Below are 144,179 nucleotides of genomic sequence, written 5' to 3' on the forward strand. Positions count from 1 at the left end.
TTCTTGGTCATCATAATGGACACTGCTGATCCGTGTTACTTTATGATAAATTTGAGATAGCCTACTATGTTTCATTGAATAATCTAGTTTGAATTTAGACTAGGTATACAGGCAGTTACAGCAAAGGAGCTGAAATGAATTAACTTCTTAGACTTGACAACTTGATTGCCTGTCTATAACCAGTTTGTGGGTCCTAAAAGGACTTTCTGAAAGACGAAGTCAGGAACACACATAATAAATTTACCCAGTGACAGAGCTGGTTAAGACTGTTTTTAGTGCATTTTGTAATACATATAGACTTACATTTTTATTCCATAAATGTATATAGACTCCAAGGGAACATTAAAATAAGAGACAAATCCACTGAAGAGTTAGGTCATTTGAAGATAAAAGCTAAAACCCACACAGGCACACAGGTGCCTATGGGCATGACTACACATGAGCACAGAGTCAGCTGGCCAAATGTACAAGTAGTTCTGGTATTGAGGTTACATGTGTGTATTTGCATAGCAGTATGCCAAAATTCATCTGTCTTTATGAGCAGAGGGCACAGAAGTAAAACTTGGCAATACTGGAAAATGCTATGTGTACATTCTTCTGAAGCTGTTTGGGCCTGCTAAAATAGGGTATGTCACAGGATGAGAAAGATTAAAATAAAGGAAAGCTGCTGTTTCAGACATATTTGTGCTGTATCACCTTATAGTATTAACTGAAAAATTAAAGGGAATTCCAGAGTAGAGAATTATATTTAGAATATTCTTTTCTTCTCATGTGTGAGAAAAATTGGTACAGGAACTAGGCTACCTAGGTGGAAGCTTTTTAGCAAAACCAGATAGAATTTCTGAAAGATAGTATGTCTGTGGTAAATATTTTTGAAGTATCAATGGCTTGCATAAGTTCTCAGATAAGTGTGGCCAAGGATGAGCTCTGTCCTAAACTGACACTGGACATAACTTAAAAAATTCTAACAGAAAATCTTAGGAAATGTATTGTAGGTTAATATATTTTATACAGCAAATTTCAAAAATGTTCACACTGCATATTATCTTCCTTGTTTTTACTTTTATTTGGTTTAATTTCTGCTACAGGTGGAAAAGTAGAAGTAACCTCAAACCAGAAAGTGTTTTTTTCGCCATGGTATTGATCTCACTTTCACATTTTAAGTTCCTTTTTATTGCTATTTTAGAACACCTAATCAAAATTGACATGTGACTATACTAAACTTCTGTTTTGAAAAAAATTATTTTTTCTATTGAAAAATATATTGAAACATGCCCAGCCACTTCCAGGTTAACATTTAAGAACACAAACTCTGCTTTTAAAATTATAAACAAATTAACTAAACAGCAAAGATAAGCCAGAAATTTGTATAAGTGTGTCCTGCATAAAGCAGAACTGTGCCCAGTAGACAACTTTCCTGTTTATGAGATGCTCATAAGAACACATTAGTGCTAATAATACAATCTTTTATTCCAAGAATTAGAAGATGCATACTAAGAAAAAGTTGTTTGTTTTATTTTTTAAACAGCATACAAATTTAATTGTTTTGTTAGCTTAGTGGCAAGAAGAGAATAGAGAAGTTGCATAAAATGAATACAAGAATGACCAGCTGGAAATGGATGCTAGTAAGCTACAGTTAACACTGGTTACCTATTGGAATGATTTTGCAGAAAATTCTGTCTGCTTCGTCCAAATGACATAAGTGCTGTTTATCTATTGTTGAAATCCTTTGCACTGGCTCCATTTCCTGGATATTGCCTTAGCTGGGTTTCTCAGGACCCAGATTCACTGGATTCAGTTATGGGACACTTAATTATTTATTTATTCATAAGACTTTGAATTGGTACTGAGACCTGTACTCTAAATCAATGTAGGACTAATAAAATACCTAATGAAAATAAGACAAGGCTCTCAGAGATTCTATTAGTGGCTGTGCTGTAACTAAAAAATATTAGGGCTGGAATTTTCACAGGAGACAAAATTAATTTAATATCTCAATTCCAAGGAACTTTCATCATGTATTTGATATTTACCTCTATGGAGCTTTTCAAGCATTTCCAAATAATTCTTATGGTGTGATTCCAGTCTGATATATTGACATAAAATATTACACTCACGCCCTCACATATAAATCACATAGGTTTCAGGAGGGGTCATATGTTCACATAGGTATCTGCAAAATAAGAGTTCAAATAAAATTGAACATCAATTTCTCAGATGATAATAGAGATTAATTTTGAATTAGCAGTTTGATACACAGTATATGAAATCAGATGATTTTTATTTGGAGAAATAAACATATCTTCTCTCATCTCTTAATATCTGTCCTTCAGATTTATCTAAATATAAGACTTAATCTTTCTCTGTTTCAGTCTTTTGCATACTGTTACGTACTTTTAACACAGCACAAGAATGCCATCTTGCCTAAATTCATCTTACTATTTAAAACCATTTGAATTGCAGAGTTGTCACTAAACTCTTTTAGTCCAAATGCTATCCTTCACTGAGGAGCTCCAAGCAAATACGTTAACTTTTCAGCTAAAGATTGAAGAACGTTTAAACAGAATTAATACATGCAACTGAATGTCATAATGAAACACTTTTTTATTTTTCTGATTTTAAGCTGATTTTTTTTTTTTTTGTTGTTCTGATTGTGTCAATACTACAAAGTTTAGATAGCAACTCTGTAACTTCATTCAAGGGAGAAATTGTCCAGCTAAAAAGGAATTTAATAATTTAAATTTATCTAAGAGAGGTTGAGTTTAGGAAAGCTAGTCTTGTGGAGTTTTCCCTTCTTTTTTCTCCTTTTCTTTTCTTGTACGGAAAATTATGTTATTTGCATGTCTAAAAGCATGTAAAGTTAGGGAAAGCTGGCCAACATTAAATGTGCTTTACCAGATGAAGGTAGTAGTTTCCTAGCATACTTTATACACTTAGTTCTTATGACTTCTTTTTTTTGTTTGGGATTTTAAAAATAAGTCAGTGAAAGCAAAATCTTTTAATAAAATTACACCGCAGTAACGTCAACATGCAAAAAATAGAGTATCCTGAACCCTTCTACAAATTGTATTTGTGAAGTTCTTATGGTGTAAATAAGAATCACTAAATAACAAGTCTTAGACTAGGTACAGGGATACCATTACTACCAGTGAGTACTGCTGAGTCTACTACTGAGATTTCTTTCATTTAGTTTTGTTTCTTATTATTACTTTACTTCACTTTTTTGCAGTACTTCCTGACTGAACTTCAAGTTAAGATGTATAATTTTCCTGAAATGACACTAAGAAGGTGGAATTTCTGATAAAGCAAGTATATGCACAAAATATTATACTATCATTGAAGAATCACATACATGTACTTGGAAGTGCATATGATCAGGCTTACTTATCACTTACCTATGCTGGAGATTTTTGGGGTAGGCAACCAGGTTTTAAGTATGCTGCGTAACACTGAAAATATTACACCATTGAAAGTAAAAGTCCTGCTTTCAGTGATCCCTAGTGGGCATTTCAGACATACATTCTTATTCTCTAGCTGTCTACACAGTGGAGAGCTTTATATTATTGACCCAAATTTGGCCATCATACTTCAAAGTCTTCAATCCTTTTATACAGCAAGAAACTCTTTTATACAGTGAGACAGAAAAACAAGAAAAGTGGCAGAATAAAAGGAAAGTAGAATCACTGAGGCTTAACTTCATAGAAGAATGGCATAGAAAACGGGTTTGTTCTGACTTTCCATCAAGAACAATAAATCTACCAGACCCGTAGTTAATCTATAAGAAGGCAACAGCAGCAGTGTAACTAAGTAATGCATTGGATCAGTTTCACAAATTATATTCAGTCTAATAGCAGGGAGCAAATTATTTTTTCTTGCTCAAATGAAAAGGTATAGGCATATTAAAGGAACAGAGGATATCTGAAAAAAGGATCAAACACTATCTCAGATTATCAATGGATGGAACTGATTTTATTGTGTTATTTAATTTATAGTGTGAAAAAGAATTATATATGTATTTTTTTCCAGATTAACTCCACCAGTAAATCGTATTAGGAATTTGAAGATAAGAAACAAAGTTACTGCTGAATGCATTGAAGGCTTGTCTAAGGCATTGAATGCAAAATAATTTATTATTCTCTTCCTGTAACAACTGGTGTGTCTTCAGAATGGAGGGGAGGAGGGAGAATATTTGACTACTTACTTTTAGAAGGGCTGCTATGATGTATTTCCCCTTCTTTTGCAGCCATGATTCCTGGTCTCCAAGTTCATGACACACTATTGCCTGCATACCACACCTGTGAAAGGATAAGCTGTAAAAAGGAACTTCCATCCAAGCTGCTAGTAACAGTATGATGTTCTCATCTACTTGTATATTAGTCTGTTGTGATGAAATAACCACCCTAACCTGCTCTTTCAGTAGTTCTTCTATGATATGATAACCTTCCAAATAATTTAATGTCTTTTGGGTATGTAGAAAGATTCTGCACATTTCAATTCTGAAAACAAAACAAAACAAAACCAACCACTGATCTGATTTTGATATCTGATTTTCCTCTAAACTCTTCGTTATCTGGGAACTGTATCTATGAAATATTGAATTAAGTAGTGCCAGGGTTTACACAGAAGACTATCTGATGGCCCTGAACTGAAGTACAGATTTTCTTTTCTGGAAATTAAGTCATATAAGAGAGAATTTTGCATGAGCTATTGATAATAAGCAAATTAATCAGCATATTCTAGCTTTCCTAACCCAGAATAACTGCATCTGATATTTTCTGATATGGCCATGAAGCAAATGAACAAATGGAAAGTGTTTTTGGCTGGGCATACTGTAATGTAGAAAACTACTGAATCTGATACACATTTATCTCATTTTCTGTTTCTTGTTCAGAAGAATCTAAAGTTTTTATTAGTTTCTAAACATTTAGTCTTCTACTTGAATTTAGAAGCCAGATTAAAAAAATATTGATCAGATATGGCTGACTAGTTTTTGCATTTGTTGTTTTTTCTGTTGTTTTTTTTTTTTCCCCATTCCACACAAGTACTCAAGATTTTTAAAAATTGCTGTTCTGCATCAGAATTAAAACCAATTAGCCTGTAGGTGGAACATTCATGAAGAGGTGAGATTAATGTTTATGCTCAGGTTTTGTTCAGGTTTATATTCAGCCTTATTCACAGGCTATTGTTTATTCTAGGACAACTTTTTTTCCGTTTGCCTATTTGGTGCTCTCTTTCCTAAATATTCACTGGACAAGGAATGTGGATCTGAGATTTCCAGGTCTCTAAGTGCTATATGTGCTGTAGAGACAACCACAGTGTCAGTAAATATGAAGCTATTTAAACAATGTGGAACTGCTGTCAGAGAGAAAGCCAGAGATTTTCTCAGAGATTGTCCCCTCATACTGATGAAATTGTATTATTTAGATCATATTAGCAGGGAATCCTCTAATCAGTAAGCATTACTTCTATATTTAGAAGATGAACATAAACATTACTGGCCAAGGCAGTTAATGAAATCCAGCATTGCTTAGTGTTAATTTTCAGTGCTGCTGAAGTATGTGCAACAGAACTACCTCCAAACACAGATTAAGGCTCCATTACTTCTTATTTTCTGATATCAGCTCTAGTGAGACTGTCTACATGCCCAGAAATTGTGGCCAAAATCCAAGGTGAAAATTACCACAGATGTAAGACATTAAGTCATCAGGATTTGGACATCTACAGCTAGGTGAACGTTATTTAGTCAGCTAATTTCTATTGAGGTACGTAAACTCCCATTAAAGTTCACCTGTTTCAAAGGTGGCAAGACATTTTTCTGTGTTTGATCTGCCTAACAGTTTAAACATTAGGGTATCAAAACTGCCTAACAGTTTAAACATTAGGATCTCATTTCAGCATGAATTAACCACCTAATTTAGTTGGTGAATTTGTTTTGACAAAGCAGTGTTTCACAAATAAATTCATTTTCGTTGGAATAAAGGGCTTTAAAGTTGCCTACTGATTTTAAGAAATTTTCAATGAAATAAAGTTCATAGAAAGTCTTATTCAAAAGTCAAGTCTAAAATTTTCACAAGGTCTATTGGAAGAAATGCGATATAAAGAGAGGTTATGAACCAGACATAATTCGATGAGCTGAATGTGGCCTGTGTTGCCCATCATTTTTTATGGTACTCCTAATGTTTTGACATTACTGAAATTAACTACCCCATCATTTTTTAAATAGAATATGATAACTAGTCAATGTGTTGATGTATACAAAACCCACTAAAAACTGATAAAAAACCGCCACGCCTCTGCCTTGAAAATACACATATAAATGTTTGTCTCAGGACAGGTATGATGGAATCTAAACTGTCTTTGACCCACATCCCAAAAAAAGAACAAAAAGTTTCTAGTCAGAAGAAAAAGAATGCTTAGCGGAGAAAAATGCTATGTCGTAATATCCATCCAGCTGGTTAAAGGCTTAGTAAAAGATTAATAGTTATACTAAAAATTAAAATATGAATATAATAATGTAATTTTATACCATTTTCATTGTAATTGAAAAGGTGTAATGGGAGAGACAGATGCAGTTAGAAATGTGCAAGTAATGAAGTACCTCAAATTGTGAACACATGGGTAATTAAAGGGAAACTAATCTCATCCAAAATAGTATTGAGCATTTGCTAATCAAATGATAATGTTAATCTTGCTATCCAGGAAACTAATTTACTATTCCAGACATTTTGCAGTTTTATAATGCATCATGTTATGTTTGTTGCTGTGGACTTTAATTGGGAAATGTTGTTTCAGGGCCTGTTCAAGATGCAGACTGACACATCCTAACAATGCATAATTTAAAGGATTGCATTTAATTTTATTAAAATTATATTTAGATTTTGCACTTAGATTTCATACTTAGATTTCCTAGAAAATGTCATGCTTTTTGCATTTGCTATTGTGCTATTTACTCATTGCATTTACCATTTACCATTGTACACACTGTAAAAGTTCTGTTAAATTTATGTAGCGACATATATAAATATTTTCCATGGTTAATCCTTGTAATACCACTTTCACTTCTTGTGAATAGTATGTTTTGCATATACAGTAAAGAGGGAAGGATGAGATGCTACAAAGTATTTATTTTTCTTAGAGTTCAGTTTTCTTTTCCACTTGGACAACCCTCAGGGTCAGGTATTATCATTCAGCAGAAAAGTAGTGAAAATTGGACAGGATCTAGGAAGATGTTAAATTCCTTCATTTGGAAATGGAATTGCCAATAAGCCTAGTATGCATCACTCATAATTAGATGACAAGACATTAGACCTCAAAGTCAGACTGCAAAGCCTAGTGAGAAGACTCCTTGAGCCTGCATTCCAAATACATGTGTTAGTTAAAAAGGTAGGGGGGAGTCCTATTGAAGGAGAGGCAAGCACTACTGATCTGATCTTCATAATCATCATAACCTAGTTTCAGAAGCCCATAATTATTGCTTTGCTTGTGATAAACAAGCTCAGGTGATGAATTCTGTCCTTTGTACTTCTGAATACCAGCCACTAAAACATGTAGTGTAACGTATGCATTCTGTCCAATACATACTATTGAATAAAAAAAACCCAAACAACAAAAACCTCCAAACAACCCCTTGAATTACATTTTACAACCATATTTCAAATCATACTATAATTCTCAGTCAACAAAATATGGAGCTAAAGTGAAATAAGTAGATGGAAAACTTTTTATACAGTTCTGATGCAAATCTCTCTACCTATCTATTTCCAAATTCATCAATGCTTAATCCACCTGTCACTGGAAGCGTATGCTTTGCTAAGTGTTGTGCTACAGTATTTCACATTAAAACTCTCTTTAATTTTCCAGGATGTTGGAAGATATGTTAAGTAAACATTTTTTTTTCTTTTAGTTGTCTTAGTGGTGATTCCATGTAACTTCCAGTTGTATCAATTTTTACTGAGCATAAAGTGCATTGCAGGAAACCAGGCAAGCAGCATAATTGGTAGTCACAGAGATGAAAGAAAAATCTTATCGAATGAGTAGTCTGCTGTAGTATCTAGGTAAGATTCACATTAGGAAATGCAATAAAAATCCACTGTTGTAAACTGTTTAGATTTCTAATTTTGCTTTAATCAAAAACATTTTCACACAGTAATTCAATTTGTCTGATATTAATCAGAAGCTGCAAACACAAATAATGAAAATGGTTCTTATTAATAAGTAAGCAGCTGGATTTTCTCCATAAATATTTTGATAGAGAAGTCAATCCGTAATATTATTGATTGAACATGAAATAAAAAGTGTCTACTTTTTACTTGCTGAATGCACAAGAACTAATGTTCTGCTAATGGGAACTGCACATCCAGCAAGAAACAAACAAATTATATTTATGTGGCTTCTTGCTGTGGTGACTTCAGATCTCATAGGCTAAATAGTGTGTCAGGCCAAATCTGAATCTGTATAGGAAAACAAAAGATGAAGAGTCAAACAGCTCCAGGTGCTTATGCTGGTAGTTCAGCAGTTGAATTTTTTCCCTCCAGTAAGCTGTGAACTTGAATCCCATCATGGTTCAAGGGGTCATTCTGCAGCTGGAAACAGTGTGTTCCAAAGTCTTGATATAATGCTCGTTAAAAAGTCCATGGAAATTTTAAAGGAAAGTAGATGTTTTTAACCGTGATACCTAGACAAATTTCTCATCCAGAAAATTCTTGGGTAGGCGTAGACTTGCTTTCTGAAAACAATCACAGCTGTTCAAAGATATGTAAGAGAGCATAAAAAATCACAGAATCATAGAATCATTCACTGGGTCATCTGGCCCAGCATCCTGTCCAAAACAAAATCAACACTGAAATGATGGGATTAGTTCAACTGGGTTTTGAAAACCTTCAAGCATGGAGACTGTGAAGTCTAGCTGGATGACCTGCTCCAATGTTTAATTATACTTGAAGAATTTTTTCTTTGTATCTCATTTAACTATAACCTTTCCATTTATAACCAGTGTCTCTTTTCCCAACTGTGCACGTCTGTAAAGAGCCTGGCTCTGTTCTCTATCTTTCATAAGGCTGCTGTTCAGCCCCCTGAAGCTGTCTTTTCTCCAGGGTGAACAAGCTCAACTTCCTCAGCTTCTCCTCACAGGGCAAGTGCTTCAACCCCTGACCATTCTGGTGGCTCTTTCCTGAACTTACTGCAGTCTGTCAATGTTTTTCATCCATTGCAAGGCCAAAAACTGAATGTTGTATTCTAGATGTAATCTAATGACTATCAAGCAAAGGGGAATAATCACTTTTCATAGTCATAGAATCATAGAATCATAGAATCATTAAGGTTGGAAAAGACCGTTAAGATCACTGAGTCCAACCGTTAACCTAGCACTGCCAAGTCCATCACTATACCATGTCCTCGAGCACCACGTCTATTCGTCCTTAAAATACCTCCAGGGATGGAGACTCAACCACCTCCCTGGGAAGCCAGTTCCAATGCTTGACCACCCTTTCGGTGAAGAAGTTTTTCCTAATGTCTAACCTAAACCTCCCCTGGCGCAGCTTGAGGCCGTTTTTTCTCATCCTATCACTTGTTACTAGGGAGAAGAGACCAAACCCCACCTCGCTACAACCTCCTTTCAGGTAGTTCTACAGAGCAATAAGGTCTCCCCTCAGCCTTCCCTTCTCCAAACTAAACAACCCCAGTTCCTTCAGCCTCTCCTCATAAGACTTGTGCTCTAGACCCTTCACCAACTTCGTTGCCCTTCTCTGGACATGCTCCAGCACCTCGATGTCCTTCTTGGAGTGAGGGGCCCAAAACTGAACACAGTACTCGAGGTGCGGCCTCACCAGTGCCGAGTACAGGGGCACTATCACCTCCCTGGTCCTGCTGGCCACACTATTCCTGATACAAGCCAGGATGCCATTGGCCTTCTTGGCCACCTGAGCACACTGCTGGCTCATGTTCAGGTGGCTGTAACCAACACCCCCAGGTCCTTTTCCGCCAGGCAGCTCTCCAGCCACTCCTCCCCTAGCCTGTAGCATTGCAGTCCACTGGCTGTGCTCCTGTTAATAGAGTCCTGTATGCTTTTAACCTTCAGCACTCATTTCAACAGACAGAAGTCCTGCAGTAATGTAGAAATGCCTTTTCAGAACTGACAAAAATGACTGATTTCAGCTGGAACACAGTATGTAGGATCTTTGTAATGGGAAAGTTAATTTTACATGCATATATATGTTTGCAGCACTTCCTCCCAATCTCAACATACAGGGCATCCATCTGTTTAGTCCATGGTCATAACACCCCAGCTTTTTGCTTTCAGCTGTGGTTGCACCATTTATATATGCTCCTTTCTCTGTTTGGTGATCATTAGAAGCTAGGAGCTGGTCACTGGCCTTCTACATTCTCATCAACTTACTTAGTTCTGCCCATATGTTAGCAGTTTCTGAGCATACATTCCCATCAGCTGGACTACATGATTAATGTAGGAAGGAGCTGAACTGGAAAGAAATTAACCCTGCAGTCCTAATAAAACACCAGACTACAGTGAGTGGCTCATAAAAATTTTATAGTTTTATATGAAATTTACAAAAATATGTTTTTCACAGTTCTACAGAAATCAGGGAATAAAACCAGACTGCTACATAGCCCCCAAAAACACCAAAGTCAGGACAAAAGATGAACTGGAATCAGATGGATGGAAATGAGGGTGAATGATTGGAAAGGCTGGGGCAGTGGGAGGGAAGGTGATTCCTCCTTGTCCCAGTAGTGTCAGTCTGTGAGGTTGACTTCGCCGTCTTGTGTAACTTCATAAAATTGGTGTAAGAATCTTAATGGAACTCTTAGATGAAATCCAAGGAAGAAATTTGCTGTCATAACTAGCATCAGTCACCAGGAATTAATACTTTCTAATTAATGTAAAGTGAACTGGAGGGTGTGCAGAAAGACAGAATCTCTGATGATGTAAGGGGCCCATAGACAAAAAAAATAATTTCCGTCTTCTCTTGACAAAGAGCTCTTGAGCTCATCCCCTCAACTTCCAGGACTGAGATCATCAAGGACCACAGCCATGAGCACTAACTGTACAACATCAGCTCCTGGTATTATATACTCAAAGCCAGGATGATTGTTTAGGAGATGACTGTTGAGAACTGACTGCTTTGTGTATGTAATGGTAGAGATTAGTAATGTATAAGAACTAGCTATTAACATGAGCAGTGAACGAATTGAGAAATGTTATGTTTTAAAGTTTGAAGCTAGCTTGATTTGTCAGTCTTCTGATGAGCAATGAGCAGCCTCTGATTCCCAGACATGCATGTACACATGTATATTCTGTTGCAACTTGCTTTTCATCCCCTGATTTCAGTGTGTAGTGAATGAGAGAAATTCATGTAGTATTGTACGAAAATTAGAAATGTTTTCAGTATTACTTCAGAATATTCAAAAGGTCAGAGGTTATACGGCTTTAGAAGGTACATAGGCCAATTTGAATGGTGATGACAGTGGCCAGTGACAACCAAATCAGGAAGTCTCACTCCGTAGAGTCATCCAGGAGTCAGACAGTTCCACATTGTTCGTTCTTTCTGAATCTATGATCCCAGCTAGTAGCACAAGACCTGTTCTTCCAGAGTCTGTTAATCAAGAGTTTTGACTGGGAAGAAAAAAACCTACAAAAATGGGAAACCACAAAAAGACTGAAAACTACAAGAGACTTTCTTGCTCACTCCAAAAGCTAAAAATGCTGCTTTTGCAGCTGCTGCGGATTCTATCTACCTGGGAGCCATGAAGTGATCCTGAGCCTCAAAGATGGATCTCCTATCAGTAATTATAGAACAAAGTGCTATGAGTGCCAAGAGAAGTCTGTTAATTTCATTTTCCAAAATGTTTTTTCTAGTCCTGCTGTATCAGCTTCACCTTCTGTTCCATTTTCTGTGCTGCAAGTAATATTTTTTTCCAATCCCAGAGGTATCACAAAGAAAATCTAATCAATGTTACACAGCATTGGTAAGTTATAACAAGGAGAGAAGAAGCAGGGAGAAGTTGGTGGAGAAAATGCAAGAAATTGAATAAAAAACAAACAACATGGAAGTGTGAATGGATTGGTGTGGGAAAAAAATACAACAGCAAATAACTTTTTAATTCCATCCACATAACTGAGTTTTGGGTTTTTTTAATAAGAAAGAAAAAGTATATGGAAAGAGAAAGAATACTTTTGTGTCTAAAGCATCAATTCATGATCAGAAAAAAAATGAATTGAAAATTCACTAATTAAGAGTTAAATTTCATGGGCTACAGTGTGAATTCCTATAAGTTTGGGAAGTAAGCTCAAACATTTTACAAACTCCTATACCTTCCACACAAAAAAGTAATTGTTTCAGAACCAATTGCCTGTTTAACTGGAATTATTAGACATAGCAGATGTTTTCTGAAGTTACCTTTGTTCAGTGAACACAGAAAAAAAGAATCCAATTTCTTGGGTCATTGTATAAGACAATGTAATCAAGATAATGAAGAACAGAATTAGTTTAAAAATCAAGTTGTTCTATAATAAAACTGTTCCTTTGATTCTGCAAGAAACAAACTTTGTTGTTGAAATATTACATTTGCAACTAAGAGTATTAAAAAAAATTAGTGAAAAAAATAAAAATGCAGACAATAATTTTATAGAACAGTATTTTTAAAATATGCTTATTTTTGTCTAAATATAACTTACAAATATCATAGCTTATTCCCCATTCAATTTCATAGACAGTGTGGGCAAAAATAGGTAGTGTAAGAAATGAGTACTCATAATCAACTTTAACACTTAAGGCTATATTTGTTGATAAATGGGAGGTCAGCTTCTGTTTAGGTGTTCATAAAGAACTCCTCTGGAAATCTGATCTAAGTTTATTACCCCAATTCAGATGACAAACACGTGTCAGTGTGAATTACCAGCAAATTAGTGATATGAAAACTGTTTTATTTAATATAATATTGTACTGGGTCTGGCAGGGATGGAGTTAATTTTCCTCATAGCAGCCTGCATGGTGCTAAGGAGGAGAGGTGTCCTGTGACCAAAGTAGTGTTGACAAACCACCAATATTTTAGTTATTGCTGAACAGTGCTTACGCACTGTCATGGACTTTTCTGTTTCTCATGCTGCTCCCCCAGCAAGTAGCTTGGGGGTGCACAAGAAGTTGGTAAAGATACGGCTGGGACAGCTGACCCAAACTGGTCAAAGAGATATTCCACACTTATCTTCTCATGGTATATCTCGTTCTACAGGGACAAATTACATTGTTAGATAACTTGTTCTATGTCTTGTTTATAACACACCATACAACATTAAAGACCAGGACAGCGTGATATAAAGCTCTGGAAGAAAAAAATACATGTGCCTATGTCCAGAAAGATTCTTCTCTTTCCCTGAGTTTGGCTCACAAACAGGAAAATACCACTTCATTCATTATAAAAACAAACAATGTCCCCCAAAACCAGTGAGGATGAATTTCAAGATTCCGGACTGACCAGGTGAACCTTAAAAAAGTTCACCTATTTTAGCTTACCTGTGTGTTTTACAGACACAATTGATGATCACATTCAGTGTACCAGTGAATATAACTTAAATAGTCTGTTAGCCCATACAGTCTGGTTATATTTTTCTTCTCATAATGAATATGTCCAGGATTATATCTGAAATTAGTTGCTTTATTTAATATGATTTTTAAGATTTCAAAATGGAGTAGAATTCTAGAATTCCCATTTGGATTTTAGTATCTCAAAATGTTTTGGGATTTTGGGTGGTTTTTTTTTATTATTATTATTATTATTATTATTATTATTTATTTTAGGGGTTTGGGGCTTTTGGTTTTGGTTTTGGTTTTTTTTTCAGACATCCCCCCTAAATTTTTATCCAAATTCCACTTTTTTTGTTTTAAATTTCTAAAGTATCTTTCACTGTAGTCTTAGCTAACAAGAGTTAAATGACTTCTCTCTTAGAGTCATTTAATGCATCTCAACATATTTTAACAAATTACAGAGTGTAGTTTAGTCATGAAGTCTGGGTAGATAAAAGATGATGAGGCAACCACATTCAAGCTTTGATGCTTATGTTCACACTTCTTACTTTCTTCAAGGTATTTAAAGAGGAATCTAAAGGATGTTCTGAAGTTTTGACTGATGACCCTGGCTGTTGAGTTCATTGTTGTGATACAAAGAAACTTTTAATTATTAAGATTATTCTTTCTCTGAAAAAAAAATGTGAATGATAAAAAAAAAAACAACAAACACAGGCTTTCTTATGGTTGCCTACAGTCTGTTGTCCTATCATTCTGCAGGCAAGTTGTACTTCATTCTTGCCTTCTTAAAAACATAGTGGGGTTTGATGTGTTCATTACATTTTTAAAATTATCCTGGTACAGTACATTGTTCCTTAGAACATGAGAGAGAAAATGAACTACATATGGAACATATTACTAATATTGTTTAAGAAATTGAAGAAACTAATTATGATACCAAAGTGATGAAAGTAGTACAGGATATTACGAAAAACACTGTACTAGTGACAAAACCTCCACCCAAATACTTTATATAATTAAAGTTTTGCAAACAATATAGTGCTAGGGGAAAAAAGACCTTATATACATTCCAAACAAAACCTTTTTTTCTTTTTTATCTTCTAACATCTGCTGTTTTCTTTAAAGCAAGGGGAAAATGAATGATATTAGTTAAATACATGACAAAATTTCATGATTATAAATCAGGATATGTCGACCAAAACAATAAGTAAGATCATTACAGCAATTTGTATTGGATCAGTATATTTCTTTAGGCTGCTAAGACTGTAAAATCATGATGGCTTATCTTTCTTTCAAATAGGTATTATCTTGATTGATTACTTTAAAAATAGTGACTTCAGTGGTGAAAGCAGATGTGGATTCAGTGTTGCAATATCGATCATTTAAAACTCCTACCCAGTGAAATCCTTAATTATTCAATGAAGCAATAAAGTTAATGAATTACAATTACTTATAGAGGAACCATCTTTGTCAAGAGATAAAAGATAGTTATATTCTATAGTTTTGAGTTGTAAAAAAAGGCAGGATGAAATAGGCATTTGTCATAGATATTTCCTCAAGAAAGTATGCCCGGATTCCTGCTAAAAAAAAGAGGAATGACAGGTCTGAAGTGCCAGGAGAGCAAGCTTCTAGCTTGGAAACAACTAGAATTAGGAAGGACATCCCAGAGTTGGGTAGGTAAAGGACTGAAGTTCTTCTAAGTGTCATGAAGATGTGGAGTCAGATAGACCCACTGGGAAGTCAAAAGTCTTTTCCAGAAATCAAATGGGAGAAGGGTTGCGTACATCGGTAATCTAAATATATGGCTGCTGACTACTAAATACACTATCAACAATTTGGCCTCTTCTCTCCTTTATTCAGATTTTGTTATGATCTGAAACTGGCAATTGTGGATGAATAACTAGCTTGAGAATCCAGTGGAATGTATGTCTCAATGTGCGTGACATCACCAGTGGTAGATATGCTGGCATCAAAAGGATCTTACTGATGGAAATGTAATTATATCAGTACTTTAAGTGCATCAGTAACTGCAGATCAGCTTAGGACAAATTGTTAGAAAGTTAAGTTTAACGACTTATCCATTTAACCTGGAAGTTAGATGTCTTAAAATTTTGTGGCTATCAAAACAAAGACCAATAATATATACATATATAAAAAGAAAAGTATATATATCTGAGTAAAAAATTGGCTGGCTGGCCAGGCCCAAAGAGTTGTGGTGAATGGAGTTAAATCCAGTTGGCAGCCGGTCACAAGTGGTGCTCCCCAGGGCTCAGTATTGCGGCCAGTTCTGTTTAATTCTTTGATCAATGGTCTGGATGAGGGGATCGAGTGCACCCTCAGTAAGTTTGCAGATGACACCACGTTGACCGGGAGTATTGATCTGCTTGAAGGTAGAAAGGCTCTTCGGAAGGATCTGAACAGACTGGATCGATGGGCTGAGGCCATCTGTCTAAGATTCAACAAGGCTCAGTGCCAGGTCCTGCACTTGGGTCACAACTCCACGCAACGCTATAGGACGTAGGGGTGTTGGTTGACAGCCAGCTGAATATGAGCCAGCAGTGTGCCCAGGTGGCCAAGAAGGCCAATAGCATCCTGGCTTGTATCAGAAATAGTGTGGCCAGCAGGACTAGGGAAGTGATCATCCCCCTGTACTCGACACTGGTGAGGCCGCACCTGGAGTACTGTGTTCAGTTTGGGGCCCCTCACTACAAGAAAGACGTTGACATGCTGGAGCATGTCCAGAGAAGGGCAACGAAGCTGGTGAAGGGTCTAGAGCACAAGTCTTATGAGCAGTGGCTGAAGGAACTGGGATTGTTTAGTCTGGAGAAAAGGAGGCTCAGGGGAGACCTTATCACTCTCTACAACTACCTGAAAGGAGGTTGTAGTGAGGTGGGGTCAGTCTCTTTTCCCAAGTAACAAGTGATAGGACAAGAGGAAATGGACTCAAGTTTAGCTTGGATACTAGGAAAAATTTCTTCACTGAAAGGGTCATCAAGTTTTGGAACAGACTGCTCAGGGAAGTGGTTGATTCCCCGTCCCTGAAGGTACTTAAAAAACATGTAGATGTGGTGCTCACAGACATGGTTTAGTGGTGGACTTGGTAGTGTTAGGTTTATGGTTTGACTTGATGATCTTAAAGGTCTCTTCCAACCTAAACAATTCTATAATTCTATGATATCCATGAAATACATAAATATGTATATATACTAATATAAAATATATGTGCAAACTTATTTTAATAAGAGGTTTAATACTGCTACAACTGACAGCCTGTAAAGATATTGTACATAGATCCTAGAGCTAGTGGTATTTTTAGGAAAAATAAATATAGGAAAAATTGGGTTTGAGGTACTTTTGCGGCAGGTTTAATGTTATATTTATACCTGATACATGCAAGGAGTCTATTTTCCTTAGATGCTAATTTTCACAACTTGCTGAACTTCACAAAATAAGCTAATATATTATATAAACATATTTTCATTATGTTATACACCAGTATCATGATTATACTTCAACTTCCCCAACAGAAGTTGTAAGCCAAAGATATCTCATGAAGCAGAATGTATATACTTTCAAAAAGCAAAAATAAACTAGTGAAACAGGACAAGTCACAATATGACAGTGTTTATAAGAATAACAAAATAGGCAATCTACTATTTTTTTAGCAAAATTGAACATATAGGTAATTTGGGACTTTTTCAGCCAGGCCAGGCTTCAACATTCTTTGAAAATGTTGCTAACTCACATTCATGTCCCTGGCCATAATAAGACTAGGAAAAATCTCAGAAAATTTGAAGTTAACTCTACCTCATTTTGGTAGAAGAATGTCCTCTTTGTGCATATAACCGTCAGTTTTCCAGGATAGCTGTAGAAGACATCCTCGAAGCCACCATCAGGTGTAAAAAGCACCAAACATTCTCAGTTTAGATGGATGTTCCCCATTCCATTTTCTAAAAAATTAACCTGGAAAGGTTCCCAGCTTCATGACTGGCCTCTGTAATTTGTTCTGAAGGAGAATGTGAACTGATAATCGCAACAATAAGTAGCCTGCTGACAGAAACTTTTTCAATGTGCCTTTCGGTGAACTCCCTTATCAACTGTTACCAATGTTGAACAAGTAACTATCTGTCTAATATTTTTAGCATGTAAAAAGAAATCTGAACTCAAATAGCATAAACCCGCAGCTGTGTATATGCCACTGTAGACACTATACAGTAAAAGTGCTATTTGCTTAGGATGAAGAGATGTAGCTATTAATGAAAAAGCCTCTCCTTATTGATCTGATATTATCTTTTCCCCTCAAGCTTCCTGTCTTAAGTCATGTAGTTTCAGTTGTACTAAAAGGTGAAATTTATTAGAGAGTGTTTTCTTTAATCTGCTGGGACAAGAGTGAACTTGATCTTTTATTTTAATTTTCAGGTCTGATTATATGCAAAATGAGACAGACTATAAGGATCTTGACCACCTACCTAATTACCTATGTATTCAACTCACCATGGTCAGAGTATTCACTGGCATCTGCAAAATAACATCAGATCATCCTCAAATAACTCATAGATGCATGATTTTCTACCAGTAACGTGTGCAAAACCAGCTAAGCATGGATGTTTCCACATAGCTGAGCTACATTGCTGAGCTGTAATTAAAGCCTTAGAATTATTTGGTGGTAGTATCAAGGAGAGTCAGGCACTCAGCATGTAATGGTGCTGTACACATCTCATCTACTTAGCAAAATTGGATGTTGCTGAAACAACATTTTTTCAGGGGGTATATCCGAGATGAGGGCTTGAGCCCGATGCAGAAGACCTGACCTTAATCCTGTGTGCAATTCTACTTCCTGATCATTATGGATTTGGAAGGAGACTTCATGGGCTTCAACGTCCTTGGAGAAAAGTCATAGGGGATAGAGTCAATCTTTTTCTGGTTTGCTGTTAGAACCTACAAAGCATATTACTTCTTGTGAAACTTAGTGCATCATCTAGATGTTTTCAAAATATTCCTGCCTGTAGCAGAATATTTCTGTAAATACACTGCTTGAAAAGTATGACCATTTAACTTAATAAAAATATTCTCTTTGGTGGCACAGAGATGCTGGTAAGACGTAATGGGTGAGAAATCTGTTTCTTCTCTTTGGTGTGTCTCTTTTATTATCATCATTTCAGAAAGGAATGAGAAGAAGTTACTTTATCAATAGAGTACAGAACCTTTTAAGGAACAAGAAACCTGAATAAAATATAACAATCTAATACGGCATTTTAGAACTGAAAAATATTATCTAATTTTTAAATTTATTTGCTTAAAGCATGTTCTGAGCATTGTAAGCTTACTTCACATGAATATTCTAGCAATTCTGCTTTGGCAAAAAGCATTTATTGAAACAGCAAACTTTTCCAACATTAAAAAATATGACAGACTATACACAGGATGAATCTATGAAGTTACAGGAAAGTTATCTAAAATATCTTTTGCCAGTTTTGTAGGGTCTTTTTATACTGGGTACAGTTAAGCATAGCAATCCATGGGGCTGAAGAGTGCATGGCACAATCTTTCCTCTAGAATCATCCTTAGCTCTCACATGTGCTTGCTTTCTCTCACATCTTTAAAAGTACGGCACATAGGATGGCCACCACATTATGTTTACCCTGAAGAATGCATCCTAAAAAAAGGGCTAGAAATTAATGTTCAGACAGCATATACATCTTGAACAGCTTCATATTTATTTATGTTCCTATAGGTGGACAATGTCTCTTTGGTTCACATAAGAAGAAATGATGAAACTGAATACTTTTCTCTATATTGCCACACCATAGAGCTATTGAATTTGGGCTTATGTATCTGCCAACTAGAAACAGAGTTCAATAAAAAATAATGTATTAACTTTTGACTTATTAATAAATTTGACTGAGAGAGTAATTAATTTCTTATTCCTAAGATGGGAACAAGAAGTAACCAAGGTCTGCAACTATACATAAACGATACACAAAAGCTCACTCCACTATATATATATTTACATGTGGAGAAGCAAAATCCCTGAATTACTTCAATACATTTCAAATGGTTTTCTCCACCTGAGAAGTTGTACTCCACTTACAGTGAAATTTGGCTCTGACCCAAGAGGTCTTTCCCTTATAATGCAAAATTGTCACCTATCAGATTATTATTAAATATATTTAATGGGGCTTATTACTGCCTCTTCCTTATCTGCTCTTGTCTGACTGGTAGAGGAAAGAGATGTTGCCACTACTTACAGAAAGAAAATAGATTTTTTTTTTGTTCTGATTGACAATAATTGGATCAGTCATGGAGAAAAATGGGTCCAAATTCCTTCAGAGTTTCACAGATTTGTAGTCTGCTTTTTGGGACTTAACCAGTAAATGCAAAAGATGCAAGTCACTGCTCATGCTTCCACCCCCTTTTCTTTTTCTTAAAATAACCATAACCCTTCTCTATTAGGTGTCCAAATACAGCAGACACTTAGGAGATCCCAGTTTCCCATTAGTTATCTGTATAACTAGTGGGAAAAACCGTCTGCATTATCCTGACTTAGGTGAGCATTATTATCTTCAGAAGGGACTTTTTACATTTGCAGTCAATTCTACTATGTGTTCTATTCCTTCTACTTTTCTTGAGACAAAAGTCTTCAGTTTCATTGGAACAAGGACTGCAGATTTACATGCTGTTGTACTGTCAGCACTGGAAAGTAAACAAAACCTTTTGGACCAATTCTGAAAGGAAGCATGAGCTTCCTACAAGTCTAATAGATATGTTCTGATGATCTGTGGAATATTAATTGTACCATGGATCCAAAATCCATCAGAGAAATTGAGAACGGGATGCAGATTTTTGCATCAGTGCCTAATGTAAATCTCAGTCTGATTTAAGTGCAGAAAGTTAATGATAAAGTTTCTTATCATAGTCTCGAAAAGAGAGCAATGGCATGGGTGTCAGAAACTTTCAGACACGGTACTTCAAGATTTCAGATCCTTCATATTTCTTATGATTTGTCAAACACCATGCAAATCACTTCCTGATCTTTTGATTTGTCATCAATTCAAGTTTCTGTTTTGATAATGGTTTATTATACAGGCTAAAAAACATCTTCTGGTAGGCTCTACAACAGAGAAGGAACCCAAACGACATAAATTGCCCAAGGCATCCAACTTCCAGAATTTTGTCTTAGATATCTTGTTTTCTTTGGTCGGCTAATACAAATTCACTTTGTAGTATAGACAAAGAAAGGGAATGACTATTGGCTAGATGGCAAAATATTAATATAGAGGTTTACCCTGTAAACTCTACTCTATAGTTCTTACTCTACAGCCTCTGCTAAAAAGGCCCCTGCATTCTACATGATTTATTCTAATTAATGAAAATAATTGATCTATAAAATGTGTTAATTAAATAGGGAATAAAAAAGGTTGGCATGATCTTTAAATTAATTATCTAACTCAATGTCATTGTCATAAGCTGTTGAATTTCTCATGAACTGTTGTGAGAACAATGAAGTTTATTGTCAGTCCTGTGTGACACAACCTTAGTTCCACTATGTGTTGAAAACGTGACAATTTGACGCCAAAATTCTCTAGAAATAAACCTCATAAATGCTAACCTTCAATGAGCCTTCAGCATAGTAACATCCTGTGTGATCATTAAATTTTAGACAGAACAAATAAATATTCCCTATGGGACGCAATAACAATAGTTCTATCTGAGGACAAGAACACATAAAATGCCATGGATATTGGCAGCATTGTGTAAATAATGGAGAATATCTAGATTTCTTCTAAGAAATCCAGAGCACTTACCATTTTGGTGAAACACAAAGGAAACTGAAGAAATCTACTGTCGTAAAGTAGGTCACATAACGTACTCATTATTTTCACCAGAAATTTTCCAGTACGGATACACAAGGAACTTTAATGTTGTCTAACATTATGCCCATGTAAGTCAGGCATTCCACTACAACATGATCATTGTCTGACTTAAGACAGTAATTCTGCAAAATCAGCCATATACATGAATACTGATGCACTTAACTCAGTGGAATTGAGTAGGATTTAAGTGTTAGTCATTTTTGCAACTGTGCATTTATTAGACAGGTGCTATCATAAACTGAAGAGTCTCCGTGACTAAAAAAAGAAAATATATGCATTGATTACAGTATTACAGAATACATACATTTTACAGATGACCCCAAGAATAGTGCTTATTGCCTGTCAAGGAAAATAGTTTCACAAAAAAACAAGACGTCAGAATATGAGACCGTCAAAGCAGAATAAAACAAGAGAAATGTAAACACTAATTATGCAAAACATCTTTTTCCTAGAAAACCTAATATTTAAGATTTATAACTTTTTTTAATATATGAAGATTTCATTTTCAACTGAAAATCAACCAAAAGCCAAGCAACTGAAATCAGATTGCTAACCTGTTTTGCTTCATTTATTTTCAATAATTATTATGAATTTAATTCCACATCCCTATTTAATTTAGTAATTGAGTGAATCGGGATATAGTGTCCACCAAATATCTTTTTTTTTTTTTTTTTTAAATGTAGCTTTCAAACATGAAATATCCAGAATTCCAAGCTCTAGTGGAACTTTTTAAACAAGAACAAGTGATTCCTTACAAACAGCTTCTAAGTTTTTTGATAATTAATTTTCCTCTTAAGCAATTTTCCTCTGCTAACATCCAAAAAACCTGGGGAACTTAATCTACTTTAGTACAGCTCTTTGTTTTTCTTATTCTGATTACTTCTTTTCCCATTACTTTTCTGTTGTTGTTAAATATCATCTGTATTTCTTTCTTTTGTCTTTTATTTCTTGGAAAGAAACAGATTATGAAAGTACAACAGAGAAATATTACATATCTGTTTCCTTCTGCCCTGTTCATTTATTAGAAACATAATAACATGGATATTGTTGCTATTTCTCTTATGTAAATGAGGATTCCACTTAGACTTCAGTTTTTTAATAGCATACTGTGATGAAGAAAAAAAAAAGGAATAGGAGAATTATTTTTTTGAAAAATTAAATCTATGCACTATATATTTTTAGGTGTTTATATACATTTTCATTTATTTTCTACCTGTATGCAGTGAATCTCCATATTGAAGATTATAGTAATAGATAATATACACCACGGAAATTCTTGACATGAATCAGACAGTTTCTAAATATTCCTTTCATTCAAAGCACTTCTTAATCAGTTTAGCTTAAAGAAGAAAAACTGTTCTTTCTATCTTCTTTGCAGCTGAACATTAATGACACTTTAGAAATGGTAAGACACAACAGAGCTCTCATGTCTGTCACTGATGGTGACTAATACTATTGGTTGCTGGACTTCAGGGCCAAAAAATCCAACTACGGGTGCCATTCGTAAGAAGATACACTGCATAACATAAAATTTTACAGTATAAAGTTTAAGAGCTATTTTTCATAAATATAGGATCTCTGAGTGGGATCAGTCTATATCTAATAAATCTATCTGATTCTGGTGGCATCTCCTGGTAATGTTTCAAGACTGTGATCTAGAACACTTTGCAAGTTTTATTTTCATGAAAACATCTGAGGAAAAAAAAAAAGCATCTCTTTTCCTCTGTGGTTATACTATTTATCATTCTTCAATGGAAAGGGCAAAATAATGCTTATTATATGTTCTTATTTTTCTCTCTGAACAGACTAGCTTCACCCATGAAACTGGACTGATTGTTTATCATCATCTATGAGCAATATTAGGGACATTTACTAGGAATGTAGCAATGTAGAAGTTCTCCTGCTCTTTTGTAAATTAAGGATCCACTTCAGTTCCAATTATTGTCTACCTTTCTCATAGTTTTCTGATGAAATAATGCAGTATATAAAAATGCTTAAGGAAAAATCAAATACATGCAGCTTCTCCTATATCATTAAGTATTTCTATAATTTATTTCATACTGAATTTGCAGGCTGTGAATGTGTTAATGCCATTTCCTCATAATAATAAAACCAACAAAAACGCAGGGCCCAAAATCAGAAAAGAAAGATTAAATGATTGAACACCTTTTAAATATCTTATAATACAACAAAAGACTATGGATCAGAGTTCATTTTTCAAAATATAAGAGATTCAAATTGTCTCTGAATACTTCAAAATCACGAGAAAGAAAATCCAGTGCTTGAAATACTAGGTAATATATGAATTGTTTGCTGCCATGGAAACTGACAAGTTTAGAGATGCTTGAATTTCTGTGTGTAATTTTAATATAACTTTCTTATATGGATTTCATTAATTTTATTTTTTATATTAGACTTTTCTGTAAAAATAGTTCCTTTCTGAAGGCTACTCTTGGCTAGTCATCCATAAACTGTTACTAGGACGAATGGTATGGAAATTTCAGAGGCTTAAAGTCCTGTAATATTAGCTATTATTAAAAAAATATGTTTTAAAATCTAGTGCTCTTGTATAAGAAACTAAACTCCTTTAGATTGGTGAGCTAAGGGACATTCAACTGAACTGGTAATAAATGACATTTGAGCACATTCAAACTGCCATTGACTTTTCTAAAACATTCTTTTGCTAGATTTTGTATTTTGATTTTTAAACCATTCCTAGCAACACTTCATCTCCCATTTACACCATAAAATCAACCACCACTTCTCACAGACATGTGAGCATTGCAGAACAAGTTTTGGCAAGCTGACTATGTAATAGTCACTCAACACCTATTGCCTGATACTGCAAATCACCCAACCATTAAGCAAGATTACTGATATAAGCAACATACATACATTAGTTGTAGGGATACTCAGAAAAAAATATTTCTGTATTGCAAAATTTAAGAAACATAAGAACATTGTTTGAATTACTTTCAAAATGAAACTCAGCCTTGTCCCTCACAAATATAAGAAAAAGAAACAACCTAAACTAACCAGTAGACAGCCTACTTGGGAAATTCAAGTTCCTTCCTACCTGGACCCAGAATAAGCACTTTACCTCATCATCCCACATTTTCATGTGTCCGTTATGATCATCAGGCTATTTTCATATTATCTTTTGTCAAAAAAAAGAGGGTATGGTAAAGCATTTCAGTTTCCATAGCGTAACATTTTTAATTGAAAACTTTGTCAAAATCTCCACTTCTCTAACTTACCATGAAAATATTACGACTCCCTACCTTATCCAGACTTTTCACTTCCAGAGCAAGTTTCCTTCTGCTTTGAAGACAAAATACTCATAGTGCATTTATCCAGCTTCTAAAAAACACATTTAAGTTCACAACATTACTTTGGAGGAAATAATTTATTATAATAATTTTGTATAGGATTTTTTGGATGAGAAAAATAAAATTTTTAGGAGTTTCCTGAAACCAAAGTTTGCCCTTATATGGAAGTTGATGGGTGTATGGGAAGTCAGGTAGCTGCTCTGTTGCTTAAGTAAGTGCTTAATATTTGGAAGTCTAATTATCATCCTCTACACTTCCTTAAAAGAAGATGTGGCTTTCCATTATAGGAAAAGAGCAAAAGACTGGAAGATGGCTGAGTGTCTTTCTCCACTCACATAAGAAAAGCTGACTCTCCCACATGTTTGAATAAAGTACACATACATATAATTTGTGCTGATTTTATTGTTTTAGCTTGAAGAACACAAATGAATTCACAATATTTCCAAGGAAAATTGTCAAAAATGTCTAACTTCATAAAGTTTCCCTCAATGTTTCAGGTCCAAAATACTATCATTACAACTTAGTGTTACCAAAGTTTTTGTTTATTTGTTTTCTATACAAAATTGTCTAGTCAAATGGTAGCATGAAAAAAAGGCTGCTTCATATTAAAAGAAAAAAATAATTATTTTTTCCACAAGGAATTACAGAATCTATAGAAAATGTAATAATTTTCAGTACAGAAATATTGTGACATTAAAGTTATTCTCCTTGTTTATCATTAGAAATACTATTCTTATGAATTTGAGTTTTCTACTTTTAAAAATTGTCACTGTCTTTGCATTTGTATTTTCTAGAAAATGCCAGAATTGTCCGGTTTTGTGCAACAACCATGTTATTAATGTGCACTATGTGTTATTGATGTGCACTATGTACTTCACTGCCCAGAATGTTGTAAGGACCAAAATTATGAATGGGTTGAGGAAAACGATATAAGTGAGAAAGCAGCCAGTCCTGGGAATGGCAAGAATAGAATAATGAGCAAGATCTGCTACATTTACCCTGCTGTCTAAATTAGGATTTTGTATGTATTTTACCCTAAAGAGTCTGATAAAACCAAAACTACCCTTATTTCCAAGCTTGGTACTGTAGTTAGCAGCTTACAAATTCCAATTGCTTTCTTTCTAGTGCCGTGAGTTTTATATGTAGCAATGTGGCTTCAAAAGGAAAATGAAACTAGCAAAAGAAAAAGAAGGGAGGAAAAAGTGGGTGCCCTCCCACCCCCACCCCACCCCACCCATATTGAGGTGATCTAGGTGCTTACTTTGAGCTTTGAAGGTACAGGACCAAAGACATAGAGCAAGTTATTCCATTTCCTTGGCTATTACACTATTTCATAAAGCGTATGTGAGACTACCCTCACCTCTGCTATTTTAAAATCAGTAAGACACAGTCAGTTAGGAATATGCATTCAAGATGGAAATCTTCAGTGTAGATCCAAAATGGGATAGATTTGGAAAGCACGGGTATCTAAGACCCAGACATAGAAGCTTCAGACACAGCCTTTTTGTGATGTTCATCATTCATTGCTTGATACATTCAGGGTTTCAATCATACATTGAAGTTACCTACTTACTCTCACTAGGTTTGTGGGTGCTTCATTACTAAGGGAAGATGCAGAGTCTAATTTTTGGTACTGAAGTATATGAATTGAAGATACCTATATAAGTGGACTCGTTCTTTTACTACAAATTGCACTACTTTTTTGAGCTGAGGTAATGTAAATCTACGCCTGACTCTACCCTATGAATCCAATGAATATATGAAACAAGGGAAACTACACATATAAATACACACAGGCATACATATACATATACACATGCACATATATGTATACAAAGTCTTAGTTCAAGCTTTAAGAAGGTGATAGATGTCAGGCTTAGCCAGAAAATACAATAGGTTCTTGACTGTTATTTGAAGAAGGAGCAGAATATCATAAGGGACACTTTTTCAGGAGCCGTCTTTGAGAAAACTCACAAATGCAAAGCTGAGGAGAATTTCTGAACATTGGGAGGTGATTTAGAATCATAGAATGCTTTGGGATGGAAGGCCCTTTAAAGGTCACCTAGTCCATCCCCCCTGCAACTGGCAGGGACATTTACAACTAGATCAGGTTGCTCAGAGCCCTATCCAGCCTGTTCTTGAATGTTTCCACAGATGGGGCATCTACACCACTCTGGGCAACCCGTTCCAGTGTTTCACAACCCTCATCATGAAAAATTTTTTCCTTGTGTTCAGTCTAAATCTACCCTCCTTTAGTTTAAAACCATTACACCTGGCCCTGTCACAGCAGACCTTGCTAAAAAGACTATCCCCATCTTTCTTGTAGGCCCCCTTTAAGTATTGAAAGGCTGAATTGCCTGTCATTGTACTGACCTGCCAGAGATCTAGAAATTGGTGCTTAGTTTTTATCTTGCATTGGGTCCCTCAATACATGCTTGCCTTCAGGGAGGGAAAAGGAAGTGTTTTTGCATGGAAGATTCAAAGCTTTGCAAGAAATCTGGCCAATTGTCTGTCATCCTTACAGAAAGTTTAACTGAGATCAAATAACCATAAATACTGGGAAAAGTTGCAATTAGTTAATATTTTTAATCTACTGTTATCTAAGTGTCTAATTATAATTATATACTATATATATTATACAGGTGTCTTTTGCATTCACATCTAGCAATGCAATGCCATGTTGCGTAAATAATAAAATCTACACTAAGATGTCAGATATTTATGCAAAGAACTGATCCTCTAAGTTAAAAATATAGACATTAACTATGAATATTTAAAGCTTTTTTCCTCCTTAATGAACAAACAGCTGCAGGCATGTTAGATGTAAAAAAAAAAGATTAGAAACCCATATCATAGAATTGAACCCCAAATGAAACCACACAGAAATAAGGATGTGAATATTATATTTACAATCATTCAGAAGTATACTTTATGAGGAGTCAGATAACCACCTTCTTTTAAAAATATAAAAGGATTTTGACAAAAAAAATCCTTAATTATTGACATAACGGGTTTTAAACATTGATGACTAAGGCTCTAAGACAAAACACATTAATTCCAAGCTTCCAGGCTTTAAGGATTATAGATATAATATTGAACATAAGAGGAAACTAATTATTTTTCAGAGAAAATGAACTTAAAAGTTCACCTTTGTAATCAGAGCAATGGATGAAATTCTGTTAAGAGGACGCCATATAAAAAACGGAAATTATTTAATACACGGTACAAAAAACACCAGTGAATACATTATCTTCTTTAAAAGAGATATTTTTTAGTATTAATAAAGTGTTTTACATCAAATTCTTTATGAGAACATCTACCATACTTGGTCCATAGATTGCTTCTTAACAGACATAACATAAAAGTAGTCAAAAAAGCCTCAACAGAAGTCCATGCAACAAGAAAAATTTCTTCTTTCTTAATATTTCAGTTTTAATATTCAGCGATCTAATGAAGTTCTCATCATCTTGAGATCTCTATAGTCTTTGAAATTGCATTTAGTTTTGTAGAGTGTCTGAGAGTATGTCTACATTTTCAGTCTGGATCAGGAGAGTGCTTTTAAAGCTAACTATCCCCATATACCATGCTTTGATTCACTTTGTAGCACAGTCTCGGGGCAAAACAGGGTTCATTTCAAGTGAAACTAATCTGAAGATGGACACCAAAAGTACACCCAGTGCACTCCACTCACTAATGCCATTCAGTCCATGAAAGTATACTGAAGACAATCTGAAGTAACCCCACATGAAACATGCTAATGGTGGATGTCAAGTTATTGACAACTGCTTTGATTTACAAGTCCATTTCTATTGTACTGCCTTACTTGCTAAAGTAGACATAACCTACAAGATTCCCCACTTCAGTTCTCTGGAAATTTTCCATGTTACAGTACAATCAATGAAAAATACTTATGCTTTTCTCTGGAGAACACATAAGCTCTCTCCTTCTCACTACTTTTGAGCACAAGTACCTAGCAAAGGTTTAAATAGAAGCAGTCTAGTAGTCTGCCTCTAAGAGAGCACAGTGAATAGCTACTAAATATGAAAAAGAAAAAAAAATTAATCATAGGATGCCAGTAGTCAGGTAGCATCCATGTAAAATTCTAATAAGTGTACTTTATGCATCAACTATTTAACCAGAGAGCGAAACTGAGTGGAAAATTTCCACCATGGAAAGCAGAGGAAAAGTACCAAATGAAGTCTGGTTTTGTTAAACACCAGCAATATTTTCTACTGTTATGATCCCACAAGTAAGAAAATACCCTGTATGGGGCTTGCAGTCTAAATAGCTGGAAGAATGTCACAACCAAATAAGAAAGCCAAAGAAGAATGTTTAAGTAAGCTATATTCAGTGATGAGAGATCCAAACAGGAAATTTAGCACTTACAAGCTAGCCATTTCAGTGACTAATTATGCTTAGCCTGAAAAATGCAATCCAAACCTCTGAGTTAAGCACTGTATATGGGAGAATTAAGTCTTTTTTAAAAGTTACCAGAAGTCCTACACAGTACTAACAAAACATTTACAATAACTAGTGGAAAATACTGAACATGAGATGCTTTTGAACTTCTGCCTTTCTGCAAGGGATCAGATATGTATCTTGGGATGAAGGCAGGTGCTTCTATTCAGTTAAGCTATCAATACTAAAAATCTCTCTGGTGGTGTTTCAATACATCATTTAAAGGATGTGAAAAGTTCATGTAATACTTCAGTAGAAAGCCAGGAATGACAGCATCCAGTTTCAAGGGAACACAAGTTGGTCACTGCTAAAAAACCACACAATGGTAATTCCCTACTGCTCTCCACTCAGCTCCTGCTACGTAAATGAAAAAGGGAGGAATACATATGCCATGAAGTAATCATAGAATGATAAAATGCTTTTGGTTGGAAAAGACCTTAAAAATCATCTAGTTCCAACCCCCCTGCGATGGGTGGAGACACCTTCCGCTAGACCAGGTTGCTCAAAGCCCCATCCAACCTGGTCTTGAACATGTCCAGGAATGGGGCATCCACAACTTCCCTGGGCAACCTGTTCCAGTGCCTCACCACTCTCATAGTGCAGAATTCCTTCCTTACATCTAATCTAAATCTACCCTCTTTCAGTTTGTAGCTATTACTCCTTCTCCTATCATTACGCTCCCTTATAAAAAGTCTCTCTCCAGCTTTCTTGTAGGCCCCCTTCAAGTACTGGAAGGCTCCTACACGGTTTCTCCAGAGCCTTCTCCTCTCCAGGTTGAACAACCCCAACTCTCTCATCCTGTCCTCATAGGAGAGGTGCTCCAGCCATCTGATCATTTTTGCGGCCCTCCTCTGGACCCGCTCCAATAGGTCCATGTCCTTCTTATGTTGGGGGCTCCAGAGCTCAATGCAGTACTCCAGGAGAGTCATCTCCCTCGACCTGCTGGTCATGCTTCTTTTGATGCAGCCCAGGATGCCGTTGGCTTTCTGGGCTGCAAGTACACATTGCCAGGTCATGTTGAGCTTCTTATCAACCAAAACCCCCAAGTCCTTCTCTTCAGGGCTGCTCTCAATCCATTCTGCACCCAGCCTGTATTTGTGCTTGGGATTGCCCCAACCCATGTGCAGGACCTTGCACTTGGCCTTGTTGAACTTCATGAGGTTTGCACGGGCCCACCTCTCCAGCCTGTCAAGGTCCCTCTGGATGGCATCCCTTCCCTCCAGCGTGTCGACCGCACCACACAGCTTGGTGTCATTGGCAAACTTGCTGAGGGTGCACTCAAATCCACTGTCCATGTTGCCGACAAAGATGTTAAACAGCACTGGTACCAATACAGACCCCTGAGGAACGCCACTCGCCACTGATCTCCAGTTCAACATTGAGCCATGGACCACAACTCCTTGAGTGTGAACATCCAGCCAATGCCTTATCCACCGAGTGGTCCATCTGTCAAATCCATGTCTCTTCAATCTAGAGACAAGGATGTCATGAGGGACAGCGTCAAATGCTTTGCACAAGTCCAGGTAGATGACATCTGTTTCTCTTCCCTTTTCCACCAACACTGTAACCCTGTCATAGAAGGCCCCCGAATTTGTCAGGCATGATTTGCCCTTAGTGAGGCCATGTTGGCTGTCACCAATCACCTCCTTATTTTCCATGTGCCTTAGCATAGTTTCCAGGAGAATCTGCTCCATGATCTTGCCGGGCACAGAGGTGAGGCTGACTGGCCTGTAGTTGCCTGGGTCTTCTTTTTTTTCCTTTTTAAAAATGGGGGTTACGATTCCCCTTTTCCAGTCAGCGGGAACTTCACTGGACTGCCACGACTTCTCAAATATGAATTCTCTCTGTATTTCCAACACATGCATGTAACAGAGCACCTTAGGTATGAATTTGTTCTAGAAAACAATATACTTCCCATTTCTGCATATATGGACCGAGACCTTTTTTTTACATTGCAGCAAGGTTCCCACCTTTCACAGAACAGTTAAGCGAGTAGAGCTGCTCCTGGGGAGGAAACTTAAGACTACCTGCACACATCAAGTTAAAGGTGTTCATTGGAGCACTCTGCTTAGAATAGTGCCCTAATCAGTAAGACACAGGGATGAGGTGGGCCTCTCTGTCCTCTAGAAGGTGTGGCCCCTGTACAGGAAACACTTCAAGATTTACTAGACCACAAAGAGAAGACTGTGGGCAGTATGAACATACAGCCTAGTGGTTATTTTATTCACATGCACTGGGAAACTCTGATCAGAAATTCTTTTTTAGATATGAATGAAAATTCATGATGGTATCAAATAACAAACAGAAGGGTCATTAGTAAATTTTGCCACACAAAGAGTAAGGCAGTCAAAAGTCAAGATCTCTTGGCATGTTTGTTTTTTGTTTGGCATGTTTTGTTTGTTTAAGAGAACGGGTGTACAATGGACTACTTGAAGAATTGCAATCCTTAATTAGAAATAACAGGAATATCTATGTCTATCTTTTCATAAAATCACAGTTTTGTAGTGATGAACATGTCTGCACACTAGAGACAGTACTCATAATTATAGATGTGACTTTCACCTTTTCCCCAACTTAAGTAAAATTTATAGTCAGTTGGAAACTATGTGTTATTACAGGAGAATTCGTATTTTCTGTAACTGCAATATGAGACATGAATTTAAAATAATGGAAGTTTACAATTAATTTTCGGTACATTGTTCTCTTTTCTTCTCCTTTGCCTTCCAAAAGGAAATGCAGAGTTCTGGTTTCTCTGTCTTTTTCTTGTGATGCTTCATCCCTTGATTATCTCCTTCATGAATTCAACTTCAGTTTCCCTATCTGTGTTTATGCATCGTTCCAGACTTCTTGCTTTTTGTTCAAATTAAAATTTTGCTTCACTTGTCTGGATTTGTATGTTTCAGTCCATGGTCAACATAGCTAAAATAGCTGTAAGGTTCTCGCATAGCCTTTGTTGAGGGACGACACAGACCTGTAGTTTTGCCTGTAGTTTTGAAAAATGTATTCAACAGTCAAAATAAGGATGACATTCCACATGTAGTAGAAGCTAAACTAAACTGGCAGTGCCATTCTAATCCCCAGACCACACATCCTTTTCCTTGTGTCAATTCTAGTGGTCAGACAGCCACAGGAAGAGCTGGATCACCAACTTTATTTTTTTTCCAGGGTAGACTTCACATAGACCAACAAGCTGTTCCAACTCACCTCATAAGTAGTTGGTAGTTTCCTCACAATCAGGGTTGAATCATCTCTCTCAGTTGCAGTGTGGTCTTAGTTTTGTTCACATGGTTCATGAAATCCTGTCCTGTGCTGATTTGCCAGAGGAACTGAATTCAGGAGCCCTGATGCTGCAAGTGTTAGAATGATGGCTTCACTGTTATCTCTGCAGATTTAGCCAGTGTTTCTTTCCATGCAGCATATCTTAAATCCTTAAGGAATTCAGGGATCCTTAGAGAATCCTCAAATGTCATCAAATCCTTCTCTATGCCATTCCATGTTTACTTTTTAAACTGCACATTGACTACAGCCTGTAGGAGAAGTGATGTACCTAGAAGCACATGCTTTCTTTTAAGGAGGAAAAAATTAATAAGAATATAAATCAAATTATATTTTGACACATCTTTAGTTATATAGAGAGTAAGCACAAAAATATTTTGCTATGAACATATAGGTGTAAGTAAATAAAATAATTTAGTACAAATCATGTAACACAAACAACAATGTATATGCTGAAAGCACTTTAGGTCCATATCAGAGGGATTTAGGTTTTCATTTTTATCTATGTACTTAAGTTGAAATCAGTAAGGGAAGACTTAAATATCTTCAAAGATGAGCTTAGTATGCAAATATTTAATGAATTTCGATGACTACAATTGAATATTTCAAGACCAAATTTCTTTTTTAATTATGATCCAAGGCATAACAATGAAGAAGACTTTTTGTCTCATATAAAATGAAGTTTCAAAAGTTTTAATACTTATTTAAACACCTAAAGCATGAATATCCACAAAAACTATAACTGCATTTTGCGAGACTGATGAACAATACTTTTCAGGTTCTAATATATTAAGAATACTATTATTTAAGTAACAGATTATGAAAAGCATGGTTTGTAGTTTATTATGTATACTGATACATATTTAATACATACATTCTTATATTATAACTTTAGTTTATTAATCACACAGTAATTAATATGCAGTACAAATAATCACACTCGGCTGTCTATATTGGGTATTTATATAGGTTTAAACAATGTATCACTGCTAGTTAATGACACTAAAAAGGCAGAAAGAACAGAGGAAGAGATACTGAAGTCATCTCACAATTCATCAGAAAAGGAGGCGTTTAATTATCTGTTGTTTCACACCTACTTGATATATTTTTTGCTATTTTTTTTTACATTAAATGTTTAAAATTACTGTTTCCTTTGTTGGTTTTATATTTGTGATGGTTTTAAGTTATCAAAATATACTTAATCTAGGGGTCAGGGTGGGGGTATGTGTCAACAATTAGCATCATGTAGTATTCTGGGAACTAATTCTAATAATGTGTGTAAGTATATGCTTAAACTCCACTTAAACTGGACTTAAGTATATTACTAAATGTTAAAAGGTGCTGTAAATTTTATTGAAGAAAGATGAATTGCAAGTTAAAGCCAAAGGGCTTGGACACAGGACCAATCTATCAGAAGATAAAAATAGCCATTATCTGTACTGACTGTCCATAAGAAAGGTGCTTCCAGCCAAATTTAAAATACAAGCGATTTGAACTAGTTTGGCTACACCTGTAGAAGTTTAAAAGCATGGAGGAGCTGTGGAGGATCAGCTCACATACACATATATGGCTCTTCTCTCTATCTAGATATTTAAACTGTTCATTATTTTGATGGGAAAAAAAAAAAAAGTTTAAGATAAAGGTTACCTCTTTTTTTTAGGCACATAAGAAATTGCTCCAGGTAGAAGTAATTGCCAGCAGATCAATATCTGGCTTCAAGCCTGATGTCTCTGGCAAGATTTTGGGTTTGTTGATCACAGGTTGGTTTACACATCACCAGGCCTGCTGGCAACAGACAGGGTACACCTGTCTCAAAGGGGGAAAATGATCCTAGCATAGGATTTAGCAGGGCTCATTGAAAGAGCTTTACACAAGATTCGAAGGGGGAAAGGGGTAAAACCTGGCTTCCTAGAGATAAGCCTGGGGGTGGCACACCAACATTTGAGGGACGGTGTGCTAGCAAGGTCCTTCGGTCTGCTGTCTCAGTGGAGGTAGGGGATGGAGATCCATGCAGCAGTAAAGATGTAAGGGCTACGGATGTGTTAGAAACCATGGAGGCACCTGAGAATGGACACATAGGAACTAGGGCTTCTCCTCCAAAAAAGCTGGCAGGATCAATAGCCCAACTAAAGTGCATCTATGCCAACGCACACAGCGTGGTCAACATACAGGAGGACCTGGAAGCCCTTGTGTGGCAGGAAAATTATGACATAGTTGCCATCACAGAAACATGGTGGGGTGACTCTCACAACTGGAGCACTGCAATGGATGGCTATAAACTCTTCAGAAGGCATAGGCAAGGAAGGAGAGGCGGTGGGGTAGCCTGGTATGTTAGGGAGTGTTTTGACTGTCTAGAGCTTAACGGTGGTGACAATACGGTTTAGTGTTTATGGGTAAGAATCAGGGAAAAGGCCAACAAGGCAGATATCATGGTGGGAGTCTGTTACAGACCACCCAACCAGGATGAAGAGGTGGACAAAGTATTCTATAAGTAGCTGGGAGAACTCTCATGATCGCTAGCCCTTGTTCTCGTGGGGGACTTCAACTTACCAGATGCCTGCTGGAAACACAATATAGTGGAGAGGAAACAGTCTCGGAAGTTGCTGGAGTGTGTGGAAGAGAACTTCCTGACACAGCTGGTGAGGGAGCCAACTAGGAAAGCACCCCGCTGAACCTCTTGTTTGTGAACAGAGAAGGCCTGGTGGGTGATGTGATGGTTGGAGGCCAACTTAGGCACAGCGATCATGAAATGATAGAATTTTCGATTCCTGGAGAAGTCAGGAGGGGGGTCGGCAGAACTGGTACCTTGGACTTTCAGAGAGCAGACTTTGACCTGTTCAGGAGCCTGGTTGACAGAGTCCCTTAGGAGACAGTCCTGAAGGGCAAAGGAGTCCAGGAGAGCTGGACACTCTTCAAGAAGGAAACCTTAAAGGCACAGACGCAGACCATCCCCATGTGCCAAAAGACAAGCCAGCAGGGGAGAAGACCGGTCTGGCTGAACAGAGAGCTTTCTCTGGAACTCAGGAATAAAAGGAGGGTTTATGACCTTTAGAAGAAGGGACAGGCAACTCAGGAGGACTACAAGGATGTTGTGAGTTTATGCAGGGAGAGGATTAGAAGGGCCAAAGCCCAACTAGAACTTCATCTGGATACTGCAATAAAAGACAACAAAAAAAGTTTCTTCAAAAACATTAGCAACAACAGGAGAGCTAAGGAGAATCTCCATCCCTTATTGGACGTGGGGGAAACATAGTGAGAAGAGGATGAGAAAAAGGCTGAGGTACTTAATGCCTTCTTTGCCTCAGTCTTTAATAGTCAGACCAGTGGTTGTCTGGGTACCTAGCCGCCTGAGCAGGAAGGCACGGATGGGGAACAGAATGAAGCCCCCATAATCCAAGGGGAAATGGTTAGCAACCTGCTACATGACTTAGACACACACCAGTTTATGGGGCTGGATGGGATCCACCCAAGGGTACCAAGGGAGCTGATGCAGGTGCTCACTGAGCCAGTGTCCATCATCTATCAGCAGTCCTCGCTAAGCAGAGAGGTCCCAGTTGACTGGAAGTTAGCAAATGTGACACCCATCTACAAGAAGGGCCAGAAGGAGTATCTGAGGAACTACAGGCTTGTCAGCCTGACCTTGGTGCTGGGGAAGGTTATGGAGCAGATCATCCTGAGTGCCACCACGTGCCATATACAGGACAACCAGGGGATCAGGGCCAGTCAGCATGGGTTTATGAAAGGCAGGTCCTGCTTGACTAACCTGATCTCCTTCTATGACAAGGTGACCTGCTTAGTGGATGAGGGAAAGGCTGTGGATGTTGTCTACCTGGACTTTAGTAAGGCCTTTGACATCGTTTCCCACAGCATTCTGCTAGAGAAACTGGCTGCTCATAGCTTGGACGAGTATACTTTTTGCTTGGTAAAATATTGGCTGAGTGGCCGGGCCCAAGGTGTTGTGGTGAATGGAGTAAAATCCAGTTGGCAGCCGGTCACAAGTGGTGTTCCCCAGGGCTCAGTATTGGGGCCAGTTCTGTTTAATATCTTGATCAATGATCTGGATGAGGGCATCAAGTGCACCCTCAGTAAGGTTGCAGATGACACCAAGTTGGGCATGAGTGTTGATCTGCTGGAGGGTAGGAAGGCCATACAGAGGCATCTGGACAGGCTGGATCGATGAGCCAAGGCCAACTGGATGAAGTTCAACAAGGCTAAGTGCTGTGTCCTGCACTTGGGTCACAAAAACCCCACGCAGCTCTACAGGCCTGGGGAGGAGTGGCTGGAGAGCTGCCTGGCACAAAACGACATTGGGGTGTTGGTTGACAGCCAGCTGAATATGAGCCAGCAGTGTGCCCAGGTGGCCAAGAAGGCCAATAGCATCCTCAGTTGTATCAGAAATAATGTGGCCAGCAGGACTAGGGAAGTGATCATCTCCCTATACTTGGCACTGGTGTATATATATATATATATATATATATACAAGGCCACACCTTGAATATTGTGTGTTCAGTTTTGGGCCCCTCACTACAAGAAGGGCATTGAGATGCTGGAGCACGTCCAAAAAAGGGCAATAAAGCTGGTGAAGGATCTAGAGCACAAGTCTTCTGAGGAGCAGCTGAGTGAACTGGGATTGTTTAGTCTGGAGAAAAGGAGGCTGAGGGGAGACCTTATTGCTCTCTACAACTACCTGAAAGGAGGTTGTAGTGAGGTGGGGGTCAGTCTCTTCTCCCAAGTAACAAGAGATAGGATGAGAGGAAATGGCCTCAAGTTGTGCCAGGGGAGGTTTAAGTTGGATATTAGGAAAAACTTCTTCACTGAAAGGGTAGTCAGGCACTGGAACAGGCTGCCCAGGGAAATGGTTGAGTCCCCATCCCTGAAGGTATGTAAAAGAAATGTAGATGTGGTGCTTAGGGACAGGGTTTAGTTTTGGACTTGGCAGTGCTAGGTTAACAGTTGGGCTTGATGATCTTAAAGTTCTTTTCCAACCTAAACAATTCTATGATTCTATGATTCTAATATTTTTAAAGCAGACGTGTTTTCCATTCAGTCCTTTCTCCTCTCCTCTCTCTGCCTCTTTTCTGACTTTTTTTAGGATCATTTTTCTATGTTTGCTATAATTTTCTTCTCTGTTACTGTCATAAGTACATAGTCTGTATAAACTCACATTATGTATAGCATATGCACAGTTATTTCTTTTTCTTGCAGATTGTTGGGAAAAAAATCTGTCAACCATACCTGATACCTTGTAGAATTAGAGTGATTATGGTTTTTATATTAATTTTGCATTAATGTGTAACCTGTGTTCCAGAATAGAGCATTTCTACTATTATTGATTGTTATGTTCCAGTAGCACTTTCAACATACTCTGTAGCTTCAATATGAGATACACACCTCACCACAGGCCTCTTAAATTTAAGGAAGGATTTTCTCCTGCCCATTCTTTCTGAGAGATTTTCTTATCTAAATGTCTCTAGTCTTTTCTTATGATTCAGTTGTTTGTATGCAAATCAGTGTTATAAACACTTCTTTCTTTCTACTTTTTTCTATGCTTTCTTTTATCACTTTGGCCAAGTATTGTGAAAAGTGGAATGACTTTTCTAAGCTATTGAAGAAAAAAAGTGTTGTACAGAGGAATATTATTTCAATTAAGTCTCCTTACAGATGTTTCTGAGAGGATTCATAAAGCTTCTGGCCTAGGAGCTATTTCTTCAAACAAACAAAAGAAGTGTAACAGAAAAGCATATAATCAAATGATTAGTAAAACAGGCAAAAAAACCCCCAATCTTCTCCTCACTTTATTTATTTAGCAATGCATAATGCTACTTATAGAAAAATGCAAATGTTCCAGGATTAATTCACCACACTGCCCCACAAACAATGTGAGAAATTGTTAAATGGAAAGAAAAATTTGAAACATGCAAAAATTAAAGGAAGCATTGTGGTGATTATGCAAATGCAAACATCATTAACAAGCATAATTATAGAAATGTGTTCTTTTTGGTTGTGCATAAATCTTTCATAGTCAGCTCCCAAAAAATCAGAAATAATTTCTTGCCTATTTAATTTGTTCTAAAACATTGAACATAACTTACTACTTGACATTATGACCTACTGGTTACTTGACCTCTGGAGAAATAAGGGTTTTCTGGAGATGTAATGAATTTATTAAACTTTCATTTTGGATCACTAGATCACAAAATTAAGTGTTCACCAAAAAATAAGAAATGTACAGTAAGTTTCTCTTAATCTTACAATTAAATATTGGGCCACAGAAGTTTGTTTGTTACATGATTGTATACAAGGAAGCCAAAAGATTTCAAATATAAATGGTAATAAGAGGTTAGAATTCTCTTTTTCTGTCATGGAACCAACAGTTCTTGGGTTAACCCCTTTACAGAGAATCAGAGAACGTAATGAAACAGTTGGACTGTTCTGTGAAAAGTAAACAGCACCTTTGTATTGTGAGCGCAAGAAGATCACCTAGTATGAGAAGAAAAGAAGATAGGCTCACTGTTTCAAATGGAAAAAAAATTGCAATAATATATGAAATTACATCAAACACTATTACTATATGTAAGAGCAACCAATAATGCATCAAAAATATTCAAAGTTACTTAAAAATTGCTTACAGTCACTCATATGCAAGTAGAAAATTATACAATTTCACTCATCTCTACACTGTTATTCAAGCACAGTTGAATTTCCAAGGGAATGTCATATTTTAGTCAGATCAGAGACTGTAAATGTTACTATCTTACATTAATTCTAACTCATAGTGTGTTACAAAGGTAGTCTTCTCTACTAACTTTGACTTGATGCATTGAATGTGAAAGAATACAGATTTAAGAACATTGCCCTCAGACAATACAGGGGTATATCTAATAAGGAAATAATTTTTCAGTCCTCTATCATGCAATGCTTCCCTTAGCGTTTTGAATATTTTTTTCTCTGTCTTTTTTTAAAGATTTAATCATCTAAACAACACTATTTAGAGGATTAACACATTTCTCTATGTATGCAGAATGACTTTTTCAAAGTCTTACTGTTTTAAACAGAGCTAAGGGATTTTGTTCAGTTTGAGGTCTCTCCACATTCAATATCAAACTGATTAAAGAAATCTCTTTACTTTCTCTCCAAAGTTACCTGTGTGTTCATGTTGTATGTCTATATATTTGTTAACTTTACTACCTTTATTTCAACCTTTATTTTCTTTGCTGTCTGATTTTATGACAGTAATATTGTCTTCATGTTTATCTCAAAACCTGCTTTCTCAAGGGCTAAATGTAAGTGTTTTAAATTGCTTGCTGTCATCAGTAATGTTCTCATTTCTTTGTCTAGTGATTTTGCATCAAAATTTTTAGAAATAAATGAAGAATTCTGCCTGAAAAGTAAAAAAGTGGACAGAGGATAGCAAAGCAGAAATATTTTGTGTCTGTGACTGAACAACCAAAGAGGATGTTAAGAAGTAGAATTTTTCATATCACTAAATACCAACTTTAATGGTGTACATTCTTTCCAGAGCCACGTAGTTGAGGCAAATGGGACAAAGACCAAACTACTAGAAAGTAATGATCTACAAGTTTGTTAATATCTCACAGGAAATATTGAGTGACAGCTAAACTGCCTTTTTTTTTTTTATCCTTTGGTTGTTCTGTCACTGTTCTCTCTTCATACCCACCTACGTCCCATTTCATTTTCCCATTTCTCTGGCATCTGTCTTGCTGTGACTTGCCTTTAAAAATGTGTACTAAGTATTTAAACTGCATATGAGGTCTTCAGCATTAGCAGTTGTTGAAGCTTTATTCACAATGGTGGCTTAGCTTTGCAATTGTGAAAGGCAGCTGTGACCCCTTGGCTTTCCTAGGCAATTATAAGGTTAATCCTTTGTCATATTCATGATATCATTCATATTTTTTATTAATTTGCAAATTATATTGTTCCACTTTATTATTTGATATAAGGATTCTAAGGCATCTATATAGATGTCAAAATTTAGCAAACCTGAAGTTTTGAAATAATATAAATGAAAAAGCTGCTACTATTTTCCTTACCCTCAAATGCTTTTTAATTCTTTGAACTGAACTATGAATGGGCTGCACCAAACCCATCAACATAGTGCTTTGCAGCAAATTCTTGGTCTCGATTTACAGAAAATTACAATGGTTAGATAAGAAGGCAGAACCACAAATAATTTTGTTAGGAAGTTAAGTTTCTCCTCAGCGTAACATAGGCATCTCACTGAAACCAGGTGCAATATTACAACATGCTTTCAGACAGTAGGAAATTCTGCTTGATGCAATGGCAAATAAAACATTATGAACCATGATTAAAAGCAAATGTTAAATCTGACTACATGAATGGGAACATCTGCCAAAAATCTGAGTATATAGATCACTTAACTAAGAAGTAGGTGCATTTCCTAATATTTATATTCACAAGATTCCATGCGGTGGATCAGAAACTTTGGTTTGTTTTACAGACGACTTCTGATGTGCTACTTTTGATACACAATTAAGTCTGAATCCTCCACTTCACCAAAATCTTCATATTATGTTGCCTCCACTGCTGGACAAGAATTAGGTTTCATTTATGTCCAAGAATTTTCTTGAGAAAATTGCATACATGGTTTTCTCAATGATCTGCCATTGTATATGAGTAAGTTGTGATCAGCAAACAAATCTGTATATGCACATATATTTAACAGATAATGATACACTTACATACAATTCTAGATGGATTGTCTCAACCTAAAGAGCTCTATTCTATGTGTTAGTAACCTACTGTGCTTGCAAAAAGCATATTTTCATGATTGCATCTAAACGTGATTTTATTGATTAATGAAAAATGTTAGTATCTTTTTCATGCTCTTAAAAGATCTCTTTCTGCAATCCCTGTAGGAATCAATATTTCCATTGTGAATAATTTTTGTCAAATTTAGTTATCTCCATGGGGAAAATTTTGGAGTTTCTTCATGTTTCAAAACTAGTTCAATATAACAAGCATGATCGCATTTATGTAGAATCAAATCTCTAAACTAATCTGAAATAATTCAGGACTATTTGATGATTGTTTCCTCGGTATTGAGAAAAAAAACTATTCTAAAATTGAAAATTTATAACAGATATTATTCATTGTATTGATGTATTATTGATAAGGGTTATTAAAGCGTATCAAGTTCCTTTGTTTTCCTTTTTAAATTTTTCCTTTGATTCATCTTTTTTCTCTATTTTTCTGCCTCATTCCAAACTGGCTTTTGATTTACTTGATTTTTTTATGCTGTTCAGACTTGCTAAAGTGCTCTTGTCAACAGTTCAGTGGTTGAGTGAAGCAAAGTGTTAGTTAATAGTGTGAAAGCTCGGTGTGCTGTCAGAAAAGGGCAGACCATTAACTTGTGAAATTTTGCTTTCAATGTTCCACAGCCCTAGTGCTGGCAGAACAAATCTCACTGACAATTTACTATTAAAGTTACAAATGGCATATGAATTTATGACACTTTGTAATTAAGCACCACACTTCTGCCTAGAGCAGTTAAGATGGCAGACTACGGAAGATGGTTTATAAAAAAAAATGCAAACAAAAAAACACAGTAAAAAAAGAAAAGAAAAAACAGTCAGACTGAATAGCAGCTCCTTTTCACGAGGAGCAGTAAGCATGTCAAAGGACTGCTATCTTGACATCACAATCCTATCTTTAAACTATCAGATCAGTCTGTACCTGACTGCAACAACTATGTTAATTACTACAGTTATATGAACAATAAGAAGGGATCATCTTGAATGTAAAAAATAAATATTATCTGATTCCAGTCCTGACAAAAAAGGAAAGTGATACCTCTGAATTGCAACAGAGAACCCTGAAATGACAAAGACATTTTTGAATGACAAATATTATGTAGTGAGAGGGTAAATTACATACTATTTTTCTGTCTTGAAAAATGACATGTCATGGCATCTAAAACCCTGCAAGACAGCTGATCTTAAGTCTAGTAACTTGAAAACACTTGTGTCACTCGTAATTTATGTCATTACCTAAAGTTACCTTCTAACAGCTACTAAATAGTTACAGGGTTATTTGGTACAAATGAACAATGTTCACTTTAAACAGACCTGCTGTTAATGTTGTGGCTGTGCTTTTTCCTTCCTGCCAAATTATCTCAATTTTTTAGCTACATGTTAAAATAAACGATGGTATGTCACCCCACAAACCTTGTATTTCTATGTTCAGGTTGATTTTGAGATATTATGTCATGCAGTTCTGACTACAACCATTAATTTAATTCCCTCTTTTCAGTGTTGCTGCCTTTAGATTTGACACTTCTTAATACGTCCATCTCCTGTTACAAATAAAAGAAATCACTTGGCCACTGAAAATTAAGCTGAAGAGCAGCTACAGAAAGGAAGACTTAATTGTACAAATCCACAGTGGTGGATTAAATTATTCATACTGATTATAATTTATTTTGTCATTCCTCCCATCTACCCTCCTTTAAAGCTTCTGTTTCACCTGCATGCTCCATCTTCTTTAAAATTATATTGTGAATTCTTCAGGATCGACCTGTGGTTTTTTGTGGCACAACAGGGACAGTGATTTGTGTTAGGTTCCTGAGTCTATCAGAATATAAGTATCCCCAAAATTCAGTAGGCATTAAATCAGGCTTTAGTAAACAAAGCAGCACACTTATTTACTTAAATACGGAACTCTGAAACTGTGACAGTCACACTCACAAAGTAACAAATTTAAGGCTTCAGCTTGCAGAGATACCAAATGACAAAACTTCCAGTTCATTCAGTCGTAAAGGAGGCAGATTTTTCAGTAGGTCCTACGTATGTAAAGGTACAGAACAAATCATTTGCTGTATTCAGAGGAACTTTGCAATGAAACCGTGTGCAAGTGCTTTGAAAGATATGGACCTGTATACTTAGATAATCTGCAGACAACACTACATGTCTTAAGACTCATAACAAGAAAAAACTACTCAGTGTTGAACCTTAAATAAATGGAGAAGGCTAAGAAGAATTTACACCTAAGTTTCTATATTTTTATTGTTTTTTTAAATTAAAAGATAAGTACATTCTTAAATGTAAGTTTTTTTAATTGTAAAATTCTGTTGTTGCTAGTTAGCAAATAATTTCCAAAACATAGTCAATATTTAGAGGGAACCTGACAAAGTTTATTAACAAAATGTTCATTAACATTCAAGCATAGACCCAGCAAAGGAAGTCAATTATCAGTATTGTTTCCAGACCTGTATAGCTGGAACGGTGGGTGACATCATTCATATGTTGTTACATCAAAAGAAAGGGGAGGGGGAGACGACACTGAACAGGTAGCAAGAAGTTTGTTTCAAGAGCCTAGGAATATACTCTTAACAGTAAATGAAAAAACATATGGAACTCATTCTTAAAACACTTGACAGTCTCCTGTTAGTGTATGACTGTGCAACGGATACAGACTGTCCTTGAAGACTGATGAGAACAAAAATTGCTATTGTAGTTATGGGCAACTTTCCAAATCACAAAGTGATAGCCAGAAAGTCATTCCATGGAGCTGTTGTCAACCAGGGAGAGTATGAGTTTTAGTAGAAGTTTATTTCACCTTTAAGCATTGATCTGATACATTAAATGATGCCTAATTATGAGCAAATTACAAGTACCATATAAAATTATTTTGAGGAAACTTTGTTTAGCTTTTTTTTGTTCACCGATAAAAACTTTTTAAGATGGGGGAAAAGGAAGCTGGAATAGGACAATAGCTAATCGTAATTATCATTAAAGAGGATACAGGGGATCAGTGTAGGTACTTTTATTTTGGCATCATGTAACCTTTAAATATCTCTTGTGGTGTTTTTTAAGTATCAGTCTATAATGATTCATTTTTCAATATTATTATTCCATGTTTATCACTTTTCCAGATTTGAATCCTATGACCATATTTCCTACTATTATTTAAAAAATGAATGGTGATTTTTTTTGTCACCAGAATCAGAGGAGTTTTCCTTTATAATTCAGACAAAGTTAGGACAACTGCTATAAACTGAAGGTTTTTGGAAAGGAACAAATAAATTAAATCAAGTTTTCCAATGAAGCTGACTAAAATTACACAGATATAGGTTCATGCATACATCTGTTTCTGTATGGACAATTAAGAAGTCATCTGGACTGCAGTTATATGGTACGGTTTTTAACAAGCTAGTTCTCAAAGCACAAATAGCATAAAGATTTTTTAACATTTTGTGCTCTGATTTTTGTTTAGGCACTAAGTGAAACAAGATCAGAAACAATTGAAAAATAGAGTTACATTTTCTAGAGTCTCAACAGTTGATGGTCTGCTGTTGAAAGATTGCCAACTATTTCAGCTTAGACAAGATCTCATACAAGCAACTGTCAGAAAAGTGTTTAAGAGACAACATTTATAAATGTGTGACTGGCCTCTCATTTTCATTTTTTTTTTTTCTGACGTCTCACTTATTTGTTTCATCCTATATTGAAACTATAATCATTGAAGGTATAATCACAACAGAGATCTAGGTTCAGGCTTTAAACAACTACATTAAGAAATGTAGTTACTAAGTCATTGTAAGTAAATGTAGAGGACAAAAGTGTAGTTGTACTTTTTGCTGGACAGACTTCACAGATGAGAATCAAATATGGGAACCAAGGGGTCCATCCAGGACAGAGCACTGGAGACAAGCTACCTGCAATATCAATGCAGGAGACAAAATCAGAGATAGTGCTAGAGCTTTGCACTCCTACATTGTTGTGATTTAACCCCAGCCAGCAACTAAGCACCACACAGCCGCTCGCTCACTCCCCCACAATGGGATGGGGGAGAGAATCGGAAGGGTAAAAGTGAGAAAAATCATGAGGTGAGATAAAGACAGTTTAATAGGTAAGGAAAAGCCGCGCATGCAAGCAAAGCAAAGTAAGGAATCCATTCACTACTTCCCATCGGCAGGCAGGTGTTCAGCCATCTCCAGGAAAGCAGGGCTCCATCATGTGTAATGGTTACTTGGGAAAACAAATGCCATCACTCTGAATGTCCAGATCTTCCTTCTTCCCCCAGCTTTATATGCTGAGCATGACGTCATATGGTATGGAATAGCCCAGTTTGGGTCAGCTGTCCTGGCTGTGCTCCCTCCCAGCTTCCTGTGCACCTGGCAGAGCATGGGAAGCTGAAAAGTCCTTGACTGGTGTCAACACTGCTTAGCAACAACCAAACATCAGTGTGTTATCAACATTATTCTCATCCTAAATCCAAAACACAGCACTATAGCAGCTACTAAGAAGAAGAAAATTAACTCTATCCCAGCTGAAACCAGGACATACATCATCCCTGGGGCAGGGACTGACAGCTCCAAGCTGGGTTGAAATGTGGTCCTGGGCTGTGGGGAGAGTGGGGGAAGGCCTCTGGTTGGGCTAGGCAAGGCCAATCAGGCCTGGTAGTGCCCTCAGGACTCTGATACCTTCTCCAGCCTTGAGTTTAATGTCTTTGAAAAATCATGCTTTTTTTTTTCCTTTCCTGAAGACACACACAATCTTGTTGCATTTCTACTTGACAGCTCCTCATCTGTTCTTCTGAATTTCTGTTAATCATGTCCTCAGGTACATAATTTTACCCACATGTTTTACAGGGATACACATTCTGTTAAAAAACAGGGCTCTTGCTGGCTTAACACTGTGATCTCCTGAGTGGTGGTGCCTTTAACAGATCCAATCCAGGGATTTCAAGACAACGAATTTCATTTAATTTTGGACATCCAGCTTAAGGTGAGCAGAACCCGATGCTTTCAGAGTATTCAATGTTCAGTCTGAAAAAGTATGTCTGAAGGCCAGTCCCCAAAGATTCAGTTGCTACCATAAGAACTCAGAATTTATGCAGTTATTTTTAAAAATTTGTCATAGTAGAGATTGGCTAGAAGTCAAAGTTTCCCTAGCCTGGTGTTCTGCCTGTCACTGAACCACACTGGGTGCCTATGTTAGTGTGTAAGAAATGTACAAGCATACTTGCAATATCACCTAGCTTCCTGGTATTGGGCTCAGGAATATTTTGAGTTTGATGTGATATCCATTTTAATTAGCTTCCCTTGATGAAATTTTCTTAGTATATTGCCATTTTGAATCCAATTTAATTCTTATGTCTCTTCTCTAACCTTCAAAGAGTTTCTGCTCAGAAGTTTTTCCATAACTTCGGTCATCATTGTTATCTTTCTTTGAATCTCAGAATGAATAAACAGAGGTAAATAGTATTCTAAATGAATATCCACATTAGACTGGTTTAGGAAATAAAATGCTGTTCTCGCTCTCCAATTTGCCTCTTTTACTTTTCTAATCGGTCCTAACATTCGATTCACTTTATTTCACTGCCAGTTCCAAGGTATCTAATTGGGTGCCCAAAAGACAGAAAAATATGCAGTTAGTGACCAACTATGAAATGTTTGGTTAAAACATTCCTTGGCATCACATAAAAACTCTATGGCAGAAGGCAGATTTCAAATGCTTTAGCCCTCAAGGCTCTGTGTCCTTTTCCAGTAATCCTCTTCATCATTCACTCCCAAATGTGAAAATTGTGCCAAATGAAACAAGTTCTCACAGAAAACAGTCTGCTCACAAAAAGCATTAATTTTTACACCTCCATCCTAACAAAATGTTAAAGTATAAGATTAACTTTAAACATGTTATTACACTCAGCAGTAATTAGGAATACTTCAGGAATATCTTTTACTTATTAAGACAAGGGGGGGAAAAGAAAAATCGCGTTCCTTATGTATACGTCAACAGTTGACAATAAAGTTTCTGATGTATTCCACTGTGGTGATGGTGTATGTATGGTTTGCATACTGTAACAAGGTATGATACAGACATTGAAAATTATTTTAAACCCCAAGATTTTGATGTGAAGTACCTGAGATCATTTATTCATCCTTTCCAGGAATTATCTTAGCTCCCCTCACATGTGATGTGCTTACCCATATCCCTTCTGACTTATTGCTGACTCTTGTTTCCCTTGAGGTTACATATATACATACATAATACTGCAGATTCCATGTGTGCAAAACATGTTGTTTCCTTTTGATTCGTTTTGCACAAAGCTGCATCAGAAAAGAAAGGGACAACAACAGAGATAAGACTGACCAACTACAATATTCTTCCTTTTTTTTTTTTTACTATTAAAACTATGTAGGCATGATAATTTCCCAACGTAGTGTAATCCATATATTTTTATTCAACTCACAAATAATTGTAAAAGGCTGCCAAATTTCCCTGCAAATAAAATTCAAAACATATAAATCCTGGCAAAAAAAAAATAAATAAATAAATATAGGCTAAATCTCTTCATTCATATCACTGGAAAAGAAGTTACCTCAACTTGAACAGCAGTTTCAATAATGGAGACAGTTAATGACAAGCTAATTTAAATAAATATGTATATATATCCTCCACAATCATACACACAAAACACATATACTCTGATTAGCCTATATGCTATGGAATTCAAAAACAAACATGTACTCTGAAAGTTTTTCCTGTTTCCTAATTCACAGAAATCGTATCTGCTTTGTATAATTCTCATGAAACAGAAGCAAGACTCACATGTTCAAAACTACCTGAAGTATTATAGGAGTATTTTTTCTCTATCTAGAGCTGTTATTTCTGGCAAACATGCATATCAACAATATTATTTCATATATAGACATCATAATTTTGTTTCCAACTTCTAGGAATAAAAGAATTTAACATAAATGGGTAACTGTTGCTTTTTTGTCATGTTAGCCACTACTTAGTGTTATGCCATAATTCCAGAAATCATAAATGTGATTAGACAGTGCTGTATAGCACGACTGTATTCTTTTTGTATATTCTAAATTGTAGCCCTGTATTAGAGATGGTAAAATCTAACTGATCAGTTCAATATTGGAAAATATCTAGAATTATCTATATAGCTGAAACCTACCTGACATCCTAAATGCAAAAGTGTAGTGAGTGACATATATACATACATGCACATTTATGTACTGCAATCACACAGATTTCAAACATGTAAAGTAATTCTTATTTTGGCTGGGATAGGTTACTTGGTAACCATTACGCATGATGGAATCCTGCTTTCCTGGAGATGGTTGAACACCAGCCTGCCAATGGGAAGCAGTGAATGAATTCCTGGTTTTGCTTTGTGTGCGCGCACAGCTTTTGCTTTACCTATTAACCTGTCTTTATTTCGACCCACAAGTTTTCTCACTTTTACTCTTCCGATTCTCTTCCTGCTTCCCACTGTGGGGGAGTGAGCGAGCAGATGTGTGGTGCTTAGTTGCCAGCTAGGGTTAAACCACAACAGTCCTTTTTGGTGCCCAACATGGGGCTTGAAAGGTATTTGACTGGAATGTGCTAGATCGAATTTATAGCTGTTATTGCTGTTTAGCTACTAATGGGCAGGCTTCTGTGCTTTCCATGACGCTTGCCTTACTGTATAAGAGAGTCTAGTGCTCATTAGTGGCTGCTTTTTGCTTTTGCTGCTTGCCGTACTGCTGTACTGCTTATCGTCTTACTCTGCTGTGCCTGGGAACATTTTGATAACAGGAGCACCTCAAAGCATGTGGCCATGCCATGGATAAGCCCACAACAGAGCAGGTACGCCCCTGGAGGGACTGCAGACATGGGTAAGGCCACATTGGAGTAGGTTTACTTCTGGAGGGACTGTGGCTGTGGGTAAGGCCATGTGGAGCAGGTCTATCTCTGAAGGCATTGTGGCCCATGGAGATGGCCACACTGGAACAGGTGCACCTCAAAGTGACTGTGGCTGTGGATAAGTCTATGCCACAGCAGGTATACCCTGAAGAGACTGTGGCTCATAGATACGGCTCCACTTGAGGCAGGTACACCCCTAAGGGTGGACTATCTGTCGATAAGTCCAAGCTGGAGCAGGGGCAAGGGGAGGAGTTAATTGCAATGTTAAACCCTATAACCTGCCCAAACGGACCAGGGGTGGAGATTGTAATGGAAATACCTTTAAATTGTTGTAACCCATGATCTGAGTTGCATGTTATAGGAATGACTATAGCAGGAACCACCTGAACCAATGGAGGACAAACCTTACAAGAAGCAGTGCAAGTGCAGCAGTGACCCAACCTGAGCTGGTTTTGGTGCCCAGTAACTCCACACAACACACCACATCTCCTGTCCTGACTGACTGCCATCACAGATGGAGCCCAAAGTCATGGACTAAATGAACTCAGTAGGTATTTTGTGGACATTTGTGGAAATTTTATGGGTGTTTTATGGATATTTCACAGGGGTGGTGCATAGACTAAGGGAATGATATCTGTGTATTATATCAAAGGATGGGAAGGGGGGTGGTGGGTAATGAGAACGTATTGGATAGTGTAGGACCTGAACATGACATAAATGGTATGGAATAAGGGGTGAAGAATATGCTGGGATAGAGTTAATTTTCTTCACAGAAACTAGTATGGGGCTATGTTTTGGATTTGTGCTGGAAACAGTGTTGATAATACAGGGATGTTTTCATTACAGCTAAGCAGTCCTTACACAGATTCAAGGCCTTTTCTGCTTCTCACAAGCAACACGAAATTGTTGAGTACCTCAGCCTTCTCCATGTCAATTGTCACCAGATCGCCTTTCTCAGTTATCAGAAGGGGTACATTTTCTTTATTCTTCCTTTTCTGACTAATGTACCTGTAGAAGCCCTTATTGTTCTTCACATCCCTTGCCAAACTCAGCTCCAGCTGTGATTTAGCTTCCCTGATCCCATCCCTACACTCCCAGACAGTATCCCTATATTCTTCCTGAGATGTGTGTCCCTGCTTCAATTCCCTATGCATTTTTGTCTTGTGTTTGGTAAGACAGTAAGAGACTAGAATAGACTATTTCAGTTGGAAGGGAAACGATCATCTAGTCCAACTGCCTGACCAGTTCAGGGCTGACCAAGTTAAAGCATGTTTCAGTTTGAGCAGGAGGTCCTTACTGAGCCACTTACTCAAACTCTGTGTAGCTCAACTCTTCGCAAAAGCTGTGAGTTATTTGGGAAATAAGTAAGAATTGGGCAGTTTTGAAATCTTTCCCTATGAATGGCCATTGAGCACCTCTGATAATTCTGAAAATAATATTTACTTTTGCTTATTTTAGTATCAGAGAAAGCTACTTATTCCTGAAAGAGATAATCAGAAGCGAGGATTCTGAACACGCCTTGGTATGAATAATAAGGGTTGGCAACATATGGGAAAAAATAGCTTATCTTTCCCAAGTCCCATCAATGAATCAACTAGAAACAATGACTTTTTGTAAACAAAACAAAAGACTTCACAGCCTTCTTAGGGTTACTAAGTGTCAGTCAAAAGAAGAGTGGCTTGTACCACAGTGTAAAGCTGTCAGCTGTTTTGAAACACAAAAACAGATCTTTGAAATTATAGTGACAACATAAGTGTTCATATAAGTCAAGCTTCCAGGCCATTTAACTTGATTCTTACCCATCTGGGTCCAACCTGCAGTAATTTTCCTGTTGAAACTCTAGCTGCTACTAAAAGGCATAGATGTTATGCATTTAAAAACCAGTTCAAACAATAAATGACACTAAGATGGTAGCACAATAATGATCAGAAAGGGGACTCTAATCTCGAATATGTTCATATTATTCAGTGATAAGATGATGGGCTATTGTTCTTTAAGTGAAACACAGTTGTTAGTTTTTTCTGGTGTCTCTCATTTGCCTAGGTATCCTTCACCACAAGAAAGACATGCACCTGTTAGAGCCGGTCCAGAGGAGAGCCATGAAAATTATCAGGGGGCTGGAACACAGCACCAGGTTTGCTGGCATCCAACAGGGTTCACCTGTCTCAAAGGGGGAAGAGGGTCTTTGCTCAGGAGCTTGCATGGCTCATTGACAGGGCTTTAAACTAGATTTGAAGGGGGAGGGGGTCGATATCAGGTTTGCCTGTGACAAGGGGTGGGATGGCACGCCATGGTTAGAGGGACAGGGTACTAGCCGGGGATGGGATGCTAGCAGGGGCCCTCAGCCTGTTGATCTGAGGCATGCTGGAGACACTGCAGCACAGTCAAAGTCTTACAGATGTGAGTGGGGCACTCTTGAGGTAATAGGAGCCAACAGGGAAATATCAGAGAAATTCCTCAAGGGAACAAAGGGGTGTTGTTCCAAGGCGACACAGACAACAGCCCAGCTGAAGTGCCTCTATACCAATGCACGCAGCATGGGCAACAAACAGGAGGAGCTGGAAGTTACCGTGCTGTTAGAAAGTTATGACCTAGTTGCCACCACTGAAAATTGGTGGGACGAATTCCATGACTGGAGTTCAGCTATCAAAGGCTATAGGCTGTTCAAAAGGGACAGGTGAGGTAGGAGGGGCAGAGGCATTGCCCTCTACATCCAGAAACGGATAGAATGTGAAGAAGTGTCCCTGAAGAACAGCCATGAGCAGGCTCAAAGTTTATGAGTAAGAATTAGAGACCGAGGCAACAAAGGGAGCCTTGTGGTTGGGGTCTACTACAGGCCACCTGATCAAGGGGAGAGCACAAGTCTTATGAGGAGTGGCTGAGGGAACTGGGGTTGTTTAGCCTGGAGAAGAGGAGGCTCAGGGGAGACCTTATTGCTCTCTACAACTACCTGAAAGGAGGTTGTAGCGAGGTGGGGGTTGGTCTCTTCTCCCTAGTACCAAGTGATAGAATGAGAGGAAATGGCCTCAAGCTGCACCAGGGCAAGTTTAGGTTAGACATTAGGAAAAACTTCTTCACTGAAAGGGTAGTCAGGCATTGGAAGAGGCTTCCCAGGGAAGTGGTTGAGTCTCCATCCCTGGAGATATTTAAAGAACGGATAGATGTGGTGCTCGAGCACATGGTATAGATGGACTTGGCAGTGTTGGGTTAACAGTTGGACTCGATAATCTTAAGGGTCTTTTCCAACCTTGACGATTCTATGATTCTATAATTCTATTGATGAAGCCTTTTTTCTTCAACTACAGGAAGCTTGATGCTCACAGGCTCTTGTCCTGATGGGGGGATTTCAACCACCCTGACATCTGCTGGGAAAGTAACATGGCAGGCGGTAGGCAAGCTAGGAAACTCCTGGAGTGCATGGAGGACAACTTCTTAAGCCAGGTAATAGATAGCCCTACCAGAGGGGATGCAGTACTGGACCTGGTGGTCACCAATGTAAGTGAGCTCATTGGTGATGTCAGGATTGGAGGCAGACTCGGCTGCAGTGATCACGCACTGGTAGAGTTCACAGTCCGGAGAGGTAAAGGTCAGGTGAAGAGTATGAATTTTAGAAAAGCAAACTTCCAGCTCTTCAAGGAGTTAACCAACAGGACCCCCTGGGAAATGGCCCTCAGGGACAAGGGAGCAGAACAGAGCTGGCAGGTCTTCAAGGACGCTTTCCATAGAGCACAAGAGCTCTTGATCCCCAGGTGCAGGAAATCAGGCAAGGAAGGGAAGAGGCTGGCACGGCTGAGCCATGACCTGTGGGCCAAACTAAAGGGCAAGAAGAGAATGCACAGACAGTGGCAGAAGGGACTGGTATCTTGGGAAGTGTACAGGGACACTGCCCAGTTGTGTAAGGATGGGATCAGGAAGGCCAAGTTTCGGCTGGAGCTGAACCTGGCAAGGGATGTGAAGAATAATAAGAAGGGTTTCTACAGATACGTTAACCAGAAAAGGAAGGTTAAACAAAGTGTACCCCCTCCGAAGAGCAGAAGTGGTGAGCTGGTAACAACAGATGAGGAGAAGGCTGAGGTACTCAACAACTTCTTTTCCTCAGTCTTCACTGGCAACCTCTCTCCTCACACCTCCCAAGTCAATGGACCATTTGATGGGGATCAGGGGGACAGAGGTCCTCCCACTATAAGAGAAGATCAAGTTCGCGACCACCTGAGGAACCTGAATATACATAAATCTATGAGTCCCAATGAGATGCATCCGATAGTCCTGAGGGAACTGGCTGATGTAGTTGCTAAGCCACTCTCCATGATATTTGAAAAGTCATGGCAGTCAGGTGAAGTCCCTGGGGACTGGAAAAAGGAAAATATTGCAGCCATTTTTAAAAAGGGTAAAAAGGAGGACCCTGGGAACTACCGACCTGTCAGCCTCACCTCTGTGCCTGGGAAGGTCATGGAACAGATCCTCCTAGAGTCTATGCTAAGGCACATGGAGGACAGGGAGGTGATTCAAGACAGCCAGCACGGCTTCACCAAGGGCAAGTCCTGCCTGACTAACCTAGTGGCCTTCTGTGATGGAGTGACTACATCAGTGAAAAAAGGAAGAGCTATGGATGCAATCTATCTGGACTACAGTAAGGCCTTTGACACGGTCCCCCACAAAATCCTTCCCTCTAAATTGGAAGGATATGGATTTCATGGGTGGACTGTTTGGTGGATAAGGAATTGGCTGGATGGTCACATCCAGAGGGTAGTGATCAATGGCTCGATGTCCAGATAGAGATCAGTGACAAGTGGTGTCCCTCAGGGGTCTGTACTGGAGCCAGTGCTGTTTAATATCTTCATCAATGACACAGACAGCGGGATCGAGTGCACCCTCAGCAAGTTTGCAGATGACACCAAGCTGAGCGGTGCAGTTGACACGCCTGAGGGATGGGATGCCATCCAGAGGGACCTGGACAAGCTGGAGAAATGAGCCTGTGTGAACCTCATGAAGTTCAACAAGGCCAAGTGCAAGGTCCTGCACCTGGGTCAGGGCAATCTCTGGTATCGGTACAGGGTGGGGGATGAAGGGATTGAGTGCAGCCCTGAGGAGAAGGACCTGGGGCTACTGATAGATGAAAAGCTGGACATGAGCCGGCAATGTGCTCTCACAGCCCAGAAGGTCAACTGCATCCTGGGCTGCATCAAAAGAAGCATGACCAGCAGGTCAAGGGAGGTGATTCTGCCCCTCTACTCTGCTCTGGTGAGACCCCACCTGCAGTACTACATCCAGCTCTAGGGTCCTCAGTAGAGGAAGGACATGGACCTGTTGGACAGGGTCCAGAGAAGGGCCACAAAAATGATCAGAGGGATGGAACACCTCTGCTATGAGGAAAAGCTGAAAGTGCTGGGGTTGTTCAGCCTGGAGAAGAGAAGGCTGCAGGGAGACCTTATTGCAGCCTTTCAATACTTAAAGGGGGCTTATAAGAAAGATAAGGACAGAATTTTTACCAGGGCCAACAGCGATAGGACAAGGGGTAATGGTTTTAAACTAAAAGAGGGTAGATTTAAACTAGATATAAGGAAGAAATTTTTTTACAATGAGGGTTGTGAAACACTGGAACGGGTTGCCCAGAGTGGTGGTAGATGCCCCATCTGTGGAAACATTCAAGAACAGGCTGGATAGGGCTCTGAGCAACCTGATCTAGTTGTAGATATCCCTGCCAATTGCAGGGGGGGATGGACTAGATGACCTTTAAAGGTCCCTTCCATCCCAAAGCATTCTATGATTCTATGATTCTATGAATATGTCCCCTGTGAAAAAAGGTTGAGGGAGTTGGGGTTGCTCAGCCTGGAGAAGAGAAGTCTTGGAGAGACCTTATTGTGGCCTTTCACTACTTAGAGGGAGCTTATAAGAAAGATGGAGAGAGACTTTTTACCATGTTCTGTAGTGATAGGACAAGGGCTAACGCTTTTAAACTAAAAGGAGGTAGATTTAGATTGGATATAAGGGAAGAAATTCTTTACAATGCTGGTGGAGAGACACTGGAACAGGTTGCCCAGAGAAGCGATTGATGGGATCCATCCCTGGAAGTGTTCAAGGTCAGGCTGGATGGGTCTCTGAGTAACATGATCTAATGGAAGACATCCTTGCCTGTGGCAGGGGGTTTGGTCCAGATAACCTTTAAAGATCACTTCTGACCCGAACCATTCTATAAGTCCATGATTCTATGATCATTTTTCATAAAAAAATCCACTGTAACAATTTCTGCTGTTCTATATGCTGTTTTCATTTAAATCTTAGGCTTTCTTAAACAAGTTTTTATTCCCTTCTCTCACACAGTCTTTTCTCAATTTAGTTCTGTCTACCTATCCAAAAGATGGGTGAAATGTTGTTCTAATTAAGTCAACATTACAATATCCATTAAATTCCCTATGCCAGCATTTCACTCACGGTTCCCGTTTTTGGAAAGCCGCCCTACCTTTTATCAAAGCTATTTCCTACATTATGAAAGCTCTAGTAACCTGGTAACAAGTAACTAGCTTTGAAATAAAATTGAAACACTGAGAGTATTTGTAAATATATTTAACAAGTATGGTTCAAGTTCCTTAAATTAAACTACCATCAAAATTATTGATGTTGCAACATGGGTATAAGTACAGTCAGATCTCCATTAAGTCAGAGATTTGTGGCATTCAGCTCTGGAAGAACAAAAAACTTATCTAATGATCTTATATGTCACTGTTCCTGAATTTCACTTATGTTACAGTCAAACACAAAAATAACTATGAACAAGAACAATATCCCACAAATCTTGATCTGAGAAGTAGTGAGACTAAGAGCTATCACTTTCTTTATGATCATGTTTGAATTGGTAATCATGCTTTCTGTTAATAGCATTTTTTGCCTTATTTCCTACTTTAATTTGCCAAACCTCAGTTTTCTGCTTTTGGTTATTGCTAAACCTTCCTGTTTAAGTATAAAGTGTCTCCTTCCCATGATGGCTTTTATACATTGTAATCGAGTCACCTCACCTTTTGGTCTTCATTTGGTTTCCTTTGGATTAACTACAAAGACTAAGTACATTTAATTTCTTGCCATGCAGAATTTTTTCTAGCTCTTGCATTATTTTAGGGTTTCTTTTTTACATTTCTTTCTAGGTTGCTATCTCCTTTTAAAAAGAGGATAACAGAATTGAATAAAACATTCCAGCATCTGTGTCACCATTATCTTTATTTAAGCATGCCAGGTTTACATGTCGAAAGCTCTCATTCTCTTTTCTTCATCTATCATTGCACTCCAACTTTATAACTGTGAGTTGTCCACTCTGACTCATTAATAAATTTTTGTAAGTTCTACTTCTTTCAAAATTATGTAGCTATTGTCTAAATTCCTGTGCACGTGTGTATACAAGCATGTGTGCATTGGGACATTTGTGGGGTGAGAGATTAATGTCAACTTTGCTTTTGGCTGAAAATGCATTTTTTTTTAAATGTCCCCCATCAAGCATCCATAATGCATTCTGTAATAGCCTTTTACTTATTGGCTACCACTTTAGCAGCTAGAGTCAGTTAATATCTCCCCATTTCTTTTAATTATTATTAAAGCAGTGCCTTGAAATTAATTTTTATAAGCTACTCCTGCTTCATTCTTCCAAAGTCATGATGCAGTGTGTGCAAAAGCTCTTATTCTTTGTTTCAATTGTTCTCTTCAGAATTCTCAAGAGAAATTTGTCTGCCTTTACAGATGACACAGATAGGAGTTATAGTTTAAGCCCATCACCAGCTGTTTTGTTTAAGGTTTATCATGCTCTTAACATTGATATGTTTGTGAGAACACAAAGAGTTTGAAAGGATTCAAAAAAGTGGAAGTGCTGCGGGCTTTCTCCCTTGTTTTTGTGTGCTGCTTTCTGTTTGCGCGTGTGTGTTGGTATCCTAGGAAACCAATGAAGGTGGAATTTGTGAGCCAAGAGCTCACAGTTGTATTAAACATTAAAAAGATTTCAGTTTTGAGAATTTTGTTAGGAAATTAGAAAACTGAAAGCCTACAGAGGGTGGAAGCAAGGACAGGTAGCCTGGGAGGAATACAGAGAAATTCTCTGAGCAGCCAGGGATCAGGTTAGGAAAGCTAAAGCCCTGACAGAAATGCAACCGGCCAGGAATGTCAAGGGCAACAAGAAAAGCTTCTATAGCTATGTTGGTGATAAAAGGCAGACTAGGAAAAATGTGGGCCCACTCTGGAAGGAAATGGGAGACCTAGTTACCCTGGATATGGAGAAGGCTGAGGTACTTGGTGACTTTTTTGCCTCAGTCTTTACCATCAAGTGCTCAAGCTACACAGCCCAAGTTGCAGAAGGCAAAGGCAGGGACTGGGAGAATAAAGAACTGCGCACTGAAGATCAGGTTCAAGACCATCTAAGGAACCTGAAGGTGCACAAGTCCATGGGATCTGATGAGATGCACCCATGGGTCCTAAGGGAACTGGTGCATGAAGTTGCTAAGCCACCATCCATCACATTTGAGAAGTCGTGGCAGTCCAGTGAAGTTCCCGCTGACTGGAAAAGGGGAATCGTAACCCCCATTTTTAAAAAGGAAAAAAAAGAAGACCCAGGCAACTACAGGCCAGTCAGCCTCACCTCTGTGCCCGGCAAGATCATGGAGCAGATTCTCCTGGAAACTATGCTAAGGCACATGGAAAATAAGGAGGTGATTGGTGACAGCCAACATGGCCTCACTAAGGGCAAATCATACCTGACAAATTCGGGGGCCTTCTATGACAGGGTTACAGTGTTGGTGGAAAAGGGAAGAGAAACAGATGTCATCTACCTGGACTTGTGCAAAGCATTTGACGCTGTCCCTCATGACATCCTTGTCTCTAGATTGAAGAGACATGGATTTGACAGATGGACCACTCGGTGGATAAGGCATTGGCTGGATGTTCACACTCAAGGAGTTGTGGTCCATGGCTCAATGTTGAACTGGAGATCAGTGGCGAGTGGCGTTCCTCAGGGGTCTGTATTGGTACCAGTGCTGTTTAACATCTTTGTCGGCAACATGGACAGTGGATTTGAGTGCACCCTCAGCAAGTTTGCCAATGACACCAAGCTGTGTGGTGCGGTCGACACGCTGGAGGGAAGGGATGCCATCCAGAGGGACCTTGACAGGCTGGAGAGGTGGGCCCGTGCAAACCTCATGAAGTTCAACAAGGCCAAGTGCAAGGTCCTGCACATGGGTTGGGGCAATCCCAAGCACAAATACAGGCTGGGTGCAGAATGGATTGAGAGCAGCCCTGAAGAGAAGGACTTGGGGGTTTTGGTTGATAAGAAGCTCAACATGACCTGGCAATGTGTACTTGCAGCCCAGAAAGCCAACGGCATCCTGGGCTGCATCAAAAGAAGCATGACCAGCAGGTCGAGGGAGGTGATTCTGCCCCTCTACTCTGCTCTAGTGAGACCCCACCTGGAGTACTGCATTGAGCTCTGGAGCCCCCAACATAAGAAGGACATGGACCTATTGGAGCGGGTCCAGAGGAGGGCCACAAAAATGATCAGAGGGCTGGAGCACCTCTCCTATGAGGAAGGTCTAGTGGAAGGGGAGGCCAAGCGGATGGTCTAGTGGAAGGGGGGTTGGAACTAGATGATCTTTAAGGTCCCTTCCAACCTATACCATTCTATGATTCTATGAAATTAGGTAATGCCAGTTTCATTTTGTATGAAAAAATATAATTCTGATTGCTGTGCAGAAATTACTTAAGTAAGTGAGCCAAAATACTGGAAAATATACAACAAATAAACCACCAACTTTGTGAAAACATCAGGAATAATACAATAATTCAATAATATAATACAGATATATAGTAATTCAATAAAGGTCCTTTAAAATTCCAGGGCATCATTCTCATCTCCGTTCGTTACTACATGCCAGTGAAGCTCTACTGAGAGTAATGCAAGTACGTAATTGTAAAGGAGTATATTTCTGATTTTATCAGTCATTAAACTACAGTACTTATTAAACAGAAATGTGGTAAGAGATTCTAAAACCAGGAAACTTAACATTAAAATCAGAAATCAAGATTAAATTACTTTGTACTTCACACAGAGAGCAAAAAATATATGTGGTGAATTATTGAAGAAGGTGATGAAAATAGAATGTAAATAAACTCACGTTAAACCTAGATTTATTCATGGAAAATCAGCAGATGAAAGTGTAGAATGGCAAACGAGGATACTGGCATTAAAACAAAATTTAAAGAGTAAATATGTTTTAGAATTTGTTAAATTCTTGTGACAGCTATAGCATACATTGTTCTGAAAACAGATAAAAGTGAACAAAAAGGGAAAATTCAATACGCAGGTACTCTGTTTGCGTGGGCAGATAAGCATGCAATTAATTGACAGATACTCCTGATTAAACTGCTGAGAAATCCACAAACAGTGCGCTGCTTGGGAAAGCATGTGACTAGCAAATATGCTGTCCAAAAATACTGGCAAGCCCAAATTGCAACTTGTATGCTATGAAAAAAAGGCTACTAAAAATGATAATCTGACTGTGGCTCTGGTTGCTGGAATCTGGGAATAAGTAAGAAAAGACGGATGACTGTACAATTTTTTACTTCTTAGACTCTTCCCTTAAGCAGCTGCTGTAGGGGAAGTTGAAAACTGAATATGAAGCACATCCCTTTTCAGAACAGCCTTCTTTTCAGGTGGGTCTTGCACCATGATAACACATTCGATCAGTAAAGGAAAAATGTTTTTGGCACCGGTCTCCCTTGCACTCTTTTGTCCCCTCACATGTCCAGGATTCATTTTCAGCTACGGAAACTGTAAGGGGAAGTGGAGTGTGAGAACACCTGCTTCATTAAGGTTATCAGATAAAGCACCTTTTCAGTTCAAAGGGAGTTTTAAGTAACAGGGAAAGTGATAAACAAAACACAGAGACACACACCTGATTGACAGACAACTGATAAAATGAACACTAACAAAGACCAATACTCTTCAACAACAAATTGATGGGCTGGTAAGAAATTCCAGGCATAACTTTGGTGAGGATCAGCCTGGACCCCCAACATAAGAAGGACATAGACCTGTTGGAGCGGGTCCAGAGGAGGGCCATGAAGATCATCAGTGGGCTGGAGCACCTCTCCTCTGAAGAAAGGATGAAAGAGTTGGGGTTGTTCAGCCTGGAGAAGAGAAGGCTCTGGAGAGACCTTGTAGCGGCCTTCTAGTACTTGAAGGTGGCCTACAAGAAAGCTGGAGAGGGACTTTTTACAAGGGCACATAGTGGTAAGACAAGGGGTAATGGCTTTAAACTGAAAGAGGGTAGATTTAGATTAGATACACAGAAGAAGTTCTTCACTGTGAGGGTGGTGAGGCACTGGAACAGCTTGCCCAGGGAAGCTGTGGATGCCCCATCTCTGGAAGTGTTCAAGGCCAGGTTGGATGGGGCTTCGAACAACCTGGTCTAGTGGAAGGTGTCTCTGACCATGACAGGGGGGTTGGAACTAGATGATTTTTAACATTCCTTCCAACCCAAACCATTCTATGATTCTATGAATCTGTAACTGATTAAGAAGGGAAAAAAAATGATCACAAGTATTACAGATATTTGTGAGGAGCCTGTGGGACTGTGCAAAACTTACTAGGGAGTGTTTTGCAACTGGAGAGACCAAGAGAGCGAATTCAGGGCCAGTAACTGGAGTCAGACCAGGCATGACAGGGTTGGTGCATCTGTGCTAGCAACTGGTTTGGGACTGCAGGTCCCAAGGACCATGTGCCTGGGTGTTACCAACAGGGTGGTCTAAACTTTTACATACTGTAGAAGGGGATAAAGTCCCTGTAGTGCACACAAAAAATATGCTGGGGAAGACAATCTGGCTTATTCCTGCCTCAGACTGTGCTCCATACAAACTTCCACCATGTGGGTTGTGTGTACCTGACTTCATCTGGATCTTTGGACACCTGCTCATTGTTCAGGTCACCATAGATCACCTCCAGCCTGGCTAGCTCAGTCAGTAGAGCATGACACTCTTAATCTCAGGGTCATGGGTTCGGGCCCTGCACTGGGTGGGTGCCATGATTTAACACCAGCCAGCAGCTAAGCACCACACAGCTGCTCACTCGCTCCCCCACCGCTGGTGGGATAGGGGAGAGAATCGTAAAAGTGAGAAAACTCATGGGTTGAGATAAGAACAGTTTAATAATTGAAATAAAAGAAAGGAAAATAGTAGTAATAATAATAATATACAAAACAAGTGATGACAATGCAATTGCTCACCACCCACTGACTGATGCCCAGCCAGTCTCCGAGCAGTGATCACTGCTCCCTGCCAACTCCCCCCAGTTTATATACAGAGCATGACGCCATATGGTATGGAACAGCCCTTTGGCCAGTCTGGGTCAGCTGTCCTGGCTGTGCCCCCTCCCAGCTTCTTGTGCATCTCCTCGCTGGCAGAGCATGGGAAGCTGAAAAGTCCTTGACTAGTGTAAACACTGCTTAGCAACAACCAAAACATCAGTGTGTTATCAACATTATTCTCATCCTAAATCCAAAACACAGCACTATACCCACTACTAGGAAGAAAATTGACTCTATCCCAGCTGTAACCAGGACAGTATTTTACCCTAACCCAATGTGTGGGGGTGCGCATATTTAATTTGTTACCAAACTTCAAGCTGAGCTAGCCAGCATGTAGGAGAACCTTTCTCAGGGGTGGGTGAGGCACCCCAGGGTGCAGTGTGCCTGTGAGATGAGTGTGAGTTTATGCATCTGTTCATTACGGAACATGAAACTGGACCCACCATTCAGGAGGATGCCACAGATCTAGGCAGCGTTATCAGCCAGGCAGAAGGCCTGTGCAGGTATTTGGGGAGACCTGTGAGTGGGGGGGTTCCTGTAAGATGAGTGTCTCAGTGAATGAGTGTTTGCTAGCACATACCAAGCTGGACCAGTTGGTAAGCAGAAGACCTATGGAGCAGGTAAGATGGGCCCAGGCTCCAGGCAGGAATGTCAGACAGACCAGGGAATCCATGATTGTGCATGCGCTTGTGAATCTAGAGAGTGTCAAGGGTGTACTTTCAGTACTGTGCTTCAGTCTCTAACAGCTGAAGAGGAGGAAGGGGACTTGGCTGTCTGTGCTTGTCTTTTCCATGAGTGCTGGTGATGCTAGTGCCCCAGGGCAGTGCCCTGTCTGCGCTAGTCGGTGTAGCCGACCATGTCAGTGTCCTCTGTGCATGTGTCTTGTATCCACACTTAGCCTCACCACTGGCTGGACCTGCAAATGAAAAAGCAGCAGCTATGGCCCTCAGCCTGGGTTGAAGACCCCTGGGTCTCGCTGGGCTCCAGCAGCTGGAACAGAGGAATCCCCAGGCCCCAGAGCCCACTGGGGTCAGAGACTTTATGACATTCCTTAGCAGAAACCACAAGGAGAATAAAAGGAAGAACAGATAAGAGAGCAGCATTGTTATCTTTTCAAAGCTTTAAAGGCACTAAGTTAAAATCAACATAATTTGAGAAATCATTGTCCAGAAAGCTTGTACGCTGACTGAAACTGCCAATGAGGCCTTGGATTGTTCTACAGGGTTAAGGACAGCTACATTCAGAAAATATTTACTAGTACTGACTGCAAATAATTTTTTAGCTTTAATAGGTAAAGAGAAGTGGATGGAAGTTTTAAGTGTAGAAACCCACCTTGCAAAGTCAGGTAGTATATACACAGAGCTCAGGGAAGTAAAGGCTTGCTACCTAAGTGATTTCTCTGTGTTTTCAAAATGTTTCTGAAAGGAATATTCATGTGAAATATAGATCTATAACATGGTGATGTAGTAAATAATTTATAAACTAAAAATAAAAAAATCAGAAACAGAATTATTGGATACTTTTATTGTATATATTGTCTGCAATCAATTATGTGATGTTATTTGTGAAATTTGTTGATATTAAAGAGTTTTACAGAAGGACAATGTTGCATTTTAGAATGTCATAATTATAGTTTTAGAATTTTTTGCAGAGACTTAGTTTTACTTAACTGTGGGATTTATCTTAAAGTATAATTTGGGATGATGGATGATTTTAGTATTTGAACACTGGATTAGGTCACATTAGTTATTTCTTAACTTTGCCAGAGATCTGTGTAACCTTGGACAAAATCTCACAGCTTCAGTTCTTTATCTGGTTAAAAAAGAAGAGCAAGAAAACAGGGGAAAAGAATTGGTTTTTCTCTTGTTGATTAGACAGCCCCTCCCCACAGATTTGCAAGCCTTAGAGTTTTCAGCATTTAGCATATGAGCAGTTTCACTGAAATAATTTCAAAACATATTCATTATTTATTGTACTTACCTGTATTTCTTTGGTATCATGAGCAGACTTTCATTGGACTATGTATTGTATGTGATTATACATGAAATGTTGAGTTAAACTTTACAATTCACTTTTCTGGAAAAGCATACTCTCTCCCATTGTATGATTCACTCTGTGCACTTAAACAAAAAGGCTGGAAGTACGGTACTGCCTGAGGACTTGCAAACTATATGTCAAGGGGAACAGAGTCATAAAACAAGTTTCTGACTTGCCAAGGACTGTTTACAACAAATGGTCTGCTCTTTGTACTCTTTTGTCTTTGTACACATAACATTCACTGAACTGCAAGGAGAAAGAAATTACTATTCGCACTGCATTTGCAGTCAGTATTAGTGTATACAAGATCGTTTTTCATACATGTAATTATTTTTATATTTTATATATCTAGCATATTTTAACAGTTCAAACAGTTAAGTTTTCCCCAGCCTATAAAGCAAGCAAACAAATAGTGTTACATCACTACTGCCATCCATCTTTTACCTAATGTCAGTATTTTTCCCTTTTATATCCACCATTTTTAAATCATTTAGGTTTTCCTATCAATTCAGTGGCTTTGACCTGTGTACAGTGCTTTCCAAAGAAACTTATAAGAAATCCAGAAAATACTCTGGTAGCAATAATTCATCATACATATAGAAATACATGACACTCAGCAGCTAGGAATAGCATATACTAGATATCTGGATTAAGGCTGAAGGGTGAAAAAAGTTTTACTTTGGATTTTTTCTAGTTATATCTATAAGGTGTAACGTCTTGTTATACTTTCATGCCATGCTTTTATGAATACAAGTAGTAGCAATTGTTTTAATAGAAAAAAAAATAAGGTTAATTGGTGATATTTGTGCTGTCTCTCAAATGAAATTAACTACTTCATTCTGAGGTGCACTAGATCTTTTCATCTTCCTTTATAAATTAAAAAATATTTGTTTGAATTCAGTGAGTCCATAACTGCTTCAAAGCTAAGCATATATTTAAGCATTGTCTTAACTTGCAGTAGAGCTAAACACGTACATAAGCATTTTCTTGGATTAGAAACTAAAACACACATAGCTCATAGAATGAGCTGAAAATAACGATGAACATAATTACATATATGCATGCATGTATATGTATACATATATAAGATATATATGTACGTACAAATATATATAACCACTTACATATATATAAATATTTATGTATTATTGAGTGTTAAGTCTAAGTGTCCAGAAGTTCTAATTACAGTTATTTTGCAAAGTATTGTACAAACGCAAAACAATTCTACTTAATAAAATGTATATCAGAGTCTGAAGATGTACATTTTATTTCAATTTCTTTCACACCATAAAAGTTAAAGGTGATTCACCTACTACTGTTTCTTCCTTAAATGTAATTTCTAACTCTGAAAAAAATGTACATAATCCTGTATTAATCCTTGGATTGTGAGTCCTACCGAGTGTAGCTGAAGTGAGAACAAGCAGAATTTGTAAAAATAGGATTTGATATGAATGAATAAAAGTAATTTCCAGGTAACTTGAATTAATTACTATATTTTAACACTCAAGTTATACTTGTGTACCTAGTAAATGAAAGATATTTAACTATTGTATGTGAATCACATTTAGAATAACAAAGCACAGGAAACTAAATAAGGCACTTCAGCAATGGCATGATTTGACTCTTGCTACAAAGAGGGATACTGTGCCCTACTGATATAATCATGAGCACAGTATGAGTGTGTCTCATTACATCAACACAATTTAACATACTATAAAACCCCACAGAGCAGAAATAATAACATGGAGAGAGAATGTGAAGGATAAACATTAAATACTTTCCACTTTACAAAGGGGATATTGAGGTACAACACAATTATTAGGTTCTTACCACACGTGCAAAGTGCAGAGAGATCTACAGATAAAAATTCTTTATACTCCTCTGAATATTATTTTTGCTATTATTATTATCATTATTATCACTTTATTAACAACAAGAGGACTGAAAAGTAATTTAACATTATAGGTCACAACAGAGCTTGCCAGGTCAAACTGTAAATCATTTACAAACAGCTTGCATGAAGAATGTTTAATTAGACTGTATACAACATGAAAGCGATTCAGAGAAAGTAAATATATCCAATTCTATTGTAGCTACATAAAATGTCATTCTAAGTCTATCTCTGCAGTTTAAGTAGAGTCCCAAAGCTAGGTTTGACACCGTATTTGGATGCCATGCACTGTTGAATCACAGAAGATTACTAAAGGTGGTGTTTAGAGTGGAGCAGCTCCTATGCCCAAGGAAAATGACTTGGGAATATGACTTGTGTTTTAGAGCATTCTCAGGAAGGCACATTCCAGAAATGTAAAGGGTCACTGGCAAGCATAACTGTCCTAACTATTTCCATACTGTCCTGTCTTGCCTTGCTGTGGTGGGTGCAACTATGCATACACCCAGCTGCTCACTCACTTCCCCCACAGTGGGATGGGGGAGAGAATCAGAAAGGCAAAAGCAAGAAAATACCTTGGTCAAGAAAAAAAAAAAAACCAGTTTAATAAGCAAAGCAAAGCTGCATGTACAAGCATAGCAAAAAGAGGAATCTTTATACCCCTTCCCATGGGCATGCAGACAACTAGGTACTTCCTAGAAAGCAAGACCCCAGCATACACAGTGGTCACCTGGGAAGGCAAATACCATGACCATAAACATGCTTGCTTCCTCCTCCTTTTCCTGAAGTCTTATTGCTGAGCATGGTATCATATGATATAGAATACCCTTTTGGTCAGTTCAGGTCGGCTGTCCTGGCTGTGTCCACTCCCAACTGCTTTCATACTCCTAGCGTACTCACTGGGCAGTCAGAGTGGGAAAAAGAGAAAACCTCGATGTTGTGCAAGCACTGCTCAGCAATAGCCAAAACACTGGTGCGTTATAACTGATTTACTCACAAATCCAAAACACAGAACCATAGGGGCTGCTATGAAAAATCTAACTCCATCCCAGCCAGAACCAGTACACTTCCCCTTGCAATAACATAACAAAATCACTAGAGAGAGTGGTTTGGATTCTTCCTAGAAGAACATTGGCTTGCCTCAGTGCTGGCTTCTACAGGAGTACTGGGACTTAGGCAGTCTGTGTTCAGAATACCTGAAGTCCTAATCAATTCACTAATCAGCTTGGCAGGATGGATTTCTGAGGACTATAAAAATTTTCTTTAAGCTGACTTATTCAGGACGACTGTAGGTAAAGCTAAAACGATCAAGTGAAGTAAGGGTACTGCCAGATATGGCCATCAGTAAAAGACATGGCTCTAAGCCTCTGTTGTACTCAACAACAGAAATGGTTGGTTGGCAGATAGAGTATACCTGTTCAAGTTAAAGTGTACATCCTCTTGCAGTATAACAAAAGATTCTTCTGCTTCTCTTCTAGAAATCATAATTCAAATTCTATAGCCCATGGAATACATGTGTGTGTGTGTGTAGCATGTGGGTATACGTGTTTAATATAAATCTTCACATTGTTAGTTATGTTCGTGAGAAACAATGGTGAAACCAGTATTTCATTAGGTATTCTACAGAAAAAAAGGGAATTTCTTTCTCCAAAACAAACCAATGAAGCAGCCTTCTAGAGAATTAACATGTGCATTGGTGGAAATTAGAATAGCATATCTCTTTCTTTTCTGAGTAATTCCATCTTTTCATTTGTTTTATGAATGCCTTCAGTGAAGCTACAATTTCATTCAGATAGCATAATATAGTTTTTTAATATTTAATAAAGTAAGGGAAATAATTCAGAATATTTTTTTTTCTGCCTGGCTTTATCTTTGTAGCACTACAAAGCAACATCATGGATCTTAAGCTGCTTCCAAGAAGAGGAGTAATTTAACAAAACCATAAGGTCAGGAGAAGTTGCAGGTTTGAGGATACTTGAAAACTAATCATTAATCATCAGCTCTAATTTTGTCAGTTTCCGCACAGCATATAATTTATTTTAAAAGACATCAGAAATGTTAATTCTACAGCATAATGCAGGCTTACTTTCTAAACACCATAATCCTTCTTAAGTTTCCTTTATGCATAAGGGTCTTCATAGACAGAAGTACATATTAAACTTCAGTATTAAATATCAGAGTCTTGTTTTATCTCATGGATGTCTGGATATTTCTTTAGAGGTATTTTTCAATTTTGAAAATTTTATGCTGCACTTAGTTGAAGGTGGTGTTAATTTTGCTAAAGAGATGGATGTAAAACTAGATTTTTCAACTTTCTGATGATTCTATGTTTTGGCCCAAAGTCAAACTTGTAAACGTATGTCTTTGCTGGTATTTTTACAGTAGACTCTGATTTGATTCATGAAACTGAGTTTCTGTGGCTCTGTTGAGCAGAAATTAGTCTTATTTTTGAAACACACATCAGTAGCCACAGATGTCTCATAATACTTCACAGACAACAGATGCCCCTTTCTTGGACAGCACAAAGGATTATATTTAAAGGCTGTGTCTGGTGTTGCAGTTTATCCACCAAATTGAAGAACTGTCTTAAGCATATGCCTAAACATAGTCTTGTCCTTGCAGTATCCCTCATCACTGTCTAACACTCATACAAATTGGTCTTTGGGGAATGCTGAGCATCAGCACTCTAAAATCCTCTATGTTTGAGCTCTTATCCCATGTAAGATAGGAAAGGAAAGAAAACTGCATATAAAGGAACGAAAATTACTGACATATTTGAATTGTTTTATTCTTGAAATCATACAGAAAACAGGTAACAACTATATATTACATATCTAGTTTGAAATAAAAAGGATAAACATTTTCTCTGTAGCAATTTTTTCAGGTGCTTAGCTGCTTGGTTTCACCCACTTTGTTTCTAAAAGTCCCTTTTGTGCGTTGAATGCAGTATATTGGATTGAGGACAATCTCATATAACATTCATGGGTTTTGATGGTTCGTTCATAAGGTACATTTTTTGTAGTGGTAACTCAGATGAAGTACTCTATTTTTTGGGTTTGATATGATCTGATTCCACAGTAAATTTACCTTAGAGGAGGAGTAAGTGTATAAATGGATCCCTATTACTTCTTTTTGGAGAAAAAGCAACAAACCTGTTTCTTAATAAGGCTGCTTTAATGCTCAAGAGTAATACAAACTCTGTTGTCTCTCCAGATAACTCTCAAGCTATTTGTGTGCAAGTTTGTAGCTAACAATTGCAGCAAGAAATTTGCCAGTGAGAAATGGTTCTGTGATCCTAGTTATACTTTTGGTAACAATTACCATTTGTCTGTAGATTCATCCCACAGCAGTGAAGTAGATACTATTCGAGATAAGGAATCCTTAATTTCCCTCAATGTCAATGTAGTCAGTATGGGTTTGAAGTCAAAGCTTCCTTTACCCACTATAAGTATAGCTTATTTTTAAGGGTAGAGGTCGTAACTGTCAATTTATCATTTATCAGATGTAATTACTTTAAAGAATATATAGTGGAGAGTGCAAAGTATTCTGCAAGCTGGAAACATATATTCTGAAACAAGAATAAGGGAACTGCGTTAATTCTATTTAGGGAGAATAACTTCAAAACGAGCTGCAGCAAAAGATCTTTTCAGATCTTCAGGTTCTGAAATGGACTCAGAGAAGCCACTCATACCAATAAAGGAATATATGATAAAGGCTGCAATATAGGATGTAGGCTACAAGAACTGACAATAATGAACTAAAGAAACCTATCTAGATACCTTAAAAATTATTGAGATTAAACAACAGGCCAGAGTTTTATGTAGAATCCACACACCAAAAACTTGAAATAAAGCAGAGTCATTGGTCTACTCACAAGGATGCCATATCTCTTAAACACAAACTTTCAAGGATCTCTTTTCACCTTCCCTCCCCTGCCACCTTCCAGATAGGTTGGGATTTTTTTCCCTTCAAAGTTTTTTTAGCAATAATAAATCACTTTATTTAATACTTTGAGGCTTTAAAGCCTGTTCTCTAAAAATCTTTCTTACTCTCTCACTTAAGAAGGTCATGGAATCTAAACATTCAGGTTCCATATCCTACCTTCCACAATCTTCTATAGGCCTAGTTACAACTCAGACTTCTTTGGGGTTTTTTTTCAGAAAATTCTGTTGCTGACAGAGTTTCAATTTGAGTGAAATGGAAATCATTATTTTAAAAACATTCTGTGGAAAAACATTGTTTAATTTCTTCTTTAAGTTTCACCCAGAACAAAGTATTGCTGCCATCAACCCTGCTTTACAAAGATTTAAGATTTTACAATTCAACATTTCAAATAGCTATTAATCTCACTGGGAGCTTTCCAATCATCTCTATTCTTCAATCTTCTTTCTAAGTTTCTTTTTTTAATTTCCTCAACTTACTTTTGACTATGAGGAAGAATATGTCCACCCAGCCCAACTATCTGTAACAAGCAAATACTCCTTCCACACTCATATTCAGAGACTAAGAAAAAATAATAGAAAAAGAGAAAAAGATAATAAGCAAGCTGATAAATGCGACTTCCTGCTTATGTCAAGAAGATAATGCAACACTGTATTATTGATGGAATTTATGAGATAATTTTGCTTACAAACACATAACCATACACACACACTACACTGACTGTAGGAGCCTATGTTTTTTTCTATGTATAGGTACTTAAACATCTAGTATCTCACAAGACTCCTGGTCCAGAAGGATAAAAGGTGCTTCTTTACATTGCTTAAAATTCTGCATATTTTTGGAGGACTTTACTCCTGGCTTTTCCTGGCTTGCCATACAGCACATTTCTCTTCCTTTTCAGAAATCCCTCCTTTTCTCCTGTTATTCTTATATCTACCTGTTATTTTTTCATCCAAAATTGTCTCCTTTCCTCATTCCTTAAAAAAAAAACCCAGCTTTGTGTGCTACCCCATTGTTTCAGATGCCCTCATTTCTCTACTTCAGTGAAATATTCTTGTGCCATGCTCATTTACTACCTCCACTCTCTCAGGCCTGATCTGATATTTCTGGTTCTTTTCAAATCCCATTTCAGCTGTAAACCAAGTTCAACTGAACTGAAAATCACATCCTCTTCTATAAAAGAACTTTCTTTATGACATAATCAAACCTTTAGTTTAGAAACTTGCTGAGCTAGCAGATAGTTTTTGCTGAGTGCCCAAAGGGGAAAAAAAAATCTTACCCTCTGTTGTGCTAAGTATGTGAAAGTAATTATTGAAAATCTAAGTTCATCCTAGTGAATATTTTAATGAAAAGAAACTGGTCAACAGAGATCTTTTAAAAATAATCTGCAAATGAAAACACTAATGTATTTACTACTAGCAACAGGCCTCAGAGAGAATTTGTTTAACACCAGAAGTTTAATGACTATCTTGTTCTAAGAAAGTGCTGTGGAGTGATGCCTTTAAATTAGCTTTATAATCAGTCAGAACACATTTGAAAGAGGATTTTATTTGCAAGGTTTAACCATCAATCTTGGCTTAAATCTATAGTCTCTGGTGGGTTGGTCATTTCTCCAACAAAGAATTTCAGCACCAGCTGTTCAACTTTTGCCAAAGCTCTGTAAATTGAGTGATCTGTCCCAGTCCACACCCTCAGGACATAGTTGGTCTATTGGCCCCTATAATCCTGAATGACAGTGTGGATTATAGCATGCACAGCATCTGAATTAATTTGTATTTGTGAGTGAAATACATTCTGTAAGGATGCTTTTAAATTTTAAACCAATTTTTTTTTAGCCCTGTGTACTAGTATATACTATATAATAATATTCTACAAACACACATACACACACACAAATAAACTAATTAACACATCCATATGCAAATAAGTTTACAGCCTAACAGCACAGTCTGGATACAAACACATTTTACGGCCCTAAATTCAAGTGTACCCAGTGAAAGGAGCCTTAGGTGGCAGAAGGGTGGAAGAAATATCTAAAGAGCAAAAGCTGCTCTTAACCACCAAGTGTTTCATGTTCATCATGATGAAATTACAAAAATGCCCTTCTCTGTTTAGTCTCCTGGATTTTTAATAATCAATTGTATTAAGATACTTAGTAAATACTAGAATAATTTCTTAATCAACATTGAAATAAACCTACATGCACTTATTTCTTATCACAGATACGGCATGAATATCTTTACTGGCTCTTGTGCTCCCTGTGCATTAGAACACAATGAAAGGATACATTTTTACATTAAAACCCTAAATTTAGCAGTAAATGGCAAGATGCTTAAGATTTAAAGTAATGATCAGTTCTTTTCCAACTTACTATCAATAGGGATGTGGAAAGAATAGAATAATGTGCAGTACACTGGCTTATCATTTAACAAGTTAGCATGTTCCCATGGAGACTGTTTGAAGGATAAATGAAATCAACTGAGATCTACATGTGCACGTCCTGTTTGTGGTTGGTCCCAAAAAGGCATAACATGGGTATATTTTAAAATAGGAGTCCAAACACCTAAGTTCCAGTCCTGTGCTTCTCCTTCAAACAAATTTTCTTGAGTTCACTGGAAGTTCTTGCCTTAATAAATAAGGAATAAAAGAGCTGCTGATGAAAAGAAGTATGAAAACAATTAACTTGAGATTAAATGGAAGTACCAAAAGCAGACACTTATTTTAGTCTTGTCCCTAAATAGGTTGAGGTTTATGTTTTGCAGGCTCTCTCTTCCCTGCTAATTAAAATGGGTCTTCACAAGGTGGAAGCATTACATATTTTTTTGTGGAAAGTTTTCAAATTTAAAAATTTTATTGTCATTTCTTGGCTTACACAGAAATACATTTTGTTCAGAAGTTATTAGGAGTGTCCAGCGTATTTGTTTTCAAGTTCATTTCTTCTGGAACAATGTGGCAGTAAATAGATAATCTATAACTTGATTTCACCCAGTTAGGCATCCCAGCATGCACTGGAAATAGAGCAAATGAAAGAATCAAGATATTTATTATAAAGATCCCTGCAGACTCTTTCTTGGTGATATCATTTACCATTAAAAAAATTCTCTCCTCAAAGCTCAGAAGAGCACGTTGAGCAACTTGGAATTCCTAAAGTACATAAAAACATACTACATTTTGTTACTATTTAACTCATTTTTATTGAATATGCTAATTATTTATTTAGGACTTCTGCCATCACACGGCATGTACAGGACAACCAGGGGATCAGGCCCAGTCAGCATGGGTTTATGAAAGGCAGGTCCTGCTTGACTGACCTGATCTCCTTCTATGGTAAGGTGACCTGCTTAGTGGATGAGGGAAAGGCTATGCATGTTGTCTGCTTGGACTTTAGTAAAGCCTTTGACATCGTTTCCCACAGCATTCTGCTAGAGAAACTGGCTGCTCATAGCTTGGACGGGCATATGCTTCACTGGGTAAAAAACTCACTGGATGGCTGGGCCCAGAGAGTTGTAATGAATGCAGTTAAATCCACTTGGCAGGCGGTCACAAGTGGTGTTCCCCAGGGCTCAGAATTAGGGCCAGTCCTGTTTAAGATCTTGATCAATGGTCTGGATGACGGGATCAAGTGCACCCTCAGTAAGGTTGCAGATGACACCAAGTTGGGCATGAGTGTTGATCTGCTGGAGGGTAGGAAGGCCCTACAGAGGCATCTGGACAGGCTGGATCAATGGGCCAAGGCCAACTGGATGAGATTCAACAAAGCTAAGTGCCGGGTCCTGCACTTGGGTCACAACAACCACATGCAACGCCACAGGCTTGGGGAAGAGTGGCTGGAGAGCTGCCTGGCAGAAAATGACATTGGGGTGTTGGTTGACAGCCAGCTGAATATAAGCCAGCAGTGTGCCCAGGTGGCCAAGAAGGTCAATAGCATCCTCAGTTGTATCAGAAATAGTGTGGCCAGCAGGGCTAAGAAAGTGATCATCCCCCTATACTTGGCACTGGTGAGGCCATGACTTGAATATTGTGTGTTCAGTTTTGGGCCCCTCACTCCAAGAAGGATATTGAGGTGCTGGAGTGTGTCCAGAGAAGGGCAACAAAGCTGGTGAAGGGTCTAGAGCACAAGTCTTCTGAGGAGCGGCTGAGAGAACTGGGGTTATTTAGTGTGGAGAAGAGGATGCTCAGGGGTGTAGAGAACCGCTAGTGCAAACCAACAAGATGTCTCAAACAGCCTGGGTGCTAAAACCACAATGAAAAGCGACGGTCACTAGGACCCAGGCCCGGACAGTACCTGGCCTGAGGGTGAGGAAGCCCTGTGGGGACAGGGCAGCCTTGCCTCGACCCCATTCCCCATGGTCTGTGAAGCATCTTATTCCTCCCCACACCTACTGCCTGGGGGACAGTCCTGGTATCGCTCCTCTTGGTTTGACTGGTCACTGATGTAATTTTCCAATTAGCAAAACTACTAACCACTTGTGCCTTGGGAAAGGAATTTGGGAGGGAGCTAAAAGATAACAAACTGTAGAAAACTAACGGCTCTAACTTCAAAGAAGAGCTAACAAGCCGACAAAAGTGAACATCTTGGCACCAAAGACTGGACGGTGGCCAGAGAAGATAAAACTGCAGAAAGTAGGTGAAAGGTAAATGCAGCGAGGGGAGATCACGACCACTGACTCAATTCAGGACCGAAAAAACTTGACCCCCCACACCTGAAAGTAGCATGCATGCTAATTTACATAGCAAGTGAGGCTAAATTAAATACAGTAAACCAACAGTATATGAAATGTTAATCACTAACCAGTAAGTGTAAATTTAGGTAGGTTTATACGAATCATGTAGCCTGATAAATGTGCTGTAGTTTGTGTGCTTGTGCCTGTGTTCAGGCTTGCGCACGTGTGATTTGTGCAATTATTCTCACTGAGCACCCTGCACAGAATCAACATCTCTAGAAGAACCTTCTCCTCACTCTTCTCCTTTTTTCCTCACCGCATACCCTTGTTGGCAGGACCAACATTGGATCCAGGACTGGTGATTCTCTTTTCCTTCTCTTTCACTTTTCCTAAGGTAATTAAGTTGTTAAAGTTGTTAAATTGTAGTCAAGTACTGCATGGCCTACCTTGACTTTCCATAAAGCTGCATAGCTGGGGTGGATATAACTGTGAGAGGGTTGGCAGGTATCGAATATTTGTACTCAATATTTGTCTCCATAGAAGCTTTCTATTAAAGCTGGTGTTTGTGTACAGACCTTGAGTGTTGGCCCACCTTAATCCACACTGAGAGGATTTGCAAATCTTAGTCACTCCTCCCCCCTCCTCCCCAGGTGGAGGGTGACAAGTGGAGACCTTATCACTCTCTACAACTACCGGAAAGGAGGTTGTAGCAAGGTGGGGGTTAGTCTCTTCTCCCAAGTAACAAGTGATAGGACAAGAGGAAATGGCCTCAAGTTGCATCAGGGGAGCTTTAGGTTGGATATTAGGAAAAACTTCTTCTCTGAAAGGGTAACCAGGCACTGGAACAGGCTGCCCAGGGAAGTGGCTGAGTCCCCATCCCTCGAGGTATTTAAAAGAAGGGTAAATGTGGTGCTTAGGGACATGGTTTAGTGGTGGACTCAGCAGTGCTAGGTTAACAGTTGGACTCAATGATCTTAAGGTAAGGTCTTTTCCAACCTAAATGATTCTATGATTCTATCCTTGGTAGTACAAATATTTTACTGAGCTAAGGATCTTTTTACATCCCTAAAGATTTTATTAAAAATCATCAAAGTAAGATGATTGAAATTATTTCCCCATAGTTAGAATCTGTATGTTAACTGTCATCTACACTGGGGAATTTTACCAGCAAGCTGTGATAGAGACAGCCATGATTTCTGAAAACTGTTTCTTGATATGTTGGGAAAAGTATTACTCAATGTTGTTCTAGTTCATCTTTCTTAAATAGAATTTCCAGTTTCAGAAAAAAGTTCTTTTTCTAAAATAATGTTTTCTGTGGTTTTCTTCTTTAAATGAAGGTTTATATTAAAACATAGCAACAGTATTTTTAATCTTTCTGAAATAAAAATACAGCTAATACATTTTTTTTTATATTTCCAAAAAAAAGAATAAAAATCCAAAACCTTTGAAAGGAATGTCAATTCTGTGTAGCAGAAATAAAGAAATAACTTGTTTGGGAAAACGAAGAAGTTTTAACCTTTCTAACAGGTAATGGGAAAGTTAGCCTTCACTTCATGACTCCTTTCTTTTCTGTATAATAATGATTTTTTTTTTTAAAAGGCATAATTCTTATATATCTGCCTTAGCAAATGTATAGTTTCATACAACATGTAGATATGACCTTCCTGAATCTGTTCATTTAAATGTTCAAGCTCTCACTGATTTTCTTGAACATTGAAAACTTCTACAGTTTTGAGATGTAAGGGACCAAAATCAGGCTCCTAGTGTTTAATATGTGGTAATTACTTGTGGGTAATTTTATATTTATGAAGTTTAATTTACACTGTATGTGACTCGTTTGACTAACCAAGCATTTTCATATTAAATCAAAGGCATACATGTTAAACTATTCGCATACATGCACACATAAGTAATACCTACTACATTTAAAAAAAAAGACCATGAGATTTTTTTTTTAATTATTTTCAACATTTGTCCAAGTATGCACTAAACAAAGAAATGAAGATGACAGCAAATAGATTCAATAGATTCCTGTTTATCAACTAGCTAATACATGTATTTTTGACTCAGATGATTGATAGAAAAAAAAAATGGGGTAAAAGCTAAGAACACTTCAAAGTGAGCATTATACGCAGGCTCAAACCATTGCCACTGACATGAATGGCCAATTGTATGACTGAAAAGTATTGTCTACGAACGGGAAACCAGCTCTTCCCTCTTTCTAGAGGATTGCAATATCTAATAGTGAAGCTCTAGCCAAATGGCTTTGAAGGACAAGCGGGAGAGAAGCTGCTTAGAGGTCCTCTCAGATTCCTGATGTCCTGTAAAGTATCTTTGCCATACCTCATACATTATAATTGCATATCAGATCTCTGATGGGAAACTTCTCAATTTCCCTTTTCTTCTTACACCAAAGCTTCACAATTGCCTTTCCTCATAAAACTGAATCCTTGAATCAGCAGATCTTGCCTTAATCTATTATGCTTGTTTTCATGCGGAGAGGAAAAGGGATATCAAGGGGGGGACAGGAATAACCTAAATTAAGGCAGATGTTTTTTTAAAGTTGATTAAATCAAAAATTTTGTCTTGAAGAATCTTAAGTGTTAAAAAGTAGACATACAATCTGATGTGCTTACATAAAAAATATATTCAGTCCAGATGATTGATTTAGATAGACTAAAGAGTGACCTGAAGCAGGTGATACTACTGTCAAAACATACCTCTTATTCAAAGGTTGCTTTCAAAACAGTTTTATCAGCCACACTTTTTATTACAGTTATAATTTCTTAAGAGTTTCAACATGGACATGAGCATAAGATCAGTGTCCACAGTTAAGAGGATAAATGATTATAATTAGAGCTGAGCTGTTGGGTTGAAATGACCACTAATTACATTTGCAAATTGATGCACAAGACACATCTGAATTAATATCTGATATATTAGGCATATAAATAATGTTTATTTTATGAAACACTTAATCCTGAAGGTAAATACATGGCTGAGGCTTGAGGGCAATGTGTTTGCTTTAAAATGCATACATAAATGCATTCAGAACTCAATCCCATATATGAAAGGAAGCTGACCTTTAAAACTGTGCTTGCACATATTTAATTGCAAGAATATTACACTTTATTTGTGCTAGTATAACCAGCTGTTCCAACAATATTTCAAAAAGCAGCTCTGTCACTTTGGTGCTCCAGAATCTCTAAAGGCTGTGTTTTCTCTAAATGTACTCAAATACTCTCAGAAGGAATCTCCTTAAGTGCCTCACCATAAAACTTAATTACAGTTTCAAAGGAAGGTGAGGTCCTCTGTACCTATTGTCTAAATTGCTGTCTTTAAAATAAATTATTATCATGGCATAGCCAACATTAGGTATTCTCAAATAGGAAACCACCAGGATTTCACTTTTCTAAGCATCATTGTATTCTCTCTGCAATGGCAAATGCTTTGATCGCCACCCTCGGAAAATAGATTTTCTAAATACTGTTACTCCTATTGTCACTGCAATGAGGGAAGGAAAGGTGATGCAAGTAGCAATTTCTGATCCAAACTCTTGGCTCCTCTCCTGTCTTTGTGACAGGCAACAGTGATTCTTTCTGTGTGAGGGAGATTCTTCATCTTTTACCATCTATTCATCTGGTGTGAGATAGGGAACAATACTACAGATGTGTAAGACTGCAGAATTGCACCTGTAAGTGAAAGAATGAGAAGAATGGCAGGAGCTAGTGAACAGACAGAAAACACAGCCAAAACTAATGGATGTGAGAAAGAACAGCTATGCCTAGGAGAAGCAGATACATGTAAAGCCAGTGGAAGATGGACATAGTTGTCTAGAAGGATTTAGAACAAATTTGGGTGGCAGGGAGCATACCTATGGTTTATTATAAAAAAATCAATTCTTACTTTGAGTCATCCCTGAAAAGTATTACCTATCCCTTATTTTAAGAAATATTCCTTATTTCATTTGCTTGTCAAGTGAATAAGAAGGTAAAAAATCAAACACGCTTTCACAGAGAAACATTAAATAATGTTGCTGTTAATTAAATCTTATTTTCAGTATATTATGCCTGTAGGCAGCCAACCTTTGAGTCAGAAAAAAAACCACAAAATAGAAAACATAAAAGGAAACTTCTTTTGTGTTGTTTAAAACTGAAAATACTGCATGGGCTTAAGACACTTTACACATTACCATAATCTCCACATTTGTATTTGGATCCAAGTAAGGAAATGGCATTCAAAAAGAAAAGATCTGGCAATATTAACTAATGATTAAGTGAGCAGCAAATGCAGGCATCGGTACTTTTACAGAAAATGTTCAATGAGCACAGGAAGAACACAGAAACATTACCCAGACATTCAGAAATGTAATAAAGCCAAAGCTCAGCTGGACTTAGAAATGAAGATATGCAAAGGGCCAAAAGAAGGCTTCTACATTTACAGCTGAAGCAAAAGTAAACCTAAGGAAAATTATATTCTCATGCAAAAAGAGGTGGGAGAACCCATGACAACAGACCCACAAAAGGGTGAGGTAACCAGTGCCACCTTTGCTTTTGTCTTTGGTGGCAATGTTTGCATTCAAGTGTTCCAGGTTTATGTTGCCTAGTGGCAGAGTCTGAAGGATTACAGTACTATTCATGATACAGGAAGATGAAATCAGGGATAACTTGAGCAAACTGGATAGGCACAGGTCCACGGGACTGGTACTAAGGGTACCAAGGGAACTGATCAATTTTATTACTAGGCTACTCTGTCATCTTTGAGAGGTCATGGTAGACTTTCCCAATGGCAAGAAAAAAAGTGTTATGCCCATTTTTCAGAAATAGCAAGGAAATAACTCTAGCTTAGCCTTTTTAAAACTAAACTCTTAAGGCTTTGATGTGAGGAAATTCAAAAATACAGATAACAAATACTTGCACCAGAACCAAAAAAAGCGTATCACATAATTACTTCTGGTCACTCACAGATTACTTAGATACTGTTGCAATGTTTTCCAGAACTGACTTAAAACTAATCTGATCAGTTTGGGTATGGTAAACATTAGTGAACTGCTAGAGCTATCTTACCTGTTCTTTCAGCTGAAATATAGATGACGGACTCTGAAATGAAATCCTGTTTCTCTGTGGCTTCACACCATTGAGATATCAAAACATTAAGGATCATTAGTTGTTATGCAGCAAGTAAAAGGAGAAAGTTACTTTTTACTGTTAGTTTCAAGATACTCCTGATAGAACACTAAAAAGTGCAAAAACTTTACTATCATCATACAGTTTGATTTTTTCTAATGGATCATAAATTTGCAGCTGATAATGAAAACATTAAAGCAGGACATCAAGAATGGTTTCTAGAAGCGCATAAGCAGCAAAAGGTAGACCAGGAAAATGTGAGCCTGCTGCTGAATGGGGCAGTGGCCTTAGGAAGGCAGGACATGGAAAAGGCTGAGGTATTGAATGACTTCTTTGCCTTAGTCTTTACTAGTAAGATTTGTCTTCAAGAATCCAATGCCCTGGAGACTCAGGAAGGCATAGCCTTGGTGGAAGAGGATCAGGTCAGGGAATACTTAAGCAAAGTGGACATAGATAAGTCTGTGGGCCTTGACAAGATGCAACCATGAGCACTGAGGGAACCTGGCTGATGTCATTGTAAGGCCACTCTCCATAATCCTCGATCGATCGTGGCAACTGGAAGAAGAGTCTGAAGACTGGAGGAAAGCAAAAGTCACTCCTATCTTCAAGAAGGAGGATCCAGGGAACTACAGGCCTGTCAGCCTCACCTCGATCCCTGGGAAGGTTATGGAGCAGCTAATCATGGAAACCATTTCCAGGCACATGAAGGACAAGAAGGGGATCAGGAGTAGCTGACATGTACTCATAAAAGGGAAGTCTTGCTTGACCAACCTGATAAACTTCTAAGATGAAGTGACTGGCTTGGTAGACAAGGAGAAAGCAGTGAATTCTGTCTACCTGGACTTCAGGAAGGCTTTCAACACTCTTTCCTGAGGGACCTCCAGAGGTCACTTCCAACCTCAATCATTCCATGATTCCATGGGACATACCAGTGTGCAAAATACTGGAAAAGGAGAGTATTTGCTATAAACAATATCTGAGATACTGTATAATGCAGTAAATTAAAGTAGTCATGGCATTATTTGACACTGAATACTAGCTAAAAGTTTCAATTAATTTTCCTTATATGCAAAAAGATTGAGAATTACAAAGGATATTTCTTCGTTGCCAATCCTTTGTGCTTGGAACTGTTGAGGAAAGCTCCAATAAAACAATTGTCTTTAAAACTTGAAGTTTTAAGCAACTTAAAATGTCCTTTAGATATTAAAAATTTGCTTTTAAATGTCATATGACAATTTTAAAGTTGTAGATTTTTTTAACAGATGTCAGAAATTAATATGAGAGATTGACATTTTATTGTGAAACGTATTTATTTTTCTTTCCAAATATTCAGGATTTTTTTCTGACAGGATTTTTTTAATTATCAAACTTGAATCTTCTGAAGTTTGACAGTGCATGATTTAAGAGTTAAATTGCAATAAAGATTTGATGACAGCTTATTTGGGTATAGTACTAATTTATAAAAAAATTTCACAGTCAAGCAGGAAAAAAGAAAGAGAATCATAAAGCAGGAAAAAAGAAAGAAAATCATTAAGTATCATATATTGACTGTCAAATAGTGAATTAAACATTTTTAATTTTATCAAGAAAGGTCACTTAAATGTGAAAATACCTTGCCCATTCTTTCCATCTCAAAGAATTTTCCAAAAAGTGAAAGCAGCGTGAAAATTTAAAACTTACAAAAGCTGAGTATGTATTCCTTTAGGTTAGAAAAAAATGGCAGCTTAAAGTTTCTTTGTTGTTCCAAAAGGAGATGAATCTGTATGGCTGAGCAAGAACATCAATTGGAACTGATCCACCTGAAAAATTAACATTTTTTCCTTTCTTTCCTGAGTTAGTTTTCAAACAATTCCGTGATCTAATGCTTATTATGACATGGCAGACCACGATAAGGGATTGACAAAGTAGCTGAAATGGAAAATAAGGATAAGAGATGTTCAAAATAGCTGAAGCCATAATTCCACTGAATGCAAAACTACAGTCTTAGAGATTCAGTTTAGTTGAGACTTCATGCTTCAAGAGTCTTGCATTAGAAGAGGGTTTAATAGTCTGTCATCAAATTTAGAATAGCATAGCATAGACTATTTCAGTTGGAAGGGACCTGCAAGGATCATCTTGTCCATCTGCCTGACCAACTCAGGGCTGACCAAAAGTTAAAGCCTAAGGACATTGTCCAAATACCTCTGAAACACTGACAGGCATGGGGCATCAACCACCTGCCTAGGAAGCCTGTTTCAGTGCTTGACCACCCTCTTGGTAAAAAAAGTAACTCCTAATATCCAGTCTAAACCGCCCCTGGTGCAGCTTTGAACCATTCGCACATGTCCTATCACTGGATACCAGGAAGAAGAGATCAGCACCTCCTTCTCCACTTTCCCTCCTCAGGAACTATAGAGAGCAATGAGGTCACCCCTCAGCCTCCTTTTCTCCAAACTAGATAAGCCCAAAGTCCTTAGCCACTCCTCATAGGACATTCCTTACAGCCCTTTCACCAGCTTTGCTGCCCTCCTCTGGATGCATTCAAGGACCTTCACATCCTTCCTAAATTGTGGGGCCCAGAACTGCACACAGTACTCAAGGTGAGGCCACACCAGTACTTGATACAGCAGGATAATCACTTCTTTTGATGGGCTGGTTATACTGTGTTTGATGCAGCCCAGGATGCAGTTTGCCCTCTTGGCTGCCAGGGCACACTTCTGACTCATATTGAGTCTGATATCAACCAGCACCCCCAGATCCCTTTCTGCAGGGCTGCTCTCCAGCCACTCCTCTCCCAGTTTACTTGTGCCCAGCATTACTCTGTCATAGGTGCAGAATCTGGCATTTCGACTTGTTAGGTTTTATCCCATTAATCACAGCCCAATGCTCCAATCTAGATCCCTCTGCAAGGCCTCCTGTCCCTCAAGAGAGTCAACAGCACCTCCCAGTTTGGTACTATCAGCAAACTTGCTAATAGTGCATTCAACTCCAGCCTCCAGATCACTGATAAAAATATTGAACAGAACTGGCCCTAGAATTTAACTCTGAGGAGCACTGCTGGTGGCTGGTCACCAGCCAGATGTATCCCCATTCACTACAACCCTTTGAGCTCTGCCTTTCAGCCAGTTCTTCATTCAGCACACCATAAACCTGCTCATTCCACAGCAGGACAGTTTGTCCAGAAGGATGCTGTGAGGGACAGTATCAAAAGCCTTACTAAAATACAGAAAAACTACATCCATCACCTTCCCTTCATCCACTAGGCGGGTGACCCTATCATAGAATGATAACAAATTAGTTAAATAGGACTTTCCTTTCTAGTCTTTTAGTTGCCTTTATCTCAAGGAAGAGATGAAATGGGAAAGAGACAGTCATACATGAGAAAATGGGAAGCACTGGATTGAAGAGAAAGGCTAGGGAAGAATGAAGACTTCAGCAGAAGTAGAGGAGAAAGGAAAATTGTGGCAAAGGAAGTAGGAAATAAGAGAAAGATGAAAAAGTACAGAAAACATTCTAGAAAGAAAAATCAAAATGGCAGAATGGAAATTAAACACGTGAGAGTAAAAAAGAGCAAAGGTATGTAGTAAGACAAAAAAACCTGTGTCCCAAAATGTCAAATTATTACATTGAAATACATGTAAATTTTTGTATGTGTCTGTCCACATTTTGCCTAAATTTGAGGGAAATTTTCAAATTCTTGGAAAATGCATTCTTTCCTCTGAGGACATGCAATTAGATTTTCCTCTCAGAATTGATTTTTCCTTTCAGAGCTGATTTTTATGATGCATCAGCAAAATCAAACTGTAGGATTATAGTATATTTTATACAGTTCTCAGTTCAGCTGTCAAAACTGCAAGGAAAGATCCATTTAATTCACTTTGGCCTTTGGAACAAATCACATTGGAAATGACTTTCACAATAAAAATTGTTCCTTTCAATCAAGATTTATTCCCTCTCTTTCCCTGCTAGTTCCAGCTCAAGGTAGAGATTCAAAGCGTGTTCAACTGATCTAAATCCAGGCTATCATCTAAGGTTAGACATTTACTCAAAGGTAGGATTAGGTCACAACAATAAATGGTCAGAAAGAGAAGGTTTGTCCCAGAACGGTTTGTCCAGAAAAGTTTGTCCCAATTTTTTCAGACACTGGTCTGAGGAAGAAGAATTCTTGTTTCTCCATTGGTTATATACAAAATTCAGACAAATAGCTGAGACTGTATGCTTACCTTTTAAAGGACTACAGTTACAAGAGTTGGTTACCTGTCGTTTATATTTGTGTTCATGCATCCATGTGCATAAACACAGGTGTATTTTTAAATTTGAAATATAATTATATTTATCAAAAAAGCCATTCATAAGAAAAAGCATTCTCAGAATTAAGCACAATGGGAGGCAACAGATGCTCAAGGATTTGTTTCAATGGAGTTGGGGAAAACAAAGCTGTATAGAAGAAAGCATTGTCTTCAAGTAGTGCAGTACTGTAAATTAATACCTGGAATAGCAACAGAATAATAACTATTCTTTTTACATTTTTAGGCATCTCCTCCTAGTAATTTTCTTTACATTCAATCATTTACAATTGTAATTTACATTATATTTTAGCAAGGATTTCACATTACTATGCTAGTGTGCTTCCTTTCACAAGCACCTATGTGCTGTGAAAAGTTTGGTTGACTTCACTCATGATAAAACACGCACAGGCTTCTTGTCTTCACTGTGCATTCTGCCCATAGAAAGCTGATGCATACAAAGTCATACAGACTTTCAGACTCCATAGATCTTCCATAGTCTCTGATCTTTAATCCTTAGCCAAATTTTCTATCAGACTAGGTGATCCAGTATATTTTTACTTCGATTCAGAACATTGTCAAAATAATCTCTTATTTAAGCAGTACAAATTACTCTGGGGCTTATATTTGGCTACACAGAAACCAGTCAATATGAGCTTCCTATGAACACTAAATTTTCTTCAAGTATGCTTTTGTTAATACAAATGCAAAGGAAAAATTTAAAACAAGAGTCCTGTGAAACACTTGGCATTCCGAAACTAAGGCAAAAATGAAATTTCTTTAGATTTATCTATTTTCCAGGTGATATACTTGATTATAATTTTTGTACTTTGAAATACTTCTAGCAGATAAATCTTGAATCCACTGCTAATGAGCCCCATAGTATTAAGAACATTGGGAATCTACTGCGATTAAGTTTTATGGAGCACATTTTGCTCAAAGTATATTGAGTATTTTGTAACAACTGCATTAAAATTGCTAGCACTCATTCTTTGAGCTTGATGAGGTTCAGTTGTTTTTACACACAAGTTATAATATACAAGGGTGCTTAGAATGCCCATGAATTTAATTTTTCTTTTGTATTTACTTCTCTGTGCGTATTTGGTTTCTAATAAGAACCAGTCTTGTAAAAGTTTGTGTAAGTGGTTACCTGTATGCATGGGTTACCCTGTTATCTTCATTAGGACTTTTGTGATCTTAAAGTACACACATAGACGTATACCTTACAACACTGATATTTTAACGGTTGGACTCGATGATCTTAAGAGGTTTTTCCAACCTAAATGATTCTACGATTCTTAGTTTTAGGGTTGTGCTGGTTTTGGCTGGGATAGAGTTAATTTTCTTCACAGAAACTAGTATGGGGCTGTGTTCTGGATTTGTGCTGAAAACAGTCTTGATAATACAGGGATGTTTTCATTACTGCTGAGCAGTGCTTACACAGAGTCAAAGCCTTTTCTGCTTCTCACGCCAACCCACCAGTGAGCACGCTGGGGGTGCAGAAGAAGTTGGGAGGGGACACAGCTGGGACAGTTGACCCCAACTGACCAAAGGGATATACCATACCCTATGACATCATGCTCAGCATATAAAGCTGGAGGAAGAAGAAGGAAGGGGGAGATGTTCAGAGCGATGGTATTTGTCTTCCCAAGTAACCATTACATGTGATGGAATCCTGCTTTCCTGGAGATGGCTGAACACCTGCCTGCTGATGGGAAGCAGTGAATGGATTCCTTGTTCTGCTTTGCTTGCACACACAGCTTTTGCTTTATGTATTAAACTCTCTTTATCTCAACCCACGAGTTTTCTCACTCTTACCTTTCTGATTGTCTCCCCCATCCCACCAGGGGGCAGTGAGCGAGTGGCTGCGAGGTGCTTAGTTGCCAGCTGGCATTAAACCATGACAAGGGGACATATTCAACACAAGCTTTGAGAACAGGAAACTGGAATGAGAAAGCATTTTAAATTCTAATAACCATCTTGATATTTTCCAGACTTCTGTCAGATTCAGTCCTAGTAGCTCCTCAGTCAGAATAGTTTATCAGTGAGTGTTGTTGGTTTTCACTTAAGTCAGCCTTAGAAACCAAAGATTAACTTTCTACTACATAGATACATTTTGTTGAATGTGACAATTAGTGAGGAAAAAGTTTACCTGTTAAAAGATCTCTATGATGGTCTAAGCTATCCTCCAGCTCAGATAGCAGCTACACCAATTCATAACCAAGGAATGCTCAAAGCAACCTTTGCTTAAACACCACTTCAGAAAGTTAAAATTTATGACTTTTATTGAAGTTTCCCCAAATTTTCATGGCAGAGAAAGTAATTTCTTACATTAGTCTATTTATTCATTGCAAGTTGTGGGGAATTGCCCAGGCACACACTCCTAGCACACTCATACTGTGCAAGTAATACTTGTAAATAACAGCAAAGTTAGGATATTGTCATTTATTCATTTATTTGAGTTTTATCTTAAATTAGCTGCCCTAAAAGGCATATGAAATACAACAAAGTAGTTATTATTTTATACCATTTGAACTATCAACATATATAATATATTAAATATTATCTCAGGACTTGGAGTAATCTCTAATTAAAATGAGTATGTGGACCTCCTAAACACTTTTTTAAAAACACAAAAAATATCATACAGCAACTATATGAAATAATTGTTTCTGTGCTTCCTTACAGTTTAAGCAGGAGTCAAATTGAAAGCTTCTACCTTCAGCTGTTGCAGGATAACCTGGAGAACACAGCGAAAACTGCACTAGGCACTATTGCCTCAATTAGGAAATACGTAGAAAGAGCAATTCTGAGGTTCTGGTCTGGAACCAAGTACAGACCTCCAATGTCTAACCCAGAACTTTACCCTACAGATATCAGAAATCTTTAGGTTTTACTTCTGCAGCAAACAAAATATGTGATTCCTCCAATAGAGAGCAATCTTCTTTCTGCAGTGTTACATATGATGCCTTATTCTGGCAAGGTGCTCAGCATCTCCTCTCAGGTGAAAAAGGTTCTTTTCTCACTGAAATCAGGGATGCAAAGAGACTCCATACTTTTCAGAATCAGATCTACTGGAATAATTATCCTTTACCTAAACATTCATGAATTCACACACACACACACAGAGGAATACACACACGCCCCCCATCATCTGGAAACTGTTCAGAATATTCTATTACTCTGAAATTATATTTAGCAATGAATTAAGATAATACCAGCATACCCCACTGAGGTGCATTCATTGTGTTTTTAATAAGACTTTTAAAAAATACTGTGTAAGGTACCTATTTATAGTGAAAACTTAAGGTCATATAGGTTCTACATACTGTAAATGTTTGTTTGTCATACTTCATGACACAGGGCATTAATTAAGCTTGCCAGTGTGTTCTCAGCCTGTTCAATACAGCTTCAAAGTAAATGGAACACAGTTTTTTTTTTTTTTTTCAAATGACTAGCGGTCTTGAATGCAAGCTAACGATAGAGATTTTTCTCTGACTTGCTACTGTTATGATATTGCTAGGGAATTTATCACTAATTTATTTATCCATTTTCATTATGCATTACATGAGTTTGGGAATGCAGATGTACCATTTAGAACTACTAACTAGGGAAGTTCTAGTGACTTCATAATAACCATAAAAGAGATATAAACAAATAGTTTTCAATATTTTACTGAAATGTCCTTTCTGATGGTTAGGACCTCATCAAGTAAGTATGAACAAATCTGCTGAAACATATTTGTATTAAAAATGCAAATAAAAGATAAGGGGCTAAAAACACTTCAAGTTTTGTTTTATAAAATATTTAGAAAAATAATACAACAATATTTATATGCAGCCATCTCCATGCTGTCAGAAGCCAAATTACCACTACAGCAAATAGTGACACTTTTTAATTGCAGCAAATGGCCATTGTTTATCTCTGTTTATTCAGTGACTTAGCATCACAGAGGTACACTAAGACTAACCAAAACGAAGGACAAAAACAATTTTATTGCACAAAACAACCAAAACGGCACAACAGAAACCAATGAGAAACAGGGGTAAACTGAAATTAATCCACACTCCCATAACATTTAACACATAACTGGTTCAAGGTGTCAGGCAGGCAGGGTATTGTTACTACACGGCAATACGCACAACGACGATCCAAAGTGCGCACACGCTCTCACAAAGTGGGGAAACTCTCTCCCTCCCGTGGGTACCCAGAGGATGTAACCGCTCACTGAAGGATATGCAAAAGACAATCACTCACCCGAAGGAGGTGCGGGCACTCAATCCCGGGAAGTTTCCTCAGGCGGCGCCCCAACCCGAGGGGAGAGGCTTTGCACGTACAAGCCCACTGCTCTGAGAAGACCACTCCAAGGGGCTCTGCGGCAGCGCCCCATTTATACCCTGGGTCGGGTCTGAGCTGTGGGCATCATTGGTCACGATCCGGAAGCTTCTCCGAGCCCAGGCGCCTCATTGGCTGCGGACCCCGCCTGGCGACCGAGAGGCCCCGCCCCTCCTGCTCACCCTGCTGAAGGGTGCACGTGCCTGGGGCACGGCAGAGCGCAAAAGGCGCGAAAATGAGGCGCGTGTTAAAAGCCCCGATGTTCGGGGCAGTGGGAGTGTACCTGTCACACTCAGTGATTCAAATATTGGCTTATCACACTAGCTGTACAGTAACTAGCATTTGGTAAATACATTATGTTATCACCTTATTACCTTGTAGAAGAAGCAGAGCCCCGTGACACACATAAATCAGCATTTTACAGATGTATGTGAGCAGCATGACCACCAAAAGGCAAAGGTGGTGTACATGGCAGGCATCCAAACAACAGAAAGTTGGAAAACAAAGAGTAAGAGAAATGCAAGGGACTACAAATATATGTCCTGACTAATAAATGAGAAGGAGTACTGGCAAAACAAAACCAAGAGAAACAGTATAGGAAGCCAATTTTAAGGTCCTTCTTTTGAAAAGGGAAGAAATAGCAAAAAAACATCAAGCATTAAGAGGAAAGATGGAAACACCATGAGGTGTGTTGCTAAGGAGGAGCTTAATAAAGTTCAGTTTTAAAGTTTAAACCTGGCCTTAACACCACTATCTAAACAGTCCCGCCACAGCAGTGTCTAAGATGCCATTTATTCACAAAACAATAGTTGAAAAGCAGCAATAAACAACTTCAGTAGCAATAGCTTAATAAAAATACTAAATATTTACTCTTAAAATGAACTGCAAAAAAGAGACAATCTAAATAAATGTCATTCCAAATTTTACATTCATCTGTATATCTACTGAGTATAGTTAGTCACTGAATCATATTATTTCTGAGTCTGAATTATACCAGACTTCTAAGGAGCAATGGATATAAGCTGTTCTCACAAGTCCTTTAAAATTCTGACACAGTGTACTAATTTTTATTTATTTTTTTAGTACTGCAGTAAAGCATAAAAAATGCCAAACAGTCTCCACAGGTATTATTAGAAACAAGACAAGTCTGGCATTGCAGCACAGCCAGTGTAACCAGCTGGATTTGGACAGGGGATCTAATTCTTTTGTTTGGAACTGCCTTTAACCCCTTATTCACACCAGCTCCCAGCCCACTTTATTCCAAATATAACTTAAAATCTTTGTCCCTATCTGCCATCTTTATCATATACTTTTTGTTATCTCTTAGGTAGTGTCAATGATCCTCATACGTGCATTATGTCTCAGCCCTGAAAATACGTTGTACAATACAATATTCCATACCAACAATAACACACTTGCAATGAGCTTCCTAACTTGGAAAGTCTACAAGCTTAACATTATTTAGCTTATCCACAGGACTGACATATTTTGAACACGAGGAACTTCATCAACACAAAGAGAAACAGTGAAAAAACTTATAGTCCAGCTACTCATCTACATATCACTAAGTTTAAGTGGTGAGACCTTATGAACAATATCAATCCCCTTTATTAGAGGTTGAAGGGAACAGAATCAGAATTTTTCATCATTCCTTTTACCTGAAAATAGTCACAATAAAAGTGAAATGGTCCATAAAGTGTTTGATGCACAGGTCAGACGTCTAGCAAGTCACAGTTTTTTTCCCTAAAATATAGCATAGATATTAATTTTCAGTATGTTTCTAGATAGCAAAGCTGTATAAAATGAGAAACTCACAAGATATCCAATATTAGAATCTTACCACATCTCACTTAACAAGTAAAACATACAGCTGCAAATCCCTTGGAGAAGAAAAATTTAATACTAGCTGAGGAGCCTAGCCACTTGGCTATTGGATAAACCACAAAAAAACCCTCCTTGCACAAGGAATTTTAACCTGAACGAGTCTGGTGAAAAGAGCTCAAATCTGTTGTGATTTCTGTCCACCTGTCAGTCTCCTGACTTCTTAGAGATGCCTGATGGCATTAGCTGCAGTAGTTTCACCTCCTGTGAGACAGCCTTGTTGGCTTCCCAGCCCAGCCTAACTTTGCACTATATGTTTTGCATTCCTCCCAGGGCTACTCAGTCAACAGGTGCTCTGGCCTGTGAATATTGGTCACCTGGTACTAACTTTGGAATGGACGATCTACTTTTACATTTTTTATGCTGATGGGTTGAAAAACTAAATTCATCTTTACAATTTGTAGTACAAATCTAATGTTTAGGTACTTTTTTATTGCCCTTTTAAGTGCATGAAAACAACAGTTTATTTCAACACTTTGAAGTATCTATTTTTTCCCTCATTTTAATTTCAGGTGAAATGGAAATTTCAGGTGATATGGAAAAATTGACACAATTCACGAATGCTTTTGATCACTACTCAATAGCCTTTTAGTGACTAAAATAATCTAAAAAACCAAATGAAAACAAAACAAAAAAAAAATCAGCCTGTCTTAAAATGATCATAAGCTGCAATATTTGAACACTGAACACTTTTATGGTTGATACATTGTGGTAAGTCAGTGTTTGTTAAATAACTGTAGACCCGATCATTCAATCAAATGAGTTTGAATGGTCTCCAAGCATTTATTCTATATCAGTGTTCAACCTGTGAATCATGGCTACATTATTAACTTCTGCATGAGTTTACCTGCTTATATCTCCTTTGCTTGGGAAACTCACTGTAGTAAAATTTTGAGCTACTATTGCTGTCATGGTGCTTCATCCCAGCTTTCACATAGTGCAAATTACTAAATAGAGCAAACAAAGCTATGAAGTAGGTGGTTATGTTGAACTTATATATGGTTGGAACCAAAGCAATTCAGTGTTATAACAGTGACAATTACATATAAAATTATATGCATTTAGACAATTTACTTAAATGGAAACTCTTAACACAGCAATTTGTGAACTAGGCAATTATAACTGTCTTTTTGGTTTCAATTTTAGAAAATTATTTCATAAAAAAGTATTGTGTCAGAAATGTTCTTAAGAAGATAATTATTGTAAAAAATTTTGATATATTAAGATATCAGTGTATGAGAATAAAGATGCAAAAAAAATCTTCCTGTCTATAAAATATCCTCAGAAATATTGAAGAAATAAATAAAATTCAGATATTTCTTCCATAATTTTACTATCAAAACTCAGAGAAGCCACTTTTGTTGATATGAAATCAATTGTGTGAGAAGCCAACTGGAAGCCCAAATGCAATTTATTGAAAGAATATCATCCAATAGGAGGTAACAAAAACTTTGAAAGGTCACATATAAAATGCGATAGTACTTTTTGTCAAAAATGGGCTTCCATATCACTTCACTGGTTTACAGTTTGCTTTACCAGTTCAATACAAAAGAACTAGAGATATCTAAGAAATCTCTGAAAGAACTATATTAGAGAGAAGAAATATTTAATTTTGTAAATGTATTTTAATGAAAAAATAATACTCTTTCTTATAACTTGCTACTGACTGTTTGTCATTGCAATAGACTTTGAAATTCAATCAACTAATCCAAAGACTGATTTTTTTTTTTTATTTTATGAAAGTCATAAGTAATTAGGATGATAAGGCAAATGTAAATTCCTCTATTTGTGAAGAGAGTTGTAACATGTTCTAACAAATATAGAAGTGTGCTGGTTTTGGCTGAGATAGAGTTAATTTTCTTCATAGTTGCTACTATGGGACTATGTTTTGGATTTGTGCTGAAAACAGTCTTGATAATACAGGGATGTTTTCATTACTGCTGAGCAGTGCTTACACAGAGTCAAGGCCTTTTCTGCTTCTCACACCACCCCACCAGTGAGGAGGCTGGGGATGCACAAGAAGCTGGGAGGGGACACAGCCGGGACAGCTGACCCAGGCTGGCCAAAGGGCTATTCCATACCATGTGATGTCATGCTCAGCATATAAAGCTGGGGGAAGAAGAAGGAAGGGGGGCGATGTTCGGAGCGATGGTATTTGTCTTCCCAAGTAACCATTACATGTGGTGGAGCCCTGCTTTCCTGGGGATGCCTGAACACCTGCCTGCCAATGGGAAGTTGATTCCTTGTTTTGCTTTGCTTGCACACACAGCTTTTGCTTTATGTATTAAACTCTCTTTATCTGAACCCATTAGTTTTCTCACTTTTGCTCTTCTGATTGTCTCCCCCATCCCACCAGGGGGCAGTGAGTGAGTGGCTGTGTGGTGCTTAGTTTCCAGCTGGGGTTAAACCATGACAAGAAGTCATGTAAACACAGCCTTACATAAGCATATGGCATACGTGTGAATCCTTGTTTACACTAGGACACATCTCTTACTCTGTAAGTGAAATGAAAGCTGCATCAATGCAAAACAAGTATGTGCATTTATTTTTTCCTTAGAAAATCTCTTTAAGGGTCTCAAATTAAAAAATGAATAGGTAAACAATTGAACTTTGCAGGAATACCTCCTCTGCTATAGAAGCTGAGTAAACACTTGTTACAAGTGCACTGCCTTCAAATTGAGAGTTCATTGTCTCAAATCCTTTGTATCCACACTGCAAACAGCTGCAGATGTCAAGTGTGAAACAATCACCCCCCTGAATTTCCCTCCTGGAAAAGTCAGTTCTGCAGAAAATGTGAAGGTTTTGGAGACTGATGTAACTGTATATACATCGGTTACACACATAGAAATGCTTGTAAACACTCCCTAACTCTTAGATTCAGATGATTGTGTCCTGACAGTAATAAAAACAAAACAAAAAGGAAAAAAAAAAAAACAAACAAAACACCAAGGTCAGGAAAGCCACATCAATGTCTTCTCTGTCTCATGGTTCCACCAAAAAAACCCTAGGTAGTGGGCTGACTGGAAAGCATAGCAAACTAGAATCTAATGCTGCTGTGTAATCAGTGAATCAGGAAGCACGACAAAGCATATCTGCACACATTCAGACATACACATGAAACATCAACACAGGCTAAATTAAAGTCTGGACAAAAATAGTTCAGGATGATTTTTTTTGCGGATTCTGGGAGTTTGCATGGGATATATTGCCATGAATTCATATTCAGTTCTTCAGTAAATTTGAGTTCCTCAAGTTTTGCTCTTTTAGTGTTCCTTGAGATTTAAGTGGCACTTTTTCTAGATATACTGGGGGGAAAACAAACCAAAGATCAAAAGAATCAAAATAACAAAAGGGGAAGAACCTCATCCACCCTCCCAAAGAAATATACCCTCCCCGCAAAAACAACCCTCAAAACTAAGCTTCATCTTTTGTCTTTGGCTGGATTCCACAAAGATATGAGGCTGTTCATATCATCATGACCAAAAGAAAGTATTTAAAACTTGTATTCCCCACAAAACAACAGGAGGGGAAAATATCCTCTCTCCTATCAAAACAACTACTATAATAAATTCTAGAAAAGCAAGAAAAGAAAAGAGTTTGTGTTTTCTAATAGAAAATTAAATGGGAACCTGAAACTTTCATCTAAGTTCTACAACCTGCTGCCTTGACATGATTTTTCATCTACAACAAGTCACAAATTAATACTGCCATTTCAGGGGTTGGGTTTGTTGTTTTTTTTTTTTTCTGTTAGGGACCTGCCCTGTAGTGGCAATCTTATTTTTTCCTTCCTTTTTAAGTACTTTCTCACCCATTATGATTGTAGAACTATACTTGAAGATAAGAATCAAGGCTCAAAGACTCAATAAATACCAAAGAAAATTAATCTTAAATGTATATTTTAAATTTTTTAAGTCAGTTACATAAGACTTTTTCAAAAGCATGATTCATAGTTTCTGAATATTTGGGACTGTTAATGCTTATGATTACTCTGTAAGTACTTAGCACTGCCCTTTGTACTAATATACCTCATTCTGTTTCTATTATTCAAGTTTTTGAGATAATCTCATTCTTCCTGTATGACTTTTTGATTTCCTTCTATATAAAACCTCACAGCTCCATGTCACTAGCAGATTTTCTTAGTGCATCCCTTATTTTTTTGTGTAAAGAAGACTGATGAAAATATTCAATTATATTATTCCCACATATTTCCAAAGCTGCATGAATATCTCTTTCCTTCTGTGAATCTACAAAACCGGCATTCCTTCTTCTGCAATAATTTCATCCCAAAAATCAATCTGCTTAGTCTGGAGGAAATTAGATATCGACTAAAATGCAAAAACTGATGCCTCCATGGAAAGACATCACTGGCCTTGATATGTGTATGACATATTATTTATTCTCTTCCTGTGCTCACTCAGATAATTCTTTATTCTGGATCTCAGAAACTGTTTACCAGGAGGTAGTTTAGCTAAAAGTGTTCTGTTAAAATCTTTTTTCTTCCTACAAATTTAGGCATTTAAGTACAATTCCACATGATAAAGATCCCAATATGCATGCAGTATTGATTAATGCAGAACCCATTCTGTTCATCTGGCTGAGCAATACGTTTGAAAAATAAATTTTACAAAATTTCTAATCATGTTAAAAAATAAAAGCTTGTTTAGATTATCATGTTTATTCTCTGAGTCTCTTTAGTCATGTGGAAATTCACATATGATAAACCTGTAATTTCTAGAAGATCTAACAAGATAAAACTGGTTGCACAGAATCCCGTGTAGCAAACCAAACTGAGGCTACCTATAAAACTGACTGACTGTTGTAAACTTAATACAGGGTTTCCTCCATGTGAACGGCTTTAACTCCTCAAAAACTCTTTCTACTAAATCAGAATCAATCAAAAAAATGTGCTTTATTTATTTTTCTCCATAACAGACTTGCAGGGGGTTCGGGGAGGCGGAGCGAAAAGTAGCTCTGATGGTAAAATTCTAAGTTTTAAGTTTGCAATGTGACCCTCCTCAGTGGCTTCGTTAGACCTCACAGTTGGTTTATCCTTTTAGAATAGTACGTTGATGATAAGAAAAACCTGCATCTGAGAGTGATTGTCTGTCAACCCAAAGGAAAAAGAAAAGTCCAAACTAAAGATTTCCTAGGGCAATAGTCCAGGAAGGCAACTAATTTTCATATTCTGTAAAACTGATTAAAAGGAAAATAGTATGCATTTTTTTAATGTAATTTCTACTATATTTCTATTATATTGTTTGCAATAGCTGTAATTATATACACATTTGAAAAAATAGAAAACTGGGGAAAAAATATGAGTTACCTTTGTACTGCAGTGATTTGTATGAGACCTTGTTCCAAAGGCCAATATACCACAAGGCAGTAATTTTGTTTTCTGTAAATTAATAAAGGATCAATTAAAATAAAAATCTGCAACAAGCTCCGGAAAATTTTTTTTACTTCTAAGTTCTCCCTCTTTCTTTCTCACTGCGTTTACTGAAATATTTATTAGGAACCAATGTATCTTTCAACACAAGCACACAGATTCATGAAAAGTCTGTTGTTGTGGCCCCAAGAATAACAAAATTATGTTTGCAGTTCCAAATGATATAACATTAATCAGACTTGCCTTCCTTGTATTTTCTGAATTATTTTCTCAGGTTTATAAAGATGCCAAAAATAAATGAATAGTTATATTTTGTAGACAATAACTAAATTTCTTTTTTTGCTAGAGAAAATATGAGAGACCAAGGTAAAATGAAATTTTTTCAAAAGCCATTCTGAAGGGCTTTATCTACAGGAAAAAAAGAACAAAACCAAAAACCACCTAAGTATTTGCTTAGAATAGGCAGGTTCCTATTTACTTCTTCCTTAAATTAGTGTAAATAAATGTTGACCATTTTATGGTCACTGAAGAGAATAAAACCATTTTCAGCCTTCTGATCACTGGTAAGCTCTAAATGCTACTCTCATATATTTGGGTTATCAAGCAACAAGCAACAGATACAGTGTGATTTATAATTCATGTTCTGCTATCAGACTAATGGAATAGGTTCGTCCCATCATTTTGCTGGTTCAGGAGACTGCTAAACTACAGTGCTGTCTAGCATCAGGAATTTCTACTTTCCCTTCGACAGCTTTTCACTAACAGAGAAATTTCACATGCACCGTAAGCAGGGAAGGCTGTTGGATAACAGCCATGGACTGCACAGGACACTTGTGCTGGGCCAGCAGCTGGAGCACCAGGAAAGGCAAGCGCAGGTTAAGTGACCACCCAGATAATCCACCTACAGGTACTCAGGAGTGTATTTAACTCTTTTAGGAAAGGTCAATGCTTCCTTTCTTCATTAATCACATAAGGTATCTACAGAAAATAGACCATTTACTTAAAACCAAATGAAATGTCTAAACGATGGTGTGAGTATTCCAACAGAGATGCAAGGCCAAAAGGTCTGTGTTTTATTTTATATCTAATCTATATTTCTGTCTTAAATGAGTCCCACAAACTAAGAATGCTTTTAAAACTCATACAAACAGTCCCACTGAAATTAAGATGCAGGGTTTTTTCATGAAGCCAGCTACTTAATTTCTCAGTCAGTGTAAAGCCACATTCCTACACCCAAAATTCTGGGAATACACCAAACACATGGAGCAAGAAATTTGTCATTAGCCTGATTAAAATCTTAAATGTCTCATCAAATTATAGCAAAAAATACCAGCACTCATGGTCTAAATTCATACAGAAAAGCCTCGGTATCTTTAAAATTGCTGTACAAAAAGACCTGCTAATATTTGCCATTTTCCTCTGGCACTATACTCACCCCTCCACTGTCCTTCTGGGTCCTAAGGTTCATAGCGCCTTCCTCGGACAGGGAGGTAATGAGAGGTCACAGCAAGTTATCAGCATCTCAAGTTTTTTGTTGGGAGGAACTACTCACAGAGCTGCTTCTGAAACAGGTGAGGCACTGGTCACTAGGCCACCTGCCCAGTTAAACTAACTAAAATCACCTTGAGCCAAGGGAAGCCCCAACTGGTACTGAGACCCTGCAATGCCAGGTCACTATAAAGCCTGTGGCCTTTTATTAGTAATGACAAAATCTTATTACTGAGTATGTCACAAAGCATCATCTTATTTCTGTGATCTACCTGAATGGTAGGATCTGTTCTCTTAAGCAAACAAACAAACAAACAATGGTTTAGCCCCATCATTACATGTAATCAGAATTCATAAGGAGGGACAGGATCTTCACAAGAATAGACATCTGTTTTGACACAGGAGATTTATGAGCTCGGAGTACTTTCTTTGGGAAAAACAACAAGAAAAATCAACCTCCAAGAAGTTCAGTAAGACTTGCGTAACAGATTTTTCTTGCTTTCTGGAAACCCTATTGGTTTCATATAAGAAAATCTACAAAGTTTTGTTAAAAACCCCCAGGCACAGTATTTTTTTGTGTATTGTTTGCTTGGAAGCTACTTCACAGGGGATCTGGAAGGTGTAAACAAATATAATATGTTCAGTACTTCTGGCAACAACCACCTAGTAAGGGTAATGGAAACTTCTGTAATAAACCACAGTGTAATCACTGGTAAACACTGCTGTTCTGTCAGAGTGGTATGCTGAGCACTACCCAAAAGAGTCTATCAGTGCATAATTAATTTATTTTTCACTATATTACTTAGCAGATTTTTGCAACATGATCCACAAATTTCCCTAAGTTATTCAATAATTTATAAGGATATTATTTGAGTAATGCTCACTAAAAATAAAATCTCAAGCATTTGCATTTTCCTTATTTCCTTCCCTGTCCTTCATCTTGTTTTTCTGTGATGAAATCAGTCAGCTGCATCATGTCTGGTTGCATCCTGAGACTGGAAAACTTAGCACCATGAACACAAAACCATGACTATACTAATTAGAATAAAAAAGTCTGTAGTTTGGGGGAAATCAGCAGGTGACTTTTGCTTATATAACAGTGGAGAAATGCTATACTGAATACTATTGTAGCTAGATAAAGCAATTTCTTATTAATCGTTGGTCATAAAACTTTGCAAAAACATGGAAAACGTACAGCTGCTCTGTGAGGTAGAGTCAGTTTGATTTTATTACAGTGCTGAATTTTATTTCTTTTACACAAATAGTTCTATAATTCAGGAAGAAATATAAAGTGATGCTAAAAGATGAAGGGTGTGTAGTATTTATAAGCCATAATGTTCTGCTGTTCACCATCCCTTGACAGAGAAAATGGAAGCCACAATTGCAAATTAAAGCTGAGACAACTCGATAATATCACTGAAATGAGATACTATGAAGTCTAGTTCCTGAAAGAAAGAATTCTTCACGAAGGAAATTTCATTCTCTGCAAAATCTCTCTTCATTCCTCCTTCCTCTTCTGAGAATGCTTTAGTAGTTTTTATGGTGTTCTCTACTTGCACTATAACTGCTGGCTTTGAAGTGAAAATTACTTACTTCAAACTCAGTGTATCACATTTCTTGTCTGTATATAAAACCAGACTATAAATAAAATACTTACATATAAAGTTAAGCTCATAATTGATGTTTATCCATCAGAAATATGTAGTAAAGGTCCAACCAACTTAGTAGTCACTGTATAACAACAATAAACCTTTGGGTCAATTTAGGCTGGAGAAGGCTACTCTTCAGCTTAAAACTTAAGTTGGGAACCAGTGAGCTGGATGCCTATACTGAAGAAGGAAGCTGAAGTATGCTGACTGTGAATTTGCTCTTAGCTGTTTTAATGGATATACCATATACTATAGGAAGAGATGTGTTTCAAATGCCCATGGTATTTTTTTAGTATAGTATTGACTTGAGCTCTACTGTCAAATTTATGTCTTACAATATAAATGAGCTTATGAGAAATCAGCAAATCTTTAGCTTACCCATGACATGGTTTTTTGTGCATCATTAGCACAGCCTACATCAAGAGAAAATTTGCTGTGATGAGAAACATTGTTTTGTCACTGAACAATCAATAGTACGCTTGGCTTTTAGATCAGTTCTTCATTCCTTTTCAAAGTGACTACATTTGTACATAATGCAGAATGATGACCTCTTGTTAAGCAAATGTGAGCTGTTATATCTTTCTCCAGAGTTTCTAAACAAATATTTGTGGTATTGGTTATGCAGATTTGCTTATTTATGTGATCTTGTCTGGGTATTTCTTTTTGAGAACTGAGTATTTGCCAGGAAATTTAGATGTGTCTCTGATACAGTTCTTTTAGACATATTTGACATAATAAGAGTTCTGTTACTTAGGTTGCCCTACCTATTTTTTTTAATCTCAGATAAAACAAATATCAAAGGGGTTTAGTTTGTTTAATTTTTTTACCATTTAATCCTAAGATACATAGCTATAATCATTATGTTGGGAATTTTAAAGGCACCAAACTGGAGTTTATTGAAAATATAAACACACACACACACTTTTCAATGGAAAGCACTGCCTTAAACTATGTAAGATGTTTTAAACTATCGGCTTTTCCCTGAAAATTTAAACCCAGAAAAACAGGGGGCTAAAATATTTTTCATTTTGTAGTAAATCTGGGGGTTTTTCCCCTTTTGCAGACATTGAAATATTACCTTCAGGACTTCATTTTTTTCAACAAATTAAATCATGGTTTACTCAGAGAATTTTAGCAGAATTTATTTTTATTCCCTTAGTTTCATTAAAATACAGGGACGATAACCTAGTCTACTGACTTGATTCAAAAAGAGTTAGCAACTCAAATCACAATATATGTTCCTTGTTTGTTTTCCTTAGTCCTTCGAAACTGCAATCTAGAAGTCTGTGTTTCTTTGTATTTTTTCTTGAAATCATAGTCATAGAATAGTTTGGGTTGGAAGGGACCTTTAAAGGTCATCTAGTCCAACCGTCCCTGAAATGAGCAGGGACGTCTTCAACTAGAGCACGTTGCTCAGAGCCCTATCCAGCCTGACCTTGAATGTTTCCAAGGATGAGGCATCTACCACCTCTCTGGGCAACCTGTTCCAGTGTTTCACAACCCTCATTGTAAAAAATCTTTTCCTTATAACTAGTCTAAATCTATCCTCTTTTAGTTTAAAACCATTACCCCTCGTCCTGTTGCTACAAGCCCTAATAAAACGTTTGTCCCCATCTTTCTTATAAGTCCCCTTTAAGTATTGAAAAGCCACAATAAGGTCTCCCAGGAGCCTCCTCTTCTCCAGGCTGAATAACACCAACTCTTTCATCCTTTCCTCGTAAGAGAGGTGTTCCATCCCTCTGATCATTTTTGTGGCCCTCCTCTGGACCTGCTCCAACAGGTCCATGCCCCTTCTGGGGGCTCCAGAGCTGGATGCAGTACTCCAGGTGGGGTCTCACCAGAGCAGAGTAGAAGGGCAGAATCACCTCCCTCGACCTGCTGGCCATGCTTCTTTTGATGTAGCCCAGGATGCAGTTGGCCTTCTGGGCTGCGAGAGCACAATGTTGGCTCACGTCCAGCTTTTCATCCACCAGTACCCTCAAGTCCTTCTTGGCAGAGCTGCTCTCAATCCCTTCATCCCATAGCCTGTATTGATACCAGGGATTCCCCTGATGCAGATACGGGACCCTGAATTTGGCCTTGTTGAACCTCATGAGGTTCACATAGGCCCACTTCTTGAGCTTGTCCAGGTCCCTCTGGATGGCATCCCATCCCTCAGTCATGTCAACCACACCACTCACCTTGGCATCATCTGCAAACTTGCTTAGGGTGCACTCGATCCCGCTATGTCATTGATGAAGATATTAAACAGTACTGGTCCCAATATGGACCCCTGAGGGACACCACTCATCACTGATCTCCATCTGGACATCGAGCCATTGATCACTACCCTCTGGATGCAACCATCCAACCAGTTCCTCATCACTACCCTCTGGATGTGGCCATCCAACCAGTTCCTCATCCATCAAACAGTCCACCCATTAAATCCATATCTCCAGTTTAGAGAGAAGGATGTTGTGTGGGACCATGTCAAAGGCCATACCAGATAGATGACATCTGTAGCTTTTCCCTTGTCCACGGATGTAGTCACTCCATCATAGAAGGCCACTAGGTTGGTCAGGCAGGACTTGCCCTTGGTGAAGCCACGCTGGCTGTCTCAAATCACCTCACTGTCTTCCATGTGCCTTAGCATAGCTTTTAGAAGGATCTGTTTCTTGATTTCCATCTTTTAGAAAGACTTTGGTTCTTTGGTTTCGCAAACAAAATAGTTATTACCTTAAAATCTAGTGCATCAATGTTATTTAATTCAAATAGAGACACGAGAAGTTGTTATGAGATCTGAAAGTCCATCTAGTTATATATACCATTACTGACATGGCATAAACCATCTAAAAGTTTCAGGGGAAACAGGCTTTTTGGACTTGAGCCTCAGTCTGATCTTAAGCCTAGAACTACATTGTTTAATATCATTAAATTACTCTGTCAGTACTAAGTTAAACTAAGATTCTGAGACTCCATAGTGCTCTTTGGACAGCAGCCAGTAGATGATTTTTAGAGAAAGAAGGAGTAAGAACAGTATAGAATGATCTTGCCTTGGCATACTGTCCTAGCCTCTGGCAGTCAGCAGGTTACTAGCTTCCAAAGCTAGAAATAATATCTAGCTTTTTTCTTTAATAGCCATCAATGTTTGAGCATTCTGTAGTATTCTTTTTGAACCAATTGCATACATGTTATATATATTTTCTATTCATAATGCAGTATATAATTTACATACATATATGTACACACATATATTCATCTACAATAATTTAATGGAATACTATATAAGAATGTATATTTTACATACTTTATTATCTAATCTGCACTGTTTTCAAAGAAAACCAGTCCTCTCAATAACTTGCAGAAACTCTTTGCCTGCAGAGGCAAAGATACAGGGCAGCTTTTAAGGGGGAGACAGGGAGTAAACTTCCCTTCTGTCTCTCATGCAGGTATGAAACTCACAATGCTACTGAACTGAGAGAAAAGGAAAGATAGAAAAAGGAGGGCAGGGGAAAGAGCTTACAGATGGCCTATGAGTTCTGTGTATGAGAACACAGTACTTCCTTTTTTGTTTTAATCTCAACGCTTTAGGTTACTCCCTTTTATTAATTTTAATCTTGCTAATTTAGGCTACCACTAGCTTTTGCATAATGAACAATGCTGAACACTCTATTGAACTTCCCCACACCATTCCTCCTCATTCATCTCTCCTCCATACCAAACCATCCTAGTCTACATCCTTGACTGGAAGACATTCCGTAAATTTCATCACCATTGTCACCTCTACCTGGATTTTTTTAAAATATGTACTATATATTATATAGAGATGTAGTGAGCAGAACTCTAAATAATGCTAAAGATACCAGAAAACTTTAATTCCTTCCAGAATTTTAGCATTAATATGGCATATATTTCTCCAAATTCAAATAAACCTTTTGGTTTTGGATACTCCCTTCTTATAACTATGGAAAACAATTTTCATGTGACTGATTTTTTCTTTCTTTTTAAAGGCTGAAGTTTTGCCAGTTTGTTATTCCATGCTGAGAGACTAGACTTTCTTTATTTATTCTGGAAGGAGATATTTTAGAAACACACTTCTGTTTCAATTTGCTCATTTTGACCTTGACTGCACTTTGAAAAGTACTGTCTCTAGTCCAACAACTGTGCCTCTGCCCCGTAATTCATGAAAGGACATAGTAAGCCCAAGTGTGGACATGGTCCAGAAAGTTTCATGACAAAATGATAAAATACTGCTTACTTCAGCAGTTATACCTGTGGTGACCCAGATTATCTGTGCTGCAAATATCTGGAATGAGCTTGTCTTGAAATGTAATACTAGGAAATATATCTGTGGTATTTATATTGTCCTTATTACAGAAAAATGTAATCACCTCATAATCATTAATATTATCATCCTCAAAATACCCAAGAGAGGTTGGGAAATATTATTATATCAAACAAATAGAAAAGCTCAGATGCAGAAAAAGTAAACCTCTTAGAAACGTTTAGGTACACAAAAATGTAAAGTAGGACAAATGGGTTTACAAGAGCACAATGTCATGTGTGGCTAGATTTTGAAACCTGGCAGTGGCTAAGGCACACAGCTTCTCTATCCAGTGGAAGGAAAGCATAGAGCAACCAGCACAATGAACTGAGGATGCATAAGCTTGAAGTGCCCATTTGGTTAGCAATAACTGAATTGCTGTCTGGTTTTGTTTGGTTGTTTTTTTGTTTTAAGAAGACAGGAAACAGGAGAGGAGGAGAGTGCTTATATCCACTTTTTCTATGGTCACAAGAATCAGGAACTCTGGCATTACTTCAAGTCAGTCTTGTTAGTCTCCAGGAGCATATTCTAGCTACTAGACTATTGTGCCAGTGAATGCAAGGCAGCACTGTGACCTGGACACTATCCAGATTTTGTGTGGAACATTGGATAAAAGCAGAAATAGTCTCAAAATGAGAAGCCAAGCTTTGGCCCTTCTTCCAAAATAGACAAAATATTACATTTCATAGTCACGTGTCCTCCTGTCTCTTCCCATAAGACTCCCACTCCAACCGTAAGGTAGGCTAGTCTTACCATGGGGAATAAAGGCACCCCTCAATGCACTCTTCTGCCAAAGTAGCAGCAGTATCTCTTGAGCCTTCACTGCAACGAGACAGGTGCAAATTTAAAATACCTTCTGACTCTTAGTACCTAAACGCTTTTAAATCACCCTCCGGGTCTCAGATGACTGTCTTGTACTTCAGATGCCTAAGTGCATTTTTGGATCTCACTACTAATATTTATTGATTTCAATGGCACTTAAATGCAGTGGTCCTTTCAAAAACGCCATTCATCTTCTATCTGTATTTTTAGGAAGCTATTGCTTTTAAAACCCATCACACAGCAAAAATCCAAACCTGGATTAGCTGAATCACAGGCTGGCCAATCTAATCAATGATGTGGACTTCCTCACTAATCATGCATCTGCTAATGTACATACAGTTAAATAATAAAAGCCTCTTCCAAAACTCTGAGTTAGTGCATATACTTACTTTTATACAGCTCAGTGAACCAAAAGGTAATTGACGAAAGTAACTATTTTACAGTATATATCCCATTTTCATTTACAGAGATTTTATTTCCCTTTTGATGTATATAGTTTTGCCTTTTATAATTCTTTTTCCTGTGGAAAACTTAGACAAAATCTAGAACATATAGAAATACAGCCAATGCTTATCCACTCAATTTTATGTGAGTACAAAGGCAGTGCTCCTTTTAGGGAAATGTACTTAAAACATTCATATTAGCATAACAACCTTTTATGATGAAGAATGTCTTATTTGCTGCATGGATACTAATAACAACAGCAACAATAAAGGTTTTTTTCTAGCACAACAATATTCTAGACATCTTGAGGTCACACCTGAAATGTTCATCTTTCAGTTATGATGGTTGCTTTGTCCAGAAACAAAAATCACAGAAGTCCTGTAAAAGTGTGTTCCTATAAGGATAATTCAGAAAGATTTACTTGTCAAAGAATGATTTCAGCTATACTGCAACCCTTGCATTTCAAAAAGAAGAGCAAAGATGAAAATATTGATCCACAAAACATACAAGAACACTGTGTAGAGTATGTAAGCCTGAAATCATTTTTTGCCTTTATAGTTAGCTTGCAAATAGGTTTCCCTAATAAAAAATATTTGAAAGAATCAAAAGCACTTTTGCATAGTTATAAAAATATTAATTTGGGTGGAATTATTTAACATAAAAGAAAGTTTATTTTACATTTTACCTTTAAAATAAGTTTGGTATTATTATTTAAACATTATTTTCTAAATACACCTAATAAAATAACAAAGACTGCATTTAAGTGTCTTAAAATAGTTCTATTCTTTCTAAGGTGGGATACCATGTTTACAGAAAGCTTAACATATTTATGAATCCTTACTTAGTATTCTCTTCATTTTTTTTTTTTTTCATTCTAAAGCTAAATGCTTAAAAGATAAGAAGAAGTCTTACTGGTTAGTCAAAATGTTTGCATTATGAACCTACTCAGAGCTGCATGATCTGAAGACAATGAGTATAAGATTTAAGACTTTTTCTTTATCTGGAAAGTCACCCGATTGAAGCTACTGTCAGATAACTTTATCTGATTTTATATTACAATATCATTATCTTTTTGGCTTTTACCTTTTTACCTTTCTGATTCCTTAAACAGGAAACATAAATTTCTTAAGAAATAAAAAGAACATCGATATATGTAATTATAAAATGGAAAAGAAATACAAAACAAAGAAAGAAAAGTAATTCAGAACGGTAAGTTATAGAGCTGCTTGCATAGTGCATTTAAGCAGCTGCTAAATGTTTTGCTAATTTGTTGAAAATATTTCTGTCACAAGTTTTCAAGGAAAGATACTGAGAGAAAATTGTAAAGAATTACTAAACTTGCCTGAATGGATTTTATTCTTGATGTTCCTTATTGCAAGTCATGCCCTATTCTGCTATTGTTATATCACAGGTAAAACAAATCTGGTTTTGCTAGTATCATTTACCTTTGTAGCTTGCATTACTGCACACTCCTTTATGCAAGTAGCTTGGAGATGTGGGTGCTCCAGCTTTACACATACCTATGCCATTACCTTAAATCTGCTAATGCTCACACCAGTGAGAAAGCACCCCACCATTCCAGTTACACATCTCAAGGTGTGGGTCCCTACGTGCTGTGCCCCATACTGTCACTCAAGGAGGCTGTGCAGAGTCCTCACAGTGTCTGATGGAGAGGCTGCTCTGTCCAGCCAGCCTGGGCAGAGGCCACGATGCCTTGGGGAGGCTGGCAGCACCAAAGGAGGTTTACACTGTTGCTGTTTCCTCTCCCTAACTTTTGACTCTGTTAAGTCACCCTGAAAACTTAAAGTGGAATGGAAGTCTTTCAGGATTCAGAATGTCAGGCATCAAAACCTCTAATAGAACTGCAATTAAACATGATTTTCATTGCTGCTTATGCTGTAAAAAGACAACTAAAACTTTGCTTATACAACTGCAAAAAATTAAGTATGCACATGCCATTTGGGTAAAATGCTACTAATTTTGCATTGTCACTTTTTTGACTTCCAGCTTATTTCCACCTTGATCTTGCTTCGAATACATGCAGCTCAGTTCTTTGGTAACTCTGTTCTGCAGCATAATGTTCTTGCATAGTCAAGGTAGAAGCATCAATACATTTCTTGTGGTCCTAATATATTCTAGAGCTTCAGAGTATAGTCCAGTCCCCTGATCCTCAGCCACATTGTCAAGCAAAAAATTTTCTTTTCTGTACTAACTCCAGCCAGTGCATCATGATCAAACACTGAGAGGTGGTTCTTCTAAAGAAAATAACCAGGCACTATAAGATGGTCACTGCTGGTGGATAAGAATTTTTCACATACTAATGCTCTAGCTATAGGAAAGGCTATTCCATAAACTTTGAACATTTGGATGAATTTGGTAAACATTTTCCTTTTAATCAGGTACTAAAATTAGTTAAAATAATACTATTTTTATCTTTTCTTCTTCAACGGAAATTCTTCTCTTCCTTTCTTATCTTCTTCAATTTTGTGGGTTTTCAGTATCATGATACAAAATTCCTGTACAGCTGGATACTTGTGGGAGAAATGTCAGCAGATAAGTACAATTTCTTTTAGAATTCATGCTTAATATAGTATGTATATTAAAGTTGTTTAAAAAAAGAGGATAATTTGCAGTTTTTCTCATTTTTGTCCCCTCCTCTCAGAGGCATTTAAGTCCCTTTAAGTCAATTTAAGGTTAAAGGGTGAAAATATGAAAAAGTGGAGCTGTCAGAAACTCAGACATCTATATCAGAAATAATCTTGTTCCCATATGAAAGTAGTATAAAAATGGTGGATAATCACATCCTCTATTCTTGTCCTCTTCAATGTAATTACAGGTAAAAGGTAATGGATGCTACTCTAGTTCTGGTAGTTTTGTCCCTTAATTTAATGTAGCCTACATCAAGCTATGTTTTGAAGGGGAGGTTTTTTATTATTTATCACATATCTCCACTGCTCATGCCTTCTCCCTCATCTTCAGGTAGCAAGGCGCAAGGATTTGTTCTGAACATGCAGAACAGTTATGAAAGTATTTTACATGATTTTTTTTTTTTTGGTGGTGAAATTAGTGACTTTATTGAATAACCACATTGAGTGGTAGATATGTTTAACTTATGGTAACAGTCAAGAGTGCTATGTTGGTTTTATGTTAATGGCAGGATATATTTGATTAAATGCATAGGTTGCAACCTTTCTATGTTCAGACGATATAGTAGTGTCACTGTGGTGTGATCAGGAGATATAATTCTTCTGTGTTTTTCTAGTCAGTGATTTCTGTGACAAACAATTTGCTAGATTTCTGCCTTCAATCCAATAAAAAAATCAAAAAGAATTTGTAAAAAACAACTTTGCATGGATGACCATGGCTTTTTATCTATGTGGTAGTCTTAAATTATATTTGAAGATGAAATCAGCAAGTTTCCAAACAGCTTTTATGTGATGAGATCTTCAGACAGTAGAACAGTCTGTTTCAAAATAGGATTTGAAAAATGTTGTTCTTTATTAATTTTGTAGTATGGTTCAGAAATGAAGTGTAAGGAAAGCATTTCTACTTGTAATTTGCATTTGTATTGAAAAAAAAGAGAATTTTTATTTTTTATTCCCTTTACATCTTTTTATATTTTCCGAGTTGCCTGAGATATTCATGACCTAACAAACACTTTAGAGAGCGTATTCAGTAGGAAGGGAAATGGTGACATTAAATAATTACATAAGGAAGTCTACTGAAGGAAATCTCACCAAGATTTTGCGCAAGGTGAGGGAAAACATCTTATTTCTATGTCTGTATCTAGGTCAATATATTTTTTGTCTGTAGTTACAGTCACAGCTAAACATATTCATGATCCAGAGGGACCAACACATCATCTAGATGTAACAATTTGGAAGGGATGTAAGCAATTCTGAATAACATTTTAAAGGATATTAAGGCAGACATCTTAAGTGTTTTATGAAGATTCATAAAGGAGAAAATGACTGTGACCTCAGTGACGACATTCACCTGAGACACATTAATTATAGATTTCTTGTCATTCAGGATTAATGTATGTCTAACCATAATATAAAAAGGGGCAGATTGAACAAAGATGGAAAAAAATGTAGTTTTATGCTGAACGAGGGGCAACATAAGAGAGAGCAGAGCCTTACTGTGCCTGTACTAGCTGCATTATATTTCTCTTCCTCTACAACACAACATACGCTGACTTTTTTAAGGTACCCATTTCCAGTAATGAAGGCAAAAATAAAGAAATGTATGACAAAAATGTTCTTTTTCTGCTCTTACTTGCTATCTAGGTCAAGCAACTGGCATGTCAACAATAAGTAGTACCTTATGTCCCACTTAACTAGGCAGACATACACAAACCAAACCACACTTTGGCTTATAACAAGGTAAAAGATCTGTCTAGACATTCATTCTGTCCATTCTGCACGTCCATCTTATACTGTTGCCATTTTATTTTTTCAAGGTCTAGCTTGCTGTAAGATACTTCAGTGAAAAGGAATTAAAATATAAACAATTTTTCTCTCTGTTTGTGACATAGCCTCTTAAACTGACAAAAGCTAACAGATTTATCTGTGGTAAAAGAGCACTCTTCATAATAAATTACGATTTATGCCCACAGGTCAGAAGGACCCTTTGTCTTCCTGTACAAAATACAAAGATGACACAATGACAATTATCTCCGTGGGGCTTCTCTAACAACATTTCTAATTGAGAACAATATATTATACATCTATAACAAAACACTAAACTGACTGCAGGTCCCCAGAAAATCTTTTTTGAAAGTGTGATCCTCATATCACACAATACACTACAGACACTGAAACTGCCCACATTAAGTTTTTGTGCAATTAAATTAGAATAGATTAGATGTCACTCATGAATTATCTTCTGTTCTTCTACAGTAATTCATTTAATTGGCCTCAATGATCAACTCTGAGGTTTCTCATCTCTAGTCAATTTGTTCTGCCCAGGAGCAGAGTTTGCAGGAGATATATCAATTCTGAACACTTTTCTTCAGTTCAGTCCAGGTCTTCAAGTGATTATATGACTAGACATGCATGAGGATTCAGCAAAAGTCACCAAAAAACATCATCCAGACTATTTTTAAAATATCACTTCTTTAAAGTTCCTGATTAGTTTCCACTTATCCAGCAAGCCATGTCTTTAAATTTATTTCTCACCAGTTTATTTTTGATCAAATAACATCCAGAGTTAAAAGAATATAGACACCTATAATATTAGATATAGCACCTGATATTTAAGTTTGAAAGTAGTGGATATACAGAATTAACAGCCATAGATTTTGTAGTCAAAGTATACGACAATATTACTAGAAGTATGGGTCAGTAACTGAAATCCTTCTCATCAGGTTGCAATGCATGTGAGGATCATACGGCTCTTTTTTTTTTTAAATACTATATAAAGCAGATCAGTATCAGGAAGAAGAAACTATTTGAAAGTAAAAGGCATACAGATTAGGACAGGGAGAGCAAGATATTAGTTCAATGTAGTAAAACTCTTTTTTTTCCTTTACCATGATTGTGTGCATGTATGTGCATGGGTGGGTATGGATGTACAGGTACTATTGGGTGGGTTTTACTGGGTACCTGTATAATTTGTAAAAAGCATCATCGTTTTTGTTTAGAAAATCAAGCCCATCTAAGTTAACCAGTTAATTGTCATTTTAAAATGTCCCCTCCCCTCCAAATTCGTTTGTTTTACTGTTCTGACAGAAGCATTTTTCTCTTTTTTCCGAAACAGGGTTTTGAAAGTTCAGAAATGGAAACCTCACACTGTGTTCAGGAAAAAGGACTTTTCTTTAACTGGAGGTCTGCTTGCAAATCTCAGTACAAGCATTGCTACAACTGTAACACATCCACAGCTTTCTGTTAAATCATCTAGTCAGCCACCTAACTCACAATAGTATCCTACCCTAGTGACTGGCTGATTAAGCTTCATGAGGTGTCTCTGAAGATAACTCTGACAGGAGAGTAGGATCAGACCTGAGGTTCTCCCTTTGCAGCAAAGCTGCACAGCAGAAACAGGAGCAGCTGAAGAGATGGCAGGAAGCCACTCCACACCAGTTCAGTTCTCCACCCTCTTTCCCACTTAGGTAGGGAACGAGCAGCAGCAGGAAGGGCAGTAGGAATCTTTCATAAGAGGGAGAAAAGGGAAGAAAAATTTAGCTCTTTAAAGATACACCCAGAGAGTCTAACAAAAGCACAGATGGATTAATCTCTTTCTATTATATTCCTACATGACCACACATAGGATGCAAGTAATCAAGATTTCTGGTGTGTGTCAGGGGTATCTTCCTGGTACCAATACCAGGGTGATGATGTCTAAGCTGTAACTTGTTCCACGTAGTTACTTCAATAAAAAAAAAGACTTGATTCATTTGTACCTGATTGAGCAAGCTGCCAATGAACACCTCTGGAGTTGCACCTGAATTTCTCAATAACTCTGAAAATGGAACATTCTCAGTACGCTTCAGTAAGCTGTCAGCTCTTTGTAGGAACAGAGTAGTAATCATTTCTTTCCCAAGCTAAGCTGTTGTATTTCAGAACTTCAGCATTCTAATTTATGCCTGAGTAGTTACCTAAAGACAAGAACAGGTAGAGCAAGAATATTCATACATATTTAACAGCCTGATGGTATCTGGATTTAAGCTCAGGATCTATGTATCAGGAGGATACTCTGGAAGTTCTATTTCAAACCTAGGCTTCTAAAATATCTTGGAGATTACCAAAGGAAAATCATTCCCTTGGCATACAATAATTAATTTTTAATGGTTGTTACATTATATTATACTTCATTCTAATATTTTAGATCACAAAGTTTAGCTAACAAGAGAGACTCTTAAAGGTAGGAACACCTCCAGAACACCTCAGTACTTGGAAAGCAAATTTGGAAAATAACCCTAACCGTACAGAAAAGATCAGGTGATGATTTATTTTTTATAAAGCTTATTATTGGGGACTTTCAACTTACAAACCTGAAGCAGCCATTGAAATTAATGACACGTTAAAAATATTTTTTAAGTATTGTAATTTTATTGATACTTAAGATTCTTAATCCTCAGAATTAAAAGATCAGTTCTCTGTTTAAGAACAGAATAAACTAGTTACAATAAACAAGTTACAGCTTCTGCGTCAGCATTATTTTCTGCTTCTTCTGTGGTAACACCTCAATAAGGGATCAGAACATTTGGATACGAAGTTTGGAATTCAAACACAAAGGACAAATGTTTAATGCCCCCAACATTTACACAGTGCTATTAGTCTATTCTTACAACAGTAAAATGATCATCGAAATCTTCTCCTGCTTAAAAGACTAAAACATGCTTGTGGAGATGTTCCTAAAAAAACTGAGTATATATTCACATGTGAGCTTCAAACTCATAGTTTAACATCAAAAGCCATCACAACGCGAAGTGCTAATCTAGAATAAATTCTCTCTGCTTGTATAGATTATTAACAAGATGTTGACAGGCTGCTTTTGTATCAGCCTGATATATCTTGGATTGCTTACCATCATTTCTCACCCCTCAAACTTTATGTCAGAGGAGATATGATTTCTCCTCTTGCAGCCATAGTAAAGCTGACATTAAGGCATATGGCCTAACTTTAACTGAGAACAGCGTGCTCCAGCACATTCACAAATGCAGTCCTGTGCCAATAGCCCGTCTAGGTGCAGCTGTCCTCCGGGGTATCCTGCCTTGTGCACTGGATAGCTGCTACAGCACACTATTTTGAGTAAAAATAGATATAAATTGGACACTACAAACAATGAAAGTGATGCATATCTTCAAGAGTGCATTATATTAAAATTAACCTAAGAGCTGAATCCAGATGTTCCTGATATGATAAAATAAACAGTCCAGTTTTGGATTAATTGACCTTTTCCCTGTAGAAAAACATCAGGTGAAGCTGCACAGTTGCTTACATTTAGTGCTTAGTCATTTTAAGGGAGAAGACATTGTATTATAATACTCCTACAGATTCAATTTTATAAAACTGATAACTCAGGATAAGCCTTTATCCAAAGAGGAGAATGAAACAAGAATTTTCTTTCCTGTTCCCATATTTCTTTTATTTTTTAATAGTGGAATGACTGCTCCAAAATAAGACCAGGTTTGGGGAATTCATGTGTAAAAAAATTGTTTCTCAGATACATTATTCAAATTTCAGAAGAAAAGCTTAAAAATTTCAGAGAATTTTTCAACTACTGCAAATATGGGCAATCTAAACATTTGGGCAAACTGCAGTAAAGAATCTTATCCTATTGTACTTTAGTGCACATGTTTTTTAGGGAATTAAATACCCATTTCTACTTATCTTGCTTGATTACTGACAGTACTTAAAGCTAAACCTATGCATGAATCACATTCTTCACTTTTTAGAAAAAATCATAACTGCAATTCCAATTTTTTTATCTAATGAAAAAATAAAGTCGCTAAATTATTTGGTAACAAATTCAGGATATTTATGAAAATTTTGATTAAATTATGATCATAATATTTGCATGCATGTAGATTGATATTATATAGAATTTAAATATTTTATATAAAAAGCTATTAGAAACTGTAAAATGAAAACTTCCATTCTAAAAAAAAACCCATGAGATATTTTGACTATAAGAAAATATGAAAACAAAATATAAATACATTCTTAGGGCCTATGACACTATTTTCAATAAATACTTCATTTCAGTAAAATGCTATTTTTAACAGGGAAAAAAATACTTTGTGAAATGTGCTGAATTTCTTTGTCAGGCTAGACTGTTTTAGAGGTCCATGTTAGATAATAAAATTTATTTTTCAAGTCTTTAGGATAGATAGGATTTGATCTATCCAATTTAGGATAGATGTGTTTGTTTTGCCTTAAGTAATATGCCTCTCAAAATTGTATGTGAGGCATTGCCTTTCCTGAGTGAATAGCAACAGAGGGTATTTTCCCTAATTATAAAGAAGCTAGGCAGAAAAGAGGGGGAAAAAACAGCCTTGGTGAGAAAAACCCACTCAAGAACAGTAGCTAAGTTTAAAGCTGGGAAGACACAACTCCTCAGTTCTTAGCAACGAGGATGTTATGCTCAGGTTGAGAGAAGATTCATCAAAAGACAGAAATCTGTTAAAAGAAGGACCCTACAATAAGACAGAAGCTGTCAGCTTCTTGAGGCTGACATAGACTGATTAAGAATCAAGGTTTACAATAGATGAGTGTTTACCGAGTCTTCAAACACCAATATACACCATATTTATCTAGGGACTGAAGGGAATACCAAATGTAAGTCAGTTAATAAGTGTATTTTTGCTTCAAAACCATCTCTGGCTGCTGTAAAGATTTTAGTAAAATAGACCATACTTTGTTTTTAAGTATCTGCTCTTCAGTTACATGATGCTGTTACTTTCCAAGGCTTTCAAAGAAAAATCTTGAAGGCACCAGAAAAATGACACTATTTCTAACTTTAAATTTAGCCATCGAGGAGGTTTACCTCAAAGGCTAAAGCAAGAATGATCTGTTCACAGAGAAACAGAGGGGTAAGTCGTCTACTTTGATCAGACACAATGATGGAACTGAGCAACAAAAGGGAAAGCTTACTCGGGGACCATCTTATTCTGAAAGATGTACTTCAAAAATAAGAGTTAATTACTTAGGTCCTCAACAGTAAGTGTAAGTGTTCTGTGGATATCAGGAATATTTTCATTTTCAAAAGAATGGAAAATTTGAATTTTAAAAAGGTGTTTTTCTTCCCCTAGATAGCAGAAATCAGGATCAAAGCTCATATGGCACAAATTATCTTGAATTGGTCTAGTGTGGGATCCTCCACTTTTCTATAAAAAGGGACCTGGGGTCAGAAAAAATCTTGTGGGCTAGAAATGTCTAATAATAAGTCTTTTAAGGTTTAACAGGATGGTTAAACACATTTATATAAACTGTATGGTAAAACACAATAATTTGTTATATAAAATACACACAAATATTTCTTCCCACTTTTTGGTGCTTTTTCCCCAGTTTTCCCTGCCTTTTCTGACTTAACAGTCTACATATATATATATATGCTGTCCAGATATAAATGCATCAATATTCTCCTCACACCACAAACTTTATTGATATTTGTACATGCTTTTAACTACCTGAGAGAAAATTATTTTACAGTAATAGAAGTTGAAAATAAAAGAGTCCCACTAAGTTTATTGTTCATACGGTCTGCTAGAGCTATTACATAAGGTAAGTTTCAACTGTTTTAGCCATTTTAATTTCAAGAAAAGAAACGCTCAGGTTCATACAGTTTCCCAGAGGAATCTATTAGGTAGTTTAATGGACTTCAGCAGAAAACAGTTTTCAATATAAATGTTTCTTGCTCGGATTCATCCCATTATTTCTAGAATCTTCACATATTTTTCAGAAACAATATTTTATTGAAGAGAAGAGTTGTTGTGTTGAGACTATTCAGATATGTAAAAATTGTGAAAGCTTTCTCCTAACAGCCATTTGTTCTGTATTCCATTAATCATTGCATAATACATGAAGGCAGTAAAATAGAGGACAGAATTTTCAATGATGTCTATGATGATTTGCACATTCTAAGCAAGTGTATTTTGTATTTTGTTTTGTGTTGTAAAATCTGTGTATAGTTTTGATATACTGCAGTCTATTTGGAGTGTGCAACTTGTTTGATTACTCTGCTGCCTATTAGTTCCATAAAAAGAAGAACTGGTTAAAAAAAGAAGCTCTAGAAGTGACAGGAGAAGGTGTTCTTAAACTTGGACCACTCAAATAAAGAATCGTGAATGCCCTAGACTAGTGATTACAGCACTCATTTGGGAATGGGGTAGCTGAGTTCCAGTTCTGTTGCATATACAATTTGGGAGTTTTAGGCAGTGAATTTGCAAAGTGCACTGAAAGTCCTGGAAGCAAATATGCAAATGTTGTGCTCCCCATAACCTGTAAATTTGTTTCTTCTGAACCTGTAATTTGTCCATACCTGGCTACAACAAGCCCAAGCTTTATAAGGATAGAGTAGAAGTTGACTTCTCTTTTCATTGTATCCCAGTAAAATTAGATGATGTTTGATGTTTAAGGTAACATACAGCAAAGCAGAAGGGGTCTTGGTGAAGAGTACTAAATCTAGTTATTCTACCTCCTTAGCAGGAATTATTACTTAGGAGTAAAAAAATTAGGAGGTCACCCTTCCAACTTCTCTTTAAAACAGAACAACCATGCTGTTAGGCTCTACTGCCAGGAGAGAACTAAGTGACTCGAATCCTGTGTTGACCAGCTGCAGCCCTGGTCCTGCTGGCTTCTGGTAGAGAAACATCTCTAAATTTAGATTTTCAGTACACTATGATCTGTATTCAGACTGAGGGAAGAAGAGTGTACCTGTAGCCTGATGACAGGGATATTCTTCTAGGAAAAAAAATAAAATTAATTTACTTAAATCTTGTGAAATAAGCTCTCCTGCTTTTAGGAGAATATTTCAACCAGACTTTTATTTTATGCACTTCTTTTCATTGAATGAAAATGGCCAGAATTGCTAATCTGCTTTCCTGGATTCAGCTGCGTAGAGTGCAATTCAATGCTTTTGATGTAAGACATTTTCCAAGCATACCAAAATATCAGATAATTTTCCCTGTGTTTAGATGTGTTTCTGAACATGTGCAGGCAACCAAATGTAGGCGAGTAGTTCATACTGGAGGCCACCATCCATTTTAGACTTTGCAAGTTTAAGTAGCTCTGGAAAAATAGGTTCTTTAAAGTGTTTTATGAGATCTACATACCTTGACCTTCCTAAATGCCTAAGTATGTGACTTGGGTTAGCCTAAAGTCATTTAGATAGTTTTAAGCATTTAGGCTACATCTCAAACATATCTGTGTAAGAGCTCCAGGAGCTTAAGCAAGCTAGTCTTTCAGAACACACTGTAATTGCATGGGACTTAAGGGACTGACACTATTTCCATACTCAAACATTACATTCATTCTATACTGAGACTGTGAAGAGAAAAGGAATTTTATCATGATATTTGGAATTACTTCTACAGTATTATATACTGTAAATAAAAGTTTTTCATTCTCCTTTACTTACAATAAAGCATTTAATGCATTCAATTTCAATCCAGGTATGATCATCCTCCCCGTGAATTAGTGAAAAATTTCCATTAACTTCACTTGTTCAGGATAAAAAATTAGGAAATATCACTGAAATCTCTTTATAGAGTCCTAACTTTTTTTTTTTGGGGGGGGAGGTATGTTATTTTTATATTTTAAAACATGAAATGTAAATTTTTTTCTGATTTTGAGTTTGATGGTGGCAAGCATCAGTTTATTTTTAATTGCATAAAATTTACTAAAAGTCACCAAATGAAATTAGGATGGTCATGTGTTAAGACATACAACTGAAATAAGGGATCTCCTGCAGACGTCAAAACTTACTATCTAAGTAGGGGCAGATAGCTTCCTTAGCTCTCCTTACTGACAGCAAAATCTCAGTACATTTTCTCAGGAGTAGTTTTTCCTCTATGTTTACGTGGTTTTTTACGTGGGTTTTTTAATTTATTTTTTTTCTTCTATGTTTATGTGGTTTTTTATTTCTTTTTTGCTGTTGTTGACTAAATAAATTTATATATAAAAATATAATAATAAAAATATAATATAAATATTTAAATATAAATGCATTGGTCAGAGAAAAAAAGAGAAGAAATCCATTGCATGTTAACTCTAATTTAACACCAGCAGTCAACTAAAAAAAAAAAAAATCAGTTAGTTATGCTTTGCTATTAAAGAACAATCTGAATGAGCATTCTCCAACAATAGTGTATCAGACATCAGCAATTTTAACTTGACAACAGAAAAGAAAAAGCAGAGATCAAGAGGAGCAAAATAAAATAATACCCAGTTCTTCCTAAGTCTCCCTAATCAGGGGAAAAAAAAAATCTGCCTTTGTCTGTTAAGATCTGACTTGATAACAGGACATATATTTCTATACCCAGCTTCTGGTGTCAGTGATAATTTTTTTAATATTTTGCAAAACAATCTGTCAGTTAGCTTTGAAAAGCAGTGTCACTAACTTACTTGTGCATCCTACCTATTAAATCATCCTTGTATTTGTGTGCAGACAATAAAGTTACTCCAGATAAAGTTCAGCAGCTGCTTTGTATTTGACAAAACACCCATTATATACAACTTCTTACAAAAAGTCACACCCTACTGTTGTTTTATAATTACTTCAGACGGACCCTTTGAACCTTTTCTAACATCACACCACTTTGTCAGCATAGAACCTACATAGATATATTCAGTTATAGTTCTGGGAATAATTTTCTGTATTTTCCTTAAGTTGTCAGAAAAAAAGAAAAAGAATTCTAAAATCAGCAAGAAGAATCATCTGTAACAGTAGAGAAATTAATCTAAAATTCCAAAGAAGTCTTGTGTCCAGAGAAGGTGATGTACAATGAAGAGATGATAACAATGGCAATACATACACAATAGGATTGAGATCTGATGCTTCAGTCTTAGTCCCGCTTCTGTCATTGACTGAACTTGACACTTTTCATTTGCATCATTTTGCAAACATGAGATGGGCTTGAGATTGCTGCTTTAAAATAGGGATAGCTAGATAAGATGTACCAGAGGACCTGACTTTTCAAATTGAGTTTTGGAGTCTCTGTCCTTTGTGATAACTGAGCCTCAGCAGGATTAATGACATTTACTCTCTTCAAAAATGTATTATGAACATTTAACTGATGTTCACAAGTAACATTTATATGGAAAATACTATTGAAGACATTGCAAGGAGTAGAAATGCTACTTGAAAATTCCTGACCTGCCTCTCACAGTAACTTCTTTAGGTTCTGTATATTCCAATGAGTGGGCTACAGCCTGGCTCTGAAGTTTGCTATGTTCTGCCTTACCCTACTTGTTCTTTTTAATTTTGACAGGCAAAAGGATTTCCAGGTATGTCTGAATTGCATCTATCACTTGTTTGCATTCCGTGGTCCTCTTTGCATACAAATACCTATTAAAATCATTCAAGTTTAAACATACAAGACTGGCAATAGTAATCTTTGATCATCTTTCTTAAATTAACACTCACTAGAAATGCTTTTTTTTTGCAGGCACAGGAAATTAATTATAAATCCTAACCTGCAGATTTATAAACTGCATCAGTTTTAAGCTATATGTTTGTTATGTAGTCTGTTTGAAGTTTCCAGTGCTGGTTAAAGAATACCAATAGGCAGAAGACAGTTAATGTCTGCTAATTAGAGATGCATTATACAAAAATCATACATTGATCTAAAAGTGTTTTACCTCCAGGTAATAAGAATTGCATTTATCCAAACTATACTTCGCACAGAAAGTTTCCTGAAGTAGGAATTTTTAGGGACCTCCCTTTTCCACAGGTTTCCAGGTACTGGACTGGCTTTTACATGTCAGGTAGCCAAGTTGAAGGCACACTTCTTATTCACAACAGGGGCTAGACTAGCAGATCAGAGACAAGCTACCATTGCTCCCTTTCCATCCATTCCAGCAACATATGCAGCTTAGCTGAAACAAAGAAAAGTTACAGTCTCTAAAGCTTTGGTTCCACTGTTAACCTCTTAAATCCCATGCACCCGTACAACCCATTATCAATAATAAAGAAATCATTCAGCCATTCAGCCCTTGTCCACATCCATGAGCCAGGTGATGTGTAAGCAAGTCTTTGAGAGAAAACATAGAATTGCACTGGTAGTTCTTTCTCTGTTGCACAACAGTTCTTGCAAGAACGGGTTCCACAAAACTTTAGTGGGATCAAGGAACTCCAGATTTTCTTACACGTTGTAAATACTGTAAAAATACAAAGACTACTTCCAATACAAAAGAATGTTATAGAGTATGTAATAATACTAACAGAATTTTCTAGGCCTTTAATATAATTCTGTATAAACTAAGGCTTTTAATTTAAATTAAACCAAAACAAGATGTCAAAGGAAGAAGAATCAAAGGAAATTAAATCAGACAAACGAAAAGAAAAACTCAGCTTTTTCCCTTGCCCATGTACAACCAGCCACAGGACAAGGTCAGACTGGTTTAAATAACCACAGAATACAAAGATTATGCTAGAGGTTAGCTTCTGTCTGCTTCAAGTCAACGTGACAACATCACATCCCACAGAGCTTGATTTTAATGATTATATAGTAAAAGATAAGCTCTGTCCTGGAGTTTTGTTCTTTTGGTATGTTTATGATGAGGTTCCCACCTGCATTTGCAATGAGATATTAATTTCATTGCAACATAACAGCTTGGGAAAGACTAGTCATAACATATGAGCCACCTGAGAGCTTTTATTAATTTAAAACAGTAAGTCTTTCAGAATGAAGATATTTCTCTTAGGTTTTTAAAATTTAGCATTTATGTATTTATGTCAAGCACTGTTTCTATTACATTATTTTGATTCTATTGAATATTAATTTATTTTTGTCAGTAAAATTCTTTTAAAATGAACTCTTTTCCTTTCACAGTGGGTTCTTTTGGTTCTCAACTCATTCCAACAGCTTTCAGTACTACTAGTGCTTTTATTCCTATAGGATAATCATTATGCAAGCAAAATAGCATTATTCTTCAATTAGGACAAGCTTGTTCTTATTTATATTCCAGTATCCCAAGATGGTAAAAACACTTTAGCATGACAACATCCTCCTTAAATGAAATGGCTGGCTGTTTGGGACCCAAAAATTTGTTGTAGTTGCTATGTGCAACCTGTTTAAAAATATTCTTAGCAGCTTGAAGTTTTCACTGCATGATTTTGAGGTGACAGGTCAAAGATAACTTGCTTGCAGATAACTCCATTAAAACAAAACAAACAAACAAAAAAACACCCATATTTTATTAATTTAAGAGGTTAAGATGGTCAAAAAGAACACACTTGTTTGTTTGTCAACAAACCCTGCGAATGGAAGAAGGCTCAGAGGAGATGGACACAAGCAATATGCTCATGAAGCTCACGGGAGAATATAAGGAGTGACCACAGCTGTTGTAAAGAAAGCAGAACTTACATCAACTCAAAGGGAATTGGAAGGAGACCTTTGTTTTGTCTGTATCAGTTGAACGGATTAACTGACTATATCAGCTGAGGGGAACTAGTTGTGTAAATGGCCTTCCCTGAGTCAAAAAAGTGTGAGTGTCTTCTTCAGCCAGCCAGACGAGCACAGGGGAAGCAGGGGGAGGAGGAGAGGCATGTTTATACATGGCTTGGCTCAGTCCAACATAAAGCATACGCCACGAGCAACCAGCAAAATGAACTTTGAAGAGAACAGGCTTCAGCTAGCTTCAACCCATGTGTTCCTTCCTGGTGACTGGGGATGCCCAGTGCTGTGATGGTGAGCTTATAGAAACTGGCAGTGGGAATCATGTTTGCATTGTGATCCGATTGCAATTGCGATATTGTGCTTGTATTGTGATTTCAGTACGTGGCTGTGTCATTCTGCTAATCAAAATCCTAAGCAACATCAAATGTCATGAAATAAGTACACTTGTTATTAAAACATTAAACTCTCCTTGTGTGGAATATCTAAAAGAACCTGGTCAGAGAACATTGGACTGTGACAAATCTGAAAGGTATGACTCATCTGCCTTCAGATTTAACTCAAGTCACATTTCTCTCTACTGTTACACTCCTGGTTGTTTTCTGAACAGCCATCATTAAATACTTCCATGGGAAATAATATGTTCATTTTGAAATTAAATTAATGGCATTATACAATTAATGTTCCCCTGTGTTTTAGCTTATTTGATAAGCTTTGTTTAAACACATCTATTTCATTCGGCAGTAAACAAATTTCAGGAAAAGTATATTAGTAGCCTAATTTTTGTTCTTCAATAAAACATAATTATGGAATCCAATTTATGCAAATGCACTGGATATTTCAATTACAAAAAAAAACCCACAATAATGTGTGGGGAAAAGTCAGTCTCATTCAAGTCAGTGTCAGCCATATGTCAATAGAAATGGAATCATACTTCTTTTATTTGAATGTTTAGAAAATAATTCAAGTTGTTACACCTATGTAGAGAAAATTCTGATTGTTTCAGAAGTTTCTCAATATGCAATACACAAAATACCGAAGCAAATGAAAAGTAGTGCTTATTCATATTCCCTCATTTCTTTTCACCAGTGCCTGACTCCAGTATGTTCTCTGTCAGCTCTTGACCATGCTGTCAGTCCTTCTGTGCTACCTACATGATTTTCACCCTGTTTGGCAGTTTCTATTTCTTTCATAAACCACAAAATCTCCTCCAAACAATAGTTTTTCCATGTGCTTTCTGTCAGTAGTGCCAGGTCTTTATATTTGAAATGAGGATCATCACTACTTCACCTATTTCTATTCAGAGTAGCATCTGCACCTGGCAACTCACATCTTAAAGGACAGGGTCAAGGGAACAATGATGCCCTCCCACTTCAGCATGGTTTCGCTCATCACATAACTGAAACCGGATGTTTAAATTTATCAGAATCCCAGTAGCTTTGATAATAACTACTTGAGACCCAGTAAATTGTTATATTCACTGAAAAAGAGCAAACATTTAAAAAAATATTTCGAATGGTTTTCCTAAAAATGTTTTGAAAATCTCCTTATTGTGTTATGAGTGAAAGAGCGTAACCTGCAGTCCTGTGAGGGAGCGACAGATAGGATTGCTGAGCAAAAGGCATGGGTTGATGTGACAAGAAGGGACTGCAAAATCAACAAAATGGGACTTAAGGAGCCAGCACTTCCATGGAAGCAAGGAAGTGCTTACAAGGCACCATTATGGAGAAATCCGCCAAACACTCTCCAGAAACTCAACGCGCTTCTCTAAAGTGCCTGTATACTAGTGCATGCAGTTCGGGGAATAAACAACATGAGTTAGAGATTTGTGTGCAGTTGCAGGGCTACAGTTTTCTTGGGATCATGGAAATGTGTTGGGATGGCTCCCATGACTGGAGTGTTGCAGTGGTGGCATACAGGCTCTTTAGGAGGGACAGGATAGGAAGACAAGGAGGAGGAATTGCTCTTTATGCAAGAGAGCAGCTGGAATGCATGGAGCTCTGCTTGTGGATGGAAAAGGAGCCAAATGAGACTTTATGGGTTAGGATTAAAGAGAGGACAGTTAAAGGTGACCTTATAGTGGGTGTCTGCTACAGGCCACCTGACCAGAAAGAACACATGGATCAGGCCCTCTACTCATGTTGAGCTTCCTGTCCACCAGGACCCCCAGGTCCCTTTCCACAGAGCTGCTCTCCAGCCAGGTGGATCCCAGTCTGAGCTGCACTCCTGGATTATGTTTTCCCAGGTGCAAGACCTTACATTTGTCTTTGTTAAACTTCATAAGGTTCTTGTTAGCCCACTCTTCCAGCCTATTCCGATCTTCCTGCAGGGTGGCTCTCCCTTCCAGAGTGTCTACTTCCCCACTCAATTTGGTGTCATCTGCGAAATTCATCAGGCTACACTTGATCCCATTATCCAGATCACTTATGAAGATATTGAATAATGTTGGGCCCAATATCGATCCCTGGGGGACCCCACCTGTGACGGGTTGCCAGTTTGAAAAAGAGCCATTTACCACCACCCTTTGGGTGCGGCCCGTCAGCCAATTCCTCACCCACTGCACAGACTGCTTGTCCAGGCCATAATGCATCAGTTTCTCCAGGAGGAGGCCATGGGGAACCATATCTAAAGCCTTGGAGAAGTCCAAGTAGGCAACGTTGACCACTCGCCCCATGTCAACTGAGCAGGTCACTTTATCATAGAAGGCCACCAGATTTGTCAGGCATGATCTGGCCTTGGTGAAGCCGTGTTGGCTTTTCCCAGTCACGTGCTTCATTTGACTTGTGATGGCCCCCAGGGGGATCCGTTCCATGACTTTCCTGGGGATTGAAGTAAGACTGATGGTAAGTCTAGTAAGAACAGTCTTCAAGAATCTCAGGCCTTGGAGACCAGGGGTAAGGCTGGAGAAAGGAAGACATAGCCTTGGTGGAAGAGTATCAGATCAGGGAATACTTAAGCAACGTGGACATAGATAAGTCCATAGGCTCTGATGGGATGCAACCATGAGCGTTGAGGGAGTTGGTTCATGTCATTGCGAGGCCACCCTCCATAATCCTTGATCGATTGTGGCAACTGGGAGAAGAGCCTGAAGACTGGAGGAAAGCAAAAGTCACTCCTATCTTCAAGAAGGACAATGAGGATCCAGGGAACAACAGGCCTGTCAGCCTCACCTCGATCCCTGGGAAGGTTATGGAGCAGCTAATCATGGAAACCATTTCCAAGCACATGAAGGAAAACAAAATCATCAGGAGCAGTCAGCATGGCTTCACCAAGGGGAAGTCCCTTGAAAACCAACTTGACAGATTTCTATAAAGACATGACCGGCCTGGTAGACAAGGAGAGAGCAGTGGATATTTTCTACCTGCACTTCAGTAAGGCCTTTGACAGTGTCTTCTGTAAGCTCCTCATAGACAAACTGCTGATGTATGGGCTAGGTAAGCAGACAGTGAGATGGGCTGAAAAGTGGCTGAATGGCCAGGCCCAGAGAGTGATGATGAGTGGAATGAAATCTAGTTGTTGGCCAGTAATTAGTGGTGTGCCCCAGGGGTCAATGCTGGGTCCAATCCTGTTCACCATCTTCATCAATGATCTGGATCATGGGAGAGCGTTTGCTGATGACATAAAACTGGGAGGAGTGGCTAATATGCCAAAAGGTCATGCTGCCATCTAGAGGGACTTTGACAGGCTGAAGAAGTGGGCTGACAGGAGCTTCATGAAGGTCAACAAGAAGTGCAAACTCCTGCACCTGGGGAGGAACAATCCCATGCACCAATATATGCTGAGGGTCACCCAGCTGGAAAGCAGCTTGGCAGAGAAGGACCTGGAGATCCTGGTGGACAACAAGTTGAACATGAGTCAGCAATATGCCCTTGTGGCAAAAACAGCTAATGGTATCCTGGGCTGCATTAGACAAAGTATTGTCAGCAGGTAAAGGGAAGTGATCTTTCCACTCTAGTCAGCACTGGTGAGGCGACACCTGGAGTCCTGTGTCCAGGTCTGGGCTCCTCAACACAAGAGAGACATGGACATACTGGAAGGAGTCCAACGAAGGGCCACAAAGATGATTAAGGGACTACAGAATCTCGTAAGAGGAGAAGCTGAGAGAGCTGAGACTGTGTATCCTAGAGAAGAGAAGGCTCAAGGGGGATCTGATCAATGAACATGACTATCTGAAGGGATAGTGTAAAGAAGGTGGAGCCAGGCTCTTTTCAGTGGTGCCCAGTGACAGGACAAGAGGCAATGGGCAAAAACTGAAACACAGGAGGTGCAGTCTGAACGTAAGGAAACACTTTTATACTGTGAGGGTGACTGAGCAGTGACACAGGTTGTCCGTAGAGGCTGTGGAGTCTCTCTCCTTGGAGATATTCAAAAGACACCTGAACATGGTCCTGGGTAACCTGTTCCAGGTGGCCCTGCTTGAGCAGGCATGTTTGGATCAGGTGACCTCCAGAGGTCCCTTCCAACCTCAGCCATTCTGTGATTCTGTGAACCATTTTATGTCTATATTCATACACACATGCATGGAACAGTAGAGAAAGATTCCCTGTTTGCATATGTGGTTGTACATACATATATATCCTGAATATATATGAAACAGGCATTCAGTTTAAGCAACTTACCTCCAGAATTTTCTTTGGACTTGAATTATCACTTTAGATATCAGTATTTTAACACTCTGACCTATTTAACTTGACAGATATCACAGAAACTATTAAGCTGTTCTATCTCGTGTAAAAAACATCCCAGTGGTTCAGTAGAGGGGTGTACACAGGTACAGACAGCTCAGAGAAAAAAGATAGGGACGTTACATAAATGTTAACATCATTAAGCACAACCTCAGAAACATTTCTTCCTGCAGTTTGTTGTTTGCCTGATTGTAAGGGATTGTGGTTAATTTCTAATCTCCAGAAAAATTCAGAGACAAACTATTTTTGCTAGTACCATTGGCATCGTTTTACAATTTCAGGGTAGCCTGATGTGGTAAATAATTAGAAATTGTTTCTTAAATATAACAGTCCATTTTAAAGTTCTGTTTTCTGAATTATGTGTGGTCCAGAGCAATAAGCCTCAGAAGCAAAGCTAAGAGGATGGTAAAGTCACTGAAAATTTTATATTCACTAGGTTTATTTTTTTTTTAATTAGGATCAAATATGATACATCACTTTAGCTAAAAAAAAAAATCTGGTAAATATTGGTAAATAAAGAGTGAAGTGTATTTAAAATATTTCACTTGGGTAATGCTCAATTATTTTATTAGAATATTTTCAAAATAAACTACTTTAAAGTGGCATTTTAATTTAAATATTAATCTAATTTACTTTAAAAGCAATTTTAAAAATTTAAGTGACCCAAGAAACAAAGCATTGTGTTCCGTACTGAACAAAGGTTTTATTTTATCCCCACCTGACTGAGAAAATCTTGGAAAAACAGTTTTAATTCAGTGTAAGCTTTTCCCTCCTCTCACCGTTTTTCTCTTTGGCTTTAGAGAACTTAAAAAAAAAATTATTATTTCTTCATTTCTCTCCAATAACACTTGATTCCACTGAAAGCAGGCAGCAGGAAATTTGAGAGACAAAAATAAACAGGTAAATTTGTGAGAATGCATTATTTCAAGACATAAGGAAGTAGATACTAAAAAGACTATCCACAAAACAAAAAAAAATCAACTTCACCTTCTCCGCACTCAAAATAAAGAAAAAAAAATCCACTCTAAGAGCAAATCTGCAAAAGCCTTGTACTAATGCACTGTCTGCATACATATGATTAATGGCTGTGGTGAATGTCGTGAATGACAGTGCTCTGCTTAATGGAGATGAGTAGACACACATGGACTCAGCACACGTGAAATAATGTATGCTTTGCTGAGTAAGGTTGAGACTAATGTTTTATTTAAGGCTGAGAGGAAAAAAGATGCAATCTGGTCAATTAATGCATTATTTTCCAGGGAACTCCTTAAATGAAAGAGTATTGGTCAATACATAATAATTCTTAATAAATTATTATTTAGCTCCAAATGAAGTCAAATCTTTTATAAAATGGTATGCATACAAATGACCTAATAGTCATTTATATTGTAAGCATGTTGAAGAGTTTCTGTAACAGCATGTGGAAACTGGACAGCTGTGCACAAATGTAAGCATATATTTACATCTTTTAACTCAATTTTATTTAGAGTGTCATGTGATACTGTTTGCATCACACTATAAGCAATAAAACTGCTCTTTCAAGAACTCATTCCCATAAAATGCCACTTACAACAGATGGGGGTAGAAATAATGCTTTAAATAAGGAACAAATATTTACAGCTCTCAGCATATCATTAAAACTCAGCCTGCAGCAAGACTAGAGAATATTCTTACTGATGTGATATTTCAGTGTTTGAAGAAAGCGTGTCTTCTCTGCTATTATTCTTATCATTTGGCATATGATGTCACCTGATTTCAATAATAACAAAAATTACTTGTTTTCTGTTGTTGCAGTTGAATACAGATTCTTAATAAAATCATAAAGCCATAGTAAAGATTTGACAAAACTCTTCATTCCACTTCTTATAAATATAAGACTTTTTTCCTAGAGTGTATGGCTCTATAAAATAGTACAGGACATATTGTGTAAGTCTTTGTAGGATTAAGCTTTAAAGGTAGCAAACAATGAATCTACTCTTTCCCTATAAATCTATTTCAATTATTTAGGGGGGGGGCAGCCCAGACTTTGCTTTAACCTCCATTATAATCATCAGTCTTGTCTATCTGCACAATAAATTTTATTTCAGCTGCTAAGTGGTGTATTTTTAGGGTAAAATGATTTTAAATATTTGTGATATGATGTCTTGCATGTATGTTTATATATGCCACATCAGTTTTAGAGTTGCTGAGGTTCATTACTCTGCTGCAAAAAATTGAATCTCACTGGACTTTCCTGTGGTGTCATTCTACCATTGTGCCTTCTGTATTATTTTGTTTAAGGTTTCCCACTTCTCTTCTTGATCACTGTTTCTCCTCCCTTACATGTTCAAAACCTAGCTTCAAACCCATACTCTGCCAGCTTCTTTAAAAACCAAACTCTTCAGCAGCCACTTACAGTTTCTGCTCAAGGGCCACTGTCAAGCATTGCTTCTCATAAGATTCATCAGATAGCCTGCTTCTTTTCATTTGGCTCTAAGGAACACACTTCTCATGTCAACCTATCAAAAGCTTTTAAAATGCTTTTCCAGGGAACTCACAACTAATATCATTACTTTGACAAAAGAATTTCTAACATCTGTTCCTTTAAAAAAGTAAAAATAAAAAAAAATTGAAAGGAGTTCTATACTGTTCTCTTCAAGCTCTAGTATTACAATCAGTTTTTGTAGAATTAAAATAAAAAATTACACTTATTTCTTCAAATTCTCTAAACATTTTAAGCTGATAAATTCTTGTCCATTCTAGCAATACAGAAAACAACTATGAAAAACATAACTTTAAGTGATGAATTGTATAATATTTTAAAATAAAATTTGTTAACCTCCTAAGAGGTGTTAGCTGCTCTATTCTCAGCAAAGCACCCACCTTTAAAGTGTAAAAAGAAGAATGAATTTATTTCTTAACAACATCAGCGTCAACATTTTTCTCTAAAATTCAAAGGCAGGTTATTCATCATTATTTTAACAACAGACTGATTGTAGATACTTTTTCACAGTAGTAACATAAAAGTAAGGGGTTTTTTTTCTGCATGAAAAATGGCAGATTAACATTCTTACATTTAAAAATAATAAAAAGTGAAATAAATGATTGGTTAAAAAAAATTTAGTTTTGACCAATTAATTGCTTTCCAAGAGTGAAGAGAAAAAATAAAAGAGAAAACATGATAAACAAAAATGAAACAGGGAAGACATTCTTCACATTGACATCAAGAGATCTACACTTTCACCTAGAATTTTACAGAACATTTTCAGTGTTTCACTCCATAGTTTAGATAAGTTGACTGTAATTCTCAGTGGAGGAGATTTATTCTTTTATTTCAAGTATCCATTCCTTACATTCAGATAGTAAATTCCTTTGTTCTTATTTCAGGAAGAAACATATTTCATGTATTTGGGAAAAGCAGTATAGAAAGATATGTTCTAATGTTCCTGGTGCCAGGACCAAACATAAACCGTGATCAAATGTAAAAAAATTCAAAACAGTTTTAAAACAACACTGAACATGTAAGTTCTTCTAAGCAAGAATAAAATTATGAAATATATGTGAAATGATATGAAAATGAAATTATATGAAAAGTAGATATTAAAGGAATTGAAACTTTAGAACTGTAGATTATTGACAGAAGCTAAGAAAATCTCAGTAAATAATATATCAAGGAGAAAGTCAACTGCTGCAGATGAAGTGGAACCAAAATGTTAAGAAAGTATAATAACAGAAATTAACTTATTTAAAATGTTAACACAGAGTACTTAAGGATTTGCGTTTCGTCCCTCTATAGGAAGAGAATATTCCTGGGGCAGCTGTCAATAGCATTATACCAGAATGGTGACAGTGACAGACACATTTTATAGGAGATTAGAGAAACCACAAAGGCAGAAAAAAAGCAGTAGTAGTACCCACACATAGGTTGGACAGTTTCTGGATATTAAATTTGCAGGAGGTAAGGCAGAGAGGAAATTGTTTGCATGCTGTAAGTGATCTCACTTGGAGCAACTAGTCTGAGAAACAACTGAATTAGTTCCTGTTTCAGTACTGACTTGTTTCTGGCCCTTGATGTAACTATTGAAAAACAATCTATAACAGTGATCACAAAATGTCTAAACTGAACATTTTATACAAATGAAAAGCCAAAAGCAACAAAAAGTCCATTACAGTAACAGAATTTCATAAAGTAAAACTACATAAAAATGAGAAAACTTGTAAAAAGTAAATAAATAGATCCACCAACAGGGTAAAAATTTTACATGCAGCATAGCAATTGTTTCAAGTTATAATATTTAAAACTCAAAGTAAGCATATACTACTTTTCTAGAAAAGTCTCTAAAATGACATAGAAATAAAACAAAACCAAAAAGTCACACTGTGTTTCCGTAGTTAATGACTCAAAATAAAAAAGATATATTTAAAAAACTGGAGATTGTACCCAAATAAAAGAAATAGAAAGGAACATAAAGTCTTTTATGTGACAAACTACAAAAAGACAAGCCAAAAAATTACTTTGAAGAGCAATTTGGTAAGGACATAAAAAACAATAGTAAAAACTTTTCAATTCCATCAGTAGCAGGATTACCTTCCAGAGAGTCAGTGAGGCTGACAGATGATAAAGATGTAGAAGGATCACTCCAAAAAGACAAAGCCATGCCACAAGAGAACTGTAATTCTTTGTCTCAGCGACCACCACTAAGGGGACACAATACGCTGGTATCAGAGACTTTTTACAACAGATACATCTGAGGAATTTTCTGAAACCAATGAGTCAGTACAAGAGATTTTAAAGCAGATTAACAAAATCAAAGAATGGTACATTGGAAAGATCAGATGGTTTTCATCCAGGAGCTCTGAAGAAACTCACACCCAGAGCAGCTGAACTAAAAACTGTGGTATATAAGGTATTGCTTGAATTAGCCTTAGTATTGGGAGGACAGAAGGTGGCTGATACAATTGCAATTTTTTAAAAGATGTATAAAGATGATCTAGAGAACCACAGATTCATAAGTTTTATTTTTCTGCCAGGCAAATTATGGAGTATATAATGAATGATGCATTGCCTAGACACATACACTTACATTTATATTAGTGAGCCGTACAGCACAATAGAAGTGGATTTGTAGCGTAAGCAGTTCATCCTGCATACCTGAATTAACATTTTAATTGTTTTGGAGGTTTTTACTTTGGACTAACTCTAGTCTGGTCCCATGAATAGAACACCTGTTAGCATTTGTAGTGCATTAGGAGCATGCTAGAGTAAGGTTTATGGTTTAGTTTATCCAGAAGGAATCCAGTTCATGTTCCCCAAGAATATTTTAAGGTATGAATCAAAGCAGACACCAGAGCGCAGCTGCTGGTCAGCTAACACAGTGGCAGCAGCTGTCACAGCAGGGCACAAATGGATTCAGAATCTCTGCTGAAGTGATGATATATTCCGTGATGGTGATGGAATCATAGAATCGTTTAGGTTGGAAAAGACCCTTAAGATCATCGAGTCCAAACGCTAACCTAGCATTGCCAAGTCCACCACTAAACCATGTCCCTAAGCACCACATCTACATGTCTTTAAACAGCTCCAGGGATTGGATGACTCAACAATTTGCCTGGGCAGCATGTTCCAAAGCTTGACAACCCTTGCAGTGAAGAAATTTTTCCTAATATCCAGTCTAAACTTCCCCTGGCACAACTTGAGGCCATTTCCTCTTGTCCTATTGCTTGTTTCTTGGCAGAAGAGACTGACAGCCACCTCTCTACAACGTCCTTTCAGGTAGTTGTAGAGGGCGATAAGGTCTCCCCAAGCCTCCTTTTCTCCAGGCTAAACAACCCCAGCTCCCTCAGCCACTCCTCAGGAGACTTGTGCTCTAGACCCTTCACCATGTTTGTTGCACTTCTTTGGACACATTCCAGCACGTCAATGTCCTTCTTGTAGTCAGGGGCCAAAAACTGAACACAGAGTATTCGAGGTGCAGTGTGAGACCGCAGTGCCGAGTACAAGCAGACAATCACTTCCTTAGCCCTGCTGGCCACACTATTTCTGATACAACCGAGGATGCTCTTGGCCTTCTTGGCTACCTGGGCACACTGGCAGCTCGTATTCAGCCCGCTGTCGACCAACACCCCCAGGTCCTTTTCTGCCAGGCAGCTTTCCAGCCACTCTTCCTCAAGCCTATTGCATTGCATGGGGTTGTTCTGACCCAAGTGCAGAACCCGGCACTTAGCCTTGTTGAACCTCATACAACTGGCCTCAGGCCATCGATGAAGTCTGTCCAGACCCCTCTGAAAAGCCATTCTACCCTCCAGCAGATCAACACTCCCGGATAGCTTGGTGTTATCTGCAAACTTACTGAGGGTGCACTCAATCTCCTCGTCCAGATCACTGATAAAGATATTAAACAGAACTGACCCCAATACTGAGCCCTGGGGAACACCACTTGTGACTGGCCGCCGACTGGATTTAACTCCATTCACTACAACTCTTTAGGCCCAGCCATCCAGCCAGTTTTTTACCCAGTAAAGAGTACACATGCTGATGGTCTCTAACATGGGCTGGAGCAGCTGTCCCTAGCACTTCAAAGGCTTTGACCCAGGCAGAAATCTTGAGGGAAGATACTGCTGTCCAGTGCCTGGTGACCCTTTCTCGGGCTCGGAACAGCAATATTCTTACCTCTGGTAGGTGTGCTCTGGCTGCAGCGTTGAGTCACGAGGTGAAGAAGCTGCAGGAGAAGGTGGGCAGACTCCATCCCTTCAGGGAAGATGAACAGATCTGCAGGTTCTTCAGGTCTTCACAAAAACCCTTCAACACCAGGAGCCCGAGCTTTGCTTTGCAAGGAAAGACTCATGACAGAGAAAAGGTTCTTGGAAACAGTCAGCATATATCAACCAGGGATAAACCATGCCTGACCAGTCTAATTACCTTCTTTGATCAAATGGCTGGATCTGCACATAAATAGCAACCATTTACCTCTTCACCTTCAAGGAGCTTTCCAATACCTATGCAGATTATTTCAAGAAGATGGATCCAGACTTTTCACAGTGGTGCCTGACAGGAGAATTAGAGACCATAGGCATTAATTGAAACAGGAGAGGCTCCACCTGAAGTTAAGGGAAACTTTTTGACCATCAAGAACAGGAAGAGGTTGCCCAAGGACATGATGCAGTTTCCATCCTTGAAGGTTTTCAAGATCAGACTGGATCTAGTGCTGAGAAACCTGGCCCAATCTCATAGCTAAAATGACTTCAAGCAGGAGGTTGGACCAGTGACCTCGTCAGGTCCTTTCTCATCTTAATAACTCTGTTATTCTAATTAGGGATAAACAGGAGATGGACCTGAAAAGTACATCCTGGTCTGAACTAAAATACTAATGTAGGTGCATCCCATAGACATGTACCATATACTGAAGTAGCATTAATACAGAAAATAAAGGAAATAATGCATCACAAACTCTAAAGAGTTCTCTGAAATTGTCAAAGAACATTCAGGTGAAGATTATCATGCTGCAATTGCATACATGGATTTCAAAAAAATTTTGGACATTGCCCTTCACCAAAGACTTTAATAGAAACAAAAGAGAATAGGCATGGTCTTTTCATGGTTAAAATATTTTGAAGGTAAGAAACAAAGACAGGAATAAGCAATTAGTTTTTCTAATGGAAGAAGATCAGCAGCATATGTCTGTGCTATGGACCCTGATGTGAAGATATTATGATCTCACAAAAGAAATGGGAAAATGATTGACAAAGTTTGAGGCTGCTACCAAATTATTCAAGTTAATCAGTGTAATGCTGGCTTTAAAAAGCAATTGAATAATGGGATAGCAGGGGAAATTCAGTATTGATAAAAGCAACATAAAGCTTATTTAGAAAAACAACTTTAATTACGCATGCATAGTGATGCGTCTTAAATCAGTCATTAAAAGTCAGGAAACAAACATTAAAAAGACTTTTGATCATGTTTTGAAATTATCAGTGACAGCTAGAAGTGGTAATAGAATGTTAGAAAGGAACTGGAAGCAAAACCTAACATAATTATGCCATTATATTAATCTTTGATGCACCTGGATCTTCAATATTGGGTTCAAGTCTAGCCTCCCTGTTTCCAAAAGAATTAGAAAAGATACAGAAAACAGTGACAAAATGATCACTGAAGTGGAAATCAAATTCTGTGATTCCCTGAAATGGAAATGAAAAAAGGAAAATAATGCCCTATTAGGGGACACTGAATAGACCATGCATGTCAATCTGGAAAAGATACAGTCAAAGAAGCTATTATAGAGGTAGAAAAACATCACACATGATATGAAAAAGCTGAAAAAGCTGAAAAGTCTATCTGTTACTCCTCTTAACTCAAGAAGTAAGCAGCAATCAATGTAACAATCAAACAGTGGGTTAAAATGAAACAATAAGAAATACTTTCTCACATGCTAGTTAATTGCATCATGGAGTTTAGGATACTGTGGGGGCCTCCAGTATAAGTGGCTTTAAGTGAAATTAAACAATTTATAGAAGAGAGTTTCATCAAGATCTATGAAATAAGAAGGTCCAGATGAAAATATTCGTCTCTGAAAACTGCTAAATCTCTGGTTGTGAGAAGTTAGGAAGGTATTTCAAAGGAAAAGGGATCTTCTGTATGTGAATCATTCCTATTCTTTTTTCTTAAGACTGTAAGTTGCTATCAGAGGCTTGCACAACTGATTATAATATTTTTTAATGACAAATGCCTATTTTGCATAATTTTAATATTTTATACAAATGTATTTCAAATCCAGTAGATAAGGGTTAAATCGCACATTGAGATTTAAACACATCATTAATGTGATAAAGCCAACAGCATATAAGTGTGTCTTTGAGTCCCTTGACTTGGACAAATTATTATTTCTCATTTAGACATGTATCATTATTTTAGAAGAAGATGAGCATGCTACCCATCTTCTGCAAACTGTTTCAGTTCTTATAGCTGCTGGCAACCCAATGAACATTGTTTAGAACCCTTGAGACAAGGCAGGCTCATGTAAACCTTGTCCTTAATTATTACATGAGCAAAATCACTTCTACTGCAGATAACTTTCTGTTCTATTGCTCCCCTGCAATAACTCTCATATGAGATAGCATGCTGGTAGCTATTTGTGCTAAATGACTGATCAGTACAAAGACGTTAGTGACTTTGCAGCCCTGCAGGATAGCAATGCATCTCTGTATCCAACACCTGCTTAATGGACCACAGGACATCTGTAAATCTTTTTACTGACATATTTTGAGAAGGCCACCCCAGTGTTAAGCAGCAATGAAGCTGGTCTTACCGAGATCAGACTTTTTATTTGCCTACTGGAAAACAAAATACGATGCATACAAAATCTCTTTGAAGTGACTGTTGATGTTTCTCAGTACCTGCAGTGAAGATTAAATTAGTGACCATGGGATGTGTTTGTTTTTTTCTCAGCTGGAAATAAAAGATGCAAACAGTTTTTCCTACAAAGAAATCTCTCAATGATTCTTCTTTCTCTTGGGAATATTTTGTAATACTTACAAACTGACTGTATTTCTTCGTGTTGTATGCATATCTAATGCACACAGCAAGCTTGATAACATCATGATTTTTAAATACCAACAATTTTCAGAATTATTTTAATATTACCTCCTCTAGTTTATGTATACTGGCATATTTGCTTGTTTTCATAAACCTTGAGGATCCTCCCATTTCAAAGGTTTAGACAGCAGTCTTCTCAGAATCCTAAAGTCAGAAGACCCCTCTTTAATCCATGTGATGTACATTACTTTGGAAAGTATCAGTCATTCTCGTATTTTCATCTCGCCTCCTCTCTTACATGTCAGAGCTTACATTTTAATACTCTGATAATTTTCCCTTATCCTCTGTTCCATTAATTCCCTTTCTCCTCCTTTTTTCTTTGTCAATTGCCTCCTTGAAAAAGGAATTGGAAGGTTTTTATCAGGTACCAGCAGCACTTAGAAACATTTCAAATAAAATGTACTTTAAAGTGCATGATGGCTGTGAATCACGTATAAACTACCAAAAAAAAATCATAACCTGCCAAATTAATTTAGTCAAATTCCTGTGCCTCCTTATTCTGCTTTCTCCTGTTCTTATTTTAAAATCTTTGATTTTTCATATACCTGTTTTAAAAACTGCAATTGCCCCTTGTCCGCATCCAGTTATCTGACCACATTGGGATTATAATTCTAAATTAGGTGGTATTTGGAATTATACTAAATTGGAAGGCTGTCAGTGGGCAGAATAAAGGAAGTAGCAAAATATTTTGTTATTTGGGCAAGAAAATTTTTCTTTACTTGTCTGAAAGTGCCTCAACAGAGAACATATATAACAATAATTACGATGATGGTTAATAGTAAATACAGAAGCATAAAAGATTTAAATTCATTAAATACTGAGTTTCATAGCATAAAGAAATAAGTGGCATCTCCTGAAACTACAGGTATACAAAATAAAAGTCAGACATCATGCAAAACAAGAAAAGTCATTTATGCTTTAAATGTGTGAAGGGCATGTGTGAAAAAAGATTTGGGGATACAAAATAATAACATGAAGGGAAAAGATAAACATTAATTTACTTGACCAAGGGTAGAGTGTCTGAGTAAAGCAAAATCATAAATTCAGCTGCAGGCTAGAAAAGATGAAACACAACAACCCGTAAGGAAAATAAGATAAGGATAGCCTGTGGAAAGGTAGGAAGTGTTGACTTGAACTTGGCCACACTCAATCCAAAGAGGAGTTCTGTGAAATGTATAGTTTCGTGCTCCACAGAGAGAAAATAGTAGTACCACAGAATAATGGAATTGGGAATGAGATATCAAATACAGAAATGACACTTATAAATAGGAAAATGTTAACAGCAGGAAAGGAAATTGATATTCTGACATAGAACAGGAAGAAAAATTTTTCGAAAACCCTAATAGCTGTAGAAAAGTGTAAAAGCTGCCAGTATCACAGGGGCTCCAGCAAAAGTTCACACTAGAGACACCAGAGAGATTATGGAAAAATTGAATAACCAGTCCATTTGACTGGAACGGAAATTAATATTTGCTGATAATAGACAGCTACATATGATACTTTGCAGCATTAAAACTGGATGATAGTTAGGGCTAAACCATCATTTATTCCTCAGAATTGTTCTGGATAATGGACTTTAAATTTAAAACAGAACAGAATATGGGCCACAGCTTAGTGATGAAAAATTCCACAGATGTGTAAGGGTTTAGCAAATAAATATATAAATGTCATCATGCCAATAGCTCAGTGGAAGAAAATTGTGCTGAAAGAAATAGTTGTGAATATATCAAAGAATACCATGCTAAGTAGTGTTACTAAACTCAAAATAATGAAAGATGCAAAATATGTCTAGAGGTGAAATTGAATGAAATACAGGATGAGCTTACAGAAAGTAGATGATGCTAGAAACATTTCTTTTTTTAACAATATTGTTTTTATTTTAGTCAAAGGATACATATTAGATCTGATCCATCTGCAATTTGGCAAAATGTTAGATTTGGTATCATTAATGACATTGTTAGCTAAACTATGTCAGATAAACATAGCTAGATTATGTAATTAAAGAACTGGCTAGAGAAATATAGGAGAATAAAATTTCCTGTTAGAACTGCTACGTCTAATGATATTACTATGTGCTTCCAAGTTCCACACTTATCTTTAAGTTCACATGTATATACAGGCACTTATATATAAATGTTTAGCTATAGTCATGTTGACAGTGATTAAATATACTCATGTATCTACATGCATTTAATATAGATTACATATATAAAATGTTTACACGTATATCTAGCCTTTTTTCCACTTTGGGGGGCTTTCACTGCTGATTGCCCTTCCTTTTCATCAATGTTCATTACAAAGAAAGGAGGTAGAATTAGATTTTCAGATAAAATAATTCCATCAGCTTCTGCGTATTCTCCATTTATATAACCTTGTGCATCATCTTTCAAAAACTTTATTCTTAAATAAACAATATTCTGCTTACATTCTAAAGACCAAAAGAGGGCAGTTTGTGCAGCCTGATATAAAATTTGATCATGAGTTTTTAGAAAACTCTCACCAACTCCATATTCCTTTTGGCCAATATGAAAGTGCATTAGCAGAATCATAGAATCATTTAGGTTGGAAAAGACCCTTAAGATCATTGAGTCCAACCGTTAGCCTAGCATTGCCAAGTCCACCACTAAACCATGTCCCTAAGCACCACATCTACCCATCTTTTAAATACCTCCAGGGATGGGGACTCAACCACTTCCCTGGGCAGCATGTTCCAAAGCCTGACTACCCTGTCAGTGAAGAAGTTTTTCCTAATATCCAACCTAAACTTCCCCTGGCACAACTTGAGGCCTATTGCTTGTTACTAGGGACAAGAGACCGACCCCCACCTCGCTACAACCTCCTTTCAGGTAGTTGTAGAAGGTGATAAGGTCTCCCCTGAGCCTCCTTTTCTCCAGGCTAAACAACCCCTGTTCCCTCAGCTGCTCCTCAGGAGACTTGTGCTGTAGACCCTTCACCAGCTTCGTTGCCCTTCTTTGGACACACTCCAGCATCTCAATGTCCTTCTTGAAGTGAGGGGCCCAAAACTGAACACAGTATTTGTGGTGCAGCCTCACCAGTGTCGAGTACAGAGGGATGATCACTTCCCTAGTCCTGCTGGCCACACTATTTCTGGTACAAGCCACAATGCTATTGGCCGCCTTCTAGCAATGTCAACATAATGAGAAGGAAAGAGTGAAAAAGATAATGTGAAGGACACAGAAAAAGGAGCACATAATCCAGCGTACGTATTTTCCCTACAAATCATCTTGGTTCACTCTAAGTAAACCAGTGGGTCACACTGACAATCTTTTCAGATTCTTGAAATGAACCACTTTTTTAGTTTTAATCATTCTTATACCTTAACCCTGAATGCCCTCTCAAACTTGCTTAGGAAGGGGCCAAAAATGAACATCTATTGCACATGAGAGCATATAAGCATACACTTTTTCTGTATTAGTCTTTGATTTAGTTTTTCACTTAGACTTTTTTTTTTTTGCTATTATCTTAGCTATTGGACTTGACATGTTCAGTATAATGCCAACATCCATATCCTGAGCTGATACAACTAAATTATCGATCCTATGCACGAGTATTCAAATAATTCCCTTTGCATTACTTTTCCTCTATTAGCTTTGATTTTTCTCCACGGTTCTTATTCATTAATCTCTATTAGATCTCCTTGGAACTCCTCAGTTGTCTCTCTTCTCAATCACCATTTTAAATTATTTGGTTTTCTAGTATCACTGCTTCCACCTTTTCCAGATCATCAGTGAATACCACACTACATAACATTGGTTCTTGCTCTAAGCCACAGTCATCCTCTTCCCATTGAGAACAGAATAATTATTCTCATGTTTTGTTTTGCTTTGCTTTATTTTAGTCAGTTTTTGATTTATGATAACACTTGTCTTTTACATAGCAATAATTTAACTTCACAAATAGCTATTTGTGAAGATTTTGCCAAATGTACCTGAAAAATATCTGAATATGTTGTGTCATCTAGTTCTCCACTATTTATTATTATCTGCAATTTTGGCAAATTTATTTTTGGTAAGGAAAAAAAAAGGAATAGAAACTAATTTTGAGGACAAGAAGGATGCAAAGTTGAATGTCTGTAAATGCATAGTAAAATTAGACACCTATAAAGGAAGAAAGAAAAGGCAGCATTAGAAGCAGGGATTTAATATTAAATTAGATGATGGAAGCACCAAAGTTAAGGTTTCTTGCTTTTATATTTGTATGTGTTATCTCCCTCCATTGATGACCCATTGATGATTCATCATCATTTTCATTTTCATGAAAAAAGCACTTTTCGTAGTGTTTGTAAATCATTAGCTCAAACCTGTGAGTTCCCTCTCTCTTTAAAACAATGCTTTAGCCATCTGTTATTTGACTATGTATTAAGCTCTTTTTCCCTGTCAAGAAGCTAATAGAGAACAGACTGGAACCCATTCATCTGAGATTTTTATTTTAAAGCATTCTGTATTTACATGCTATTAAATTCTGCTTGTAAATCTTTCTCTAACTTTTTAAGTTGTCTTCACATCTTGTCAGAGATATGGTTACTCAGTGTTAGGAGGCCTTCTTTATTATATATAGTTGGTGATCCACACACTAACATTACAGCTTAGCTCCAATAGCACATTAAACATTTTGAAAACATTCTCTGGCAATGAGAAATTGACAAGGAAGAACCTCAACATATGCTCATAAGCTCTCTCAGCTCCCAAAACAGAATGGCTTCATTCAAACCGCCTGCAAAGAATGACTCCTGGATCTCCCTATCTGTTGAACTCCATCCAGTAATTATTGGGGAAAAAACTAGTCGGCAAATGACAAATTCAAGACATGTTCTAACAGGTTACTACTATAGATGATCACATTCCATTGCCTGAGAATACTCCCAGGAAGTGTTTCATTTAATTAAGACACAGCCTCAGCATATCATAATTTAGCTCAAAATATTAATTTATTGATATACAGTTTTATTTTTAATATCTGTTACTTTGTTCAGTGTCCCACTTCTTTCCCCTACTTTGCACTTAGCTTTTGAAAAGTAATTTTTCCAATTTGTCATTATTTCTTTTAGGATTCCCTTGTTTTGTCACATCTAGTGTTCCTTTATGACTGCAATATCTACCAACGCTTGTAGTTTCAGTGATATTGAAAGTGTATTTGTATTTAAATTTGTCATGTCCCAATGATTTTTTTTTAATCACTACAACTGTATCTGTGTTTCTATTTGTTTTTTCTTTTTCTTTTTTTTCCTTCCATGAAAACATACATGTTTTCAGGTATTGCAGCTGACTTTTGCTTAGTTCCTCTTCTTTTATATACCCATCCTTTCCACCTGTCCACAAATGGAAACAATGATTGATAAGTCATCAGTTTTCTGGCTTGGTTATTCAGCATGATGTGCTTCATTAAATTCAACAAATATTTTGTGGTAAGCTATGTTACTATGATCACGGAAATTCTACTGATACTGTGCTTATTGATGTGTCAAAACTCTTGACTTGGTTAATTGCATGAGAAATTAAGAATTTAGGGTTTTGTGATCAAGTGGTAAATTGGTTTTCTAGTTACTTAATTTTCAGAAAACAAACTGTGAAGCTTCAAAGTACCTTATTGCAGCCTCTTTACATTACCTTCCAAGGTTCTACCAGACTCATTGGTTTTTTTGTATAGCATTCTGTAAATGACCTGTCAGCAGTTCCTACATTCAGACAGTTATTCACTTGCATATAGTACACATCAAACTACAGTTCATTGCATAGGAAAACTAGCAAATACAACATAGTTATGATTTATACAAAAATTTCTTTAAAACAGAGTATTGTTAAGGCACAGTGGAGGCTGGCTGCCCCCCCTGGGGATGAGGAACTGCACAGGTTCTCCATGGGAATAGCAGGAGAGGGACTCACGAGTCAGAGAAACCCAACACCCCCTCCAGGGCATTGGGCACCTCCATGAGGACAGGGATGTGTCAAGGCCAGTCCAGGATGTCAGCCCACAGGTCAAGCCCAGATTTAGCAAACTGGTAGTTTGCAAATTGCATATCAACTAATTTCCTTTAACATTTTTGGCAAAGTGAATCACACAGGAGTACATGAAAAATGCCACCCTTCCAGATATTTAACTTTGTATTTTTTCATTAGGCCAGTGAATATTAAAGTGAGCTAGTGGACAATTAATTAACTCTTCAATGACAAATATTACTTACTGATCTTTGAACATTTATTAATATATACATTTAGATTAACATATTAAGAAAGTTTCGCACTAAAAAGTCAGGTAACTAGATCAAGTGATGTGCATGATAACTACACATGATATTTCAAAAAAATATATTAAAAGTTAAGCAAAACAACAGTTAATTAAAGCCAAAAAAGATTTTTTTTTCCTTTAACTTCCATTAACATGCACTAGCAGCATTAGCTCCTGTTACGTCTGAACTCATACAGAAATTTTAAAATTATCAGGACAAAGATCACACCTCCTTAAACTTTACAGATTACCCCAAACATCAGCTTGGGACCCTAGCATTACACTAGTAATATATAGTCAATATGGCCCTATATGCCCTCTCAATCAGTAGCTTTAAGACTGATCCTTGAATTGTTTCACGGGCTCTACATGGGCTCTATTTTTGGTTGGTTGGGTTTTTTTCAGGCTGTCCTTCCAAATGATGAATAATTAATTTTTCCGTCAATGTTCAGTAAGTTTGTAGTCCAAGAAATAATGCAACATATAATGATATCTGTTTTAATATTTCATCCTCAGAATATACATAGGCAGAAAAAAAGTATGCAATATTATTCTCTAAATCAATGCAAAATGTAAATTTAGGAAATACAGAATAACTTACATGAATGAATAATAACTTCTTTATTTGTGTATTCTTACTTAAGGACCTAATATAAAATATACTAAAGCTGATGGGTATTGCTTTATTATTTCTAAACTGAGTTTTTAGTTACTTAAAGTTAATAGCACACTTACAGTCAATTTAAAATTTCACAAGAAAAAAAGAATATAGTAGACTAGATACAGCAGAAAAGGAATAGTACAGCTAGAAAAGTTTCAGAGAAGATGACACAGATGACAAAACATCTGGAACAGCCTCCATAATGAAAGCAGTGAAATCATGGAATCATAGAAATATTAGTTGAATGACACTTCTGGAGGTTATCTAGCTAGCATTCTGCTAAAAGCAGGGCTATTGCCAATTCTAGATCAGGACAACCATGGCTTTGTCTAGACAAATCTTGAAACTTCCAAGGACAGAAATTCCACAGCCTGTTTTGGTAACCTGCTCTCCACGGTTCTAGTGCTGCCTTACCCTCCCACATGAAAAAGGATTTTCCTCATGTCCAGTCTCAACCTTCCAAGCCACAACTTGTGATTGTTGCTCATTGTCATATTATCTGCCACTACAGAGGAGTTTGGCTTCATTATTTCTGTAGTTCAGAGATTCGAGTAATTGTGGGCTGCTATTTTGTTTGTCCCTTCACCCTCAAAATGACTGCACAACAAACATCTCAGCCACAAGCTCAGGGCATAGAGCATGCTGCCACCCTTCCACACCCTTTCTATGAGTGTAACTGGCTGTGCTCAAGCACTCTAATAAGAGCTGTTGTGAAGAAAGAGCAGAAACAAGCTTGAAAGGGTGATTCCCCTTCATTCATTTGGGAAATGAAGAAACAACATGCTGGAGCTTGAGTCCAAAAAAAAACGTCCTGCTGCTGCGAGAGATCTTTGTGGAGGGAAGGAAGGCTTACAAGGCCACTCAGGTAATGCAAGTGCTCCTGAATAAGCAGAGAAAACAGAAGGGGAAGTAAATCCACTTTAAAAGTCTTGACACTTTTGTTCAAGATTGCTAGTGTAAATACTGAGATAAGGTCCAGCTATGGTACATGCGACAGAAACCTGGAGAGATCGTTGTACATCAGGAGTACAGACTAGACTTTTTATACGGCTTGTATAGTCTAAAGGCATGAAGAGTGACTGAGGTGATGCTGTTGAGAAAATTTTCAACTGAATGTTCATTAAAATGACCTAATTCTCCCTGCAGATGCTGTGGATTTTTTAACAATATGGGGCATGTTACCCAACTTGAAATCTTTAAAGAGCTCATCCTGAAACTAGTTGAAGCAAAGATTAAGAGGAGGATCCCACTTAAAGCGAGCAGGTAAAAGCCCACTTAGTGTGGTATTATTTGCCTGGAACACTTTATTCCTAATTTTTTTTCCACTAGGAAACATTTCTGAAAAGTAAAAAATTTTCTGTTGCCATTTCATCTGTAAGCAGCTTGCCATGCTGCACGTAATTAAGTGGGTTTCCTCAAACAAATTAGTAAGACTGACTGCAGAGATGAAAGAATCGTTCTCTTCAATATACTAAATAGGCTCAGCTCCACTCCCTGTAGGACGTTTTAGACCCTGGCCATCTCTGTAGCTGCCAGCTATCAAGGTTTCCAGTTTCTCCACATTTCTCTTATTTATTCCTCTTATTTGTCCCCAAACTGGATACAATATGCCCGGTATGGCCTCCCAGTGTTAAGAAGAGGGGGATACTGTCAGGACCATAACAGCACGAATAGGCCTTAATGGCCCTGAGCAGCCTCCCTTGTGGCTTCCAACCCTCAAACCTTCCATTGGACCAGGGGCTCCATTTAAGCTCAGGTTGAGACCTTTAATCCTGGCCTGAGATATCCTGTATGTGCCACGTCTGTGTCTGGCCGTGGACCCCCGACCTGTGGACTGACTTCCAGGCTTGTCATCAGACCTCTCATGACTAGATTTTCCAGGCAGTCATAGGGATGTGTCTGATCCTAGTTACCATCAGCAGGCCTGAGCCTGAGCTGCAGACTGACTTCCTAGCCTTTACCTTTGACCTTCTTCATTAACCATGAACTTGTCTGATGGCCTGGACCTGGACGAACCTGGCTGCCATACCTGGGCCTGCCCTGCATGCCTCACTTGGACACTGTGGGACAGAGCTCTGGCTGGCAAGGTGCCTGCCCTGATGGATGTGTTATTGTGCTTCATTCCCATCACTCTCTCCTTCAGAGAACAGCTGACCCTCACTGCTCCTCTTGCTCTCCTTACTGCGCACCGGCTTTTTGAACTCGGCAGATTCCTTTCTGCTGTCTCCTACTCAATCAGCCCCTTTCCAGCCTGGTATGATGCATACAGTTATTCTGTGGAGCTTCATAAAGATTCTGTTCATTAATATTGACTCCAGGGATTCTCCACTTCTTATTATCAGCCACCAGACATCAAGCCATTAATTATCACCCTTTGAAGCTGATAAGTCTACCCAGTCTTAAATCCACTTAATAGTCCATACATTCAGCATATAGTTCCTAGAATAATATTCTTCAGCCTGGAAGAGATAACTGAAGATGAACATGATAGAAGTCTTTAAAATCAAGACTGGCATGGAGAAATTGAATAGAGAAGAACTGTTCACTGGGTCTTCCAATGTAAGAGTTATGGGTCATAAGCTGAAAGGAGCAGGTAGTAAATTCAGAAGAAAGATAAGGAGTAACTCTTTTTCTCAGAGTGAATGGAGAATATTCACAGCTCTTCACCAAAATGCTAAAAAAACCCTAGAATAATAACAAAAAAAAGATGTAAAATTCATCAAAATAAGAGCTACTATTTCTGCATAGCAGAGTACCTGTACTGCATATCACTGTAAAGTGGAAAAGTGTAGCAGAAAAGAATGACTAACCCAGTTCTTATACTCTTCCATTAGCATGTACCATTAGAAGATGAGTGAGATGGATGCCTGTTCTAGCACTCTATGCTATTCACATCTTATAAAGACATTGGATTGAGTAAGAAAAAGTATATGTTTTTTCTTATAGGAATGAAGCATGGAAATGTTTACTCCATATGATTAATTGAAGTAAGGCAGGTTATTTAGGAAATAAATACAGCCTATTTTAAAAATATTTGTCTACTGAAATACAATAACAAGTCACTATGGTATGGCAGCCAAAAATATTTGTCCATCCTGATCATCTGATCTGTTTATAGTAAAAATCCAGTAAAATTATCAACATAAGTTGCCTGCTGCTGCTTGGACTAAAGCTGCTGAGGGGAAATAATATATGAAACATGTTTTTGAAGCTTTGTTTCTTTTATCCTTTCCATCATTT

The sequence above is a fragment of the Nipponia nippon genome, unplaced genomic scaffold (assembly GCF_047370975.1).
Source record: "Nipponia nippon isolate SJK-2023a ecotype South Korea unplaced genomic scaffold, ASM4737097v1 scaffold_6, whole genome shotgun sequence".
Lineage (NCBI taxonomy): Eukaryota > Metazoa > Chordata > Aves > Pelecaniformes > Threskiornithidae > Nipponia > Nipponia nippon.